We start from the raw sequence: 121,896 nt of genomic DNA, 5'->3' as shown, positions 1-121,896 counted from the left end.
GATGGCTCACTGTATTTGTGATGCACATTGGGACGTTCCTGTGCATTTTTAAGAATACACAAATCACTCAACCAAAAATGCTCAGATCCAACAAAACTGTGTCAAATTATTCAAAAGAACTTAAGTACATAAACCGTCAGTGGTCCAGTATTTTAATCGCTTAGATGAGGCAGCTTAGTAAAGCAAAACAGACAATGAACAAGTCAAACAAAGAGAACTATTGGTCGCACTTTACAATAAGGGAAGGTGTACAGTGTAATTACAGTGTAGGTACGTTAGCTGATTTGTGTAACTGCATGTTGACATTTTTATATGCAATAGATTTGTAACATCAAACTTCTCTTCCCCTCCCTTAGTCCAGTCACTCTGTCCCCAGTGGAGTTGTCTGGCATTGAAAGGGGATACAGCACCATGGCTCCCTCACCTCTCTCATCTAGAACCTCTTACATGGGGCTTGTGAAAGAGCTGAACATTTCTGTAGATTTAGATGTATTATTTTAATCCATGCAGGTCTAAAGCACTCTCTCTCTTTTAATTGTATTCAGCCACATAAATCATGCAGCACAACAGTATATTCTGCAAAAAATGTCCATACTCATTTCCCAAGCAAAACAAAATATATTAATTGTAGCTAAACCTCCTCTCGACACCGAATAATTGTTTAAGATTAGTTCTACTCAGTTTTTTTCTATTGTGATTTTAATTGCAAATACTTTGTATCGTGCATGCCACAAACATGCATAGCAGTTGTAAGTGCTATGTAAATATGTACCAGAAACTGCAGCAATAATTCCAAGGGCTGACTACTCATGCCATCAGCAGTTACACTACTGTTGCCATGGGAATATGACATTTTGCAGAATCAAATCAAGATATAATCTGTGATGGTTGGCAAAACCCAAATAATGTTTAATGCTTAAAACCTAATAGCAATTGCACAGAATACACAGAGAAATCACAATCCAAATAGTGATAGCTAAATCAAGCTGTCAAGGGGAACAGCAAAGTAAATGGATGGCTAATGGTTATTGACAGCAACATTTGGTTGTTCTGTTAAGTGCTATCTGCAACACATGATGTGAAGACAAATGGCTAAGTAGAATAACAGGCCTGATCCACTAAGCAGCTGCAGATGGCTTCATTGGGTGGAGAGGGGGAGGGTGTGGCATCTCTGCCCATTGTCATAAATAAAATATCATAATGAATGCATGCATTGATGCAAACCTACATAATGCATGAATGGTAACCTCACACAGACTCATCCTCTAAAATATAAACAGTGTGAACCTGATGATGATTGAGCAGGCTACTGTTACAAACACACATACCACACCCTCTGTCAGTGTCCACTAAAGACTGTGCAGTATGATAATGAGTGGATTCCTCACATTCCCGACCCTGAGGAACATAAAACAGTTAATGGTTGAATCACGTCAAATCAAAACGTTTTTATACTTCTAGTTGTGGCAATTACATCTTCTGTCATGTGCCCATACAATTTGCTTTGGTGAAAGGTAGCCCACTGTACACTAGCCTACTAGACAGTGTAGTGTAGGTTACTCTTATCACTTATTTGAAATATGGTTGTGTTACATTGTTTTTATTGACATTGTTGGCATATTGGCACAATTTGGTAATTGAATGACCGTTTTACGCAAATTACGCATCCCTATACCGCAACGCTCCGCTGCTGGATTCAATTGCATAGCGTCCTTGATTTCGCCCCTCCCCCTTTTGAAGTCATGATGGCGGAACCGTAGTGTTTAGGACGAGAAAAGTATTATCCGCCCAGCAGTTCACTTATTTATTTATTTATTTATCTATCATTTCCCCACAATGACCCGCTGGATTCCAACAAAAAAAGAGAAATATGGCGTTGGTAAGTTAGACAATTATATCGTCTTATTTACAATTGGGCTGTTTTCACACAGCAGTTTTAATTATTTAGCTAGTTGGCCAAGCCTATTAAACTTGGAAGTTATGTAGGAAGCTTTAGGAAAGGTCGAAGTTAAGCTACCTGGAATTAGTCACACATGTTGGCTGTATAGGGATCACTGAAAGAAAGTGAATGTTGGATAGATATTAATACGTTTCGTCAGCGTGTGCGCCGTATGTCCATACAGTAGCAATCCATAAATCAAGAGGTTCGACTCTAAAGTGATTTAGAGCCATGCTACACGTTGTGTGTAAACGTTTGTGTGATAACCAGGTGAAACGTTCTTGCGGCCCATATACTGTAGAAATTGTGTAATTAATCTATTACTAGACATTTCAGATATCATGAAAATACCAAGTCACATAGCCTACTACATGAGTCACTTCAGTTAGGGCATGATGTGTGTGTGTGTGTGTGTGTGTGTGTGTGTGTGTGTGTGTGGATACACGCCCTCAAGGTAAAGCAAAGCGAATGGGGAACCGTTTCAGCGAGTATGTTGACGTCAGTACACTGTAATAGAGCAGTTTATTGGTACCTGCAAGGTTCTTTGGTTGATGTTGTCACTGTATCAAGCAGTAACGCCTTTCATAGATTCTTATCAAAACATAGTTGAATGAAAATGTATCAATATTTATCACCTAGTTGGTGTTCCTCCATTGTTTACAAAACATTAAGATGTGTAAATATAATAGGCACACAGATATCTGTATTCAGCAGGACAGAAAATAACCATCATCTCGTAGAATGATTTAGATCTCATCATGTATGTTCATTTTGTTCTGACACTTATTTGGGTTTTAACTTTGTTTGAATTGGTATAGTTCTAAAAAATAACAATATTCTAGTAAGGAATGCCCTTTACTCGGCTTGCTAGCACCAAAAGTAACATACCTCTGTGGAAGTTCCTGTTCATATTTTGTTGTTTTCTAACAACCACAGACAGAGGTGTCATTTTCTCAGGGTTACTGAAGTCATAGTTTTTCTTGTTGTTATATTATATTTTTGTTTCTATCTTCTCAATTTTGAATATGACAGATGACTCCATGTAACTGCTGATTGGTTTATTCTTATTTGGGTAGATACAGTTTGAAACAGACACTACCTTTAGTTATGTTTGTGAAATGCTGATCGAAGCAGAACATCCTTGAAGCTTGTTATGTGTCCATTGCTGCTAAGCCCTAGTAAAAAGAAAGAAAGAAGTTAAACCACTCACTAATGTCTGTGATAGTGTAGAGGGTGTTATTGCAAAAATAGAAGTACAAAATGGACACTTTATTGATATAAATGCATACATATATTTCATCATCACTCATCAGCGCATACATGTATTTCAATATTTGACTAGGTCAGAGAGAGCTGGTAGGATTTTGATGAGTTTTTGTGTTGTTCATCTAATACAGGGCTGGGCAAGTTTGATGGGGGTGGGGGCCACAAAAAAATTGAACTCATCATAAGGGTCGCAGTTGCTCGCGGGTCTGTGTACTCACATCCATCCCCCCAGCCAGTAATTCAACCATGAAAACAAGTTTAGATAGCTGGCCACTAAACTAAGTTACCGATCTACAAATATTTAGCTGACATGGGCTAATTGACCAACTATCAGTGACTGACATAACAAGAGAAAAACTGCTGATGCACTACCAAATTTCGAAATTGAACCTTGTGTATTCTACTATTCTAACTCACACCAGTAAGTTGAGACCCTGACTGAGTATAAAAAAATAATAATATCAGAGGGCCATCCCTGATCTATAACCTGCCAGCCAGAGATGTCACAGGTTGAAGTGCACAACATTGTGAAGGAGCTGCACTAGTGAACCATACTAAGGCACAGACAGTAGCACTTGAGCAGTTACAGTATTGCTGCATCACAACACGCTTGGTTTGATTATTTTCACTGGCACAGCTCCGCTGTTGCCAGCCTGGCCCTGGACACAGTCTAAACTGTGTCAAGTTTGTGAAACGGGCCATTGTCACTATCTGCGTGACAAGAGGGAGATGTCATTTCTTTGTTTTTTTTATATAAAGGCTATTGTTTCTGAGTTGGCAGAGGGAGTTTTAACTATGAATAAGGAAATGGTTTGATGAGGTTTGATGTCATGATGAATTCTATTATTTGCATCCTCTATAGGACTGAATGGCACCCGGGCAATTCCACTGTTACTGTGCGCAGACACTTTAAATGTATGCCAAACAAAAAACATTGATTTCAAAGTTTAACAAACCATACAACTCTATGCACAAGGACTATTTTTAACAATTTACACTGACATTGTTACAAAAACACATTTACTAGAAGAACTGTTGCAGATGCTAAATTTGCTAACATAATCTCAGTAAAATCTCCCTCAGTTTTTTTATGTGACCATGTTTTCTGCTCCTATTAAATGGAAACTCCACCCCAAAACAACACTTGTATTTGTTTCATTAGTCCATTGTTGATATAGTCCCAAAATATTTTGCTTGTCAGCAATCACATTTTCAAGATATATACTTGATCGCTGACATGCAAAACATTTTGGGACTATATCAACAATGGACTAACGAAACAAATACCAAAAGATAGTTTTGAGGTGTAGTTTTCCTTTAAGATTCAAATGTGTCTGCAGAAAGAACAGGGTGTCAGCTATGACATGACACCATGAGTCTGCAAAAAAATATTTTGGTTTCTGAACTACAGTAAGTGAAGTGGGTTTACATCCGGTAACAGAATTGTGGTAACAGATTTTCATCATGGGTCCCTGATCTGTACTACACAGAAATGCATAATTATGGATATGAATGTCATTCTCTTCATAGTGATATATCCTAAATAGGTACACAAAGGTGGAAATATGCAATATCCTAATTTGCATATGTGGGTATTATTCTACCCACCAGCTATTTTTCTAATGAGCTCTGCCACCAAACAAGACCAAATTTGGTTGGTCCTGACCAAATCTTAACCAATCATAGACATCGATGTTTCACAAGTTTGGACTTCAAAGAATAGCACAGTAAAGCTCAGTAGAGTACAGTAAAGTAGAGTATAGTTAAGTATAGTAGAGTAGAGTACATTATAGTGTACTCAACTCTAGTGTGATCTACTGTCTACAGTACTTAACTCTACTCTAAATTACAGGACTGTGCTGCACTGTACTGAACTATACTATACTTGTCTTTACTGTACTGTACTGAACTATACTCTACTTGTCTTTACTGTACTGTACTGAACTATAATCTACTTTTCTTTACTGTACTGTCCTGTACTGTACTGAGCTATACTCTACTTCTCTTTACTATACTGAACTATACTCTACTTCTCTTTACTGTACTGTTCTGTAATTAACTATACTATACTTTTATTTACTGTACTTTACTGTACTGTACTATGCTGTACAAACTTGTAAACATAGACGTCTATGATTGGTTCAGATTTCGGCCGGACCAAATCTGAACCATTCATGGACATCTATGTTTGGTTCAAATGAAGGCCGGTCCAGATGTCTGTGGATGTTGAAATCAGGGCAAGTCCGGACCAAAAACCGACGTCTGTGGATGTTGAAATCAAGGCCAGGGTGGACTGATCAAATTTGAACTTCAACATCAATGGACGTCCAGTGTCAATCGGTGCTCACTGGGTGAGGATGCTGGTTACAGTAAATGTAAAGAGAGGGGGCTCATGAGTAGGTGTCAGTAAGAGCCGAGAGAAGTGACATTAATTGGAAAAAGAAAGAAAAGAGGGGGAGAGAGAGAGCGAAGGGTTGTCCAGACTTTTCACACTAATGCTTTGACCACCAGACACAGAAAGAGAAAGATAACAGTTATCAGCTGAACATAACAGTATGCTAGTGGAAGGGAGGACAGTAGCAGGTGACCCAACTGTGGTTTGTGACTATTATGAGGTTACATTGTAGCCAATTCAATTGCAGAAATTACGTTAACGATTGTTATGAAATTCTGTTACCGATTTGGAAAGAGAATTTTTAGTTTTAATCACTTCATAATTCATAAACAAAATTGATATCAGTAAAAACCCTATAACTAAAGGTCTACCTTTACTTGTTACTTCTTTGAACTTCCATTGTCCTCCCTCACGCGGGAGATAAAATAGAAAATAGAAAACAAATATGTGAGTTTTTGGTAACACATTTTTAAAATTTATTTTGTATTAAAATTTTGCCCCCTTTTCTCCCCAATTTTGTGGTATCCAATTGTTAGTAATTACTATCTTGTCTCATTACTACAACTCCCGTACGGGCTCGGGAGAGACAAAGGTCGAAAGCCATGCGTCCTCCGAAACACAACCCAACCAAGCCACACTGCTTCTTAACACACGCATCCAACCCGGAAGCCAGCCGCACAAATGTGTCGGAGGAAACACCGTGCACCTGGCTACCTTGGTTAGCGCGCACAGTGCCCGGCCTGCCACTGTGACCAGTCGCTGGTGCGCGATGAGACAAGGATATCCCTACCAGCCAAACCCTCCCTAACCCGGACGATGCTAGGCCAATTGTGCGTCGCCCCACGGAACTCCCGGTCGCGGCCAGCTGACTTTTTCCACATTTTGTTATGTTACAGCCTTGTTTTACATTTGATTAAATTAAACATTTCCCTCATCAATCTACACACAATACCTCATAATGACAAAATGAAAACAGGTTTTTAGAAATGATCACAAATGTATAAAAAACAGAAATATCTTATTTACATAAGTATTCAGACCCTTTGCTATGAGACTCAAAATTGAGCTCAGGTGCATCCTGTTTCCATTGATCATACTTGAAAAGTTTCTACAACTTGATTTGGAGTCCACCTGTGGTAAATTCAATTGATTGGACATGATTTGGAAAGTCATACACCTGTCTATATAAGGTCCCACAGTTGACAGTGCATGTTAGAGCAAAAACCAAGCTATGATGTCAAAGGAATTATCTTTAGAGCTCCGAGACAGGTTTATATTGAGGCACAGATCTGGGGAAGGGTACCAAAATATTTCTGCAGCTTTGACGGTCCCGAAGAACACAGTGGTTTCCATCATTCTTAAATAAAATAAGTTTGGAACCACCAGGACTCTTCCTAGATCTGGCCACCCAGTCAAATTGAGCAATCGGGGGAGAAGGGCCTTGGTCAAGGAGGTGACCAAGAACCCGATGTTCACTCTGAGAGAGCTCCAGAGTTGCTCTGTGGAGATCATTTTTGCAGCACTACACCAATCAGGCCTTTATGGTGAAGTGGCCAGACAGAAGCCATTCCTCAGTAAAAGGCACATGACAGCCCACTTGGAGTTTGCCAAAAGGCACCTAAAGACTCTCAGACCATGAGTAACAAGATTCTCTGGTCTGATAAAACCAAAATTGACGTCATTGGCCTGAATACCAAGCATCACGTCTAGAGGAAAGCTGTCATCAACTCTACTGTGAAGCATGGTGGTGGCAGCATCTTGCTGTGGGGATATTTTTCAGCGGCAGGGACTGGGAGACTTGTCAGGATCGAGGGAAAGATGAACGGAGCAAAGTACAGAGAGATCCTTGATGAAAACCTGCTCCAGTGCGCTCAGGACCTCAGACTGGGGCGAAGGTTCACCTTCCAACAGGACAATGACCATAAGCAAACAGACAAGACAATGCAGGAGTGGCTTTGGGACAAGTCTCTGAATGTCCTTTAAAAAACACTCTAACCATTTTTTATTCAACAAGCAGGACGCACAGGATGTACGTCAGACACCCAACAAGTCCAAAATCCCCGTCATTGGCAAGAGAAAAAGACGCAGGTATAGAGGACACAGGGCGGGCATGGGACTTTAATGCAGGGAAACTTAAATACGTTTTACCTAATTTCTATCAGCATCTTAAATGTGCAACCAGAGGGGAAAAATACTTGACCACCTTTACTCCACACAAAAGAGACGGGTACAATGCTCTCACTTGCCCTCGATTTGGCAAATCTGACCATAATTCTATTTCCCTGATTCCTGCTTACAAGCAAAAATGAAAGTAGGAAGCATCAGTGTCTTTGAAAATTGGCCAGATAAAGCAGATGCTAAACTACAGGACTGTTTTGCTAGCACAGACTGGAATATGATCTGGGATTCTTCCAATGGCATTGAGGAGTACACCACATCAGTCACTGGCTTTATCAATAAGAGCATCAAGGACGTCGTTCCCACAGTGACTGTACGTACATACCCCAATTTATTTAACACTTTTTTGGTTACTACATGATTCCATATGTGCTATTTCATACTTAAAACAAATCAATGTTAAACAAATCAAAATATATTTTATATTTGAGATTATTCAAATTAGCCACCCTTTGCCTTGATGACAGCCTTGTACATTCTTGGCATTCTCTCAACCAGCTTCATGAGGTAGTCACCTGGAATGCATTTCAATGAACAGGTATGCCTTTAAGACATGAAGTTCAGTCAATCCGGAAAATGTCAAGAAATTTCATGAAGTGCAGTCGCAAAAACCATCAAGCGCTATGACGAAACTGGCTTTCATGAGGACCGCCACAGGAAAGGAAGACCCAGAGTTACCTCTGCTGCAGAGGATACGTTCATGAGTTTCCAGCCTCAGAAATTGCAGCCCAAATAAATGCTTCACAGAGTTCAAGAAACAGACACATCTCAACATCAACTGTTCAGAGAACACCAATAATAAGAATATATTTGCTTGAACCAAGAAACACGAGCAATGGACATTAGACCAGTGGAAATCTGTCCTTTGGTCTGATGAGTCCAAATTTGAGATTTTTGGTTCCAACCACTGTGTCTTTGTAAGGTGCAGAATAGGTGAATGGATGATCTCCACATGTGTGGTTCCCACCGTGAAGCATTGAGTAGGTGTTTTTTAATTTAATTTAATTTTACCTTTATTTTACTAGGCAAGTCAGTTAAGAACAAATTCTTATTTTCAATGACGGCCTAGGAACAGTGGGTTAACTGCCTGTTCAGGGGCAGAACGACAGATTTTGTACTTTGTCAGCTTGGGGATTTAAACTTGCAACCTTTTGGTTACTAGTCCAATGCTCTAACCACTAGGCTACACTGTGATGGTGTTGGGGTGATTTGCGGGTGACACTGTCAGTGATTTATTTAGAATTCAAGGCACACTTAACCAGCATGGCTACAACATCATTCTGCAGCGATACGCCATCCCATCTGGTTTGCGCTTAGTAGGACTATATTTTAATTTTTCAACAGGACAATGACCCCACACACCTCCAGGCTGTGTAAGGGCTATTTGACTAAGAAAGAGAGTGATGGAGTGCTGCATCAGATGACCTTGCCTCCACAATCACCTGACCTCAACCCAAATTAGATGGTTTGGGAAGAGTTGGACCGCAGAGTGAAGGAAAGTATTTAGTCAGCTACCAATTGTGCAAGTTCTCCCACTTAAAAAGATGAGAGAGGCCTGTAATTTTCATCATAGGTACACTTCAACTATGACAGACAAAATTAGAAAAAATAATAAAAAAAATCACATTGTAGGATTTTTAATGAATTTATTTGCCAATTATGGTGGAAAATAAGTATTTGGTCACCTACAAATAAGCAAGATTTCTGGCTCTCGCAGACCTGTAACTTATTCTTGAAGAGGCTCCTCTGTCCTCCACTCGTTACCTGTATTAATGGCACCTGTTTGAACTTGTTATCAGTATAAAAGACACCTGTCCACAACCTCAAACAGTCATACTCCAAACTCCACTATGGCCAAGACCAAAAAGCTGTCAAAGGACACCAGAAACAAAATTGTAGACCTGCACCAGGCTGGGAAGACTGAATCTGCAATAGGTAAGCAGCTTGGTTTGAAGAAATCAACTGTGGGAGCAATCATTAGGAAATGGAAGACGTACAAGACCACTGATAATCTCCCTCGATCTGGGGCTCCACGCAAGATCTCACCCCGTGTGGTCAAAATGATCGAACGGTGAGCAAAAATCCCAGAACCACACCGGGGGACCTAGTGAATGACCTGCAGAGAGCTGGGACCAAAGTAACAAAGCATACCATCAGTAACATACTACGCCGCCAGGGACTCAAATCCTGCAGTGCCAGACGTGTCCCCCTGCTTAAGCCAGTACATGTCCAGGCCCGTCTGAATTTTGCGAGAGAGCATTTGGATGATCCAGAAGAAGATTGGGAGAATGTCATATGGTCAGATGAAACCAAAATATAACTTTTTGGTAAAAACTCAACTCGTCGTGTTTGGAGGACAAAGAATGCTGAGTTGCATCCAAAGAACACCATACCTACTGTGAAACATGGGGGTGGAAACATCATGCTTTGGGGTTGTTTTTTTTGGCTGGGTCTTTCAGCATGACAATGATCCCAAACACACCGCCCGGGCAACGAAGGAGTGGCTTCGTAAGAAGCATTTCAAGGTCCTGGAATGGCCTAGCCAGTCTCCAGATCTCAACCCCATAGAAAATCTTTGGAGGGAGTTGAAAGTCCGTGTTGTCCAGCAACAGCCCCAAAACATCACTGCTCTAAAAGATATCTGCATGGAGGAATGGGCCAAAATACCAGCAACAGTGTGTGAAAACCTTGTGAAGACTTACAGAAAACCTTTGACCTCTGTCATTGCCAACAAAGGGTATAGAACAAAGTATTGAGTTAAACTTTTGTTATTGACCAAATACTTATTTTCCACCATAATTTGCAAATAAATTCATTAAAAATCCTACAATGTGATTTTCTGGATTTATTTTTCTCATTTTGTCTGTCATAGTTGAAGTGTACCTATGATGAAAATTACAGGCCTGTCTCGTCTTTTTAAGGGGGAGAACTTGCACAATTGGTGGCTGACTAAATACTGTTTTGCCCCACTTTATGTGGCAACTCTTTCAAGACTGTTGGAATAGCATTCCAGGTGAAGCTGGTTGAGAGAATGCCAAGAGTATGCAAAGCTGTCATCATTCCAAAGGATGGTTAGTTTGAAGAATCTAAAATGTAAAATATATTTTGATTTGTTTGAACACTTTCTTGGTTACTACATGATTCCATATGTGTTATTTCATAGTTTTGGTGTCTTCACAATTATTCTACAATGTAGAAAATAGTAAAAATAAAGAAAAACCCTTGAATGAGTAGGTGTGTCCAAACTTTTGACTGGTACTGTATATATGCCTTAATTTCTCAAACATATACAGTGGAAGTTGGAAGTTTACATACACTTAGGTTGGAGTCATTAAAACTCATTTTTCAACCACTCCACAAATGTCTTGTTAACAAACTATAGTCGGTTAGGACATCTACTTTGTGTATGACAAGTCATTTTTCCAAAAATTGTTTACAGACAGATTATTTCACTTATAATTCACTGTATCACAATTCCAGTGGGTCAGAAGTTTACATACACTAAGTTGACTGTGCCTTTAAACAGCTTGGAAAAATCCAGAAAATTATGTCATGGCTTTAGACGTTTCTGGTAGGCTAATTGACATCATTTGAGTCAACTGGAGGTGTACCTGTGGATGTATTTCAAGGCCTACCTTCAAACTCAGTGCCTCTTAGCTTGACATCATTGGAAAATCTGGTTCATCCTTGGGAGCAATTTCCAAACGCCTGAAGGTACCATGTTCATCTGTACAAACAATCGTACGCAAGTATAAACACCATGGGACCACATAGCCATCATACCGCTCAGGAACGAGGCGCATTCTGTCTCCTAGAGATGAGCGTACTTTGGTGCGAAAAGTGCAATTCAATCCCAGAACAACAGCAAAGGACCTTGTGAAGATGCTTGAGGAAACATGTACACCATATCTATATCCATCTATATCCGAGTCCTATATCGACATAACCTGAAAGGCCGCACAGCAAGGAAGAAGCCACTGCTCCAAAACCACCATAAAAAAGCCAGACTACTGTTTGCAACTGCACATGGGGACAAATATCTTATTTTTTGGAGAAATGTCCTCTGGTCTGATGAACCAAAAATAGAACTGTTTAGCCATATCGACCATTTGGAGGAAAAAGGGGGACGCTTGCAAGCCGAAGAACACCATCCCAACTGTGAAGCAGCATCATGTGGCAGCATCATGTTTTGGGGTGCTTTGCTACCGGAGGGTCTGGTGCACTTCACAAAATAGATGGCATCATGAGGAAGGGAAAATATGTGGATATATTGAAGCAACATCTCAAGACATCAGTCAGGAAGTTAAAGCTTGGTAGCAAATTGTTCTTCCAAATGGACAATGGCACCAAGCATACTTCCAAAGTTGTGGCAAAATGGCTTAAGGATAACAAAATCAAGGTATTGGAGTGGCCGTCACAAAGCCATGACCTCAATCCTATAGAACATTTGTGGGCAGAACTGAAAAAGCGTGTGCGAGCAAGGAGCCCTACAAACCTTACTCAGTTACACCAGCTCTGTCAGGAGGAATGTGCCAAAATTCACCTAACTTATTGTGGGAAGCTTGTGGAAGGCTACCCGAAACATTTGACCCAAGTTCAACAATTTAAAGGCAATGCTACCAAATACTAATTGAGTGAATGTAAACTTCTGACCCACTGGGAATGTGATGAAAGAATTAAAAGCTGAAATAAATCATTCTCTCTAATATTTTTCTGGAATTTCACATTCTTAAAATAAAGTGGTGATCCTAACTGACCTAAGACGTGGAATTTTTACTAGGATTAAATGTCTGAAATTGTGAAAAACTGTAGACTCCGCTTTCATTTGACACCCAATTCAACATATGTGTCCTTTAACATGGAAATGACCACCACTCTCTGGTGGAGTCATTTCTGTATTTCATTTTCAATAGATTTGTAAACATTTCTGAAAACATGTTTTCACTTTGTCATTATGGGACATTGTGTGTTAATGGGTGAGAAAAATCCATTTTGAATTTTGGCTGTAACACTACAAAATGTAGAATTATTCTAGGGGTATGAATACTTTCTGAAGGCACTGTATATACCTTTTCCCCACAGGTCTACATATTAAATTAGTACTATTTGTTCTCACAGAAGAAGTGTTGAACAGTCGCATACTAATTTGCATTTGAGGGGAACTGCATACAATTAAATGGGAAGGATACTTACTCAAATAATATTCATGTTTAGTTTTGAGGTATTCAGAGATGTGATGAGCTTAGCCAGTTGAAGCGTGCAGTGAGACCTAGCCTCCGGCAACAAGGATTATCACTGTGCAAGTCAGGACAGAGCTCCTTGCCTTGTTTCTGTGATAGAGGGTGGATGCTGAGTACTAGGCTATGAAAGTCTTATGTGCACTGCAGCTCACTCAAGTCATGACGTGTGTGTGTGTGTGTGTGTGTGTGTGTGTGTGTGTGTGTGTGTGTGTGTGTGTGTGTGTGAGAGAGAGAGAGCATGCTGTGCTGTGTGATCTGTCTCTCACTTGTGTCCTTCAGTGAAAAGGAGGGAGAGTGATGCAGCAAACGCCTCTAGGAAGGAAATTAAGTGAACAAACTGAGGAGCACAGGGTTGCAGCTGAAGAGCAGAGGAGGGCTGAGCACTCTGCTGACCCAGTTGGCTGCCATATACCCTTTACAATGTGACCTTTAACCGATAGGCTCCATGGCATGGTGATTTAGGAATAAATGATACATGATGTCAATCCCCTCATCACTCTGCTTTCCTCTGTGTGGATGTTGTAATAGACTTGGAAAAACATTTTCCATTTACTCCATCCAACACAGGGAATGAAAAATAACAGGAATAATGTCAGTCATCTCTTTATTTAAAATGTGAGGTCAGGCTGTCCTAAAATAATAATCATGAATACAGGCTATAATTAAGAGTGGGTTTCCAGTATAAGGCCAGCCCTTGAATTCCACTTGCACCACACGAGAATGTACCTGTAATTTCATAAAACAATGTTTACTCTTACTCGAGCTCAAACATGCTTTTTCACAGCGCAAGAAATACCTGACTACAATATACTGTACCTTTATCAGATATGACCTGTGAAAAGGCCAAAGTCTATAGGATTTGCTGGGCTTTTCTTATCTTTTTCTGTTTTCACTTTCTGTATGGTGAGCTTGCTGGGGGTTGTTGTTTTGTGTTTGTTTGTTGTTTCACATAGTAAAACTGCCATAATAAGACTCTATTTTCTCTCCCCCTCCTATTAATTCTCTCTCAGCAATCTATAATTATGACTCCAGAAGAGAGCAGGAGCTGTGTCTCCAGGTGGGAGACACTGTACACATACTTGAGACATTTGAAGGTGAGCATGAACAGCCAACATGCCCTAACATATCACTCTAGCTTCACGTTCTTACGTACAACAAGCTGTCACGCGCTAAGTAACAGTTTTCAACACTGAAACTTTGTAAAACATTGAACTAAAGCTGTTATCAATACCAGACTTGGATTGAAAATAATCAGCAATGTTTAATGAAATTACTTTGAAAGATATAACAGTCAATGTCACCATCTGTATCTAGTTTGTCCTCTTCTCATCGGTCTTATGTCTATGATATTTATCCCTATATCTCTCTCATATCTCTATATCAATCTTTAATCTCCCCAGACTGGTATAGAGGGTACACAATACGGAACAAAGCACAGAAGGTATGGCAACAACTGTATATCCATTCATGGTTTTTCTTTAAAATTAGAAAATAATTTGAGGAAGAGGTTTACGTTTCTGTTTCATCTCATAGGGCATTTTCCCAGCCTCGTACATCCATCTAAAGGAGGCTAAAGTTGAAGGGACAGGGTAAGGTGTCACTCGTCATGTCATTAGAAATTGATTGTATTTGATGGGATGTGTGACTTGAACTATTTGCACAATTTGATGCATGTGATGCACCTATGGGACCCAATATCTGGTACGTTCCTTCCTTCCACCCATCTTACAGCCAGCAGGAAATAGTTATCCCAGGAGACCTACCACTGGTACTGGAGTTAGGTGCCACTCTGAGGGAATGGGCACAAATATGGCACAAGCTATATGTGGTACGTTGAGAAAACTAGTTTCTTATCCATCAGCCTACTTACATAATCTTTACATTAAAGAATTCACTTTACCCTTATGCTGTGATTCAACTCTGACACTTAGTCTGTTTGGAAAAGGGTAATTATGTTAGAGCCTGGGTGACTGTGATGATGAATATGACTGTTTGTTTGACAGAACAACAAGACCACTCTGTTCAGGGCCGTACAACAGATGGCCTACAGCCTCATCGAGTATCGATCTCAGATAGTGTCTGGAACATTGCCCAAGGATGACCTTGTGGAGCTCAGGAAGAAAGTCACAGCTAAGATTGATTATGGAAACCGGTATAAATTGCACTCTACTTGAATTGCATTGTGACATAAACATGCTTGTAACGTTTTATGTGACTGAGTCATGGTGCTAAGAATATGCCCTTGTAAATCTGTCCTAAGCTGTATTTGATGCTTTCTGTTGTACAGGATTCTAGGGTTGGACCTGGTGGTGCGAGATGACGCAGGGAACACTCTGGACCCGGACTGCACAAGCACAGTCAATCTATTCCGAGCCTTTGAGACTGCATCCCGCAGTATAGATGACAGAATACAAGAGGAGAAGGCATGGACCAGCTGTTGTTTGCGCCTCTCTGATAGATAAAATACTACAGAGTTAGCCCTGCCAGTGCATCGTGTTTGCTCATACAGTGTCTTTGTGCCCCTCTGTAGACCCGGAAGCAAAATCTGGAGATGCGGCGCCAGTCCCTGTTTAGCACAGTGCACACATACAGTCTCCTCATGAACCTCAAGAACTTTGTTTGTAACATCGGGGAGGATGCAGAGCTGCTTATGTCGCTCTATGACCCTGACCAGTCAGAGTTCATCAGGTCAGATACCAACTAATTTAAATTCATTGCATTATACTAAACCACCATTACCATTCTGACGCTTGACAGAACAATTTGTCCAGTACTCATGTGTTCCACATTGCATGTATATTTAATAACGTGACTGTATGTAGGCATTTTGATATATTTGTGTTATCTTGTCAAAAACACACAGAGGTTTGTTACAGTGAGGTATGGGAGTTGTGATTCTTGATTGTGAATGCCATGTATGTTTGCAGTGAGAACTTCCTGGTGCGCTGGGACAGCATGGGCATGCCCAAAGAGATTGAGAAACTCAACAATCTGCCTGCCCTCTTCACGGTAACAGAGATGAAACCCTCCCTTCCACTTTCTTATTCCCTGTTGTTGTAAATGTAATAGTCTAGCCTAATAGATGGACCGGAAGCGGGCAGTGACAGTCCTTGGTTGGGGCATGCTATGCAATGCCATGCCATTTATATCCTCAGACAGGCTCTTCATCTGAACTGCTCACATTAAAATTCATATAAGCAACATTGCATAAGATATTGAATATGTTCTGCCTTGCAACTTTTACTTTACTTTTATTATGTTGTCCTTATCTTTGCATTGAAATTATCTTCTCCACTCTGCCCTCTCTGGCCAGGATCTGAGCAGCAGTGACCTGATTAGGCCACGTCTCTTCCTCGTCTGTCAGATTATCAGGGTGGGCAGCATGGAACTCAAAGAGGGCAAGAAACACACAGGAGGGTTAAGGAGACCGTTTGGTGTAGCTGGTGAGATGTCTTTTAATTGAGATGTCTTCCCTATATTTGTTTGCGCAAATTTACACATTCTATTAAATCTGGAATCAGAACACTACCCCATTTACTCAGAGTTTGAGTGAATGGGTAATTGAGGGCCTAAACAAACATTTACAGTAGGATCCCTGTCCTGGATAAAAGCCAGACACACCCTGAGCCCACCTGAACCTGCTTACCCTCCTTACCCATAAACTACCTCTACGTTGTCTGCCTTGCCAAAGGAGTCAGGGGAAAGGATTTAAATATCCCTCTTTTTTTGAGTGGAGGATTACATTTCTGGGTTGGATGAGAAATTGTCTCCTCTGGTGTCACAGCAAATGGACTGAACCCAGAATCATTGGAAGCAATAAAGAGCTCTTATTTCCGTCAGCTATTTCCTAAGAAATTACTAATTGAGAGAGAAAGAGGAATGCCTACTGAACCATCATATATTGCAAGACAAAGCTCAAGATCACACAGACAGGCCTGCTGGAATCCTACCTATGCTGTTGTGGATGTATCTTTTTATCATTGTCTCTGGTGCATTGGAACAGGTGTCTGAGGGCCCAATAACTAGTTTTTAAACACAAATTACATTGTTGTTCTGCTCTGTAGTTTATTTAATCAGAGTGAAGACCACTGTGAAATGGCTCAAGCTGAGAAATCAAATACCAAAGATATTAAAGTGATGTCATGCTAGCAGCAGCAGTGGCAATAACAGGATCATTTAATTGAAAGCAGCTTATTAGCTTAGCCTTTGCCACATATCACCACACATTCACAGTTGCCTCTGTTCACAGTGATGGACATCACAGATATCGCCCATGGGAAAGCAGATGATGAGGAGAAGCAGCATTTCATCCCCTTTCAGCAGTGAGTGTTTTAAAATCTCTCACAGGCTCTGTTCATTTTCACAGTGATAATAGTCCTCACTCCCCAGTCCATTTTAACTCAATCTTCTCTTACACCATCATAGAGTCAGAAATGACAAATGGCTTGAACTGTTTTAGGATACAGCACTTAAAGGAATGCATTATGCAACTGCTTCCTCTATTGCTATACAATACTGTAGATCAAGGACAGGTCTAGGCTTGTAGTGCAGTGTAACAAAAATGCAACTGGAGACTGTTCTTATTCTTGCTTGGTCACATGCACTGTTATATTTTGTGGATTTCCTTTTCCAATATCTCAATATGTCTTTCGTAGCTCTATGTTTTGTGATCAATGGTTCCATCCACTTGTCAGTCCCACTTAAAAAATATATTTATCCCCCTCTTTCCCTTCTTCTCACTCCCAGGATAGCAATGGAGACCTACATCCGTCAGAGGCAACTCATCATGTCACCTCTCCTCCCATCCCGGGTCATTGGAGAGAATGAGCCTCTCACTGCCGTCTTCAACAAAGTCATTAACACCCGGGAGGTTAACCACAAGGGCCAGGGTAAAGAGACACACTCACTGACACTCTGTGGCAACAACTCACCAGTTTGCCTAGGATATAGCAGAGTAGAACAGAATATAAAATACAAAGGGATGTAACTCAGAAGTGGCTTTTAAAATGTTGGTCTGGGTTTAAAATAGAAACGTAACAGGTTGTGTGTATCCATTCTGAACATTCTGTTAGTTTCTCTTTCTTGTTAACTATCTCTTCATTGATTGGCCCTGCTGGGTTCTCAGGACTGTTTGTGACCTTAAAGCTACTTCCTGGTGACCTGTCCCAGGTCAGGAAGGACTACTCCCACTTTGTGGATCGCACCACCGCCATTGTTAGAAAGATGGGCTTCCCTGAGATCATCCTCCCAGGTGCCATACATTTATATGTTCTTCTTTGTAACTGAATTGCATCTGAACCAAGGGGTTGCATACTTTGTAGCTGAATTGCATCTGAAACAAGGGGTTGCATACTTTGTAGCTGCCTTTACAGCAGTGACAGTTAATAGATTGCTTTTCAATATTAACCAACTAATTCTCCTCCTCTAGGATATGTGAGGAACGACATATATGTGACCTTGCTGCAGGGGGAGTTTGACCGCGGTAAAAAAACGTCACCCAAAAATGTTGAGGTGATGTTGAGTGTACTAGATGACGATGGCAATCTCATGGAGGTAAGGGTGCTGTCTTAACATTATGTGTGCCTCCACATTTCTTTCTTTAACCATTGTTACCTCAAGTATTACATGTTGGTCTACTCATGTTTGTTGGTTTACTGTACGAAAACTTAGGTTATTACAAAATGACCCAAATTCATGTTTATACATATACATGGGGTTTCTTGTCTGCAAAAAATATGTTTGACTGAAGCTCATTCCTTCTACTTGAATAGAAAGCAATATTTCCTGGAGCTGGATATGATGGGATCACAGAGTACAAGTCTGTAATTTACTACCAGGTCAAGCAGCCAAGCTGGAATGAAACAGTCAAGGTACAGCTCACTTACCTGCATCCCAGGTGTTTCTGTCAGGACAAGAGAGCTCTGTACTCTCCCCATGGTGGCTCAAGTTCTGCAATTAATTTCCCAAAAAGATTTGGCTCTATACAATTAAATAATCCTTTAGAGGAGATATTGGCACTCATACAAAATGCTAGACAGACACTAGACATTCCTTTATCTGTCTCTTGTTATGATACTCTCCTCACTCCTCTCCTCATTCCTTTCTTCTCCCCTTGCAAGGTGACTATTCCGATTGAAGATGTGGGCCACTGTCATCTCAGGGTGATGTTTCGACACAGATCATCTCAGGACTGTGAGTGCCTCACGTTTCTAAAACACTCGACACCCGGGCAGCCTGCCCTAACCCTCTGGGATCTGGTCAGAATGAATATGAATGTGTCCTTCAGAGTTGGTTGATTGGGTTCTCACTGACACTGCTGTGTTTCCTTTAGCTAGAGACAAATCAGAAAAGCCATTTGGCATGGCGTTCGTCCGCCTGATGAAAGGAGACGGAACCACACTGAGAGACGGCAGACATGACCTCATTGTCTACAAGGTTGGACCAACACAGCACTATGCTACTGACGCAGACCCTATATGATGCCCACAGCTTGGTGGAACCAGAGGGTTCAGATACATTTGATTCATTTGAAATAATTATCTCCCCATAGGGATTCTATTTCATTATCTGTCAAGTAGTGAAGTAGTAATTATTTAGATATTTCATATAAAATAAAAAGCTGAAAGTAAGTAGATCATTCATGGCCCCTCCCTGGTCAATGAATAGCAAATGACATACAGATGAATATGTTTTAGTATTTAATTCCTTTTGTTCATTTGGCTAAGGTTGACGTAAAGAAGACTGAGGATGCAAAGACATACCTGACTCTGCCAGGCTCCTGGGCTGAGGTGGAGGAGAAGGAGAGGCAGACAGGGAAAACCTTTCAGCATTCAGGAGTCATCCCAGTCACAAAGGACAGCTTCCAGATTGGCACTCTCACCTGCTCCACTAAACTCACCCAGAATGGTACTGTAGTAAGACATGATTATCTGGGAATCAATGTATTTAGAATCAAACAGACCTTAACAAATAATCAAATCAAATACAACTCTTTCCGCACTTAGGCTCATAATACAGAGTAGAATGATGTTGACATAAAAGTAATATTCTCCTGTTCCTCATCCAGTGGATCTCCTGGGCCTGTTGAACTGGAGGTCCAACCCTGAACAGCTGGACCAGAACCTGCAGCGCCTGATGGAGGTAGAGGGAGGAGAGATTGTCAAAGTGAGTCTGACTGCTCCAGTGTTCTTAACTAGTTTAACATACAAGGACACCCTATACTAATGCATTTGTCTTTTGTGGTCTTAGTTTCTACAGGACACACTTGATGCCCTGTTCAACATCATGATGGAGACTTCAGAGAAGGACACCTATGACAATCTGGTCTTTAATGCTCTGGTGAGTTCTGGAGTGGTGGGTGAATTACCCACGTTAAGCGATCAGGGTTAATGGCATCTGTCTTTAATATACCAAAAGACAGTTGTATAGCAGAAACTATTCATGCAACAACATTTTCCAGCAGGTTTCTATATTACACTGGTTCCTGACTGTGCTTTGCTTTTCTTCAAGGTGTTCATAATCACACTGATTGGAGACATCAAGTTCCAGCACTTTAACCCAGTACTGGAGACATACATCAACAAACACTTCAGTGCCACTTTGGCTTATATGTGAGTATAGCCCTCTCCTTTTTCACATTTCCCTCTCTCCTCAGTTCATTTTTCTTTCCTCCTGTTTTGACACCTTTCCACCAATTCAGAATGCAGTCATTTATATGCAGTTACTGGTATGCCTGAGTGCCCCATTCCATTAATTTTTCAGGAAGCTGACCAAGGTTCTGAATTACTATGTGGGCCATGCAGATAAGCCTGTCCTAACAGAGGGGCTGTACTCAGCCCTCAAAGCCCTCAAGTACCTGTTCAGGTTCATTGTGCAGTCCCGGGTCCTCTACCTCAGGTATCATAGCTGTGGCCTTCCTTCCTCATACATACTCATACATTTGGTAAACAATATTAGTTTGTTTTGAAATGAGCAATGTCCTTCTTTCTGTTTATTCAGATTCTATGGGACCAGTGAGGATGGGGATGCTTTCTTTAACTCCATCCGGACACTCTTCCTCTCCTTCAACACACTCATGGACAGACCGCTAGACGAGGGAGTGAAGATAAAGGTGAGTTGGTGTAGGGGAGAGACACTGGTATGGACACTTGCATGGTACTTCATCTTATTTAATGCACTCTCAGTTAACATTGAATAGCCTGGTAGGGCAGCACTCACTGTATTATTCTAATGAAATTGTCAGATTTAAAAACTAGCTTACCCTTTCTATGTTAATTGAAGCCATAAGGGCCATCCACACCAAGGATGATAACCATAAAGATACATTATACAAAACTATAACCAGTGTTCTGCAGTACACCTGTCAATCAACTTATCAATGCATACTGTAGGCCTGTTAATAAGGTGGTAGCACAGAACATTCAGTGCTTCAGGGTGTGTTCACTGTTATTGTGACAACTGCAAATAATACTTAAATGTACATATAGGAACTCATATTCAAATGTAGTCATTCAACAACAAATACTGTTTAGGCTGCATACCTTTTATATCATGTCATTGCTTGCATTGTTGCTCAAGTGGTTTGGAAGTGATTTCCATGTTTCTAATGGATGTCAATTTGTCTCTAGATCTTATTTTTTGCTGTGCTCATCTCTCTGTCTGTCCTGTGCAACCATTTGCAATGCATCAGTGCAACAATGTTATCATAACTGGCCAGTGTTGACACCAACACACTCTATCTCCTTAACTTTCCCACAACAGTTCATTTGGCCTAGGCTTATTTTACATTCAACAATTAGCTAGAGCAATCATGCTTCTCTCCGCGAAAAGGCTATTAGGCATGGTTTTTAAAAAGGCTAAAAATAAATGGTCTATAGCTTTAGTAGTCTATAGCTTTTCCTTGGATTACAAGTGAAGAGGAATAGCGGAGCGGCTCGCGTAGCCTAAATGAAATGAAATCAAATGTTATATGTCACATACACATGGTTAGCAGATGTTAATGCGACTGTAGCGAAATGCTTGTGCTTCTAGTTCAGACAGTGCAGTAATATCTAACAATTTCCCAACAACTAGCTAATACACACAAATATAAAGGGGTGAATGAGAATATGTACATATAAATATATGGATGAGCGATGGCCGAGCAGCATAGGAAAGGTGCAATAGATGGTATAAAATACAGTATATACATATGATATGAGTAATGTAAGATATGTAAACATTATTAAAGTGGCATTATTTAATAAAGTGGCATTGTTTAAAGTGACTAGTAATCCATTTATTAAAGTGGCCTATGGCCTCCACTACAGTATATTGCACACCGGAACAGATGGAAGAGAGAGGGTAGAGATGTGTAGCCGAAGTAAGAAGCTAGATATTACGTCCTTCAATAGTTAAAAAGTAGAGCTATCAATATTGATTTTTTTACAGATTATTATATGGCAGACCTGTGCGTTCCTCCAGGCTGCGCTGCAGTCTCAGACACGCAAAGCTTCACTATTGATTAGCCTTACATTTTTAGACAAGAAAAGTATTCTACCTAAGCTACAACAATACAGTGCAATGGTGAATGTATTATTGTTATCAAGTGAGTACACAATTATTGTCTTTGGCTGTAAACTGAAGTGATGTGGGCAAATTTGAATAACCGCTTAAATGCCCTGTTTTGAATGCTTCATGCCGAAATAACTGCATACAACCTATGTCCAGAAAGATACATTAGCAGGCTAATCATGTGGTTTATTTTGATCACACCATCGCGCTCCCTCTTCTTTCAAACTCCCCTATTTTACATTCAGCAAGTAAGAGCAAATGGCAATATCTCCTAAATAGGCTAGTAGTAGAAAATAAAATGCTCGAATTAGGTGTACAACAAGATATTGGGATTCGAAGGGAAAGGAATAGCTGTAGAAAGGAATAGCTGTAGCTGCGAGGCAGCAGAGGCCAGGTGCGCAATTGTGCAAAAAGAAGACAGAATAAAGATTTGCAGCCTTAGAAGCGTATGCGGCCCATTTATTAACTACATGTTAGACCCTAATAGTTCCGTGAATAGCCTATATGCAATGAATTTACACAGTTGAAATATATTGTTTAATCTGATAATAAAATGGCAGGTAGCCTAGGATAGTGTGCGCCCCAGTCTGCGGTCCAGGTCGACATTCTCCCTAATTGATTAAGCTTTTTGGGGACAAGAAAAACAATCATACCTAGGCTATAACAGCAAAATGCAATAATGCTTTTTGAATGTATTTTTCTAGCGAGTAAATCATTATAGTCTAGGCTGTAAACTGCAGTGGATATGTCATTTCAATAACCGCAACAAAAAAAGCGTTTTGAATGCATGTTTCATTCCGAAATAATTATAATCTAGCCTAGGCCTGATTAGGCAACCATATTGATCAGTAATGGGTATTGTCTTGACAAGGTCCAGAAAGGCACAATAGTAGGCAAGTCATAGTGTGTATTTTGCCAGGATGTATTGGCGTTAACAGATAGGCCTACTATTGAAAATATGGCCTTCTCATGCGCTGTTTGTCGTGGATCATCATTCTCCCAAGTCGTCTTATAAGTAACGTGGACACCAATATGCTCACACATGGCCATTTATTCAGGCATGTTTATCTTGCGCTCTGCCTTCTCTCCTCTCTGAGCAGCCTCGCGTACCGAGAGCCAACAACGCTTCAATGGAACGCGTTTTTGATTGGTTGTCAATGTTTAATCATTGGAGGGACAGGGAAAAAAGTCTCTCTGGAAGTGATCGCTCTCGTTGTCGTTCTCCACTATTTTTGTAGTTATCGTTGTAGTCTGACGTTCCTGTTCACTTGAATTAGAATGATTATATTTATTTGTATAGTTTTTATCGTTTTTGTTATAGTTATCGTCCTTGGTCCTATAGTTATTGACTTTTATGCTGGCTCATGAAAGTTCAAGTTTTACTTAATAAACACTTTATAGTTGACTCGCTCTGTAAAGCATTATCCAGTGATATTTCCTTCACATGTTCTTTTAAAAACACTTTTGAGACCTTGTCTTTTTCAGGGGGCGATACTGAAATACCTCCCCACCATCATTAATGACATAAAAAATGTCTTTGACCCTGTGGAGCTCAGGTAACTACTTGTAATGACATTTTAACAGTAAAATCTCTGCAGAAATTATACTGTTTCCTGTATAGAAAATATAGTGACTTTGTCACATGTCCTTGCCTTTTTCTGTATGTCTTCCTGTCTCTCCCTCACTAGTGTTCTTCTGACCAAGTTCATCGAGAGCATCCCTGACTCTCAGCTGGTGCGCCAGAAGCTTGGTTGCATGTGTAAGATGGTGGAGAGTGGCCTTTTCAAAAAGCCAGGTACTGTGGCGCCTCTCTGGTTAAAACACAACTTTATAATCATCTCTATTTAAAAACAGAACCACATGATGACACATTTGAATGGTCTCTATTTGTCTTTGACCCTACAGAGTGTCGAGATGTCCTCTTGCCACTGTTGACTGACCAGCTGAGTGGGCAGCTGGATGACCACTCCAATAAGCCTGACCACGAGGCCTGTGTTCAGTTGCTCAGCACTGTGCTTGACAACCTGTACCGCAAGGATGTGGTGAGTGGCTAATTGCTACAGCACATCTCTATCTCTGCTGCTGGAAACACTGAAATCAGTCACATCCCTGACTCTAACTGGATGGGTTTTGAAACATATATTATTTATCTGAGCTGCTTGTCTGTGTCCTCAGGGTTCAACCCGGGGTCATGTCCAGCTGATTATGGAGCGGCTGCTTCGCAGGGTCAATCGCACTGTCATCAGCATGAGCAGAACCTCCCCTCTCATTGTAAGACCCTTCTTCTTCATCTAACTCTAAAGTTATTTTAATTTGTTCAGTTGGTAGCCTATTACTTTATTTTAAGTTTCCATGTATAAGGCACAGTGCTGAAAATCTGCTTCTATGCATCCTTTACAGTATATAACTTGGTTAGCACTTATAAGCATTCAACAATATAAGCAGGTTATAAGCATATAACATGTTATACAGTACCAGTCAAAAGTTTGGACACACCTACTCATTCAAGGGGTTTCTTTATTTGTACAATGTTTCTACATTGTAGAATAATAGTGAATACATCAAAACTATGAAACAACACATATGGAATCATGTAGTAACTGTCATGCATAGGTGTAATAGGTGGCAGGGAAGTCAGGCGCAGGAGAGTCAAATGGAATGTAAAATGGAGTCTTTTAATAAAGTCCACGGAGTATGCTCCATAACACTAAAAGTACATAACAAACAAACATGGGTACAAGGACCCGACGCGCACCTATACAACAAACACACTACACTGACAATAGAACAATCTCTGACAAAGAAATGAGGGGAAACAGAGGGTTATATACACAACAGGTAATGAATGGGATTGAAAACAGGTGTGTGGGAAGACAAGACAAAACCAATGGAAAATGAAAAAAAGGATCAGTGATGGCTAGAAGACCGGTGACGTCGAACGCCGAGCACCGCCCGAACAAGGAGAGGCAACGACTTCGGCAGAAGTCGTGACAGTAACCCAAAAATTGTTAAACAAATCTAAATATATTTTATATTTGAGATTTTTCAAAGTAGCCACCCTTTGCCTTGATGACAGCTTTGCACACTCTTGGCATTCTCTCAACCAGCCTCATGAGGAATGCTTTTCCAACTGTCTTGAAGGAGTTCCCACATATTCTGAGCACTTGTTGGATGCTTTTCCTTCACTCTGCGGTCCAACTCATCCCAAACGATATCAATTGGGTTGAGCTTGGGTAATTGTGGAGGCAAGGTCATCTGATACAGCACTCCATCACTCTTTCTTTTTCAAATAGCCCTTACACAGCCTGGAGGTGTGTTGGGTCATTGTCCTGTTGAAAAACAAATGATAATCCCACTAAGCACAAACCAGATGGGATGGCGTATCGCTGCAGAATGATGTTGTAGCCATGCTGGTTAAGTGTGCCTTGAATTCTAAATAAATCACTGACAGTGTCACCAGCAAATCACCCCAACACCATCACACCTACTCAATGCTTCAAGGTGGGAACCACACATGCAGAGATCATCCGTTCACCTACTCTCCGTCTCACAAAGACACGGCAGTTGGAAGCAAAAATCTCAAATTTGGGCTCATCAGACCAAGGGACAGATTTCCACTGGTCTAATGTCCATTGCTCGTGTTTCTTTGCCCAAGCAAGTCTCTTCTTATTATTGGTGTCCTCTAGTAGTGGTTTCTTTGCAGCAATTTGACCATGAATGCCTGATTCACGCAGTCTCTTGTGAACAGTTGATGTTGAGATGTGTCTGTTACTTGAACTCTGCAAAGCATTTATTTGGGCTGCAATTTCTGAGGCTGGTAACTCTAATGAACTTATCCTCTGCAGCAGAGGTAACTCTGGGTCTCACGAGAGCCAGTTTCGTCATAGCACTTGATGGTTTTTGCGACGCACGTGAAGAAACTTTCAAAGTTCTCAACATTTTCCACATTGACTGACCTTCCTGTCTTAAAGTAATGATGGCTGTCATTGTCTTTTCTTATTTGAGCTGTTCTTGCAATAATATGGACTTGGTCTTTTACCAAATAGCCCTATCTTATGAATACCACCCCTACCTTGTCACAACACAACTGATTGGCTCAAACGCATTAAGAAGGAAATACATTTTCCAAAAGTGTGCAAAGTTGTCATCAAGGCAAAGGCTGGCTACTTTGAAGAATCTAAAATCTAAAATACACATTTTTTGTTACTACATGATGTGTTATTTCATAGTTTTGATGTCTTAAGTATTATTCCACAATGTAGAAAATAGTAAAAATAAAGAAAAATCCATTGAATGAGTAGGTGTGTCTGCACTTTTGACTGGTACTGTATGTGGGATCCTAAACTAGTTTTTCAGCTAAGGTGACTGATGCTCTGTCTTCTCCATACCAGGGTCATTACCTAGCCTGCATGACTGCCATCTTGAAGCAGATGGATGACATGCACTACGCCCACTACATAAGTACTTTCAAGACCAGACAGGACATTATTGTAAGTGGTCCGCTCCTCCTGCCCTGGGCATCGCTCTTCCTGAGTCATCCAGTCTATAGCTGGCATTCAACCACTGGTGCTTGTAACTGCACCTGAAGTGGTTATTGATTATAGACATTTCATGAGTACTGACTTGAAACAATGTGAGGATCTCCCTGTCCTTGCGTCTTTACTGAGGTGTGTGTGGGTCTAATATGAGGAAAGCTTTAGGTACCTGCTGTGCATAGTTTAACTTGTTACTAATCAATGGACTTGGTTAGAAACACAATCCCATGTTTGTGCAGACATAAAGATGCATAAATCCAGGTACTTGCAGTACAGGTAAGGTAACTGTTCTCCCTGGCCCACTACAGGACTTCCTGATGGAGACATTCATCATGTTTAAGGACCTGATGGGGAACGTTTTCCCCTCTGACTGGATGACCATGAACCTTCTGCAGATTGGGGTGTTTCTGCGGGCCATCAACCAGTACTCTGAGGTCCTCAACATGTACTTCCTAGACCAGACCCACTTTGAGCTACAGGTGGGTCTCAAGTCTTCACCTGGGGTGGACAAAATACATCTGTGTCTCTCTCCTAATATAATCTTAACTCAATAATTGTCTCAATGTCCATGTCAAAATGTTTATCATATTCTCCTCTCTTCAGCTATGGAACAACTACTTCCATCTGACTGTGGCATTCCTTACCCACAAGTCATTGCAGCTGGAATCCTTCTCTCAAGAGAAACGGAACAAAATACTTAACAAGTATGTCCTTTTCTTCTTTATTTTGTGTATGAGTGCAATATTTAAATTCCCCAAAATAAATAATTACACAAGAAAAATCCAAATTGCACAGTGTATTTTAATTGATACAGTATACAGTACAGTATTCACACCCCTTTACCTTTTCCAGCCTTTGTTGTGTTAGAAAGTAGGATTAAAATGGATTTAATTTTTAAGTTGTTCAACGATCTACACACAATACTCTGTTATGTCAAAGTGGTTGAAAAATTCCATATTTGTTATAAATTAATACAAATAAATCAGTCTGCACCCCCCTGAGTCAATAGATGTTAGAAATACCTTTGGCAGCGATTAAAGCTGTGAGTATTTTTTGTCTAAGTCTCTAGAGCTTTGTCTGAATTTTACAATATTTGCCCAATATTCTTTTAAATAATCAGCGAGCTCTGTCACCATCGGCCTCATTGTGAAATCCTTGAGCAGTTTCCTTCCTCTACGGCAACTGAATTAGGAAAGACGCCTGTATCTTTGTAGCGACTGGGTGTATTTATACACCACCCAAAGCCTAATTAGTAACTTCACCATGCTCAAATGGATATTCAATGTCTGCTTATTATTTGTATTTTTTTTTTTACACATCTAGCAATCAGTGCCCTTTACGAGACATTGAAAAACTTCCCTGGTCTTTGTGGTTGAATCTGTGCTTGAAATTCACTACTCGATTGAGGGACCTTACAGATAATTGTATGTGTGGTGTACAGAGATGGGGTAGTCATAGACAAATCATGTTAAACGCTATTATTGAACACAGAATGAGTCCATGCAACTTATTATGGGATTTGTTAAGCACATTTTTCTCCTGAACTTATTTGTGCTTGCCATAACAAAGGGGTTGAATACTTTTGACTGAAGACATTTTCAGCTTTTAATTTTTAATTAATTTGTAAAAAATCTCTAAAAACAAAATTATACTTTGACATTATGGGGTATTATGTGTAGATCAAGGTGCAACACAAAACCTTTGGGGAAAAGTAAAGGGGTATGAATACTTTCTGAATACACTGTAAATGTTCCTGTTAGTAAATATGTATTCATGCTCTACTGCATGTAGTGTCATTCTATGATGTGCTTACAGGTATGGAGACATGAGGAAGAGCATTGGCTTTAAGATCAGAGACATGTGGTATAATCTTGGTAAGTACCGTCCGGTAGTTGTTATCTCTGTGAGACAGGAACGCCTCAAATAGAGGTGTCTAGAGAATGGTCTGTTCAGTGGAAACATGCTCTGATAGGAGAGAAGCTAGACATTGTTGTTTTATTGCCAGGTTTCATGGTGGCCTCTTTTTGTTTACAGCTTTATGAGTTTACTGTCTTTTTGTTTGCATGAAAAAGCAGTGTGGCTTATTGCCCTTTCAAATGAACCATGTGTAACATTTGCTTCTAACTGCATCCTGTGTGTATCTATCAGGCCCCCACAAGATGAAATTCATCCCTGCCATGGTGGGGCCCATCCTGGAGGCTACCCTGGTGCCTGAGCCAGAGCTTAGGAAAGCCACCATCCCCATCTTCTTTGACATGATGCAGTGTGAGCACAACTACACTCCCAGCCGTACCTTTGACATGGTGAGATAGCTGCCCACAGTAGTGTTGCCTGTCTGTCTTTACAGTATAACTGTACAAATAGAGTTTCCCAGCTTTATTTGGCTGAACTGATCCTTGCATTGGCATGTGTGATGTGTTTTTAATATGTATGCCTGTAAATGCAGTTTGAGAATGAACTGATCACCAAGTTGGATCAGGAAGTAGAGGGAGGCAGTGGGGATGAACAGTACAAAATCCTGCTGGAGAAAACGTAAGCACCCTGCCAATCAGAGGCTGATTCCTTTTTCTTATTCTTATTACCTCATGGTTTCATATTCAAGACCTAAATAAGGGCTATTTATCTATATTGCATTGTTGGTATTGTGTAGGCTACTGGAGCACTGCCGGAGGCACAGATACCTGTCTCAGTCAGGGGAGGAACTGGCTCTGCTGCTCAGCAGTCTGCTGGAGAAGCTACTGGCATACCGCACCATCACACATGACGAGAGCCCTGAGCTCCGCATGAGCTGCACCGTCAACGTCCTGGTACGCCCTTACAGTACCCAACGAAGATGCAGCGGGGAGCTCACCAGGCACTATCTAATCCATTGGACTGGTTTATGTGGAACTCACAATATAGTCTGAACGATTGAGCCACATTCACCAACTCAGAGGAGTAGTATATGAAGATGTTATGTTTCTACATTGAACAAATTCATTTTTTACGAAATGTTATCATCAAACATTTGAACCAAACCTGAGTTTTTCCACTGTTTTTATTTTGGTTGTGACAGAATTTCTATAAAGAGAAGAAACGGGAAGACATTTACATACGGTGAGACAGTTGGATAAATGAATAGTCTTCTTTGCATCCCATTTTGTTCGATATCACTCTAAAATACTGAATTCTTCCTCAGGTATCTGTACAAGCTGAGGGATTTACACCTTGTCTGTGAGAATTACACAGAGGCAGCCTATACCCTGTTACTTCATGCCGAACTCCTTGAGGTCTCACTCAACATTCAATTCAACTTTCAATAAAAACATCAGTCTTTTGAATATTTCCCCAAAGTTACAGTTAACATACTATAACATACATTACTAGAAAACTAAATGCAATTTGTGTATTGTGTCCACCTCAGTGGTCTGACAAGCCCTGTGCACCTCATCTGATCCCCGGTGACGGCCAACATGTCTGGACCCAGCAGGAGCTCAAAGAGAGGCTTTTCCAGGAGATAATCTGTTACCTGGACAAGGGCAAAGTGAGTTCCCACCCTCATCCTCACTACAGTTACCCTATTAGGAACCCTGATCTTCAGATGAAGTTCAATATATTGGCTCCCTTGCACTTTGCAATGGAGCAGAATGTTCTGTTTTCTCTTTTCAAAACTGGTTGAATGGCTATTTTTACCCTGTAGTCACCTGCAATTTACCACAAGTAGGATCACTGCTGAGATTCATCGAGGCCATTTTTTCACTTTGAACTGAAAAATCTAATTTTCTTTCTTTTCTTTTCTTTTCTTTTGGGGGTGCAGTTGTAAATCAAACAAATACACGTGTGAACCTCATCAATTTTTTCAATTTCAATTTATTTGAGAAGAAATAGTGAATTGTGCCTGAGTGCCAATATATTTGACCGCATCTGTAGGGTTAGAGCTCCTATGCTACTTCCCCTGAACATACCACAAGAGCTACCGCCAGAGATATTTGTGTCAGTTGAATTTGCAACAAAATAATCTGATGGCCACATTCAATCAAACATGGTTACCAGATTTACAGATTACTACTGTTCACCACAGTACAGGGCCATGCACATACCTTTTGGGGGGCATGTGCTCAAATAATTCCAGCAACCGTGGTCACAAACCCGTTGAGCAGTTATTACAGAAGAGGGGAAAGCAGCACAATCTGCCCACTGGGCACAAATCAAATCAAATTTTATTTGTCACATACACATGGTTAGCAGATGTTAATGCGAGTGTAGCGAAATGCTTGTGCTTCTAGTTCCGACAATGCAGTAATAACCAACAAGTAATCTAACTAACAATTCCTAATCTACTGTCTTATACACAGTGTAAGGGGATAAAGAATATGTACATAAGGATATATGAGTGAGTGATGGTACAGAGCAGCATAGGCAAGATACAGTAGATGGTATCGAGTACAGTATATACATGTGAGATGAGTATGTAAACAAAGTGGCATAGTTAAAGTGGCTAGTGATACATGTATTACATAAGGATGCAGTCGATGATATAGAGTACAGTATATAGGTATGCATATGAGATGAATAATGTAGGGTAAGTAACATTATATAAGGTAGCATTGTTTAAAGTGGCTAGTGATATATTTCCAACATTTCCCATCAATTCCCATTATTAAAGTGGCTGGAGTTGAGTCAGTGTCAGTGTGTAGGCAGCAGCCACTCATTGTTAGTGGTGGCTGTTTAACAGTCTGATGGCCTTGAGATAGAAGCTGTTTTTCAGTCTCTCGTTCCCAGCTTTGATGCACCTGTACTGACCTCGCCTTCTGGATGATAGCGGGGTGAACAGGCAGTGGCTCGGGTGGTAGATGTCCTTGATGATCTTTATGGCCTTCCTGTAACATCGGGTGGTGTAGGTGTCCTGGAGGGCAGGTAGTTTGCCCCCGATGATGCGTTGTGCAGACCTCACTACCCTCTGGAGAGCCTTACGGTTGAGGGCGGAGCAGTTGCCGTACCAGGCGGTGATACAGCCCGCCAGGATGCTCTCGATTGTGCCTCTGTAGAAGTTTGTGAGTGCTTTTGGTGACAAGCCGAATTTCTTCAGCCTCCTGAGGTTGAAGAGGCGCTGCTGCGCCTTCTTCACAATGCTGTCTGTGTGAGTGGACCAATTCAGTTTGTCTGTGATGTGTATGCCGAGGAACTTAAAACTTGCTACTCTCTTCACTACTGTTCCATCGATGTGGATAGGGGGGTGTTCCCTCTGCTGTTTCCTGAAGTCCACAATCATCTCCTTAGTTTTGTTGACGTTGAGTGTGAGGTTATTTTCCTGACACCACACTCCGAGGGCCCTCACCTCCTCCCTGTAGGCCGTCTCGTCGTTGTTGGTAATCAAGCCTACCACTGTTGTGTTGTCCGCAAACTTGATGATTGAGTTGGAGGCGTGCGTGGCCACGCAGTCGTGGGTGAACAGGGAGTACAGGAGAGGGCTCAGAACGCACCCTTGTGGGGCCCCAGTGTTGAGGATCAGCGGGGAGGAGATGTTGTTACCTACCCTCACCACCTGGGGGCGGCCCAGTCAGGAAGTCCAGTACCCAGTTGCACAGGGCGGGGTCGAGACCCAGGGTCTCGAGCTTGATGACGAGCTTGGAGGGTACTATGGTGTTGAATGCCGAGCTGTAGTCGATGAACAGCATTCTCACATAGGTATTCCTCTTGTCCAGATGGGTTAGGGCAGTGTGCAGTGTGGTTGAGATTGCATCGTCTGTGGACCTATTTGAGCGGTAAGCAAATTGGAGTGGGTCTAGGGAGTCAGGTAGGGTGGAGGTGATATGGTCCTTGACTAGTCTCTCAAAGCACTTCATGATGACGGAAGTGAGTACTACGGAGCGGTAGTCGTTTAGCTCAGTTACCTTAGCTTTCTTGGGAACAGGAACGATGGTGGCCCTCTTGAAGCATGTGGGAACAGCAGACTGGTATAGGGATTGATTGAATATGTCCGTAAACACACCAGCCAGCTGGTCTGCGCATGCTCTGAGGGCGCGGCTGGGGATGCCGTCTGGGCCTGCAGCCTTGCGAGGGTAAACACGTTTAAATGTTTCACTCACCTCGGCTGCAGTGAAGGAGAGACCGCATTTTTCCGTTGCAGGCAGTGTCAGTGGCACTGTATTGTCCTCAAAGCGGGCAAAAAAGTTATTTAGTCTGCCTGGGAGCAAGACATCCTGGTCCGTGACTGGGCTGGATTTCTTCCTGTAGTCCGTGATTGACTGTAGACCCTGCCACATGCCTCTTGTGTCTGAGCCGTTGAATTGGGATTCTACTTTGTCTCTGTACTGACGCTTAGCTTGTTTGATAGCCTTACGGAGTGAATAGCTGCATTGATTGTATTCAGTCATGTTACCAGACACCTTGCCCTGATTGAAAGCAGTGGTTCGTGCTTTCAGTTTCACACGAATGCTGCCATCAATCCAAGGTTTCTGGTTAGGGAATGTTTTAATCGTTGCTATGGGAACGACATCTTCAACGCACGTTCTAATGAACTCGCACACCGAATCAGCGTATTCGTCAATGTTGTTATTAGACGCAATACGAAACATGTCCCAGTCCACGTGATGGAAGCAGTCTTGGAGTGTGGAATCAGCTTGGTCGGACCAGCGTTGGACAGACCTCAGCGTGGGAGCTTCTTTTTTAGCTTTTGTCTGTAGGCAGGTATCAGCAAAATGGAGTTGTGGTCAGCTTTTCCGAAAGGGGGCGGGGCAGGGCCTTATATGCGTCGCGGAAGTTAGAGTAACAGTGATCCAAGGTTTTTCCGCCCCTGGTTGCGCAATCGATATGCTGATAAAATTTAGGAGTCTTGTTTTCAGATTAGCCTTGTTAAAATCCCCAACAACGATGAATGCAGCCTCCGGATAAATGGTTTCCAGTTTGCAAAGAGTTAAATAAAGTTCGTTCAGAGCCATCGATGTGTCTGCTTGGGGGGGATATATACGGCTGTGATTATAATCGAAGAGAATTCTCTTGGTAGGTAATGCGGTCTATATTTGATTGTGAGGAATTCTAAATCAGGTGAACAGAAGGATTTGAGTTCCTGTATGTTTCTTTCATCGCACCATGCCTCGTTAGCCATAAGGCATACACCCCCACCCCTCTTCTTACCAGAAAGGTGTTTGTTTCTGTCGGCGCGATGCGTGGAGAAACCCGTTGGCTGCACCGCTTCGGATAGCGTCTCTCCAGTGAGCCATGTTTCCGTGAAGCACAGAACGTTACAGTCTCTGATGTCCCTCTGGAATGCTACCCTTGCTCGGATTTCATCAACCTTGTTGTCAAGAGACTGGACATTGGCAAGAAGAATGCTAGGAAGTGGGGCACGATGTGCCCGTCTCCGTAGTCTAACCAGAAGACCGCTACGTTTCCCTCTTTTTCGGAGTCGTTTTTTGGGGTCGCTGCATGCGATCCATTCCGTTGTCCTGTTTGTAAGGCAGAACACAGGATCCGCGTCGCGAAAAACATATTCTTGGTCGTACTGATGGTGAGTTGACGCTGATCTTATATACAGTAGTTCTTCTCGGCTGTATGTAATGAAACCTAAGATGACCTGAGGTACTAATGTAAGAAATAACACATAAAAAAAACAAAAAACTGCATAGTTTCCTAGGAACGCGAAGCGAGGCGGCCATCTCTGTCGGCGCCGGAAGTGGTCATTAATTCAACGTCTATTCCATGTTGGTTCAATGTAACTTCATTGAAATGACATGGAAACAACATTGATTCAAATCAAATCAAATTTATTTATATAGCCCTTCGTACATCAGCTCTCGTCTTGTGACCGTAGCGTACGTGTAGGTATGTACGGCAGGACCATATCAGAGAGATAGGTAGGAGCAAGCCCATGTAATGCTTTGTAGGTTAGCAGTAAAACCTTGAAATCAGCCCTTGCCTTGACAGGAAGCCAGTGTAGGGAGGCTAGCACTCGAGTAATATGATCAAATTTTTGGTTCTAGTCAGGATTCAAGCAGCCGTATTTAGCACTAACTGAAGTTTATTTAGTGCTTTATCCAGGTAGCCGGAAAGTAGAGCATTGCAGTAGTCTAACCTAGAAGTGACAAAAGCATGGATACATTTTTCTGCATAATTTTAGGACAGAAAGTTTCTGATTTTTGCCATGTTACGTAGATGGAAAAAAGCTGTCCTTGAAACAGTCTTGATATGTTCTTCAAAAGAGAGATCAGGGTCCAGAGTAACGCCAAGGTCCTTCACAGTTTTATTTGAGACGACTGTACAACCATTAAGAGTAATTGTCAGATTCAACAGAAGATCTCCTTGTTTTTTGGGACCTAGAACAAGCATCTCTGTTTTGTCCGAGTTTAAAAGTAAAAAGTTTGCAGCCATCCACTTCCTTATGTCTGAAACACATGCTTCTAGCGAGGGCAATTTTGGGGCTTCACCATGTTTCATTGAAATGTACAGCTGTGTGTCATCCGCATAGCAGTGAAAGTTAACATTATGTTTTCGAATGACATCCCCAAGAGGTAAAATACATAGTGAAAACAATAGTGGTCCTAAAACGGAACCTTGAGGAACACCGAAATGTACAGTTGATTTGTCAGAGGACAAACCATTCACAGAGACATACTGATATCTTTCCGACAGATAATATCTAAACCAGGCCAGAACTTGTCCGTGTAGACCATTTGGGTTTCCAATCTCTCCAAAAGAATGTGGTGATCGATGGTATCAAAAGCAGCACTAAGGTCTAGGAGCACGAGGACAGATGCAGAGCCTCGGTCTGATGCCATTAAAAGGTCATGTACCACCTTCACAAGTGCAGTCCCAGTGCTATAATGGGGTCTAAAACCAGACTGAAGCATTTCGTATACATTGTTTGTCTTCAGGAAGGCAGTGAGCCTTTTCTAAACATTTTAAGAGGAATGGAAGATTCGATATAGGCCAATAGTTTTTTATATTTTCTGGGTCAAGGTTTGTCTTTTTCAAGAAAGGCTTTATTACTGCCACTTTTAGTGAGTTTGGTACACATCCGGTGGATAGAGAGCCGTTTATTATGTTCAACATAGGAGGGCCAAGCACAGGAAGCAGCTCTTTCAGTAGTTTAGTTGGAATAGGGTCCAGTATGCAGGTTGAAGGTTTAGTGGCCGTGATTATTTTCATCATTGTGTCAAGAGATATAGTACTAAAACACTTGAGTGTCTCTCTTGATCCTAGGTCCTGGCAGAGTTGTGCAGATACAGGACAACTGAGCTTTGAAGGAATACGCAGATTTAAAGAGGAGTCCGTAATTTGCTTTCTGATAATCATGATCTTTTCCTCAAAGAAGTTCATGAATTTATTACTGCTGAAGTGAAAGCCATCCTCTCTTGGGGAATGCTGTTTTTTCGTTAGCTTTGCGACAGTATCAAAAAGGAATTTCGGATTGTTCTTTCCTCAATTAAGTTGGAAAAATAGGATGATCGAGCAGCCGTAAGGGCTCTTCGATACTGCACGGTACTGTCTTTCCAAGCTATATGGAAGACTTCCAGTTTGGTGTGGCGCCATTTCCGTTCCAATTTTCTGGAAGCTTGCTTCAGAGCTCGGGTATTTTCTGTATACCAGGGAGCTAATTGTTTTTAGTTTTTAGGGGTGCAACTGAATCTAGGGTATTGTGCAAGTTTAAATTGAGTTCCTCAGTTCGGTGGTTAACTGATTTTTGTCCTCTGGCACTGCTCACACATTCAACCACTGTGTAAGCAGTGCAAATCTATTTTGTAACTGGAATAAATGTCAAAATAGAAGATTGTAAGAACTACTGTAGCCACCTTTACTATTATGAACAAAAATATGAAAAAAATATGAATGCAACATGTAAAGTGATCCCAGAAATGTTGCATACGCACAAAAAGCTTATTTCTCTCAAATGTTATGCACAAATTTGTTTACATCCCTGTTTGTGAGCTTTTCTCCAATGCCAAGATAATCCATCCACATGACAGGTGTGGCATATCAAGAAGCTGATTAAACAACATGATCATTATACAGGTGCACCTTGTGCTGGGAACAATACAAGGCCATTCTAAAATGTGCAGTTTTGTCACACAACACAATGCCACAGATGTCTCAAGTTTTGAGGGTGCGGGCAATTGGCATGCTGACTGCAGGAATGTCCACCAGAGCAGTTGCCAGATCATTTAATGTTAATTTCTCTACCATAAGCCACCTCCATCATTGTTTTAGAGATTTTGGCAGTACTTCCAACCGGCCTCACAACCGCAGACCATCTGAATGGCGTCGTGTGGGTGAGCGAGATGCTGATGTTGACGTTGTGAACAGAGTGCCCCATGGTGGCGTTGGGGTAATGGTTTAGGCAGTCATAAGCTACCGATTTAAGCTATCGATGGCAAAAGCTATCGATGGCAAATTGAATGCACAAAAATACCTTGATGAAATCCTGAGGCCCATTGTTTGAAGGTATTTCTATTTAACCTTTATTTAACTAGGGAAGTCAGTTAAAGAACAAATTCTTATTTACAATGACGGCCTACCCTGGCGAATCCCTAACCCGGACGACGCTGGGCCAATTGTGCGCCTCCCTATGGGACTCCCAATCACGGCCGGTTGTGATACAGCCTGGAATCGGGTCTGTAGTGACGCCTCTAGCACTGAGATGCAGTGCCTTAAACCGCTCCGCCACTCAGGAGCCCGGTGATCAACAGATGCATATCTGTATTCCCAGTCATGTAAAATCCATAGATTAGGGCCTCATGAATTTATTTAAATTGACTGATTTCCTCATATGAACTGTAACTCAGTAAAATCTTTGAAATTGTTGCATGTTGGGTTTATATTTTTATTCAGTCCACAGTACCAGTAAAAAGGTTTGGACACACCTACTCATTCAAGGGTTTTTCTTTATTTTTTACAATTTTCTACATTGTAGAATAAAACTATGAAATAACACATATGGAATCTTGTAGTCACCAATTATTTTTTCAACAAATCACAATATATGATATATATTCTTCAAAGTTGCCTTGAAGAAGGATTTGCAAACTCTTGGCGCCTGGAATGCTTTTCCAACAGTCTTGAAGGAGTTCCCACATATGCCAAGCACTTGTTGGCTGCTTTTCCTTCACTTTGCGGTCTAACTCATCCCAAACCATCGCAATTGGGTCGAGGTCGGATAATTGTAAAGGCCAGGTCATCTGATGCAGCACTCCATCACTCTCCTTCTTGGTCAAATAGCCCTTACACAGCCTGGAGGTGTGTTTTGGGTCATTTTCCTGTTGAAAAACAAATGATAGTCCCACTAAGCGCAAACCAGATGGGATGGCGTATCGCTGTAGAATGCTGTGGTAGCCATGCTTGTTAAGTGTGCCTTGAATTCTAAATAAATCACAGGCAGTGTCACCAGCAAATCACACCCACACCATCACACCTCCTCCATGCTTCACTGTGGGAACCACACATGCAGAGATAATCCGTTCACCTACTCTGCGTTTCACAAAAACACAGCAGTTGGCACCACAAATCTCACATTTGGACTCATCAGACCAAAGGACAGATTTCCACCAGTCTAATGTCCATTGATCGTGTTTCTTGGCCCAAGCATGTCTCTCCTTATCATTGGTGTCCTTTAGTGGTGGTTTCTTTGCAGCAATTTGACCATGAAGGCCTGATTCACGCAGTCTCGTCTGAACAGTTGATGTTGAGATGTCTCTGTTACTTGAACTCGTTTTTTTGGCCTGCAATTTCTGAGGCTGGTAACTAATGAACGTATCCTCTGCAGCAGAGGTAACTCTGGGTCTTCCTTTCCTGTAGCAGTCCTCATGAGAGACAGTTTCATCATAGCGCTTGATGGTTTATGGTTTTTGAGACTGTACTTCAAGAAACTTTCAACGTTTTTGAAATTTTCCAGATTGACTGACCTTCATGTCTTAAAGTAATGATGGACTGTCATTTCTCTTTGCTTATTTGAGCTGTTCTTGCCATAATATGAACTTGATCTTTTATCTTCTGTATACCACCCCACCATGTCACAACACAACTGTTTGGCTCAAACACATTAAGAAGGAAATACATTACACAAACAAACTTTTGATAGACACAACTGTTAACTGAAATGTGTTCCAGGTGACTACCTCATGAAGCTGGTTGAGAGAATGCCAAGAGTGTGCAAAGCTCATCAAGGCAAAGGGTGGCTACTTTGAAGAATCTCAAGTATAAGATATATTTTGATTTGTTTAACACTTTTGGTTACTACATGATTCCATATGTGTTATTTCATAGTTTTGATGTCTTCACTATTCTTCTACAATGTAGAAAATAGTAAAAATAAGTAAAACCCTTGAATTGAGTAGGTGTGTCCAAACTTTTGACTGGTACTGTAAATCAACCCAACTCCATTTGTTGCCAATATCATGTATCCCAGTTACCCCCAAAAAGGAGTTGTACAGAACTTGCAACCCCCCGCATACACACATGCATGTGCGCACACGCAAACATGCACACACAATCAATGCGCAAAACTGGCCTGCCATTGCATCCATAAATGGTGATGCATTTTTTCCAAACGAAACATAGCCTACAGAAATAACTCCCATTTTTCACCTGCATGTGGAGCTGAAAATCATTCATGTCAGCAGCCAATATCAAGTAGGTATATATCATGTCACTTCTCTGGTGTCCAGAGCAAGCAAAATCATACAGTCTACTTGCAGTGGAGGTTGCAGGATCAGAGGGAAAAGCTGTCTGTACCGTGCTAACAATTTCCAGGGCAGCCTGCCTGCAGAGTGCGCGTTGCCAATAGGTAGGCCGGCTCTTCCTTAAACATATCATTATACTTTGGGCAGAATATATTACATCCTTAACCCACAATTTTGAAGACAGTGCAATGTTATAGCTGCTTATCTTTAGACAGCCAGTATCCACCCAAACTAGACCTATCTGAAATATGAAAATTATTAATCAAAATCACCAGATACCCTATTGTACTGACAGAGATGAGTCAGTAGTAGATTGATAAACTGCATTTTATATAGATGGTGAATGTAGGCCTACTCTGTTTTTGCCATGCAAAACTGGAGAAAATTAAACAAGTTCTTTCTGGTCACTAATCTGGATATGCGCACCCGCCTTTGCGCGCCAATGCTAATGATTGGTCATTGGTCAGCAATCAAGACACCAACTTTTTGGTTTTGAAGCAAAAACGGCACGGCTTGCAAACTATCACGGATTTACAAAGGGAAGGACAGCCGCAAACTGTCCAATGACGCGAGCCTACTAGACAAGCTAAATACCTTCTATACTCGCTTCAAGGAAAGAACATTGAACATGCATGAGAGCACCAGCTGTTCCGGATGACTGCGTGATCATCCTCTCCGTAGCTAATGTGATTAAGACCTTTAAACAGGTTAACATTGACAAGGCCGCAGGGCCAGTCAGAGTACCAGGACGCATACTCAGAGCATGCGCTGACCAGCTGGCAAGTGTCTTCAATGACGTTTTCAACCTCTCTCTGACCCAGTCTGTAAATACCTACAGGTTTCAAGCAGACCACCATAGTCTATATGCCCAAGAACGCCAAGGTAACCTGTCTAAATGCCTATCACCCCATAGCACTCACATCTGTAGCCATGAAATGCTTTCAAAGGCTGGTCATAACATCGTTCATTGAGTACAGCTCAGCGTTCAACCGTTGTGCCCTCCAAGATCATCACTAAGCTAAGGACCCTGGGATTAAACACCTCCCTGTGCATCTGAATCCTGGACTTTCTGATGGGCCGCCCCCAGGTGATGAGGGTAGGCAACAACACATCTGCCACGGGGGCCCCTCAGGGATGCGTGCTTATTCCCTTCCTGTTCACCCACGATCCCAACACCATCATTAACTTTGCAGACGACATAACGGTGGTAAGCATGATCACCGATGACAATGAGACAGCCTACAGGGAGGAGTTCAGAGACCTGGCCCTTTAGGAGGCTGAAAATATTTGGCATGGGCCCTCAGAACTCAAAAGGTTATACAGCTGCACCATTGAGAGTATCTTGACTGACTGCATTCCCGCTTGGTGTGACAACTGCTTAGCTTCCGACTGCAAGGCGTTACAGAAGGTAGTGCGTACGCCCTAGTACGTCACTGGGGCCGAGCTCCCTGCCATCCTGGACCTCTATACCAGGCGGTGTCAGAGAATGGTCCTAAAAATGGTCAAAGACTCCAGCCTCCCAAGTTATAGAATGTTCTCTCTGCTACCGCACTGAAATCAGTACCGGAGCGTCAAGTCTGCGACCAAAGGGCTCCTGAACAGCACTTACCCCCAAGCCATAAGACAGCTGAACAGCTAATCAAATAGCTACAGCTTCATTAAATAGTGCAAATGGCTGGCAGCATCATTAATACCAAAACACCAGTCTCAACGTCAACAGTGAAGAGGCGACTCCGGAATGCTGGCCTTCTAGGCAGAGTTCTTCTGTCCAGTGTCGGTGTTCTTATGCCCATCTTTTTTTTGTTTTATTGTTGTTGAATTTTTACCCCTTTTTCTCCCCAATTTCGTGGTATCCAATTGTTACTATCTTGTCTCATCGCTACAACTCCCGTACGGGCTCGGGAGAGACGAAGGTTGAAAGTCATGCGTCCTCCGATACACAACCCAACCAGCCATACTGCTTCTTAACACCGCGCGCATCCAACCCGGAAGCCAGCCGCACCAATGTGTCGGAGGGTACACCATGCACCTGGCAACCTTGGTTGGCGCCCACTGCACCCGGCCCGCCACAGGAGTTGCTGGTGCGCGATGAGACAAGGACATTTGTACCGACCAAGCCCTCCCTAACCCGAACGACGCTAGGCCAATTGTGCATCGCCCCACGGACCTCCTGGTCGCGGCCGGTTACAACAGAGCCTGTGCGCGAACCCAGGGACTCTGATGGCACAGCTGGCGCTGCAGTACAGCGCCCTAAACCACTGCGCCACCCGGGAGGCCCTCTTTTGCCCATCTTAATGTTTTCTTTTTATTGGCCAGTCTGAGATATTTCTTTTTCTTTGCAACTCTGCCTAGAAGGGGGGTAAAAAATAAATAAATAAATAAAAAGAATGCCTGCCCAGACGGCATCCCCAGCCGCGTCCTCAGAGCTTGCGCAGACCAGCTGGCTGGTGTGTTTACGGACATATTAAATCAATCCCTATCCCAGTCTGCTAGTCTCACATGCTTCAAGAGGGCCACCGTTGTTCCTGTTCCCAAGAAAGCGAAGGTAACTGAGCTAAATGACTATCGCCCTGTAGCACTCACTTCCGTCATCATGAAGTGCTTTGAGAGACTAGTCAAGGACCATATCACCTCCACCCTACCTGACACCCTAAACCCACTCCAATTTCCTTACCGCCCCAATAGGTCCACGGACGACGCAATCACACTGCACACTGCCCTAACCGATCTGGACCAGAGGAATACCTTTGTTAGAATGCTGTTTATCGACTACAGCTCAGCATGTAATACCATAGTGCCCTCCAAACTCGTCATTAAGCTCGAGACACTGGGTCTCGACCCCGCCCTGTGCAACTGGGTCCTGGACATTCTGACGGGCCGCCCCCAGGTGGTGAGGGTAGGTAACAACATCTCCACCCCGCTGGTCCTCAACACTAGGGCCTCACAAGGGTGATTTCTCAGCCCTCTCCTGTACTCCCTGTTCACCCATGACTGCGTGGCCTTGCACGCCTCCAACTCAATCATCAAGTTTGCAGACGACACTACAGTGGTAGGCTTGATGACCAACAACGACGAGACGGCCTACAGGAAGGAGGTGAGGGCCCTCGGAGTGTGGTGTCAGGAAAATAACCTTACACTCAATGTCAACAAAACAAATCGTGGACTTCAGGAAACAGCAGAGGGAGCAGCCCCCTATCCACATTGACGGGACAGTAGTGGAGAAGGTGGAACGTTTTAAGTTCCTCGGCGTACACATCACGGATAAACTGAAATGTTCCACCCACACAGACTGCATTGTGAAGAAGGCGCAACAGCGCCCCTTCAACCTCAGGAGGCTGAAGACATTTGGCTTGTCACCAAAAACACTCACAAACTTTTACAACTTTTATTAATTCCTTTACACTTGTGTGTATAAGGTAGTTGTTGTGAAATCGATAGCTTAGATTACTTGTTAGATATTACTGCATGGTCAGAACGAGAAGCACAAGCATTTCGCTACACTCGCATTAACACCTGCTAACCATGTGGATTTGATTTGCTGATCATGGGCCTCTGTAAGCCTATGTAGATATTCCATAAAAAAATCAGCCGTTTCCAGCAACAATAGTCATTTACAACATTAACAATGCCTACACGGTATTTCTGATCAATTTGATGTTATTTTAATGGACAAAAAAATGTGCTTTTCTTTAAAAAACAAGGACTGCACATTGTGTCGGTACCGGTACTCCTTGTATATAGCCTCGTTGTTGCTATTTTATTGTGTTACTATTTCCTGATTTTCTTATTTGCACATTTTTCTTACTTTTTAACTCGGCATTGTTGGGAAAGGGCCTGCACATGTGACAAATAAAATGTTATTTAACGACTATTTGCGGGCAATGGGTTCAGAACAACAACGACAAAATGTTGAGGAAATTATACCTCCACCGAAAAGGGCCCTTGGACACTGGAATGGCCAAGGGGCATGTACTCTGCACAGTACATCACCCCTGAAACCTGCTGTCTGGGTTTGATTGAATAGAGGTGTTAGTGAGGGACAGATGGTAATGTCTCGACCATGTTCACATCTCAAGTTCATCTTTAATTCATTTTTTTTACCAACTGCTGCATGTGTCTGTTCAGATGTGGGAGAAAGCCATTGAGATGGGTAAACAGCTGGCAAGGATGCACGAGAACCAGATGTTTGACTTCATGGAGATTAGCCAACTGCTGGTAAGACGATTTATCTTCTGCTATTGTGCTGTAGTCTTGAGATTTATTCCAAATATTGTCACTACTGATTATAGATGTTTCTTTAAAAACATGCAAAGTAAAACTAAAAAGTATTATCCTCTTAGTTACTTCATGGTAAAAAGGCTTCACCAACATCGCAAGAGAGGGATTGTCAATAGCCCACTGCCAATTTAGTGTGAGGCCTTTTCAATCGGACCAGGTCTAATGCTGTACTGGCATGCTTTTCAGTGTTCTCAAAGGCTAGGAGTTAATTACATAAAGTGCCTTCAGAAAGTATTCACACCCTGTGAATTTTTCCCAAATGTGTTGTGTTGTGCCTACACACAATACCCCATAATGTCAAAGTGGAGTTATGTTTTAGATTATTATTTGTATTAATGAAAAGTGGAAATGTTTTTAGTCAATAAGTATTCAACCCCATTGTTATGGCACGCCTAAATACGTTCAGGAGTAAGAATGTGCTTAACAAGTCACATAATACATGTCATAGACTCATTCTGTGCAATAATAGTATTTAACATGATTTTTGAATGATTACCCCATCCATACAATTATCTGTAAGGTCTCTCAATCGAGTAGTGAATTTCCAGCACAGATTCATCCACAAAGACCAGGGAAGTCTTTGGGCAAAAATTAGTTGAGTAAAACATTTCAAAAGCAGACATTGAATATACTTTTGAGCATGTTGAAGTTTTTAATTACACTTTGAATGATGTATCAATATACCCAGTCACTACAAAGATGCATACGTCCTTCCTAACTCAGTATCCGGAGAGGCCTAGTACAGTTTTGACTTAAATTGTCTTCAAAATCAATGAGAAGACTTGAAAATGGCTCTCTAGCAATGATCAACAACCAACTTGACAGAGCTTAAATAATTATTTTAAGAATGTGCAAATATTGTGCAATCCAGGTGTGCAAAGCTCTTAGAGACTTACCCAGAAAGACTCACAGTTGTAAACACTGCCAAAGGTTATTCTAATGTATTGACTCATGGTGTGTCAATACTTATATAAATTAGATATTTCTGTACTTCATTTTCAATGAATTTGCAAAAAAATGTATTAACATGTTTTCACTTTATCATTTTGGGGTATTGTGTGTAGATGTGTGAGAAAATAAATATATTTATTCCATTTTGAATTCAGGCTGTAACACAGCAAAATGTGAAATAAATCAAATGGGTATGAATAGTTTCTGAAGGCACTATACAATGTGAAGGAATTGTTCAAGATACATTGTCAAAGGCTAGGATAACCATGTCTTGTCTAAGACAGAAGGTCATTTCAGCTAGCCCAATCCAAATAACAGTAATAGTTGAAGAAAAAAACAATTCATTACATCAGAAAACAGAAGTTGAGGAAATGGGGAAGAGATAAGAGTTACTGCAAACAGTCTCACCCATGCACTGCCAGTTGACATACTGGCATCTGCCGTTAGGAAGTAATAGTGAATGAATTATGAAGTGATACTCTATTTTATGTCATGTTTTTGTAAATACTGTGTCATTGTGGTATTCAACCGTTATTCGCTGCAGTGGAGTGGTACAAAAACTGTGTTCTGTCACACTGTGCCAGACAATCTATGTTCATTATGGATCCTTAAATTTCACACTGAACCATGTTTGTATTTGTTTTTTTCTCCAGTTGTAATGAGATACTACAGTATGTTGTATGTTGTCTGTGTTCCTGATTGTGGCTTTGTTACTCTCTCTGCTGTCGTCCACAGAAACAGCAAGCCCAGTTCTATGAGAATATAATGCATGCCATGCGGCCTCAGCCAGAATACTTTGCTGTGGGATACTATGGCCTTGGATTCCCCACTTTCCTCAGAGTGAGATTATTAACTATTTTCCTAAATTCAGCCTACATAGCACATTTCAAGGTCTGTCTTATTCACCAGAGATGATGTGTTCATGTGCCTTTTATTAATTTTACTTATGGCACGCTCTATCAAATTAAATGATAGTGTCACACCCTGACCTTAGAGAGCCTTTTATTTCTCTGTTTTTGGTTAGGTCAGGGTGTGATTAGGGTGGGCATTCTATGTTTTCTATTTCTTTGTTGTTTTTGCCATGTGTGGTTGGTTCCCAATCAGAGGCAGCTGTCTATCGCTGTTTCTGATTGGGGATCATATATAAGTTGGTATTTTCCGTTTGGGTTTTGTGGGGAGTTATTTTCTGTTTAGCTGTTTTGTTGCATGACAGAACTGTGCACTTTTGTTTTTTTCTACTTTTTTTTTATTTTGTTGCGGTGTTTAGTTTATTAAAAATCATGAACGCCTACCAAGCTGTACCTTGGTCTCCTTCTTCAACCCACGAGAGTCGTTACAGATAGTCAATTGTTGAAAAAAAATTCACGATGTATAATGCAGGCTATACTAGTTATCAGTTCCATAAAGCAGTAGGTGATTCTATGGATTGAATTCCTTCCATAATCTTGTCAGGTTCTTGTCAGAATGTGTTCTTAACTGACGTGCCTAGTTAATTAAATAAGGGTTAAATAAAATATCAAGAACAGAACTGCTTTGATTTGGCATAACATCAATATTTCTACACTGCAGTGGCACATTCCTGTATACCACAGTTCATCTTTAATTTAGGATTGGACATCTTCTGTAGCATATAGTTCAATAACAACATCATAATTAATAAAATAAAATACAATTTTATTGGTCACATACACATGGTTAACAGATGTTAATGCGAGTGTAGCGAAAAGATTGTGCCACATTAAGTCATATAAATCATATAATTCATACTTGATTGGCTACCATATACACTGCCTTCAGAAAGTATTCACACCCTTATACTTTTTCCACATTTTGTTACAGCCCGAATATTTGTGTCACTGATCTCCACACAATAATACCCCATCATGTCAAAGTGCAATTTTGTTTTTTAGACATTTTTTGAAATTATAAAAAATTGTAATGCTGAAATGTCTTGAGTCAATAAGTATCTAACCCCTTTGTTATGGCCAAAATAAGTTCAGGGGTAAACCTGTGCTTAAGAAATCATGGACTCAATAATAGTGGTTCATATTTATTTTTTTATGACTCACTGTACCCCACACATACAATTATATATAAGGTCCATCAATCGAATAGTGAATTTCAAGCACAGATTTAAGCACAAAAACCAGGGATATTTTCAGATGCCTCACAAAGAAGGGCACTGATTGTAGGTGTATTTTAAAAAAAAGACGCTGAATATCCCTTTCAGCATAATTAAGTTAATAATTCGGCTTTGGGTGGTGCTTCAATACACACAGTCACTACAAAGATACAGTAGTTCTTCCTAACTAAGAGGAAGGAAACTGCTCAGGGATTTCACCATTGAAACAGTTACAGAGTTTAATGGTGGTGATATGAGAACTGAGTATGGATCGACAACATTGTAGTTAATCTACAATACTAACTTAAATGACAGAGTGAAAGAAGGAATCCTGTACTGAATATAAATATTCCAAAACAGGCATCCTGTTTTCAATAAGGCACCAAATTAAAACTGCAAAACATTGGGCAATGAAATTAACTTTGTCCTGAATACAAAGTGTTATGTTTGGGGCAAATCCACAGCACATCACTGAGTAACACTGTTCATATTGTCAAGCATGGTGGTGGCTGCATCATGTTATGGGGATGCTTGTCATTGGCAAGGATTAGGGAGTTTTTTAAGTTAAAAGTTAATGGCATAGAGCTAAGCACAGGCAAAATCCTAGAGGGAAATCTGGTTCAGTCTGCTTTCCAACAGACACTGGGAGATGAATTCACATTTCAGCAGGACAATAACCTAAAACACTGGAGTTGCTTACCAAGATTGCATTAAATGTTCCTGAGTGGCCTAGTTACAGTTGTGGATTGAAAATCTATGGCAAGACTTGAAAATGGTTGTCTAGCAATGATCAACAATCAAAGCACTTAGAAACTTACCCAAAAAGACTCACAGCTGCATCCGCCGCCAAAGATGCTTCTACAAAGTATTGACTCAGGGTTGTGAATACATATGTCAGTTTGTATTTTCTGTATTACATTTTCAATAAATTGGCAAAAATGTCTAAAACATGTTTTCACTCTGTCATTATTGTGTGTAAAAATAAATGTAACCCATTTTGAGTTCAGTCTGTAACACAACACAATGTGGATTAAGTCAAGGGGTAATGAATACTCATCTTTGAATGGATTTGCTCATACAGAACAAAGTGTTCATCTACCGTGGTAAGGAGTATGAGTGGCTGGAGGACTTCAGTCTGAAGCTGCTGTCTCAGTTCCCAAACGCCTCCAGAATGACCAGCACAGCGCCCCCTGGGGACAACATCTGTAACTCCCAAGGACAGCGTATCCTTTAGCCCTCTTGCAGCATGCCCTCATCTTCCCAGCTATTTAATGCTATTTAAATGTTAATAGGTGTTAATGCTTCTAATCAGGACATTGTTCATTTTTACCTTTCTCAAGGACACAGTTTTGAACCTGTAATCCACTAGTGCCCCAGTCTCTGTTTACCTATAGCACTAGGGATTAGTTTTAGTTTTTGAATAATATACAGTCCTATCCTTAGCTGCTCTTCACAGACATCCAGTGTTTTACAGTCAAGCCAGTCCTTACTGTGCCCACCCAGTTCAAAGACAAGGGGGTCCCTGAGCAGATTCTAAAGTAAGGACACAACAGTCTGTGGTATGATTAATTTGTCTTACATATGCATTAAATTGTTGGTCCCTCTTCCTCTCCTAGCTACTATAGAACCAATGAAGTGGACCAGTTCCACTATTCCAGACCCTTCAGGAAAGGTGCAAAGAACCCAGACAATGAATTTGCAGTGAGTACCTTTCACACAGCTCTGACAGACACACCATGCTGCAAAGTCCCAACAAAGCCAGATCCCTCCATTTATACTAACACTCTTGTCTTTGAACATCGCTAAGGAACTCAGGAATTTAGCCCTTTTACCTAGCAATTTAGCACGAGGTTGTTGCTCAAAATATCTGTGTTAACCATTCCTGCATATTTTCTGCCTCATGTTACAGACCATGTGGATCGAGAGGACAACTTACATCACGTCCTATTACTTCCCAGGGATTCTCAAATGGTTTGAAGTGAAGTCCATCTCTGTTGTAAGTTCTCTCAGTAATGATGATGACAAGCACAGTAAGACAAACGTACTGGTGTTCATGTGCTCTATGTTTAATCTAAACACAGTTGAGTACTCTGCTACCACCCACAGCAAATAGTTCCTACTCAACCAATTTGGTCTTCTACACTTCAATGTCTCCTCACCTCTCCTTGCTTTTCTATTGGTCAGGAGGAGATCAGCCCCCTGCAGAATGCTGTGGAAACCATGGAGATGGCCAATGAGAAGCTCAGTAACCTGGTGCAGCAGCAGGCCTGTGACAGCTCCATGTCAGTCCACCCACTCTCCATGATGCTCAATGGCATTGTTGACCCTGCCGTCATGGGTGGCTACACCAACTATGAGAAGGTTTGACTTCCACTATTATTTTGTAGGAGGTTAAATCCTTTCCAATTTTATCTCACATTTAAGTGAAGAGTTGTCACCTGGTTCTTATTTTCAAATCAAATCAAATTGTTTTAGTCACATGCGCTGAATACAGCAGGTGTGGTCCTTAGAGTGAAATGCTAACTTACGAGCCCCTAACCAACAAAGCATATAAAAAAAAATAAGAATAAGAAATAAAAGTAACAAGTAATTAAAGAGCAGCAGTAAAATAACAATAGCAAGAGTATATACAGGGGGGTACCAGTACAGAGTCAATGTGCGGGGACACCGGTTAGTGAAGGTAATTGAGGTAATATGTACATGTAGGTAGAATTCTTACAGTGACTATGCATAGATGATAACCACAGAGAGTAGCAGCAGTGTAAAAGGTGGGGCTATGCAAATAGTCTGGGTAGCCATTTGATTAGATGTTCAGGAGTCTTATTGCTTGGGGGTAGAAACTGTTTAGAAGCCTCTTGGACCTAGACTTGGCGCTCTGGTACCGCTTGCCGTGCGGTAGCAGAGAGAACAGTCTATGACTAGAGTGGCCCATGCGGTACCAGATAGATCAGTCTTTGACTAGGGTGGCTGGTTTCTTCAACAATTTTTAGGGCCTTCCTCTGACACCACCTGGTATAGAGGTCCTGGTTGGCAGGAAGCTTGGCCCCAGTGAAGTACTGGGCCGTACGCACCTTTCAGTCTCCTGAGGGGGAATAAGTTTTGTCATGTCCTCTTCACGTGTGCTTGGACCATGTTAGTTTGTTGGTGATGTGGACACCAAGGAACTTGAAGCTCTCAACCTGCTCCAGGTCAATGAGAATGGGGGCATGCGCGGTCCTCTTTTTCCTGTAGTCCACAATCATCTCCTTTGTCTTGATCACGTTGAGGGAGAGGTTGTTGTCCTGGCACCACACGGCCTGCTCTCTGACCCCCTGACTATAGGCTGTCTCGTTGTCGGTGATAAGGCCTACCACTGTTATGTCATCGGCAAACTTAATGATGGTGTTGGAATCATGCCTGGCCGTGTAGTCATAAGTGAACAGGGAGTACAGGAGTGGACTGAGCACGCACCCCTGAAGAGCCCCTGTGTTGAGGATCAGTGTGGCGGATGTGTTGTTCCCTACCCTCACCACCTGGGGGTGGCCCAGGGTTAGGAAGTCCAGGATCCAGTTGCAAAGGGAGGTGGTTAGTCCCAGGGTCCTTAGCTTATTGATGAGCTTTGAGGGCACTATAGTGTTGAATGCTGAGCTGTAGTCAATGAATAGCATTCTCACATAGGTGTTCCTTTTGTCCAGGTGGGAAAGGGCAGTGTGGAGTTCAATAGAGATTGCATCATCTGTGGATCTGTTAGTGTGGTACGCAAATTGGAGTGGGTCTACGGTTTCTGGGATAATGGTGTTGATGTGAGCCATGACAAGTCTTTCAAAGCATTTCATGGCTACAGACTTGAGTGCCATGGGTCGGTAGTCATTTAGGCAGGTTACCTTAGTGTTCTTAGGCACAGGGACTATGGTGGGCTGCTTAAAACATGTTGGTACTACAGACTCGGTCAGTGACAGGTTGAAAATATCAGTGAAGACACATACCAGTTGGTCAGCGTGTGCTCGCAGTACACGCCCTGCTAATCCATCTGGCCCTGCGTCCTTGTGAATGTTGACCTGTTTAAAGGTCTTACATCGGCTGCGGAGAGCGTGATCACACAGACCTTCCGGGAACAGCTGGTGCTCTCATGCATGTTTCAGTGTTATTTGCCTCGAAGCTAACATATAAGTAGTTTAGCTCGTCTGGTAGGCTCGTGTCACTGGGCAGCTCTCGACTGAGCTTCCCTTTGTAGTCTGTAATAGTTTCCAAGCCCTGCCACCTCCGACGAGCGTCAGAGCCGGTGTAGTATGATTCGTTCTTAGTCCTGTATTGACGCTTTGCCTGTTTGATGGTTCGTCGGAGGGCATAGCGGGATTTCTTAAAAGCTTCCTTGAAAGCGGTAGCTCTGTTATGTTAGCTACTATTTATTGTGACCATGTGACCATATGTCCCAGTAATAAAAATGTTTATTCCACCCCCTTTCTTTCTCTGAAGGCGTTCTTCACTGACACCTACATACATGAACACCCAGAGGACCTTGAGAGCATTGAGGTCCTCAAACATCTTATTGCCCTCCAGGTACAGTATATCCTCATTCTCCCCTTGTTATTGAACCTGACCTTAGACATGCAGTACATGCCGTAAGAACAGAGGCTCCTCCCTCCTCCTCTCCCCTCAGATCCCTCTCCTGGCTGATGGGATCCGGATCCACGGGGAGAAATCCACGGAGCAGCTGAAGCCTTTACACAATCGCCTGCTCACCTGTTTCTCTGACCTGCGGGAGAGAGTGGAGAAGCATTACGGCGTCATAACCCTGGTCTGTTGCCAGCAGCAAACTCAATTTAATGTTAGAGGGTGGCAAATTTAGCTATTGGCTCCTCTGACTGCCTCCCTATTAAACTCCCCTCATTCAAAGCAGAGTGCACATTATATAAATCTTTCTTTAGGCACTCCATTGCTGCTAGTGTTTTGCCTGTCAATCCACTCATCCCCTGCCAAGTTTCCTGATGATGTTTAATCCCATTTGTGTGTCCCAGCCCTGCTCACTGACTGAGAGGAAGAAGAGTCGCGTGGGCTCAGTAGTGATTCCCTACATCCTGTCCTCCACCCTGCGCCGCATGTCCACCGTCTCCATCATCTCCACCACCTCCTCAGGCCTCTCCAGCGGCTCCGCTTCCTCTGATGGACCCTCACGGCGCTCCTCCTCCCAGGAGTCAGTCCTTCACCTCCTCTAATTCCTCCTTCCTTCTCCCTCCTCCTCCCAGGAGACAGTCCCCCTCCTCCCTCCCTCCTCCTCCCTTCTCCCTAGCTGTGTTTCTCTATTTGTGCTGCTCTGGTGGTCAATTTGTGTTGCTATGTTTGTAAGGAGTATTTGTCTGTGCTTTTCCACATCTCACAATGTGACATTGTCTGATGTCTTGCACATGCCAATGAATCCCTCTAACTGTACACCCCCAACCCCCCCATTTCTCTCACTCTCTCTTTCTCTATCTGTCCTGATATCCATCATCAGTTCACTGTTGTCCCGTGCCACTGCCAATGATCGCCGGGCCTCAATGTTGTCCCGCTCGGAAGATGACAACCGGATTGGCCGAAAGAATAGAAAAGAATGGAGTGTGAGCAAGTCACAGGTTTTGGTGGAGAGACAGCCAGACATAGATGAGGTAACTTAAACGGGTTTGGGCTCATAAACAAAGGCAACAAAGGTGTAATTTGAGAATGTAAGTAATTACCCATGTACTTAATTGATTTCAAGGAGGGATGTATCTTTGTACTCTATTCCTTAGCAGACCCTTCCAGAGAAGCAGCAGAGACCCAAAAGCCTACAGTTTGGGGACCGTCGCCTGACCCTGTCTCTGTTCCAGGGAGCCTCTTCTCAGCTCAGCCTTGGCAACCCTCTCAGCCCCCTGCCAGCCTCTCCTCACACTCCTCGCAGCTCCAGTACGTAGCTTAACTACACACGAAGGATACCTTCAAAGCAGCCTATCCCAAACAACCTTTTAGAGATACATACCGGTTCACCCTAAACACAGAAAAAGTCAACTGCACAGGCATAGAGATCAACCCTGTATTGGATCCATGCCTCGTCCACACACAGTTTTACCTGTCATGCAGCCTAAAATATGTGTGTTTTGTCTCTCTCTCTATGCAGGTTATTCATCTCTCCTTGAAGATAATGATGCCATCACTGACACTCCTGGGACACCCCCACCCATGCCACCAAAGAAACATCCCCACGAGATGTTTGACCTCCCCCAAAACTCCTCTGAGGTACCGCGAAACTGAAAACATCTATATTTTTTGTAAAATGCGAGTTGTGAAACAGATTATTTTAAAAGTTTATTTTTTACCCTGGTCTCTCCATAGTTCCTTCCTCCTCTGCCTCAGAAAATTGAAAGCAAGCCCCCTCCACCTCCTCCTAAGACCAGGAAGTCTATGTTCCCCGGCTCCTACGAGCAAAGTCCTCAGTGAAGATCCTCCACCTGCTGCCTGGGATGGCTTGGTTTATTTTGTGGTACTGTAGCACTTTATTGTTACATAACTATTACAGGACCAGTACCTGTTATGTACTTCAGAATTACATGTCAACAATTTATATTGCTGATACTTACGACAAGTAAGAACCAACCAACTGGTTCTTGTGGTGTATGTGCCCTGTGAATATCTAAGAAACAAGCATACAGTTGAAGTCATTAAAACTCGTTTTTCAACCACTCCCCAAATTTCTTGTTAATAAACTATAGTTTTGGCAAGTCGGTTAGGACATCTACTTTGTGCACAACACAAGTCATTTTTCCAAAAATTGTTACAGACAGATTATTTAACTTATAATTCACTGTATCACAATTCCAGTGGGTCAGATTATTACATGCACTACGTTGACTGTGCCTTTAAACAGCTTGGAAAATTCCAGAAAATTATGCCATGGCTAATTGGCATCTAATATGATAGGCTAATTGACATCATTTGAATCAATTGGAGGTCTACCTGTGAATGTATTTCAAGGCCTACCTTCAAACTGTGCCTCTTTGCTTGACATCATGGAAAAATCAAAAGAAATCAGCCAAGACCTCAGAAAAGAATTATAAACCTCCACAAGTCTGGTTCATCCATGGGAACAATTTCCAAACACCTGAAGGTACCACGTTCATCTGTACAAACAACGGTACGCAAGTATAAACACCGTGGGACCACGCAGCCGTCATATTGCTCAGGAAGGAGAAGCGTTCTGTCTCCTAGAGATGAACGTACTTTGGTGCGAAAAGTGCAAATCAATCCCAGAACAACAGCAAAGGACCTTGTGAAGATGCTGGAGGAAACCGGTACAAAAGTATCTATATCCACAGTAAAACGAGTCCTATATCGACATAACCTGAAATGCCGCTCAGCAAGGAAGAAGCCACTGCTCCAAAACCGCCATAAAAAAGCCAGATTACGGTTTGCAACTGCACATGGGGACAAAGATCGTACTTTTTGGAGAAATGTCCTCTGGTCTGATGAAACACAAATAGAACTGTTTGGCCATAATGACCATCTTTATGTTTGGAGGGAAAAGGGGGAGGCTTGCAAGCCAAAGACCAACATCCCAACCGTGAAGCACGGGGGTGGTAGCATCATGTTGTGGGGTGCTTTGCTGCAGGAGAGACTGGTACACTTCACAAAATAGACGGTATCATGTGGTAGGAAAATGATGTGGCTATATTGAAGCAACATCTCAAGACATTTTAAGTCAGGAAGTTAAAGGTTGGTCGCAAATGGGTCTTCCAAATGGACAATGACCCCAAGCATACTTCCAAAGTTGTGGCAAAATAGCTTAAGGACAACAAAGTCAAGGTATTGGAGTGGCCATTACAAATCCCTGACCTCAATCCCAATAACATTTGTGGGCAGAACTGAAAAAGCAGGTGCGAGCAAGGAGGCCTACAAACCTGACTCAGTTACACCAGCTCTGTCAGGAGGAATGGGCCAAAATTCACCCAACGTATTGTGGGAAGCTTGTGGAAGGCTACCCGAAATGTTTGACCCATGTTAACAATTTAAAGGAAATGCTACCAAATACTAATTGAGTATATGTGAACTTCTGACCCAGTGGGAATGTGATGAAAGAAATAAAAGCTGAAATAAATCATTCTCTCTATTATTATTCTGACATTTCACATTCTTATAACAAAGTGGTGATCCTAACTGACCTAAGACAGGGAATTTTTACTATGATTAAATGTCAGGAATTGTGAAAAACTGAGTTTAAATGTATTTGGCCAAGGTGTATGTAAACTTCTGACTTCAACTGTATTTCTGAAAAAGTAGTAATAACGGTGACCATAACACATTTCCCAAGGGACTTTGAAATGTTGTTGTATATATTTTATATCACTGCTAGGTAAGGGAATGACCAAAGCTTCAATTTTATCCTTTGTCATTATGTGTTAGAATCACACTGAACTGTTAATAAATTCCGGTGCATTCTTCACAAAAAAGCACAGGCAATGACTGCATTTTAATGTTTTATTATGTGATATAGCTAGGTGAAAACCTTCTAATTAGAATCACTATTACTGATCAAAGGCAGGGAATGTGTGGTATGTGATTCACAACTGGTTTCAGCACACACAGGCTTGGATTCTGTTGTTGTTGATTATATAGTTTACATCTATGGTTGCATCAGCACTGACCTAAAATGACAGTAAATGCCACCCCTTGACGTTTTGGTTCTCTTTGCCCCGTCATTGTCATAGTACATAGTACATGCATAGTAGTCCTTTTTGAAGGAACTGAGATTGTAATCAAAATGGCATTTTCTCCAAATCATTGAATCAGTAGTATTTGTCTAAGATAAAGTCAAATTGAATAACCTTGACTGACTCATAATACTGTGTAGCTATACATTAAATCAAATCAAATGTAATTTGTCACATGCTTTGTAAACAACAGCGAAATGCTTACTTACGGGGCCTTCCCAACAATGCAGAGAAAAAAAAAAAGAAATAATAGAAAAATAATAGCACAAGGAATAAATACACAATGAATAACGATAATTTGACTATATACACAGGGTATGAGGTAGTTGAGGTAGATACAGTATGTACATATAGGTAGGAATCTTACATAATTCTGTGACGTAAGCACACTAAGATATGCAAGTACCTCACATTTTTTAGAGACATGCACTGGATTGAATTCATGTAAATTTGATTTTATTGTATATTTTTATTTTTAAGAACAAACTACTTTATATCTTGACCTCTTGCTTTCTATACAAATCAGCTTAATCTATTTAGTTGAAGCACTTTCTCATTTATGGTAGAGAGAGAATGTTGTTTTTGTACAGTTTTTTCAACAGAACATTGTACAAATGGCAGCAACATGCTGAAGTGTGAGTACAACTTACATTTGAAAGTAAGAATTGTCAATACTAACTAAAACACAATAAAAAACAGATGTAGCCAATAAAAAATGTACAAATAATGTTCACCATCAACTGTTAAGCAGGCGAAACAATGGCTGGGATGGCGCTGCAACGGAATCACTCAGTCCTGCAGTGGATCAGTTAAGTTGTGGAGTGGGTCAGGTGTACACTAACAGACGATCGTTTAGAGCATATGGTGGTAGGGATCGGATTGCGAAGGATCTTGAGAGACTTCTTGCGTGTGTAGAGTGATGGTAGGTCCAGATTGGTGCATGTATCGGAGTAGGAGGTGTCATCTGCCCATGATGATCTGTACTGCTCTTCTCTGGTCCCTCTCAATGGTGTCCCTTGGTTAGCCCCGAATGCCACACTGGAGCAGCATATTCCTCCGCTAGTCGGATGTAGGTGGTGAAAACCATTACCAGGTCCAAATATATACATTCTATACTTTTTTTAAAGTCTTATTTTGTTATGCAGTGCTCCCTTTGTCTGCTGAATTGCTCATCCATGCATGTGATGTATTTCAGAAATTACAGGTTTGATTTATATAGTGCAAGAATGAGTCTTTTATTTTCGAAGGGAACTAACCTTTTTCTAACAATGACCTTTTTCTAACAATGATCAGAACAGATATTTGTAAAGAGATTTATAGCTATGTACTAGCATGAAGAGATGTAATATACATTTTTGATCAATAAAACTTGTAAAGCCGACCATAACAGAAATAAATAATTTAATAAATGTTATTTGTTTGGTGACTTTTGTTTGTTATAATATGTATGCTGATGAGGTCAAATGTTCAGTTGAAATGAAGTATTGTTACAGAAGGCTAAACTCTCAGCCTCTAACCTGCCAGCAGAAGTTCTTAGAATAATTATCCTTTACACATCTATTGCCTTTATCATCCCTTATATCTCTTATCAAGGACATAATAGGCACTAGACAGGACATCATTATAGCTTCTTTGATCAATAATTGTGATAATTGCGATAATAATGTGGGGCCTCAGCGCCTGCTGAGATTGTTTGACAGTGAGATAGTTTTCATTCTGTCACACAAAGCCTAATTTTCTTTCCAGTAAATAGTGAGAGAATTTATGTCTGTCAGTAATTTCATTGTGATGCCATCAGCTATGCATGTTATACAAATGATTCTGTTTCAGTTATATTCATGCTTTATTTGTAGGATCTATATTGAGAAGAACATTTATTTTTTACGTAGCATTATGTTGAAGTAAAACACAATAATGTTCCCCATACGTGAAAGCAGTTTGTTTCTGTACAGTAGTGTGGGCTGGGCTGGGGAGAGAGGTTTATTGCGTAGTTTAGTGTCGTTTATTGCAGTAGGGCCTGTGTGGTATTTAGCTACTGGTCATGTTAATCTAGTTTGCTAATGGCCTGTTCCTTCCTGTCAGATACTGGGGGACAGGATATCACTCTCCCTGCAGTCCCTTTGTCACATGGCCACAGACTACTGTAGGGATGCTTCCAGGCTGCCCTGTGATGTGTGCTCATCCATGGACGAGTTTAGCTGGGCTTGGTTTTTACCGTCACCATTTACCCATATCTTCTTGGACATAAACAACATTCCTGACCACATGCCATTGACAGACATAAGTAGACTTGAGTGCAGCTGTCTGATAATAAATGCCCCTGTGTATCTCCGTATTAAATGCCCCTGTATATCTCCACTAGATGGTGCTAGAGGGAATGTAGCGGTGGGGTATTTATTTGCCAAAATAGGACAGATGGTTTTCACATATTTTAAGAGGTGTAAAGTAACTAATTATAACTACTCTTGTTTTCAAAGTATGTAATTTTACTTCTACTTGAGTAAAATTTAATTAAAGTAACAGTACTTCTACTTGAATAGGATATTTCAGTACTCTTCCAACCCTGATGTGTGAGTGAGTGAGTGAGTGAGTGAGTGAGTGAGTGAGTGAGTGAGTGAGTGAGTGAGGGAAAGAGTGAGTGAGGGAAAGAGTGAGTGAGGGAAAGAGTGTGTGGGTGAGTCAGTGAATGTCAGCTGGTCCTCTGGACAAGTAACAAGTATCAGAGGGGTGAATGAGGGATTGAATAGGTGAAGGATTAGACATGTTTATTTATGGAGTATATTGAAGTCTGGCAACTTCATTGTTTATGTGCTTTATTTTGTATTGGTTTTGTATTCATCAATACATTTTAATTGCTTAGAATGTTTCATTTATTTTCAAATGTTAATAGTATATTATTTTTACAAATCCTTCATTTTTTACCTTGTAGCAACTCATAAATTCCTTCTGTACATTAATTTCCTCTCATCCTTTTCAATTTAATGCATGGCAAAGATCATGTGTAACAACTTTCAAGTAACCTTAGCAAAGGTAACTAATTATTAAGGTTTTTATATAAAATAGTAACTCAATTACTTTCACTCTGAGTACTTTTTAAATGGGCTACTTTTTACCTTTACTTGAGTAGTTTTTTTACACCAGTAATTTTAAATCTACTTGAGTAAAATGTATTTAAAGTAACAGTACTTCTACTGGAGTAGGATATTTCAGTATGCTTTCCACCCCTGCATATTTCCCTTAATATTCTAGATGGTTTTTGAGCAGAGGTTATACAGAATGTGTATGCAACCACTATACATCACATCGTACAGATTTTCAGCAAATATTAACCACCCTTTCCAAATGCAGTTTGATTGGTAGAGTGTCTTGTTTGGTTGTTATCTAGTAATGACTTTGGTATAGATGTCAAAGGAATATACAGAGCAATAAGAATCCCATTCGCTATGCTCTCAACTGGAAAAGATAGAAACTGACACTGGATATTAGCTATTGAGATGAGAGGAACAATGGCGAAATAGAGGCATTTATTGTAGGCTATGGCAAAGCCCTATAATGAGTAGCCATGATATTAATATGGACTGTAAATCTTTAATCAATATCTGTAATGGCAAAAGACATAGGTTATTCATGAATTAATAACTACACCACATTGAAAAATATTCTTAATTATACTGAGAAGAACATTAAACATCAGAGACAGGGCTGTTAGCTAAAATACTATAATATTTATTCACATGTTATTTTATATATCTAATATAGGTTTATGCCTGGAAAAACAAGCCACACATTGAACCTCATGATGAAGTTATGTGGTCAGACAATAAGATGACTCTAAATCCATACTATCCAAACATATTCATGCAAATAATTAATTGGATTTATATAGTGCCTTTCTTCTAACAGAGATACTCAAAATGCTTTACATAGCAGGGGGAAACTCACCTCATCACCACCAATGTGGGTCACCCACCTGGGTGATGCACGGTGACCATTTTTGTGCCAGAATGCTCACCGCAACATGTTAAATTAATGTACCCAAGGCCATTGTGGCTACCCTGGTCTGACTCAGTGTTTGACTGTGTGAGCAGAGCTGGGTTTGCATTTGGTCTCTGGCACCTTTAGGCAGGACAGACAGGGAAACTCATCCAGGCCGACATTGTAAGAGTGGAGGAGAACCTTCCAGAATGTCTTCTTACCGTAGATAAGAACCAAGGCACTGAAAGTGGTATAGATGGAGGTGAAGAGAAAAGAGAGCAGAATAGCATTCTCTTTCTTCACCGTCACCTGATAGTACGCATATAGATCAACCACCATGAAACAGAGGAAAACAACCACCAGGGCGAGGGTCATGCGTATCACCCGCATCTCAGAGCCCAGCTTGGGTGCGTGGGAACCATTGGTACTGGCCTTCATGTGCTGGAGATGGATGCCCAGGTGAACAGAGATGGATATGCAACACTTTACCATCAGAACTCCCGGTAGGATATTAGAGAGGACTAGATAAACAGTGTTATAGATCATGCCAGGGGTGTCATTAGGCATGATGGAACCGCAGTCCTTATTTTCCGATGTATTGTTCTCAGGGACGAGGACAGTCAGCATGGGCAGACACGTGCTGAGACCACACATAGGGATGACCACGACCACAGTGGTGACGTGCTTCAGGATGGCCTCCTGGATCTTGGTGTAGCAGTGGATGGGCTCGATCACTAACTTGGTGCTGTAGTAGAAGGTCAGGAAGGAGGTGGTCCACATGATAGTGAACTTGAGGCTGAACACTATCAATATCATTAAGGAGTAGAACAGCTCTTCCAGTCGGCAGTCTTTGTCTATTTCGGTCATGGTCATCCAGAGATAGCAGAGCAGCTGGTGAGATCCATTGGCCAAGGACAGGGCTGTGATGATGGTCTCACAGGGGGTCCAGTGTTTGTTCTGCTTATAGCTCTTCAGGCTCATCAGGAAGATGAACAGATTGAAGAACATGGTGAGGACGGCCATCAGGCCAGTTATGACCCAGATAGTCACCTTATTAGCTCCTTCCATGGTGCTGTTGGTTCTTTAAACAACGTCCACCAGCTAATTTGAGGTGTTTTAAGGTGTGTTTGAGGTTGAGGGGGAGGTAGTGCTCGAATGTTTCAATACCATATTTTGCAAGCTTTTTTAATATGACATTTACTTTCAAATTCTTCACTTAACACAGACAGTCAAGGGTTTTCTTCATTTGAATCAGACCAACACATAGCCAGGAGGTTTCTGTTCTCTGTAGAAGAAATGTACAAATAGAACATTAATTGGAAAACATTTTAAAGTCCACAAGGGTAAGGTAAGCAATTACACCATGTTGAGTGTGGCCATTTTGGATGCAGCTTTACCTCAGAAAAAGATCTCTTTGCGTCTGATGTTTTTTCTTGGATATTTTAGTACAACTTGAAATAGGTTGTCTGATTCAAAATCTTGGCATTGAAGATGAAAATATATTTTTGAAAAAAGGTCAAAGGATGGCTTTTAGAAGTTGCCTGAAGATGTTGACTGAGAACGGCATCGCAAGTTGAGGCACAGACCCTTTGATTTCAGAGTAGCCTGATTGGAATTTATAGAGAAGCATCAAACTCTATTCACAACAGTATTTGCATGGTGGGGATGGCAAAAGGCAGTGGTGGCAGGGTATTTCCATGGGCCTGGGGTGAAGATGTGTGTATATCCGGTGGAATTACTGTACGAGAAGTACTGCAGCATGACAGGTTTGCCAAACCACAGATACTGAACAAAACCTCTCAGGCAGGAGGTCCAATGTCCATGCAAATGTACTTCCTGGAGCTATGGCCACAGATTTACACATCGTCCCACAAGGTCAATTCACGTATCATAAAGGGGGCAACCTGCCTTTGGCTCACCTTCAAATTCTGTGTTAATTCATCACTTTATAGCAGGGCTGTTCAATTCTGGTCCTGGAGAGCCGAAATGCTTCAGTACCTGGTAGTTAATTTACAAGTTACACGGGCCCACCCACTGGGGAGCCAGGCCCAGCAAATCAGGAGTTTTTTTATTGTCCCCACACTTGTCAGGTGGATGGATTATCTTGGCAAAGAAGAAATGCCCACCAACAGGGATGTCAACAAATGTGTGCACAAAATTTGAGCGAAATAAGCTTTTTGTGCGTCTGATTTTTTTTAATTTCAGCTAATGAAACACTGTACATGTTGTGTTTATATTTTTGTTCAGTATAGAAAGAGGAGTCTAAGTTACAGGTGTCAAACTCATTCCACAGTGCCAAATGTCTGCAGGTTTTTGCTCTTTCCTTGTCCTTGATTGATGAATTAAGGTCACTAATTAAGGTCACAATTGGTTGTCTCCGGCGTAATTGAAAGGAAAAAATAAAAACCTGCAGACACTAGGCCTTCCACGGAATGAGTTTGACACCCCTGCTATACTAATGCTGTGTTCAAAACTACTGGGAGCTCAGAACTTGGAAATCTTCGACATCTGACTTCAGTGCATTCAAACCAACTTGAGAAAAATCGATTTCAACGGTCAATCCAACTCGGGGCCTCTTTCTAGAGCTCCGATTTTCTGACCTGAAGATCAATGACGTCATGATTTGACCTCATATGTTTCAGAGTTTCCAGGTGTTTTGAACCCGGCAGTAGATCCAGTATTATGCTCTATGGCAGGGATGTCAAACTCCTTCCATGGTGGGCCTCGTGTCTGCTGGTTTATGGGGTTTCCTTTCAATTAAGACCTAGACAATCAGGTGATTGGAGTTCCTTACTAATTTGTCAACTTAATTAATTAATCATATACAAGGAAGGAGTGAAAATCCGCAGACATGGGGCCCTCCGTGGAATGAGTTTGACACCCGGTCTATAGTATGATAATGCACAAACCAAAAAGAGAAAGCAAAAACCCAGAGATCCTTGCAGCCAAATCAATCATTGTAGGCATTCCACACTACTTCTACATAGAAAAAATTCTTTGATCATAGACTTTCTGCCAGATTTTCTCCTCTGAGCTGTCTACTTCTGAAGCCAGTCTGCTTCATACTCTTGTTTTCTACCAAAATCAATATCATATTCACATATCTGACTGGCACACGATGTTATTCCATCTCATCATAAAAACAGATTTCCAACGAAAGTCTGTCAATCAAATCTGCAGCATCACTAGTCAAAATCAAATCAAATCAAATTGTATTTGTCACATACACATGGTTAGCAGATGTTAATGCGAGTGTAGCAAATGCTTGTGCTTCTAGTTCCGACAATGCAGTAATAACCAACAAGTAATCTAACTAACAATTCCTAAACTACTGTCTTATACACAGTGTAAGGGGATAAAGAATATGTACATAAGGATATATGAATGAGTGATGGTACAGAGCAGCATAGGCAAGATACAGTAGATGGTATCGAGTACAGTATATACATATGAGATGAGTATGTAAGCAAAGTGGCATAGTTAAAGTGGCTAGTGATACATGTATTACATAAGGATGCAGTTGATGATATAGAGTACAGTATATACGTATGCATATGAGATGAATAATGTAGGGTAAGTAACATTATATAAGGTAGGGTTGTTTAAAGTGGCTAGTGATATATTTACATCATTTCCCATCAATTCCCATTATTAAAGTGGCTGGAGTTGAGTCAGTGTCAGTGTGTTGGCTGCAGCCACTCAATGTTAGTGGTGGCTGTTTAACAGTCTGATGGCCTTGAGATAGAAGCTGTTTTTCAGTCTCTCGGTCCCAGCTTTGATGCACCTGTACTGACCTCACCTTCTGGATGATAGCGGGGTGAACAGGCAGTGGCTCGGGTGGTTGATGTCCTTGATGATCTTTATGGCCTTCCTGTAACATCGGGTGGTGTAGGTGTCCTGGAGGGCAGGTAGTTTGCCCCCGGTGATGCGTTGTGCAGACCTCACTACCCTCTGGAGAGCCTTACGGTTGAGGGCGGAGCAGTTGCCGTACCAGGCGGTGATACAGCCCGCCAGGATGCTCTCGATTGTGCATCTGTAGAAGTTTGTGAGTGCTTTTGGTGACAAGCCAAATTTTTTCAGCCTCCTGAGGTTGAAGAGGCGCTGCTGCGCCTTCTTCACGATGCTGTCTGTGTGAGTGGACCAATTCAGTTTTTCTGTGATGTGTATGCCGAGGAACTTAAAACTTGCTACTCTCTCCACTACTGTTCCATCGATGTGGATAGGGGGGTGTTCCCTCTGCTGTTTTCTGAAGTCCACAATCATCTCCTTAGTTTTGTTGACGTTGAGTGTGAGGTTATTTTCCTGACACCACACTCCGAGGGCCCTCACCTCCTCCCTGTAGGCCGTCTCGTCGTTGTTGGTAATCAAGCCTACCACTGTTGTGTCGTCCGCAAACTTGATGATTGAGTTGGAGGCGTGCGTGGCCACGCAGTCGTGGGTGAACAGGGAGTACAGGAGAGGGCTCAGAACGCACCCTTGTGGGGCCCCAGTGTTGAGGATCAGCGGGGAGGAGATGTTGTTACCTACCCTCACCACCTGGGGGCGGCCCGTCAGGAAGTCCAGTACCCAGTTGCACAGGGCGGGGTCGAGACCCAGGGTCTCGAGCTTGATGACGAGCTTGGAGGGTACTATGGTGTTGAATGCCGAGCTGTAGTCGATGAACAGCATTCTCACATAGGTATTCCTCTTGTCCAGATGGGTTAGGGCAGTGTGCAGTGTGGTTGAGATTGCATCGTCTGTGGACCTATTTTAGCGGTAAGCAAATTGGAGTGGGTCTAGGGTGTCAGGTAGGGTGGAGGTGATATGGTCCTTGACTAGTCTCTCAAAGCACTTCATGATGACGGAAGTGAGTGCTACGGGGCGGTAGTCGTTTAGCTCAGTTACCTTAGCTTTCTTGGGAACAGGAACAATGGTGGCCCTCTTGAAGCATGTGGGAACAGCAGACTGGTATAGGGATTGATTGAATATGTCCGTAAACACACGAGCCAGCTGGTCTGCGCATGCTCTGAGGGCGCGGCTGGGGATGCCGTCTGGGCCTGCAGTCTTGTGAGGGTTAACACGTTTAAATGTTTTACTCACCTCGGCTGCAGTGAAGGAGAGACCGCATTTTTCCGTTGCAGGCAGTGTCAGTGCCACTGTATTGTCCTCAAAGCAGGCAAAAAAGTTATTTAGTCTGCCCAAACTATTTAGTCTGCCTGGGAGCAAGACATCCTGGTCCGTGACTGGGCTGGATTTCTTCCTGTAGTCCGTGATTGACTGTAGACCCTGCCACATGCCTCTTGTGTCTGAGCCGTTGAATTGGGATTCTACTTTGTCTCTGTACTGACGCTTAGCTTGTTTGATAACCGGAGGGAATAGCTGCATTGTTTGTATTCAGTCATGTTACCAGACACCTTGCCCTGATTGAAAGCAGTGGTTCGCGCTTTCAGTTTCACGCGAATGCTGCCATCAATCCAAGGTTTCTGGTTAGGGAATGTTTTAATCGTTGCTATGGGAACGACATCTTCAACGCACGTTCTAATGAACTCGCACACCGAATCAGCGTATTCGTCAATGTTGTTATCTGACGCAATACGAAACATGTCCCAGTCCACATGATGGAAGCAGTCTTGGAGTGTGGGGTCAGCTTGGTCGGACCAGCGTTGGACAGACCTCAGCGTGGGAGCTTCTTTTTTTAGCTTTTGTCTGTAGGCAGGTATCAGCAAAATGGAGTCGTGGTCAGCTTTTCCGAAAGGGGGGCGGGGCAGGGCCTTATATGCGTCGCGGAAGTTAGAGTAACAGTGATCCAAGGTTTTTCCGCCCCTGGTTGCGCAATCGATATGCTGATAAAATTTAGGGAGTCTTGTTTTCAGATTAGCCTTGTTAAAATCCCCAACAACAATGAATGCAGCCTCCGGATAAATGGTTTCCAGTTTGCAAAGAGTTAAATAAAGTTCGTTCAGAGCCATCGATGTGTCTGCTTGGGGGGATATATACGGCTGTGATTATAATCGAAGAGAATTCTCTTGGTAGATAATGCGGTCTACATTTGATTGTGAGGAATTCTAAATCAGGTGAACAGAAGGATTTGAGTTCCTGTATGTTTCTTTCATCGCACCATGCCTCGTTAGCCATAAGGCATACATCCCCACCCCTCTTCTTACCAGAAAGGTGTTTGTTTCTGTCGGCGCGATGCGTGGAGAAACCCGTTGGCTGCACCGCTTCGGATAGCGTCTCTCCAGTGAGCCATGTTTCCGTGAAGCACAGAACGTTACAGTCTCTGATGTCCCTCTGGAATGCTACCCTTGCTCGGATTTCATCAACCTTGTTGTCAAGAGACTGGACATTGGCAAGAAGAATGCTAGGAAGTGGGGCACGATGTGCCCGTCTCCGTAGTCTGACCAGAAGACCGCCACGTTTCCCTCTTTTTCGGAGTCGTTTTTTGGGTCGCTGCATGCGATCCATTCTGTTGTCCTGTTTGTAAGGCAGAACACAGGATCCGCGTCGCGAAAAACATATTCTTGGTCGTACTGATGGTGAGTTGACGCTGATCTTATATACAGTAGTTCTTCTCGACTGTATGCAATGAAACCTAAGATGACCTGGGGTACTAATGTAAGAAATAACACGTAAAAAAACAAAAAACTGCATAGTTTCCTAGGAACGCAAAGCGAGGCGGCCATCTCTGTCTGCGCCGGAAGTAAAGTTCAGTAAATGTAAATGAGTTCCCTCGTGAATTTGGCTTGACATGTTGAGGGTGGGGTCATTTGCTTTTTTCAGTTGGTGACATAGATTAATCACATTTGATAAACAAGTTAGTAAAAAAAAAGTGCTTTATTGGGAAATTATAGAAAGGATGACAAACATTTTAGTTACTTGTCTCCTGGGCAAATTAAAACATACATAGATTTTTTTTAAATACATCTGACACTCACATACATCTGACACTCACTGCATACATACACTTTAAATATAACCTTTTTTACTCATTTGCAAAATCCTGAATTTAGCTACACGTGACTAAAATATTATCCATTGCACTATTGCACCAATAGTCCCCAGGCCAAGCTTCGGGTGGAAGTGGCTGGGAACAGAGTATGTGAGCAGAGCGTTCCCAATTCGACTGGAGCGTGATTCCCAAAGGCTGGAGCGTAGGGCTCTGCTCAGGCTCCAATTTCGCTCTCACTTCACGAGCTCAGGCCAGTACCATTCACTTCACAAACTCAGGGCATGCCCGGCCCAGCATGCATTTGCAGTCTACTTGTGTGCTGCTAACTATAGCTACTATCATGGAGTTCGCTAAATATTTTCAAAAAGAAACTGATGAAACACACAGGTGCTTAATGAAGGTGATTTACCAAGACGATGACCAAGAGCAAGAGAGGGAGTGCGGTGATATAGTGTACACAACTAAATAATCTTTGTGGAATCTGAAAAGACACGTATTCTGAAAGTATGATCGTGTACTTACTGCATGCACATGCTAAAAGAAAGGTACGAGGTGGGTAGATAACTGTCATTGTAGCAAAGTATTTCTAAACAAAAAATCTGATCTCTTAAACCTTAAGTGTATTTTTGTTCTATTATCTATACAACAAGCCATAATTGATTTTGGCCCAATAGGCCTGGCATATTCCCACATTCAAGCAGCGTTCCGTTTTGATTGGGTTATTTTGCCTAAAAACATTCAGGCCTACCTATTTCCCAGCAAGAGTGGCCAGGGGTGTTTAGCATCCCCTGGGGCTCTGCACGTGTGGGGAGGGTATTCTCCGCTGCTGGCGGTCTCTCCACGCACCATGCATGAGCCTGAAGCCACAGATTGGCCAAACTTGTATTTGAAAAAATTCAAAGGCACTAATATGTCATTTTTTTGGTGTATTTTGTATTTAATTCTAAGTAAGTCACAGCCTATATATGCAATTAATAGACTACAATGATTTAATACAACAAAAGGTTGCTCTTTATGTGCCTACCAGCCTATTGTGTCGCACTCGCAAATGCTTCACTATGTATTTTTTGTAGACTATAGCCTTGAAATAATTGCAATTATTTAGCCTAAATAATTCATTTTCGTTCCTTCTTAGGCTCCCTGTCTGGATTTCCGACCGCTCAACTCCCTCACATGCTCTGGCTGGGAACGAGATTATGCATAAAACATATTCTTTAATAGAGTACCACAGTATGATTTCAATACCCATAAAACCTAGCGGTCTAACAGGGAAATGGTTCCAATCGTTTTTCCTCCATTGTTTCCATAGGGGATTTTAGAAACACTTAAAATAAAATAAGAGCTGTTTTTCGTGTAGGCTTACCCTGGCGTGACATTTTGATAACCCTGTAAATGTCTCTTGGACAAGGTGACTTTTATCAATATATTTGCCTGTATGTGGCTATCATAAAGAACTACAAATACCATGATGATCTGGACAAAACTGCCGAATCGAGGCAAAGGTAAGAATCTCTCGATTAACTATCTACATGTTAGCTAAATGTAGAATTGAAAAAAAATGGCTAAATTCCTTTATACTGACAATTCTGTGAACTGTCTTGTGCAAGTTTTAAAATTGACACATTACCTGTTAGCAAAGGTGTCAGGAGCTTGCACTGATTTGTAGTCTTGCATGATGTCTACTTTGATGCAAATTAGCATTTTCAAACAGAAAATGGAGCCAAATATTTTGATAAAAGTCACCTTGTCCGAGAGAAATTTAAATGCTTATCAAAACGTCATGCCAGGGTAAGCCTACACAAACCACAGACCTTATTTTAAGTGTTTCTAAAATCCCCTATGGGAAAAATGGAGGAAAACAATTGGAACCATTTCTCTGTTTGACTGCTAGGTTTTATGGGTATTATGACATCTCAACTGTGGCGGTCTATGCCTGCATGTGATAGCTGTTTATACTGAAGTTTGGTAAAATGTCCTAAACTGACACTTCAAAAATGCGATGAGGTTTCTTATCCCAACCCAAATCATTGTTACACAGGGTAGCCATAACTGCTGTCATATTTCAACAGAGGAGGGGCCTGCTGACCGATGGGGGCGGGCATGCCTTTGCTCCTGTCTGTGTAGATGCTGCTGTGGCCTGATTCTGTCCTCTTGGGCTGGCCCTTTCTTATGGAGCTGTAGACCACCCCTGGGTGGGAGCGGTAGCCTAGGACCGAGCGGAAGCTGGAGTTCCTACTGGCGGGGCGACTCTCTGGGGCTGCAGCATCCTCCCTGGTGGGCAGGGGTAGTGCCAGGCCACAGAGGAGGAGCACAGAAAGGTAGAAGTTAAATTCATGTTCCAGTTTGTCTGCTGCAGCATGTAATTCTTGGAATGTATGGAATGTCATATTTCATACCTGATTTCATGGGCAACCTCCTTCTCATAGCGACGCTTGTGGCAGCAGCAGACCAGAAGCCAGATGAGAAGCAGGAGGAGGAGCAACAGTAGCAGGCCACCAATCACAGCACCCACTATGGTCCCTGCCTTGTTGGAAGCTAAAAAGGTCCTGATATTCAGACAGGTTCCAAGGAATAGGTCCACACATATGCACCGTTCTCACTTTCTTTCTCCCAATTAACAGGCTTAAAGATATTTGTGGTTTTAAACTTACGGTTGTATGCGTGCAGGGTGCATTTACACTGCACTTTGCCAACAGGATTCGACACCACACAAAGATAGTTTCCCATGTAGCTCTCTGAGTGATTTCTTATCATCAGCTCTCCAGTCTGAGAGTCTAAAAAAACAACCACAAAGACAATCACTGCCAACTACAAGCCACACCTTACCTCAGTATATTTACATTTACATTTAAGTCATTTAGCAGACGCTCTTATCCAGAGCGACTTACAAATATCAACATGTACAGTAGATCTATGGTTATGTGTGCCATGTCTTATCTAGAGGCTTTAGTTCTTGGTCCCTACTTTGTGTTGCTGTGGGCGGGATGGCCCCTCCACTCTCTCTGGTCCAGACATAGTTGATGGGGATGGATCCCACGGAGGACTTGCATCGGAGGGTGACATCGCTCCCCTTCTCCTCGCCACCTTCAACCCAGCACTTAGGCAATGATGGTGGAACTGGTACAAGAGAATAGAGGTAAAACAGTGTCTTTGGAAAGATTTCCTTTGATGTACCATACCAGGGGCGCAACTTTCACTGGGGACATTGCATTTTTGTCCCCCCCTCCTCAGTTTTATCATTGGAGTGTGATACAAAACAAAGCAACGGTGTGCTTTAGGACCATGCGGACACCTCAGAGTGGTCGAGTAGGCTGTTTGGTGTGTTAATAATCTGACTGGACAAAAAAATGTATATAATTATGTTCCCCCCGCTTCTAAACCCAAAGTTGCGCCCCTGTACTGTACATATGCATTTTTGCAACCAAATGCAAAATGGGCCAATGTGTAAACTTGTTGATTTCTTCTAAGTGTATTTCCACCAGAGGAAATTTGGTATATTGATAGGAACAAAGGAAAGAGGTGTGGCTGCTGGATGGAAGCATCGGAGATAACAAGGCGTTAACAGGGTGTTAACATTCCATCTCGGTGAGAGAGCAAATTTTAAAATGGCACACAGGACAGTGGAATGATAAAACTGGTAAAACAGAAACCAGTCTGGGAGGGGCGGCCTTCCTCACCCATCACTACCAGAGTGACTTTTCGCATGTCGACACCCGGCACTTTCTTGACTTTGCACTGGTAGGTGGCTGTGTCTGAGGCTTTCACTGCAGAGATGGAGACGGATGCGTCTCCCAGTGTGGGGGCTCCTGTGAAGTCCATCCTGGTAGACAAGCTGGGGTCCCCATAATGCACTTTTTTGCCTCCTGAATAAGATAAGATCTAAGAGAGAGAGTCAGTTCAAAAACAAAAACTACAAAAACAGAAGTATTGATAACACATATTCAGAACACGTTTTTTTTTACTGAAACAGTGAGGATAAGATCTCCAAGACTAGTCTGACCTAAAATATATGAGTAGATGTTAAGACTAACATATTAATATGATAATGCATGTTTCATCTCCAAACCCTCCCCATAAGTTATCCATATCAAGGATCCCCTCTGTCCCCTGCTCTGTAGTCTCACCAGCTGGTCTTTCTGGGTCATGTCTGGACGGACGTTCAACCACTCAATGTCCAGTTCTCCTATGTCAGAGGGGTCAGGGGTGAAGGTGCACCCCAGCGTGACTGTCTCCCCCTGGGCTTTCTGAATGGTCTGAGGCCCTGTGGATGTTATCTGAATACCCTCTATGACATCTAAGGGTTCAGAGAAAAACACACATTCAGGATTGACACTTACAAAGAATGTGGAGTACCTCAGGCAGGGACAGACTAAAATGACAACTTCTAAATGGGGAAAAACTGCATTAGCAGTTCACAGAAGTGTAAATGCATTTCTGATAAATTTGATATATCCAACATGTAGGACAGACACTGGCTATTGAATGCAGCAGAAACTGACGTTGTTATGACCTGGGACACTGTCTGGGCTCCACCCCAACTGCTGTTTACATTTAGCGAAATAAACCTGTTGCGTAGGAATGTACAGTCAATGCCTGTCGCACAGGCACATCTTACATCCCCTGACAAAGATAAATGGACAGAAAAACCTTGATATGAATTAAACTAAAATGTGGTCTTGTGCAGTGTGGGCCAGAAGGGCCCAACATAATGGATAGCATGGGGAGACTAGGTTAGGAAACCCTGATTTACTTGACAACTCACCTGTGTTGAGATAAACTGTTAGCACAAACATCACAGCCAACTGTAGTCTTGAGCATGTAAGGCACTTTCGCATAGTGACCATATTGGTAAACCTGTATGGCACATCAAGAGAAATATGATTACAATTATTAACTGAATTGTTTGAATGTGTACTTCCTCATTGTGATTTTAATCTAGTTTTATGGAGGAAACATTACTCAGCTAACAGATATGTAGTCTTTATCATGTACTGAAACTACAACGATAAAATATGCTCACTCTTTCTGAGGGGCGCTCTTTCTGAGGGGATAGATAACTCTGGACAGAATGGCATATGGCCATTCTGTCCAAGACTAGGGGAGTAAATACTACAAGAGGACATATACTCTACAATATAACCAACTGTATTTTACATAAGTGTTAATTATCCCCCTCTCCAACTTAGTGGCTGTTGCTGAGTGAGTGAGGAATTTGAAAATTTAACTCTTGATTATATCAGCTCATATTCATAATATTTTGACAGTATTCAAGACAACAATCAAACAATGAATTAATACAAATTACCTTTCTGTTCAGCAATATTCCAAAGGTAAAGTTGTTTCCAAGAGTCCTGACAGATTGAAACAGCACAAAACCTTTGCTTCCCTTCAGTTGCTCTCACCTGAAACTGTAACCTCAGGTCACGCCCTCTCTATTTCCATACAGTCCTTCCTCTGCTTCTTCTTCTACGGTATTATGACGGTACGCAAACATATGTTAGAGGTGCATGCCACCACCTATTGTGTGGGCTGTGTATCAGCCTACTGTTTTGGGAGTGTGAATTCATAACATTTTGTGACACAGAAAGGGGAGGGAAGAAAGGATGGGAAAAGTGAATAAGAAATTGCCCTACCAACTAACCCTATACCCATTAAAACCTCACTACTACTTGGCCCTATTTTATCCTATACCAGGCTGGCAGCCGGGAAGGACGGGACATTATCGTTCAACACACCTTGTAACTCTTCTGCAATAACATCTCGTACACCCACATACTTCTTTGCAGCTGCCACCACAACATCTATTTTCAGTGATTTACGTCCTATGCCTGCTATACAGTTGATAATAACCAAGGTATGAACACTAAGTAACCAACCTTACTGAAGCACATGTTATTCCTATCACTCTCTTTTGGCCACGGCCTACTCACAGGGAGCCTCTTAGGATTCCTCACCCTTGACCTATCTTCCTCTACTACTCTCTTCACTGCCTCAGCATACAACACCTTCTGTACTACTCTGATCCTTGGCACCTCAACCTGCCTTTCTCTCACGTACACTTCTGATCTCCAGCACCATGGCTACCCCTACAGTTAACACACACAACGTTTCCACTGATATTACACATTCCTTTCTCTCATGCCGTCCTGCACACTTCTCATATCTAGGAATCTCCCTCCTGCACACTTCTGCAACATGACCATAAGCTTGACACCTAAAACACTGTAATGGGTGTGATGGAAATGTTTATGTTTGTGCTTTTCAAATAACACATTTCTACGTTCTGTTTGTGCTTTTCTATAAACCAATTTCTGTGTTCTTGCAAGTGACTGATTGAACGAATCCTCATTATCAATATCTACAATTTGGCAGTACGCCAAGAGCCTTGTTTAGAGAAAGGATATCTCAGTTTCAAGGTCTTAGCTTAGAGAGAAGAAGCCTCGTGAGGTATTGGTCTGTCACATGCATGACCCAGTATTGGTCGTCACATGAATGAAGCAAACATGAATTATGAATGATAAATATAAGCTAAATCATGCAAATATAACTTGTTAGTATATAAGGGAACTCATGTGACTACCCCATTAGAGCTCACTTCAGACCGGTACTTTATGCATCTATGTTTGACTGTGACCTCTCCAGCTTCCTGACAATAAAGAGTGATTAATTTATGATTGACTTCGAGTGTCCCTGTATAAAAATGTCCACAACAATTTGGTGTCACGAACTGGATGATTGATTCTGCCTGTGGAGCTTTCCAGTTGGGGTCTGCGAGGAAAACTGGTGGCGCATTTTATGAAGCGTGAGGGACAATGAGACCCGCCCAGACCAGACCCTTACTGTGAGCTGCCCAGGAGAAGACACATCATCCGCAAACAATTGAGGGATCACAACTGATTTCAGTAAGTCAATTTAAATGACACTGTATAAAAATAAAATATATATATTTTTAAATCAAGGCGAGTAATGCAATAAAAAGGTACCCATAGTCTTATTTTATGAGAAGAGGGTACCATGGAAAGCCCCACTGACAGCTGTCTGTAGGCATTTATAAGAAGTGTCCACGTGGTCTGCAACCACTACAAATAACAGAAGGTGTTTTTGAATACATTCAGTTAGGAACAAATTCTTCTTTAAATTGACAGCCTAGGAACTGTGGGTTAACTGCTATGTTCAGGGGCAGAACAACAGATTGTACCTTGTCAGCTCAGGGATTCGATGTAGCAACCTTTCAGTTACTGGCCCAACGCTCTAACCACTAGGCTACCTGCCACCCCAGCGTATATGTACAGGAGATACATATGGTGCATATCAAGTAACGACAAGAGATTCTTTGAAGCTGCACATTGGTAATAAGAGAGATTACCGAGTGGGTTTGGGAATAGTACTGAATGTGGATGTGAAATTTGTGTGATTGTGAGATATGACATATTAAGCTGATTGAAATATGGATAATACATTGATTGAAATTAGTACAGTTGTGGCCAAAAGTTTTGAGAATGACACAAATATTAATTTTCACAAAGTCTGCAGCCTCAGTGTCCTTAGATATTTTTGTAGATGTTACTATGGAATACTGAAGTATAATTACTAGCACTTCATAAGTGTCAAAGGCTTTTATCGACAATTACATGAAGTTGATGCAAAGAGTCAATATTTGTAGTGTTGAACCTTCTTCTTCAAAAAACCTCTGCAATCTGCCATGGCATGCTGTCAATTAACTTCTTGGACACATCCTGACTGATGGCAGCCCATTCTTGCATAATCAAGTCTTGGAGTTTGTCAGAATTTGTGGGGTTTTGTTTGTTTTGAAGATTGACCCAAAGTTCTCAATGGGATTAAGGTCTGGGAAGTTTCCTGGCCATGGACCCAAAATATCGAGGTTTTGTCCCCTGAGCCACTTAGTTATCACTTTTGCCTTATGGCAAGGTGCTCCATCATGCTGGAAAATACATTGTTCGTCACCAAACTGTTCCTTGATGGTTGGGAGAAGTTGCTCTCGGAGGATGTGTTGGTGCCATTCTTTATTCATGGCTGTGTTCTTAGGCAATATTGTGAGTGAGCCCACTCCCTTAGCTGAGAAGCAACCCCACACATGAATGGTCTCAGGATGCTTTACTGTTGGCATGATACAGGACTGATGGTAGCGCTCACCTTGTCTTCTCCGGACAAGCTTTTTTGCGGATTCCCCAAACAATCGTAAAGGGGATTCATCAGAGAAAATGACTTTACCCCAGTCCTCAGCAGTCCAATCCCTGTACCTTTTGCAGAATATCAGTCTCTCCCTGATGTTTTTCCTGGAGATAAGTGGCTTCTTTGCTGCCCTCCACCTCCAAAGTCTTTGCATCACTGTGCGTGCAGATGCACTCACACCTGCCTGCTGCCATTCCTGAGCAAGCTCTGTACTGGTGGTGCCCCGATCCTGAAGCTGAATCAACTTAAGGAGACGGTCCAGGCGCTTGCTGGACTTTCTTGGGAGCAATATCTTACTGGCAGCAATATCCTTACCTGTGAAGACCTTTCTGTGCAAAGCAATGATGACGGCACGTGTTTCCTTGCAGGTAACCGTGGCTGACAGAGGAAGAACAATGATTCCATGCACCACCCTCCTTTTGAAGCTCCCAGTCTGTTATTCAAACTCAATCAGTATGACAGAGTGATCTCCAGCCTTGTCCTCGTCAACACATACCTGTGTTAACGAGAGAATCACTGACATGATGTCAGCTGGTCCTTTTGTGGCAGGGCTGAAATGCAGTGGAAATGTTTTTGGGGGATTCAGTTCATTTGCATGGCAAAGAGGACTTTGCAATTAATCAGATCACTCTTCATAACATTCTGGAGTATATGCAAATTGCCATCATACAAACTGAGGCAGCAGACTTTGTGAAAATTAATATTTGTGTCATTCTCAAAACTTTTGGCCACGACTGTACTATTTAGATTTAAATGTGGATAGAAATGTAGATATTAAGCTGTTTGAAATTTGGATAACTAGATTGAAATATGGGTTTTAAATTGACTTACTTCAATCCATTTGGAGTAACTGTCAACCATTACCAACATATTTTTTTCCTTTTACAGGCAGGCATGTGAAGAAAATCAGTTTGCATATTGTGACAGAGCAGGGCAGCCAACAGGGGGAGACTTATCAAGGCCTGGTGACAGATGGAGTGGCTCCCTCTGATGGACATTCCAGGTCTCAACAGGCTCTCCTGCCAGGACTTATTCAGTTGTCCAATATATTCAACTGAAAGGCGTCTTCTGTATTTAACCCAACCCCTCTGAATCAGAGAGCTGCAGGGGGCTGCCTTAATTGACATCCCCGGTGGCCGGGGAGCAATGGGCTAACAGCCTTGCTCAGAATTACAGGTTTTTACCTTGTCAGCTCAGGGATTACGGTTACTGGTCCAACGCTCTAAACACTAGGCTACCTGCCACCCGGGGCTGATTGTGGTTGGTGAATAATCAAAGGGCTGATCGCTCACCAGCTGGATGAGTCCCATAAAGCTACCAAAAGGGGATTAGGGAAGGAGAGGTTACTCCCGTATAGTCATGCTCAGTTCCAGAGATAATGGAGGGAGCTCAGTTTTGTTGCCCCCAGGATACAGCAAGACCCCGGAGCCCAGAAGACGGTATCCCGGGGGAGGTCTCCTGGAGGAGACCTATTATTTTCTTTTCATTTGTTATTTAAATAAACACCCTTGAAACCGAGCTAATCCAACTCTGTCCGTGTCTGATCGGTTTAAACATCTTGACCAAACCCCCCTTGTCTGCCGCAACCAGGGCTGGAAAAACCTTGGATCATTGCTATTCTAACTTCCGCAACGCTCTCCTTTCGGAAAAGCTGACCACGACTCCATTTTGTTGATCCCTGCCTACAGACAGAAACTAAAACAAGAAGCTCCCGCGCTGAGGTCTGTTCAACGCTGGTCCGACCAATCTGATTCCACACTCCAAGACTGCTTCCATTACGTGGACTGGGATATGTTTCATATTGCATCAAACAACAACATTGACGAATACGCTGATTCGGTGAGCGAGTTCATTAGAACGTGCGTTGAAGATGTCGTTCCCATAGCAACGATTAAAACATTCCCAAACCAGAAACCGTGGATTGATGGCAGCATTCGGATGTCTTGCTCCCAGGCAGACTAAATAACTTTTTTGCCCACTTTGAGGACAATACAGTGCCACTGACACGGCCCGCAACCAAAACATGCGGACTCTCCTTCACTGCAGCCGACGTGAGGAAAACATTTAAACGTGTCGGAGGGAGTGCTTGAACCCGACCCCCCCCCCCCCCTGGTGAACAACTGGAGGCAGAGCCCATCCTCCCCCTCATCGATTTCGAGGGACAGCCGAAACACCCTCTGGGGGCCAACTGAGGGGACAATTTGGGACTGCCCAGTGGTAGGATCCGAACTTGAAAGCCGCTGCAGCAAAAGTTATAGCGGTGGATGGACAGCTACTTCTGAGGGTGAGTGACTGGCAAATACCTCCATTTCCAAATCAAGAATAACCTTTTGTTTCAGGTGTCGCGCCAAAAGGGGAAACTTCGAGAGGTACTGTTGCTGCCACGACGGTACATGGGAACCGTTCTTCAACTGGTCCACACCCACCTGTTGGGGGCGCACCTGGGAATGGAGAAGACCCGGGAATGGATCGCCGCCCGGTTCTACTGGCCTGGGATGAGGAAGGCCGTGGAAGACTATTGTCGCAGCTGCCCGGAGTGTCAAATCACTACCCTAAGAGCACACTTCTGAAACACGCTGGTCCCCCTAACGATCATCGGGGTGCCCTTTGAATGCACCTTGGACTACGTGGGACCCCTGGTAAAAACAGCACGAGGACACCAGTACATCCTGGTAATAGTAGATTATGTCACCCGGTATCCCGAGGCCATTCCCCTGTGGGCGGAGGTATCCAAGGGAATTGCCTGGGGACTGTTCCACCTCTTTAGCCGGGTGGGCATCCCGAATGAGATCCTGACAGACCAAGGTACTGAGTTTATGTCCCGCCTAATGAAAGATTTGTGTGCTCTCCTACAGATCAAGCAGATCTGGACCTCCGTCTTTCTCCCGCAGACGGATAGGCTCATCGAGCAGTTCAATTAAACACTTAAACAAATGCTGCAGAAGGTCATCAAGCAGGATGTGAAGAACTGGGAGCAGCTACTACCCCACCTAATGTTCTCGGTCCGAGAAGTGCCCCAGTTATCCACCGGGTTTTCCCCTTTTGATCACCTCTACTGGAGGAGAACACACGGCCTACTGGACCTCGCCAAGGAGGTGTGGGAAGCACAACCGTCCCTCCTTATGCAGCGTGGTAGAACACATGGAGACGATGAGGGAGCAGATGACAGCCAAATAGCCAGTGGTACGGGAAGACATATGGAGAAGGCCCAACGCGCCCAAGTCCAGGTCTAGAATCGGGGAACCCAGCCCTGAGAATTCCAGGTGGGAGACAAGGTGTTGGTCTTAATCCCCAAGGCAGAAAGTAAGTTCCTGGCAACATGGCACGGGCCGTACAAGGTGATAGAGAAGCTGGGACCCGTCAATTACCACGTACGGCTGTGGTAATTGAAGACGGAAACCCCAACAGATTTACCATGTGAACCTATTGAAGAAGTGGCATGAGAGGACAGCTTTGGCCGTATTATGGTTGGGACCCAGGACGCCAAAGGTACCAGTGGTGGTCGCAAGCAATGAGTACCTCGACCCGGCCCAGAAGCAATCTCTCCAGGAGCTCATCAATCGGAACACGGCGGTTTTCTCTGAGAAGCCGGGCTGCTCATTGAACACCACGTCACACATCCGCACCCAGCCCGGGGAAACGGTACGAAAGAGGCAATATCGGATTCCCGAGGCACGAAGGAAGGCCGTGAAGCAGGAAGTGGAGGCTATGCTGAGGATGGGGGTATTTGAAGTCCCACAGCACATGGTGCAGCCCCATCGTGTTGGGTGCCCAAACCAGATGGTAGCCTGCGCTACTGTAATGATTTCCTGGGTGTGAACGACATCAGCGTGTTCGATGCCTACCCCATGCCGAGGGTGGACAAGCTCAACCGATTGGGAAAGGCCCGGTACATCAGCACCCTCGATCTTGCCAAAGGATATTGACAGGTACCATTAGCAGCCTGCTCCCGGGAGAAGAGGGCATTGTCGACACCGGACGGATTATATCAGTACCAGGTGCTCCCATTCGGTCTCCACGAAGCCCCGCCCATGTTCCAGCGCCTGATGGACAAAGTACTTCGACTCCACTAACAGTACACAGCGGCCTATTTGGATGATATCATCATCCACAGCCAAGGTTGGGAAGAGCACCTGACGCGCCTCCAGACAGTGCTGGACGCGTTCAGGCAAGCCGGGTTGACAGCGAACCCCAAGAAATGCAAACTAGTGTTCGAGGAGGTGGAGTACCTGGGGTATTTGATCGGACAGAACGTCAAGCCCCAGAAGAGGAAGGTCCACACGGTACGTGACTGGCCCATTCCACGCACCAAAACACACATTAAGTCCTTCCTGGGACTGGCAGGATACTACAGCCGGTTTATCCCCAACTTTGCGGCTATAGCCCCCCCCCCCCCCTTACCGATCTAACCAGGGCCCGCCTCCCGAAAACAGTGAAATGGACAGGCGAGACCGAAGCAGTGTTCAGGCGCCTGAAGGAAGCGCTGTGCTCCCATCCGATTCTCGTATCGCCTGATTTCCAGGTGCCATTGTTGGTCCAGACAGACGAATGTGACACAGGACTAGGGGCCATCCCTAGTCCACTTCCCAGGAGCACCCCATTGCGTACATAAGACCATTTGGAGCTGATTGTGGTTGGTGAGTAATCAAGGGGCTGATTGCTCACCAGCTGGACGAGATCCATAAAGCTGCCAGAAGGGCAACACATGGGAGAGGGGACTGGGTGAATAGAGGTTACTCCCGTGTAGTCATGCTCTGTCCCAGAGATAACGGAGGGAGCTCAATTTTGTTCCCCCCATGATACAGCAAGACCCCGGAACCCAGAAGACGGTATGCCAGTCTCCTGGAGGAGACCTTTTCTTTTTGTTTGTTATTTACTTTAAAACCTCTTGAAACTCTAGGGGCGCTATATCATTTTTGGATAAAAAGACGTGCCCGTTTCAAGCGCAATATTTTGTCACAAAAAGATGCTCGACTATGCATATAATTGGTAGCTTTGGAAAGAAAACACTCTGACGTTTCCAGAACTGCAAAGATATTTTCTGTGCGTGCCCTAGAACGTGAGCTACAGGCAAAACCAAGATGAAACGGCATCCAGGAAATGAGCAGGATTTTTGAGGCTCAGTTTTCCATTGTCTCCTTATATGGCTGTGAATGCGAGAGGAGTGAGTCAGCCCTTTCTGTCGTTTCCCCAAGGTGTCTGCAGCATTGTGACGTATTTGTAGGCATATCATTGGAAGATTGACCATAAGAGACCACATTTACCAGGTGTCCGCCCGGTGTCCGCCCGGTGTCCTGCGCCGAAATTGGTGCGCAAAAGTCAGCTGCAAGTATTTTTCCACAGAATTCAGAGAAGAATGCAAGCTTCCACGAACGATATATCAATGAAGAGATATGTGAAAAAACACCTTGAGGATTGATTCCAAACAACGTTTGCCATGTTTCGGTCGATATTATGGAGTTAATTCGGAAAAAGTTTGACGTTGTAGGTGACTGAATTTTCGGTTCGTTTCGGTAGCCAAATGTGATGTACAAAACGGAGCGATTTCTCCTACACACAGACGCTTTCAGGAAAAACTGCGCATTTGCTATGTAACTGAGAGTCTCCTCATTGAAAACATCCGAAGCTCTTCAAAGGTAAATTATTTTATTTATTTGGTTATCTGGTTTTTGTGAAAATGTTGCGTGCTAAATGCTACTCAAAATGCTCAGCTAGCTTAGCATACTCTTACACAAATTAGTCAATTGCTATGGTTCAAAAGCATATTTTGAAAATCTGAGATGACAGTGTTGTTAAGAAAAGGCTAAGCTTGAGAGTAGGTGCATTATTTTCATTTTATTTGCGATTTTCAGAAATCGTTAACGTTGCGTTATGCTAATGAGCCTGAGGCTTTAGTCACGATCCCGGATCCGGGATGGGGAGTTTCAAGAGGTTAAATTAGCACCCTTGATACCGAGCTAATCCAACTCTGTCCATGTCTGATATGTGTAAACGTCTTGACCAAACCCCCTGGTCTGCCACAATATTTACCAAAGGGTCCCAGGGGACTGGCAATTCCCCCTTTGGACACATGACTCACATTGTGATTCAATGCATCCCAATAAAACAACAACGCTGCCTGTTAAATAAAAAATAAACAAATTAGAATAACAAATCAAATTAGAATTACAACTCTTGATAACTCCATAATGAAATAATTGTATCCCATAAGGTAATGGTAAAATAGACCAGATACGGCTGTCCCTCATTCAGGGGCAGCGTTCTCTCTCTGTCTTCTTGTGGGACAAAGGTTCTCACAATAACTGACACATCCTACAGTCCTATTGGCTTAGGATCATTTTAACGTTAGTACTATCTATAGCAAATGTAGGTTATAATAGTCAACAATAACAACAACATATTTATTATAATTTCATGCATTGTGCTGGGAAATTGAGCATAAAAATATAAATATACACTGAGTGTACAAAACATTAACTTCTTGAAACTCCCCATCCCGGATCCGGGATCGTGACTAAAGCCTCAGGCTCATTAGCATAACGCAACGTTAACGATTTCTGAAAATCGCAAATAAAATGAAAATAATGCGCCTACTCTCAAGCTTAGCCTTTTCTTAACAACACTGTCATCTCAGATTTTCAAAATATGCTTTTGAACCATAGCAATTCACTAATTTGTGTAAGAGTATGCTAAGCTAGCTTAGCATTTTGAGTAGCATTTAGCACGCAACATTTTCACAAAAACCAGATAACCAAATAAATAAAATCATTTACCTTTGAAGAGCTTTGGATGTTTTCAATGAGGAGACTCAGTTACATAGCAAATGTGCAGTTTTTCAAAAAAATATTATTTGTGTAGGACAAATCGCTCCGTTTTGTTCACGTTTGGCTATGAAAAAAACCTGTATACAGTTATAGCCTGAAGCTCATTAGCATAATGTAACGTTAGCGATTTCTGAAAATCGCAAATAAAATGAAAATAATGCGCCTACTCTCAAGCTTAGCCTTTTCTTAACAACACTGTCATCTCAGATTTTCAAAATATGCTTTTGAACCATAGCAATTCACTAATTTTTGTAAGAGTATGCTAAGCTAGCTTAGCATTTTGAGTAGCATTTAGCACGCAACATTTTCACAAAAACCAGATAACCAAATAAATAAAATCATTTACCTTTGAAGAGCTTCACATGTTTTCAATGAGGAGACTCTCAGTTACATACCAAATGTGCAGTTTTTCCTGAAAGCGTCTTTGTGTAGGAGAAATCGCTCCGTTTTGTACATCACATTTGGCTACCGAAACAAACCGAAAATTCAGTCACCTACAACGTCAAACTTTTTCCGAATTAACTCCATAATATCGACCGAAACATGGCAAACGTTGTTTGGAATCAATCCTCAAGGTGTTTTTTCACATATCTCTTCATTGATATATCGTTCGTGGAAGCCTGCATTCTTCTCTGAATTCTGTGGAAAAATACTTGCAGCTGACTTTTGCGCACCAATTTCGGAGCAGGACACCGGGCGGACACCTGGTAAATGTGGTCTCTTATGGTCAATCTTCCAATGATATGCCTACAAATACGTCACAATGCTGCAGACACCTTGGGGAAACGACAGAAAGGGCTGACTCACTCCTCTCGCATTCACAGCCATATAAGGAGACAATGGAAAACTGAGCCTCAAAAATCCTGCTCATTTCCTGGATGCCGTTTCATCTTGGTTTTGCCTGTAGCTCACGTTCTAGGGCACGCACAGAAAATATCTTTGCAGTTCTGGAAACGTCAGAGTGTTTTCTTTCCAAAGCTACCAATTATATGCATAGTCGAGCATCTTTTTGTGACAAAATATTGCGCTTGAAACGGGCACGTCTTTTTATCCAAAAATGATATAGCGCCCACAGAGTTTCAACAGGTTAAGATTATCCTTTGGGTGGTGGACCATTCCAGATATACACAGGAAACTCTTGAGCGTGAAAAACCCAGCAGCGTTGCAGTTCTTGGCAAACCGGTGCGCCTGGCATTACTACCATACCCCCTTCGAAGGCACTTAAATATTTTGTCTTTCCCATTCACCCTCTGAATGGCATACAATTGTCTCAAGGCTTAAAAATCCTTCTTTAACCAGTCTACTCACCTTCATCTACACTGATTGAAGTGGATTTAACAAGTGACATCAGTAAGGGATCATAGCTTTCACCTGGATTCACCTGTTCAGTTTATGTCATGTAAAGAGCAGGTGTCCTTAATGTTTGTACACTCAGTGTATGTTTTGCTTTTGTATGAAAACCGCTGTTTGTGGCAAGTGTTATTGATGAGATTAATAATTACCACGTTGTTATACAATGTTACAAATTGTATTGAGCCTCAAAATACAACATTACAAATCTACAACAATTACAATTTAGAGTGATAAAGATTTGTGGAAATATTGATGTACCACATACTTGATCTATATTACATTTTTCTAATGTGTATGTAATGGAAGATTGTGGGAGTTTCTTCTGTTACTGCTAACAGTACCAAAGTCACAGTCACATGCAGTCTGTTAACTCCTTATCAGCTGTGTTTGAGCTGGAAGGCTGGTGTGTAAACCCCGGGATGTGATTTTCCACAGGAGGTTGGTGGCACCTTAATTTGGCTGGAATTGAATGAATGGAATCGTATCGAACTCATCAAACACATAATTTCCATGTGTTTGATACTCTTCCATTTACTTCATTCCAGACATTATTATGAGCTGTACTCCCCTCAGCAGCCTCCTGTGTATTATGTATAATGTCATGTACACAGTATTGCTATTCTCTGTAGTCTTTGCAGTCAACTCATATTCAAAGTGTCAATTCACCATCACTTGACACATTTGAGTTTGTAAAAATGTATTATATTATTGTGTCCAATACCATAATGAGAAACTCCTTTGTGTCTTCATTGAGCATTAGAATCAGGGTCATGGAGGCCCATCTGAACTTAACAAACAGGATATGTGACTCAGATGGTGTGTGGATCAACATGACAGTGCGGGGGACTGCAGATAGAGGACATTAGTCATAAAGTGTAATAATAGTGACATACAAGTCTATAGAAAGTGTTATTTAATGAATTAATATTGTATATATACAGTGCCTTGCGAAAGTATTCGGCCCCCTTGAACTTTGCGACCTTTTGCCACATTTCAGGCTTCAAACATAAAGATATAAAACTGTATTTTTTTGTGAAGAATCAACAACAAGTGGGACACAATCATGAAGTGGAACGACATTTATTGGATATTTCAAACTTTTTTAACAAATCAAAAACTGAAAAATTGGGCGTGCAAAATTATTCAGCCCCCTTAAGTTAATACTTTGTAGCGCCACCTTTTGCTGCGATTACAGCTGTAAGTCGCTTGGGGTATGTCTCTATCAGTTTTGCACATCGAGAGACTGAAATTTTTTCCCATTCCTCCTTGCAAAACAGCTCGAGCTCAGTGAGGTTGGATGGAGAGCATTTGTGAACAGCAGTTTTCAGTTCTTTCCACAGATTCTCGATTGGATTCAGGTCTGGACTTTGACTTGGCCATTCTAACACCTGGATATGTTTATTTTTGAACCATTCCATTGTAGATTTTGCTTTATGTTTTGGATCATTGTCTTGTTGGAAGACAAATCTCCGTCCCAGTCTCAGGTCTTTTGCAGACTCCATCAGGTTTTCTTCCAGAATGGTCCTGTATTTGGCTCCATCCATCTTCCCATCAATTTTAACCATCGTCCCTGCTGAAGAAAAGCAGGCCCAAACCATGATGCTGCCCCCACCATGTTTGACATTGGGGATGGTGTGTTCAGGGTGATGAACTGTGTTGCTTTTACGCCAAACATAATGTTTTGCATTGTTGCCAAAAAGTTCAATTTTGGTTTCATCTGACCAGAGCACCTTCTTCAACATGTTTGGTGTGTCTCCCCGGTGGCTTGTGGCAAACTTTAAACAACACTTTTTATGGATATCTTTAAGAAATGGCTTTCTTCTTGCCACTTCCATAAAGGCCAGATTTGTGCAATATACGACCTATGGACAGAGTCTCCCACCTCAGCTGTAGATCTCTGCAGTTCATCCTGAGTGATCATGGGCCTCTTGGCTGCATCTCTGATCAGTCTTCTCCTTGTATGAGCTGAAAGTTTAGAGGAACGGCCAGGTCTTGTTAGATTTGCAGTGGTCTGATACTCCTTCCATTTCAATATTATCGCTTGCACAGTGCTCCTTGGGATGTTTAAAGCTTGGCAACTCTTTTTGTATCCAAATCCGGCTTTAAACTTCTTCACAACAGTATCTCGGACCTGCCTGGTGTGTTCCTTGTTCTTCATGATGCTCTCTGTGCTTTTAACGGACCTCTGAGACTATCACAGTGCAGGTGCATTTATACGGAGACTTGATTACACACAGGTGGATTGTATTTATCATCATTAGTCATTTAGGTCAACATTGGATCATTCAGAGATCCTCACTGAACTTCTGGAGAGAGTTTGCTGCACTGAAAGTAAAGGGGCTGAATAATTTTGCACGCCCAATTTTTCAGTTTTTGATTTGTTAAAAAAGTTTGAAATATCCAATAAATGTCGTTCCACTTCATGATGGTGTCCCACTTGTTGTTGATTCTTCCCAAAAAAATACAGTTTTATATCTTTATGTTTGAACCCTGAAATGTGGCAAATGGTCGCAAAGTTCAAGGGGGCCGAATACTTTCGCAAGGCACTGTACTTATTTTCCAGACTCTGACATTGCTCGGTCTGATTTTTTGGGGATTTGTGTGTATTGTTTTGTATTGTTTGTTATACTGCACTGTTGAAGCTAGAAACTAGTGCTTGTTGAGTTACTAGGGAGCGGCGTTCAAAGGCAACTAGTTAGTGTTGCAATGCCTGCAATGTGAACTGAATCTACCCAGGAGCGACTGAGGACAGGACGGTTGGAAGATGGCAAAAGTGGATGCTGAGTTCGACTCAAGCAGCGCGTTGAACAAATTCGGTGAAGATTAATGTTCTGAATGGACAACAGTAGTATCGAAAACTGAAACAAAAAGGAAATTGTTTAAATTGGAGTGGAGGATACATGTGTGAGTGTTAATGAATCACTTCTCTTCGTGATGTGTTTGTTGAGTAAGGATGCATATGTGGGAAACCCGTTTGAGGTGTCAAAAATGCTTAAGTATGCGCTTGGAAAAGTGGAGTCTGAGTGACCAGGAGTGGTCTTATTTTGATTCATTGTATTTCCATATAGCAGAGGAAGATTGCAGTGGGTCTCTAAAGAATTCGGACAACAGAAGTTTTGTGTTTTGAACTTCGGAGTAGAACACCCAGGGGTGATGACAGTTGTTCAGGTTGAATACCTGAAGAAAATTACTTGTGTGATTGTTTCCCGACGTCTGACCCCCTGGATGAATGGAGTTAAAGAAGAAAGTCTGTCCTGTTGTTTTTGGATTAAGAGCAAATACCTACGCATGTGAAGCTTGGTTATGTAAGATACAGCGTATGAGTGATACGATTAGCGAAGGGGGGGAACCCAAGAGTCGACTCAGCAGAGGAAACCGGGATGAATGTACAAAATGTTTATTGAACACAGCCAATGGGGAGTACAGAACTGGGACAGCTCACATGAGTGTCAATAACCAGGAGTGTAGGAGTGAGGTTGGAGTTGACAGCATGGAACAGGGAAACAGGTCCTGAGGGGAATCCAAGGTGATTGTGGTGAATAATATCCAGAGCAAGGTGGTTGGTGGTGAAATGTAGAACAGGAGACAGGAGCGGGAGACAGAGCAGTACTGCAAGGAGAGGACGAAATAAGGTGAGACAGGGAACAAGACCTGTAGAGCATCCAGGATCTATAGCTAAGCCAAAAGGGTAGAATCCTTACTAACTGATCAGAGATTACGATCGGGCAGCATGGAGATGGCAGGAATGAGTTTAAGTAGAGGTCTTGATTATGGGATGATATGCAGCTGGTAGAGATTTGCTCTGACTCCAGAACACCTGTCTCCAACCACACAATCACAGAGAGAGAGAGATAGAGACTATACAGGGGGAGAACTGAAGGTTATGACAACACCGGATGGACACCAGAGGGCGTAGTGGGAGCAGATGTGACAATGAGCTTTCATCCCCAAACCACTCCAGTGTAAGAATTGTAAAGGATTTGGCCATGTTTAAAATGTGTGCAGACAAACAAAGTATACTGAAGAATGGTGTGTAGAAGGACGATGGTGTTGCAATTGTGGTGGGGATCATGATCCTAAGTTCCTGTAAGAGTGAAGGAGATTGAGGTGGCAAAAGTTAGAGCGGTCAATCGAATCTCCTATGCTGAGGCCATTAAAAGACTTGAGAAAACAAGTGATGCCAGTGAAGATATGGTAATGGAAACAACATAGCCTGTAAATGTTTGCTGCCAGACAAAAGATACCCTGTGTGTTAAAAAGGGGAATTTTGTTGCATTCATTGCCACAATTATGAACTATACAGCACAAGTCTCAAAGAAGTCTAAGAAACTGGATATTATTGTAGCTGCGGCAGAAAAGTTGTTGGGACTTAAGGATTTTACATCTGAAGACTTGCAAGGGGTACTGGCGCCAGAAGGCCCACCCTCCCAGGTTCCCCTTGAGCCTGTGTAGGGATCAGATCTGTTTTTTGTGTGTGATTTTTTTCAATTTAAAGTTTTATTAAGTTTTCTTGTTTTTCAATCAACCAACAAAACACATTCCACATTCACAGATGTGACAGGCTTAAAAAAATAATAATAATAATAAATAATTAATTTAGTTTTAGTAACCTTGAAGAGGTTTGCCACACGTGGTGGAGGATGCGGGCAGGACTAACCATACCACTGGTTAGGTAGAAGAAAAAGAAAAATGTTCAGTTAGCACTCCAAAGGGGAGTCAGGTTTTTTTTGTGGCTTTGTTTGGTTAGGACAGTTTCTCAGGAAAATGAGTATGGAGGGAGCCATACAGGCCCTGTTACAAGCGGTGGCTGCCCAACAAGAGGCAACTAGAGCTCAACAAATAGCTCATCAGGATGCAATGCGAATGTATCAGGACACGTTACAGGTCCAGCACCGCACCAACCATCTGCTCAGAGAAGAGCAAAAGAGAAACACCCGGGAGTTAAGAGAAGGCCTAAAGGGTCTAGCGGACCAAATTGGGGCTCAATTACCAGCTGCAAATACCCAGAGGAGGGCCAATCATTTTCTTAAAAAAATGACAGCGCAGGATGATGTGGAAGCATATCTTACCACCTTCGAAAGGACGGCAGAGAGGGAGAAGTGGCCAAAAGAAGAATGGGCAGGGCTTCTGGCAACATACCTGGCAGGGGACGCTCAAAAAGCGTATTTCGACCTGGAGTTGAAAGATGCACAGGATTACGATAAACTAAGGGGAGAGATCCTGACTAGACTGGGAGTGACCAATACCGTGAGGGCACACCGCTTCCACCAGTGGTCCTACCGACCGGGACAACCCCCACGAACACAGATATTCGACTTGATTCACCTGGCACGGAAATGGTTGCGACCAGAGACCCGGTCATCCGCCGAGATCGTCAAGACCATCGTACTCAACCAGTTTCAGCGAGGTCTACCCCAATAAGTGAGATGATGGGTTGGCCAGAACGAGGTACTTTCCGCCGACCATCTCGTGGGCCTGGTTGAACGGTATTGTATGGCAGGAACAGCTGAGCAGGCACAGGAGGAAATTCCCGTTCCCGTTCCCCAGGCATGGGCAAACCAGCGGACAGGGTAAGGCTGTCCCAGCATATAGAGGGGGAAGAGAGCAGCGTGGGGCCATGAGGAAAGAATCAGAATCAGGCCGAGACACTAAGGGAAAAAACGGAAACCGGGACTGGGTGTTGAGGGGGTCTTTCCCCCGAACCCCTATTATCTGTTACAATTGTAATCAACCAGGACATATTGCAGCCTACTGCCCTATTAAAGAAGAGCCAATGCAATGTAACCTCAGTGAAAATGAAGATGATATACGGTATGCATGTCCTGTTGTAACCACTGTACTTGAAAGATCAAGAAACAAACATATGTGCAGGTTGAAGGGAAAGAGGTTGAAGCACTGCTGGATTACGGCAGTATGCTAACCCTGGTCGTTGCAAGCCTAGTGCCGAATCATAAACTGGATACAAGACAGGATATCAGTGTTAGACGCCCTTAGAAAGGCAGGGCTCACGGCAAACCCTGCCAAGTGTTATGTGGGGTTAGAGGAAACAGAGTATCTGGGATACACTGTGGGAAGAGGGTTAATCAAACCCCAACATAAGAAGGTGAAGGCAATTAGAGAATGGCCGAAACCAGTAAATAAGAAGCAGGTTCGAGCCTTCCTAGGGCTGACGGGTTACTACCGGAAGTTCATCCCAAGTTATGCCACAGTGGCCACCCCACTTACCGACATGACTAGAGCCAGAGGGCCAAACATGGTCAAATGGGATGAAAGGGCCACCAAAGCATTTAGGACATTACAGGAGGCTCTCTGCTGTAATCCAGTGCTGGTGGTACCAGACTTTGAGAGAGAGTTTATGGTTCAGACGGATGCCTCAGAGGTCGGCTTGGGAGCAGTGCTATCCCAAGAGGTAGAAGGGGTGGAACACCCCATCCTGTTTTTAAGCAGGAAGCTGGAACCACGGGAAACCAACTACTCAGTCGTTGAGAAAGAGGCGCTGGCAGTAAAGTGGGCTCTAGAAAGCCTGAAATACTACCTGCTGGGGCGCCACTTCACCCTCATCAGTGACCATGCCCCACTCACCTGGATGCATAGGGCTAAAGAGAAGAACGCTCGGGTGATGCGGTGGTTTTTGAGTCTCCAACCATTTCATTTTGACTTGAAACACAGAGCAGGGAAGGAAATGGGAAACGTGGATGGGTTATCCCGCATGCACGCATATTTTGCTGCGGTAGCCCGACCTAGGGGGTCGGATCTAGGGGGAGAGATGTGTGGCAAAGAAGGGGGTCGAGTGGTAAATGGCAGATATGTGAGAGCAGAACTAATAAACGGGCTCTGCCCGATCACTAAAATGGCCACCCCTGTCAGAACTACAGATCACAAAATGGCCGAACACCAAAACTACAAGTCCCAGAAGCAAGGGGAACCCTCAGAAGGTGGAGCCAACCCACAGATAAAGGGTCAAGAAAAACCAGGAAGAGGAGAAGAGAGTGCTGGAAGGATCTATGAACAATAGAGAAAGAGACAATAGAGATTGGCTGGATTTACCGTGTATGAGCTGGACTGTTTTGGACTTACCTGTTGGCGTTTGGACCTGGACCTACCGAGAACCCGATTCGTGTACCGAACCCTGCTATCCTTGACCTCGCCTACGGCCTGGGTGGACCAGGACGAAGAAACAAACACACAGGTACAGTCCTGTTCGAAAGAACTCTCATTCTTGGGTGATTTGGTGACAGTTTACCACTTAGTTTAAACAACAATTAAAAAATAATTAAAAAATAAGCAGCACTATCAAGGTTCTTATTAGCTATTTCTAGCCTTAGCTGAGACAACGAGCAAATAATTAGTTTTTAGATTTTACAGCACCTTACACAACATGTATCTGCTCATTTCCCTAATCACCCCATTCACTCTGTCCAATTTGAAATATAGTTGAGTAGTGGAGACCAGAGTCTATCAAACTTGGGATGTCTCTTGTGGAGGTCATAAGTGAACTTTTCAAGTGGGAGAAAATCAACAATCTGGTCAATCCACATTTTAAATGTAGGAGGGGTATTAGAGGCCCACAATAGCAGAATACATTTCTTAGCAAAGTATGTAATAGTCATAAGCAAATTTTCTCTGTCAGGATCAAGAACAAAGTCCTGCTGGGCATTAAGAAGATAGATACAAACTGTACATCTAGTATTTTCTGTGCAGCAGTATGTATAGATTACCAGAATCTGACAATCTCTCTACAGCTCCAAAATACATGCATATAGGTTCCACGTTCAGAGGTACATCTTTTACAGTTAGGAGACATGTCTGTTTTCATTCTATGGAGTCTCAAAGGAGTGTAATAAAATTTGTACAAAAATGTGTAATTAGATTCTTTCATTTTTTCATTAGTAGAGGAGCAATATACCCTGTTGCAAACCTCTGCCCATAACTCATCACTGATAGTCAGACGTAGGTCCTTTTCCCTGATTATTTTCAAAGGAGTAAAGGAGGAGCCTCCTTTCTCAGAAAGGAGTCTATAGATATAAAATATTTTGCCTTTAATGGATTGTGCTGTCAACTTCATTCAACTGAGTTCTAAACCTTCTCTTGGAAGTAAATGAGGAAATGACATGTCTAATTTGAAGATATTTAAAAAAAATGGGGATCTTGGCACATTGAATTTCACTGCAGAGCTCTTGAAAGGATTTCAGTGTAGTGGTTTTCTGATGAAATAGATCTGAAAAGGTCCTGATTCCTAGAGTATGCCAAAGATTAAAGTTGGCATCCCCTTAGGGCTTTTGGCAAGTCTGAGTTGCCTACTATAGGCGATTGAGAACATATTTGGGAGGAAATGCCCAGGTATTTCTTACAGTCCATAGACTCTAGTAAGGTGCTGTAAATCACAAAGGTTTTGGCTATGTTGCCCACTTCACTAAAGTTATTAATTAATATAATTGAGCTTAGGGACAATGAACCACAGGATTGGGCTTCTATCTGAATCCAAGTTGACTCTGTCTGTTTGATCCATGTTAGCATGTTGCGGATTTGGGCAGACCAGTAGTACAATTGAAGGGAGGGAAGGGCAAGACCACCCTTAGATTCAGGTTTCGATAGAGTGGAGAACTTGATCCTAGGTTTTTTATTGCCCCATATAAATTTGGTGATGCTTTGGTTAGTTGTTTTGAAAAAGGAAACTGGGAGATAGCATGGGAGCATCTGAAATAAATAGTTCAGTCTAGGGAGGTTCATACGGATGACATTAATTCTTCCTACTAAGCTAATTGGGAGGGGGATCCAGGTGTGGAAGATAATTTTCCTTGAAAAGGCTATTCAGATCTGGTGTTATGAAGATCACAAGGTATTGAAACCCCTGTGTCTTCCATTGGAAAGGACATAGTGTCTTCATAGAGCTGGTGAGTGTAATATTGAGAGTGCAGATGGTGGATTTGTTAAAATTGATTTTATAATCTGAAAACTTGCCATACTGAGCAATTGTGTCCAAAATGGGAGGGATTTCTCAGGGTTGGATATGTAGGGCAATACATCATCCGCGTAAAGCGAAATCTTGTGCTGCAGGCCACTTGCAGAATCACCCATAATACTTGGATTGCTCCTTATCAACTCTGCCAGAGGCTCCGCCCCCAACAAGTAGAGCAGGGGGGACAGCGAGCACCTTTGTCTTGTGCCCCGTTCAAGAGGGAATCTGTCAGAGTTCAGTCTGTTAGTAGTCACCATGGCATTTGGATGAAAGTGATTTGATCCATTTAATAAAGTTTGGGCCCATATTGAACTTTTCTAAGACTGAAAACAGAAAACTCCACTCCATCCTGTCAAATGCCTTCTCAGCATCCAGTGAAGCCAGCAGGACAGGGGACTTCTGTGCGTTTACTTTATCAATAATATCAAAAAGACGGCGAATATTATCAGAAGAGTGTCTGTCTCTAATAAATCCAGTTTGGCCCGCTTTTATTATTTTGGGAAGAAGAGTGTTTACTCTTTTGGCGAGCAATTTGGTAATTATTTTGTAGTCGAAATCTAACAAGCTTATGGGCCGGAAGGACGAGCAGGATAGAGGGTCCTTGTCTTTTTTGAGCAACACTGTAATGCGAGCTGTGTGCATTGAGTCTGGGTGAACTCCGTTTTTGCAAAAATCCTCCTGCATTGGCATGAAGATAGGGCTGAGCTGGGGCCAAACAGCTTTGTAGAACTCTCTGGGGAATCCATCTGGGCCTGGGGACTTATTAGGTGGCATGGAGGTAATTGCCTCCAGGATCTCCTCAGGAGTGAAGGGGCTGTTGAGATCTTCTTGGTCGGTCTCTGATAGTTTAGGTAGCAAGATTCCCTCTAGGAAGGAGTGGAGTTCTGCTTTTGTGTGTTCTCTCTCAGAGGTATATAGTTTGCAGTAAAAATCATGAAACGTTAAATGGATATTTTTTGGGTCATATGTGACCTCGTCCTCTGCTGTTCGGATAGCCATTATTGTACGCTCTCTGACTGCTCTTTTTTCAATTGGTAAGAAAGCAATCTACTTGGCCTATTGCTATACTCATGGTTTCTGTTTAGTAAAGAGAACTTTTTGTTTTTATCTCAAGAGTGTAGTCCAAATTCAGTTTGGCTTTGGCTGCTTTAAGATGACTCCAGGAGGTGCTGTCTGAGAATTGTTTATGTACTTTTTCACAGCATTCCAGCTCCCTCTCAAGATCTAGCCTGTGTGCTTCCATTGCTTTTTTCTTAGAGGAAACATACGCGATTAGATGGCCTCTTAGTGTGGCTTTAGCAGCGTCCCACATTGTGGCCGGAGAAACAGGAGAATCTTTGTCTTGTGTGTAGTTGTCTATCCATGTAGTTACCAATGTATGGAAAGCTTTGTTTGATAACATGGAGGTGTTGAATTTCCAGCTCTTTGACCTCAGGATGTTTTTGCAGAGGTCAAAGCGGAGGTGGACCAAAGGCGTGATCTGACAGTGCTATGGGTCCGATTGTACACATGGCTGAATTTATGAAACTCTTTGGGATAAAAATGTAATCTATACGGGAGTAGGTGTTATGGACATTAGAGTATTATGTATAGTCCATAGATGAGCTATTAGTCTCTCTCCAGATATCTATCAGTCCCATCTCTTTAGTAAGAGAGTTCAACATCTTTGCAGATCTAGGATTTGTGGTGGGGACTTGAGATGGTTTGTCTAGGGTTGGGTTAAAATCTCCGGCCACCACGCCAAAGGAAACACAATGCTCATTGAACAGGGTTATCATTTTTCACATGAAAGCAGGAGTATGTGTATTAGGGGCGTATATGCTTAAGATAGTAATTGGTTGTCTATATAGTGACCCAGTTATCAAAATAAATCTCTCCTCCGGATCAGATATGTTTTTGTCAATTATGAATGGAACATTCTTATAGATAAGTATGGCTGTACCTCTACTGTTTGATTTGAAAGATGACAAATACACCTGTCCCACCCAAGCTCTGCAGAGTTTGGCATGTTCGGCATCACAGAGGTGTGTCTCTTGTAATAACGCGATGTCCGCTTTTTCCTTTTTTAGAGCACATAGTATCTTTTTTCCGTTTTATTGCATGACCTAGACCATGGCGGTTCCATGTCAATCGATTTAAGATACTAGTCATCGTCATCAAACAGTAATCGAACTTTAGTGCAAGTAATCTCTGGGTAAAAGTGGATAATAGTTACAGCTGAGTTCAAATAAAAGGAAAATAAATTGTGTACATAAAATAACAATCTCTGAACAAATGCCTCATCCTCTCCGCCCCTGTCACGGTTTTCTGTAGGTGAAAGAGAGTCAGACCAAAATGCGGCGTGGCTATTACGATCCATGTTTAATGAAACAAAAGTAAACACGAATCAAATACAAAACAAACAAACGTAACAAGAAAACCGAAACAGCCTAATACTGGTGCAAACTAGTACACGGCAGACATAAGGACAATAAGGACAGGAAAAGGAACAATCACCCACAAAACCCAACACCAAACAGGCTACCTAAATATGGTTCCCAATCAGAGACAATGACTAACACCTGCCTCTGATTGAGAACCATATCAGGCCAAACACCGAAACAGACAAACTAGACACACAACATAGAATGCCCACTCAGATCACACCCTGACCAAACAAAACATATAAACATACAAAGCAAACTATGGTCAGGGTGTGACAGCCCCGCATTGAGTAAATGACAACGTAGCCCCCGTCCAGACCACATTAAAATAGGGAGAAAATAAAATCAATAGCCCAGCCGACATATACCTCCCCCAAGGGACATAGGGAACCACAAGTAATAATAGCAACAAAAGAAAAGGGAAATAAAAGTAGGCTGAAACATTAGTAGGCCTAGGTTAGGCTATAGAGCCTATCCCTCTCAGCTAAAGGAAAATAAATGGCTATAATGACATTTAGCGGGGCGGGTGGGTCTTTGGATATTGGCTATATGTTGTCTTATCTACGTTTTGCCTCTTCGGGAGTTTTGAAGTGTCGCAGGCCTCCTTGGTGAACAATCCTCAGCTGGTTTGGGTATTTGAATCTCCTGAAGATGCCTCGGTCAAAGGAGTATTTCTGCACCTTGTCAAACTCTCGGCGTTTGCGACGTATTCCAGCTGACAGGTCCTGGTGTAAAGTGAGTTTGGCGTTTCCCACTGTGATGGTGTTGATTTTCGCCGCCTGTAGGACTCGTTCCTTGTCGGTGAATCTCAGGAAACCTATGGTGATTGGGCGCGGTGGTTGTCTGGCTGCTGGTGGGGGCTTCAGTGCTCGGTGAGCTCTATGGGCCTGTCGGTGAACACAATTATTCCTTCGCCCCCTGTTTTCCAGGTCCTCTGTTTTCTCTTCCAGATGCTCTATTTTCTTTTTAGCATATTCTATTATGTCCTTGGCATCTGTCAATAAATTTTCCATGGATAGGATTCGCCCCTCTGCCTCGTCCAGGCGCCCCGCGTTTATGGTTATCTTGTTGTTGATGTCAGGCAAAGCGTTTTCCAGGATTGTCACCTTGCGCCCTATCGCACTGAGCTGAGAGTTAATGGCATCTAATTTAATGTTGAGTTTTGTACGTTGGGATCTCAATTCAGAAAGGATGTCTTCGACAGAGTGCGAGGTTGGCATTCGTTGGGCCTCGGGAGGGAACGGGTCCTCTTGCTCCTGGCTAATGGCGCTAGCTTTTTCTGAAGCTAGCTGCTTCTTGGAGGCTTTTTCCGTCGCTAATGCTCGAGTCCGGGTAGAAATGATGCCTGTAATGTCGCCTTTTGTAGCCGCCATTACTTTTTTACTAAAGCTAAAGTAGTTTAAACTTGAAGTGGAGGTAAGATTATGAATTGGAAACTACTTGTGCGGAGCTCTTCGTTCATGCAGCCATCTCGTTCAAGGGTCACGTGATCCCCCTGTTTTGTTTTTTTAACAGAAAAGTTATTTAGATTTATTTGATTTATGTATTTTTTGGTAATTCAGTTTTATGGGGGAATCCTGTTTTCATCCCGCATAGTTGGTAGCGGGATGCACATTAAATTGTCTGATCGCCAATATACCATAGAAGGAGAAGAAAGTGTTGCATTCAAGTATGGTCCTCTCTCCTTCATTTTTGTTATTCTTAACACCATTCATGCATTAAGACATCTACTGGGTTCCCTGGATAAAGGTAGTTGTCCTGTAGTAGAGCAAGGTAAATGTAAAAGCGATAGTAGCATGTCACCCTGAGTTCTCCCGGCATTGGCAATGACGTGTGTGGGTGACAGAAAAAGTTGAGTCCTGGGGGTTTTGAATATGGAGGTTAAGGACGTGAGGTTGATAGACATCAAGCACAAAAATGGAAAACTGTATTTCAGTAGCTCGGAACAGAATAAAACATGAGGAAGAAAGCAGAAAAGTTGAAGAAACAAAGGGAAAAATCCATGGGACAAGATAGGAGGTTGCGAGAGTACAAGAATTTAAAATTGTGTTCCAGCATCACGGAAGCTGAAACTGACAAGAGGAAGATGGAGGGGAAAAGAAAAACCCTGGGGAAAGAGAAGATTTTGGGTGTCAAGTACAGAAATGGAAAACCGTACTTCAGTAGGTCAGAAGGTGAAACTGATGGGAGTGCCATAGAGCTTGACGTATTGATGCAGAGTCTTTACCCGACAAAGTCAAGTTGTGTCAGTAATCCCGGGAGAGCTTTGGTCCCGAACCCATTATGGTGTTTTAGGTGCCAAGCTTATGGTCATGTTGCAGCAGTGAGTAGGAGAGAGATTCCTAGATGTGAGAAGTGTGCAGGAGGGCATGAGAGAAAGGAATGTGTAATATTGGTGGAAACGCTGTGTATGTTAACTGTAGGGGTAGCCATGGTGCTGGAGATCAGAAGTGTTCATGAGAGAAAGGCAGGTTGATGTTCCAAGGATCAGAGTAGTACAGAAGGTGTTGTATGCTGTGGCAGAGAAGAGAGTGGTAGAGGAAGATAGGTCAAGGGTGAGGAATCCTAAGAGGCTCCCTGTGAGTAGGCCGAGGCCAAAAGAGAGTGATAGGAATAACATGTGCTTCAGTAAGGTTGGTTACTTAGTGTTCATACCTTGGTTATTATCAACTGTATAGCAGGCATAGGATGTAAATCACTGAAAATAGATGTTGCGGTGGCAGCTGCAAAGAAGTACTTGGGTGTACGAGATGTTATTGCAGAAGAGTTACAAGGTGTGTTGCACGATACTGGATAAGATAAGGCCAAGTAGTGGAATAGTGGAAATGTTTTAATGGGTGTAGGGTTAGTTGGTAGGGCCATTTTTCTTCCCTTTTCCCCTTCCCTTTTTGTTTCACAAAGTGTACTGAATTCACACTCCAGATAAGGGCTAGATAAGGGAAATTGACAGGCCTCCCACTCCAGTACAGTAGATGGTGGTGTATACACCTCTCAGTTGCAATCTGCCAATACAAATTGAAAGAATAAGATATCTACCACGACATGAATATGTGCATGTACTCTCAGTAGAGTGCATGTCTCTACCTGTTGGTAAGTTAACACATAATGCCTCTGACCTAGCTTCTGTAGTTGACTGTGTTATGATCTTGATTATTCCACATGCATGATAGTTTTTTTTGTCTTGGTCCAAAATTGATGGTCACTGTGTAATAAAAGGTTGCACAGAGCAGTGAAAAGCCTTCAAGATTTGTAGAGTTTGAGAGTTCAAGAGTTTGCCAGCATTATGTGTTGGTATTATTATTGCATGAACCATATCTAGTGATGGAATGTTGCATTGCTTTCAGAGACTGGCCTTTGTTAACATTTTCCAAACCTCACAAATCTCAGAAAATGCACTTGGCTGTTTCATAAAAATGCACAAATCTGACTTTATGGCTGTTGTCACTGTTTAAAGATGAGTTGATGTGATTTGTGGCTCTGATGATGTTGTGTACAGGGTTGTTTGATTACCATGCTGGTTGATGATGGGTGAATTAGGAGAGAGAGGGGGGATATAAGCCAATGGACTTAATTAGTCAGGGCTGAGGATAACATAAAATTATGCAGCATCGATCGACAGGGAGAGCATTCATTGATCACACTAAGCTTTCAGAACAGGATATTGGCCATAGGAAACTCTCAAAGGGCAATGCCATCATATCAGTGTATATTAATAAGGATTAACAAGAAAATGAATGCATCGAACATTACAAAAATTTTGACAGGATTGTACACATTACCATAGACTTTCTCTCTCTGGTTTTTCTTATCACCATTCTCTCCATAATTATGGATTTCTCTTTCAAAATGTACCTCTTCTCTTTACCAATGTAGCAAAATTGGAGGGTAGCCCTGAACAGGACTATAACCTGGGTCCAGCAACTGTCAAGCCAACACCATAACCATTACGCCAAGAGGTCTGTACTTGTAGACAATGTCGCTCAGTGTTAGGTTAAGGTTGCTAGAATATTAATTAACTCTTTATTTTTATTTTTATGGAAGCCTTTATAAAGACCAAAGCCTCTGACAGTGGACAAACTTTAATTAACATAACCATAGACAACCAACTGGTATAACATTTCCACTCACAGTTAGCCTAAATTAACTAACTGAAAGCCCTCACTAAGCCACACCTACAATGATTGTACCTTTTATATTCAAAATATATAAAAAAATAATAATCCTAAAAGGTTCCAAACAGTACCATTTGAGTTTGTATGTGTACCTTTGTCTATTTTGATATTTTTGTACCCCAGGAAACAATACTGTACCCTAACTGTATAATTTTGTCTGAGAACATATGCTCTGTTAGTTGTCCTACCAGGCCTAACAGATGAAAAGCAGCCAAAGTGAATCTGTCCACCAGCCACACCACAGATAACCCTATCTATCTTAGTACATTTGGCAAGGGGGGCACCTAATGACACCACAGGTTAGCAAACAAACCATCTTGACAGATGTCCAAATGACAAGTAAACAACCTAACAGGGAAAGCAAACAAATGACCAAACTGGAGAAGCCAGGGAGGCTGCAGAAGCATGCTACTTGCCAACAGCCATACTAAAATAGCATGTGTGAGTTATGGTGTGTCAATGGTGTGTCAATGTCAGAGGCAGTTAAGCACATATATTTGTTTTTTTAAGGTGTGATGTCACTGAGACAAGGGGGGCAGGGGGGCTGCAGTCACTCACTGCCTCAATGACTTACGTGACTGGAATACTTGCTCATATCTGTGTATTCATCATTCAAAGCATCTCAATGAAATGGCACCGCTGAGAGCGATGATTTAAAAAATAAATGATATATTCCTTTGAATTACACATTTACATTATCAAGAGACCACTTGACTATCATAATTATAAACTAGTCCTGGGAGCCTTTTACCTGACATGATGCACAGAAACAACATCTTTGTCTTTGTCAGTTGTCTATCATCATCACTCTCACCTCAACCTTCTCTCTGTGTAGCTAATTCTCCTTTATGATTACAGTTGTCTCCTTTCCAGCTATGGTGACTCATTTTGTGCCCACACACTGTGTGACATCCATGTGACCACATCATAAAACCAATTATCAGCGGCCAAGTAGAGGCTCAGAGTTCCCTTATCTCATAGGCAGAGAACGCAGCAAGGGATAATATTACATATTAAACCCAGGACCAGCTTTATACAGAATTGTATGATACACTATTAGAAAAAAAGATTCTGTCTATAACCTAAAAGGGTTCTTTGGCTGTGCTCTTTGAATAACCCTTTTTGGTTCTAGGGAGAACCCTTTTGGTTCTAGGTAGAACTCTTTTGGGTTCCATGTAGATACCCTTTCCACAGAGAGAACCCAAAAGTGTTCCAACTGGAACCAAAAAGCCAAAGAACCCCTTTTGGAACCCTTTCTTCTAAGAGCGTAGGGATAGGAATGCTGCATTATACAGCATAAAACAATAAGTCTCTAAAGATGGAAGATTACTAGTCCTTATCATGCTAATATCCAGTTGGCTTTCACAATCACAAAGTATCTCAGTCGTCAGGTGTGCCTATTCAAGCCTTTTCATTAAGCTCATCTTAGCAGGTTAAGGTCACAGGATCTGATTTGAGGACTGATCATAAGCTTTAGGGTGGCATCAGAGAGGAAAAGGCGAAGCAAGAATAACTCAGCACAAGTTAATGAGAAGGGTGTGCTTGAAAGGATGCACATAACTCTGCAAAGCCTTTGTTGGGTTGTATTGGAGAGCATCTCAGTCATAAATCATTTTCCACACACAGTCTGTGCCTGTATTTAGTATTCATGCTAGTGAGGGCCGAGAATCCACTCTCACATAGGTATGTGGTTGCAAAGGGCATCAGTGTCTTAACAGCGTGATTTGCCAAGGCAGGATACACTGAGCGCAGCCCAAACCAGAAATCTGGCAGTGGCTTCTGATTAAATTCAATTTCGCAGAACCGCTTGTTGCAGTTCTTGGATAACGAATCCTGGATTCTTGGATAACGAATCCAGTTGTTTGCGTCATCCTTTTCGGGAAAGTACCTGCCTAATTGCGCACCCAACTTACTCAGGTGCTTCGATATATCACATTTGACATTGTCCGTAAGCTTGAGTTCATTTGCACACAATAAAATTGTACAATGAAGGAAAGATTGTGTGTTGTTCTTGTTAATGCAGACAGAGAAGAGCTCCAAGTTCTTAATCATAGCTTCAATTTTGTCCCGCAAATTGAATATAGTTGGAGAGTCCCTGTAATCTTAGATTCAGATCATTTAGGTGAGAAAAAAATATCACCCAGATAGGCCAGTCGCGTGAGAAACTCATCATCATGCAAGCGGTCAGACAAATGAAAATTATGGTCAGTTAAGAAAACTTTAAGCTTGTCTCTCAATTTTAAAAAACGTGTCAATACTTTGCCCCTTGATAAACAGCTGTTGTAAAAGCGTTGTATGGTCACTACCCATATCATTGCATAGTGCAGAAAATTCACGAGAGTTCAGGGGCCTTGCTTTAACAAAGTTAACCATTTTCACTGTAGTGTCCAAAATGTCTTTCAAGCTGTCAGGCATTCCCTTGGCAACAAGAGCCATTTGGTGGATGCTGCAGTGTACCCAAGTGGCGTCGGAAGCAACTGCTTGCACACATGTTACCACTCCACTATGTCTACCTGTCATGGCTTTTGCGCCATCAATACAGATACCAACATGAGCAGCAGCTACGTTTGGCAACATATGGACCGTTAGTGAAATTTCTGCGAGAGAGTAGCTACCTGTATTTTACATTGTTGTTATTTCGCTGAACACTAGATGGTTTAATTGTATTTTTGGCAGTGAAATGAGGCTCCTCAGGCGAGGGGAAAAAAGCCACTGAAATGTATTACCCTGTTGGAAAATATAAATGGACTGTTTGAAAATGTGAAAACATTTTTTACGTTTTTGTCACAAATATTACCGACGTTGGCTCCCCTTCTGGTTCAGGTGGCACTCGGCGGTCATCATCGCCGGTCTACTAGCTGCCACCGATCCTTTGTTCTGTGTTCGTTTGTTTTTGTCGAATTGGTTTCACCTGTTCCTTGTTTGGGTTGTTAGGGTGGGGTTATTTAAGTTTGTTTAGCCCGCTTCTGTTTGTGCGGGCTTGTTCTACTGTAATTGTGAGAGGTGTTAGTATTTTGTTGGGTTTTTTCGCTTTCCTGGTATTTTTACCTAAGGGTACTATTTGTTTTAATAGTTACGCCTGTGTTGGGTAAATACTATTTTGTTCTTTTGATTTTGGACATTAAAGCGTGTTTTTCCCACATCCTTTTCTCTCTGCGCCTGACTCCACACACATTCACTCATTGAGCGTTACAGTTTTATTTTTTTAATGTGAATCACGACGGCATTGCGTGTGCCCCTGGGGGCCATAGAGGATATGGAACCCAAAAGCGTTCTAACTGGAACCAAAAAGGGTTCTTTCTACCTGGAACCAAAAAGGGTAATCCTATGGGAGACAGCCAAAGGACTCTGCAGTAGTAACAGTAGTAGAAGTGGTGACTGCGGAAGTTGTAGTAGTATTTACAGTATAATTACTGTACAAGGGACATTGGTAGTGACTGTGGTAAATAGTAGCATAGTATCAACATGTACTATTCTAGTCCATGGAGCTTTTATGCAAATGTAAAATGGTTATAGTTGAAAGTATAAATAGTATCAGAAATCTGAAAGCAAACAATCGAAGTTGAGTCTATCAAGGCACAAGGTGAGACCCAAATGCAGACACAGGAGGCATGTGGTTGGAGTCTTACAATGTTTATTAATCCAAAGGGGTAGGCAAGAGAATGGTCATGGACAGGCAAAAAGGTCAAAACCAGATCAAAGTCCAGGAGGTACAGAGTGGCAGACAGGCTCATGGTCAAGGCAGGCAGAATGGTCAGGCAGGCGGGTACAAAGTCCAGAAACAGGCAAGGTTCAAAACCGGGAGGACTAGAGCAAGGAGAATTTTATTTTTTATTTTATTTCACCTTTATTTAACCAGGTAGGCTAGTTGAGAACAAGTTCTCATTTACAACTGCGACCTGGCCAAGATAAAGCAAAGCAGTGTGACACAGACAACAACACAGAGTTACACATGGAGTAAACAATAAACAAGCCAATAACACAATAAACAAGTCAATGACACAGTAGAAAAAATAAAGTCTATATACAGTGTGTGCAAGAGCAGAAAAGTAAATAAAATAAAATCAGTATGGGGATGAGGTAGGTAGATTGGGTGGGCTATTTACAGATGGACTATGTACAGCTGCAGCGATCAGGTTAGCTGCTCAGATAGTTGATGTTTATAGTTGGTGAGGGAAATAAATGCAAAAAGCAGGAGAACGGGAAAACCGCTGGTTGACTTGGAAACATACAGGACGAACTGGCACGGATAGACAGGAAACACAGAGATAAATACACTGGGGAAAATAAGCAACACCTGGAGGGGGTGGAGACAATCACAAGAACAGGTGAAACAGATCAGGGCGTGACAGAGTCCGTCTGCACATTTCAAGGTTGGTTTGGTGTTGATACTGTAGCTTATATGGTTCAAGAGGAGTAGCGTCTAGTATTTGTTTTTGTTTACCATTCACACTAATGAAATCATTCCCCTTCCACAGCCCTTAAAATACCAGACCTGATATTGATATCACAATTCTTCCTTACTCTTCCTCTCCCTCATTCTAAGGTGTTCCCGACAAGAAAAAGTATGTGAACCCTTTGGAATTACCTGGATTTCTGCATAAATTGGTCATCAAATTGGATCTGATCTTCATCTAAGTCACAACAATAGACAAACATTGTGTGCTTAAACTAATAACACAAATTATTGTATTTTTCTTGTCTATATTGAATACATTATTTAAACATTCACAGTGTAGGTTGGAAAAAAGTATGTGAACCCCCAGGCTAATGACTTCTCCAAAAGCTAATTGGAGTCAGGAGTCAACTAACCTGAGTCCAATCAATGAGACAAGATTGGAGATGTTGGTTAGAGCTGCCTTGCCCCATAAAAAACACTCACAAAATTTGAGTTTGCTATTCACAAGAAGCATTGCCTGATGTGAACCATGCCTCCAACAAACGAGATCTCAGAAGACATAAAATTAAGAATTGTTAACTTGCATAAAGCTGGAAAGGGTTACAAAAGTATCTCTAAAAGCCTTGATGTTCATCAGTCCATGGTAAGACAAATTGTCTATAAATGGAGAAAGTTCAGCACTGTTGCTACTCTCCCTAGGAGTGGCCGTCCTGCAAAGATGACTGAAGAGCACAGCGCAGAATGCTCAATGAGGTTAAGAAGAATCCTAGAGTGTCAGCTAAAGACTTACAGAGATCTCTGGAACATGCAAACATCTCTGTTGACAAGTTTACGATACGTAAAACACTAAACAAGAAAGGTGTTCATGGGAGGACATTACGGAGAAGACACTGCTGTCCAAAAAAACATTGCTGCACATCTGAAGTTTGCAGAAGGGCACCTGGATGTTCCACAACGCTACTGGGAAAATATTCTGTGGACAGATGAAGCTACAGTTGAGTTGTTTGGAAGGAACACACAACACTATGTGTGGAGAAAAAAATGCACAGCACACCAACATCAGAACCTCATCCCAACTGTAAAGTATGGTGGAGGGAGCATCATGGTTTGGGGCTGCTTTGCTGCCTCAGGGCCTGGACAGCTTGCTATCATCGACGGAAAAATGAATTCCCAAGTTTATCAAGACATTTTGCAGGAGAATGTTAGGCTATCTGTCCACCAATTGAAGCTCAACAGAAGTTGGGTGATGCAACAGGACAACGATCCAAAACACAGATGTAAATCAACAACAGAATGGCTTCAACAGAAGAAAATATGCCTTCTGGAGTGGCCCAGTCAGAGTCCTGACCTCAACCCGATTTGAGATGCTGTGGCATGACCTCAAGAGAGCAGTTCATACCAGACATCCCAAGAATATTGCTGAACAGAAACAGTTTTGTAAAGATGAATGGTCCAAAATTCCTCCTGACCTTTGTGCAGGTCTGATCCACAACTACAGAAAATATTTGGTTGAGGTTATTGCTGCCAAAAGAGGGTCAACCAGTTATTAAATCCAAGGCTTCACATACATTTTCCACCCTGCACTGTGAATGTTTACACTGTGTGTTCAAAAAAGACATGAAAAAGTATCATTGTTTGTGTTATTAGTTTAAGCAGACTGTGTTTGTCTATTGTTGCGACCGAGATGGTCAGATCACATTTGATAACTAATTTATGCAGAAATCCAGGCATTTCCAAAGGGTTCACATACTTTTATTGCCACTGTATATCATCGCCAGTCTCCTCTGCCTCAGCTGGTCTGTCAGGTTCCCACGTCCCAGCCGGCAACAGGTCCCTGCGCATCAGCAGGGGTGACCAGTCTGCTCCTGATCCCCGGGATCGTCCCTTGGGTTGGCGTCCTGCTGCTGGAGCCGAATGCGCTGAGGAGGGGGTACCGGCATGTGTGCTCCCTCTCCGGCCTCTAGGTCAGGTCAACAGGCTGCTCATTATGGCGCACACATGTCACCATCGTTACGCGCACCTGCACATCATCAGACTCACCTGGACTCCATCTCTTCCTTGATCACCTTCTCTATATATGTCACTCCCTTTGGTTCCTTCCCCAGGCGTTATTGTTTCAGTTTCCGGTCTGTGCGTTGTTCGTGTTTCTTTCATTAAATGATTCACTCCCTGAACTTGCTTCCTGACTCTCAGCGCACATTGTTACAATTGTGGTAATTTGGAATTAGTAAAGGTCACAAATCTTAAAAAGACAGGACATAGAGTACATTCGGAATGTATTCAGATCCCTTGACTTTTTCCACATTTTGTTACATTACACCCTTATTTTAAAATGTATTAAATAATTTGTTTCCCTCATCAATCTACAGTTTCCCTACATCATCCTTGAGATGTTTCTACAACTTGGAGTACACCTGCGATAAATTCAATTGATTGGACATGATTTGGAAAGGCAGAGCAAAAACCAAGCCATGTCCAATCAATTGAATTTATCACAGGTGTACTCCAAGTTGTAGAAACATCTCAAGGATGACCAATGGAAACAAGATGCACCTGAGCTCAATTTTGAGTCTCATAGCAAAGGGTCTGAATACGAAGGAATTGTCCGTAGATCTCCGAGACAAGACTGTGTCGAAGTACAGATCTGGGCAAGGGTACCAAAAAATGTCTGCAGCATTGAAGGTCCCCATTCTTAAATGGAAGAAGTTCGGAACCACCAAGACTCTTCCTAGAGCTGGCCGCCCGGCCAAACTGAGCAATTGGGGGAGAAGGGTCAGAGAGGTTATTCCACAATAGTTTTTCCCCCCGGATAAAGATAAATGGAATATAGCTAAGCACAGGCAAAATTCTAGAGGACGATCTGGTTCAGTCTGCTTTCCTACAGACACTCGGAGACAAATTCACCTTTCAGCAGGACAATAACCTAAAACACAAGGACAAATATACGCTGGAGTTGCTTACCAATATGTCATTGAATGTTCGTTAGCGGCCTAGTTTGAGTTTTGACTTAAATCGTCTTGAAAACCTATGGAAAGACTTGAAAATGTCTGTCTAGCAATGATCAATAATCAACTTGACCTTGCTTGAAGAATGTTTTTGAAGGAGCTCTAATCTATTTTTCCAATAAACAAAAAAATCATCAATTTTATGTTCCAAACATTTTTGTGTAAGAACAGTATTTCAACATTGAGCCACGTGGTAGTAAAAATCAACACTTATTTATTATAAGTATATAGTATGTTCACAGGACATGAGGACCTCTGACAAAAAGCTCTGCTCTAAAATGAGATGCCAACATCAATCTCACATTCCTATTCTACACACATGAAAATGTACAAAAATACAACACAAACACACATTGCCTCCAGCTACAGTATTAGAGTTGTGAAGGTGGACATCAGAATCCAAGAATGTATGCTTAATCTGCCAAAGACAGTGTAGTTTGGCAGAGAGGGAGGATCCATTGAGAGTGTGGTCTCCCAAGCCTTGTCTGGAGGAGAAGTGGAAGGAAGTAGGAACTCAAAAACAATCAAATGTTTTCTGTAGCTCTCAATGAGATTTCTGCACCTGTTAACAGGTCGTTTGGCCCACTCTTCCTGAGCAAACTGCTCCAGATGTCTCAGGTTTGATGGGTGCCTTCTCCAGACTGCAAGTTTCAGATCTTTCCATAGACGTTAGATAGGATTCATATCAGGACTCATAGAAGGCCACTTCAGAATAATGTTTTGTTCTTATCCATTATTGGGTGCTTTTAGCTGTGTGTTTTGGGTCATTATCATGTTGGAGGACCCATGACCTGCGACTGAGACAGAGCTGGGCAGTACGTTTCACTCCAGAATGCCTTGATAGTCTTGATTTCATTATGTCCTGCACATATTAAAGGCACCCTGTGCCAGGCGCAGCAAAGCAGCCCCAAAACGTAACCAAGCCTACTCCATGTTTCACTGTACTGTAGGTATGGTGTTCTTTTCTTTGAACCCTTCATTTTTTAGTCGGTGAACATAGAGTTGATGTGACTTGCCAAAAAGCTCCAGTTTTGACTAATCTGTCCAAAGGACATTCTCCCAGAAGGATTGTGGCATGTCAATATGCATTTTAGCAAATTCCAGTCTGGCTTTGTTATGTTTTTCTTTCAAAAGTGGAGTCCTCCTGGGTCTTCTTCCATGGAGCCCACTTTCGCTCAAAAAGCAACTGATGGTGCGATCAGAAACTGACGTACCCTCACCTTGGAGTTCAGCTTTTATCTCTTTTGCAGTTATCCTTGTTTTTATTTTTCTACCATTCGCACTCTCCTTCTGTTCAATCTGGGGTTGACATTCCTCTTGCGGACACGCCCAGGGAGGTTGGCTACAGTTCCATGGACCTTAAACACCTTAATAATATTTGCAACTGTTGTCACAGGAACATCAAGCTGCTTGGACATGGTCTTGTAGCCTTTACCATGCTTGTCTATTATTTCCTTTCTGATCTCCTCCTTTGCTTTCTCTGGTCCATGTTCAGTGTGGTGCACACAATGATACCAAACAGCACAGTGACTAATTTTCTCCATTTAAATAGGCGAAATGACTGATTTCAAGATTGGAGACGTGTGATACTAATTAAAGAAACTAATTAGTTTGAAATAGCACTATAGTCCAATTATTTATTATATTTTCTAAGGGGTACCAAGAAATGTGTCCAGGCTATTTCAGAATATCTTTATAGAATACACAATAATTCATCTCTTTTCACAGCTTCTTCACTTCATTCTATGACATACCAAAGGCATGCAAGTATACATGATAAAATAGGTTTTAATTTAATCACTTTTCAGGAGGAATGAAGCATTATTTCAATGAGCTGTAAGGGTACCAACAAATTTGAGCACGTCTGCAAGTAAATTCCGCTTTACTTCCCATTTACAAAAGGCACACTCAACCCTTTCATGTGGCAATTTGCTCAATGCGTGCTGCTCTCATAATGACTGTGCTAACACCTGCATCATCCAATGAGGAATTACTTAAATGTTACACTGTCAGACTTGGTGATAGAAACCCTGTCTCCACCCCTTCAACATAAACAAGCCACCACAATAACTAGTTAATTAAGGGAGGGGAGAGGAGGTGAGGCTGTAGGACTGAATCTTGCTGTCTGTCTTCAAATCAAGGAGGCAGTCTCAATGAAATGTGAGTCACTATTTTGACCAGAGGCAACAACTGGAAAAATCCCAGTGGTTCATAAGATAGTGGGGAATCAGTGTGTCCTGTTCACTTGAGATCCCACTAAGACGTAAAAAAAAATGTTTTGGGCCTGATGCAAAAAAGAAACACATTAGCTGTGCTGGAGATGAAGATTCACTGGACCAGAGCCAGGGCCTCTGTGCTGCAATTACAGAATGTCAGTGGAGAGAGCGTTCTTTTCTAACCACTGGAGTGGTCAATGCCACAGAGGTGACCAGGAGGCATGGTGCTGCTCCATACAGTATGAAACCCCCATTAAACAGAGGTTAATAAATAAATGGAAACAATTACAATCTCCAGAGATCCCATGGGGATCCAACAAGAGTTGATAATTTGAAACATTGGATACGTTGACTGATTTTGTGCCCTATGATTTTACAAGGACATTTGAATCTACAGTATGTAGTACAGTCTAAAATGAAGGTTACAGTAGGTTTGGTTTGGGCCTATAATGGTTCCTGGTGGCATTGGAGTCCTCTGGAATGAATATAGTGTTTAGCCACTGAGCGGTTTGTCAGTGAACTCTGGGTAATCTCCAAGTCATGCTCCTGGTAAAGGTCTTGGATTCTTTCTAAGTGAGGCAATGAATAAGAAAACAATGAATTGTTAACATGAGAAATCTCAATAAAAGTTTTGTATAAATAAATTCATTATCACAAAATCTGAGTGCAACTGGTATAACAGTTGTAAGCACCTACAATGCATAAAATATGAGATATTTTAAATCTTACCTTCCTATTTAATTACCATATACATAGTTTTAGAACCATTGGCTTTAATGCAAATACATAGGTTAGCGTCACTTAGTGGGCAGCGGCTAACCTTGAGGTTAGAGAAGTGGGCCAGTTGCTGGTTCAAATCCCAGTGCTGACGTGGGGGAATATCTGCCGGGAGTGAGCCGGCAACCGGACGGTTGCTGGCATCAATATCTCAGGTGCCACCTACCACCGATGTTCCCTTGACTATGGAATTTAACCCCGAAACTGTTCATTGGGCTGCGGATGTCCTCTGCTCCAGCCTCCCCAATTAAATGTGTGTTTGTGGGTATGTGTATATTGGGGTGTTGGATAAAAGCAGAAAACAAATGTCGATCTCACGTGGACTAGTGGAGTGGAAAGTATATCTAATATAAATGGCATTGGACCACTTTCCAGGAAAACTATTAATATAGAACAGCATACTACAGAGAAGCACCCAACACTCATACTGAGCATTGCATTAAAAAGCAAGTTTGCAGTTGTTAGTGATGCACATTCACTAAATAACCAATGATACATTCAATAAATGGATGCAGACTGAGTACTTCACAACATAACACGTTGAGAGGAAGGGAGGATTCAATTAAAATAGTGTTTTATCGCAACATTAAATTAATTACAAAAAGCATTATGAGATACTAATTATTGTCATCTGCAGCATTTGCTGCAGATGACAATAATTAGTATTTCATAATGCTTTTTGTAAGAACATTACAGTATGAGTTGGTCTGGAAGGAAAGACATCAGCCAGAGAATACCACAACATGAAATGGAATGTTCATCTTACTCAATCGTTGTGAAATCAAATAGTTTTCTTGCTCACGGCTAGGGTTAGAAAGGGTCAGAAACTTTCAGGTAAATTTCCAGAATTTTCCATGGGACAATTTGGGGAATTTTGCTGAAATTCATCAGAAAAGTTAGCTTATAACAGTTAACCTTTTCTGTGGGATACAAATAAGGCAATTATAGGTCTTGTGGCATATTTTGGTTGAATTATCCCCAATTCAATGGAATTGCAACCCTCTGCATGCACAGTGCACTCTTCCATCACATGTACAGCAGATTCTCATTATCTTGCACACTAATGAGATGCTAATGAGCCCACACTACTTACTACCCTGTCTGAGCCAAGGACTACATGCTTCTGGTAAGTTTTGATTACAACACTGGGTGTGGTGAATATATTTTATATGACATATATGATTTTTTGTTAACTGGTAAATAGTAGCCTACAGCAAAGTGTGTTTAAATCATTTCTACCTTGTTAACAATTTCTGCTAGTTTGTTTTTGCTACCATGTGGGTGTTAGTTTGCTTGAGCATGCTAACTGAGAAGTGTTAATTCAACTGTTTCCATACATTTATCTTACAAAGGAGTTGTTTAATCTAACTGCTTAACTATTTATCTGTACATGGAATTGTATTTGTGTTTTTTTTACTAATTATTTTAAAATCTTTACAGGAAAATTCCACGGGCACTATCTGATGTGTGGAGACATTTCACTGCATCTAATGTAGAAAGAAAAGCTGTGTACATTTGCAAAAACTGAGCCAAATCATATGTGAAGAATGCAACAAAGATGCAGAATCCTCTAGCCAAGTACATAAAGTTCCCTCAGAACAAGCAACCTCTGACAAAAGTCAGAATCAGACATCTTATCGATAGCAAAAGCTCATGGTCCTCCTGGAATCAGAAGTGTTTTTGACTCAATGGAGGAACGTAGTCAGAGAAATGCTGATGAATGTCTTGCTCAAGCTGTGTATGCAACTGGTTCACCTCTGATGCTCACAGGCAATGTGTATTGGAAGAGATTTCTGAATGTTCTCCGCCCAGCATACACCCCTCCAACCAGACATGCTTTATCTACTAATTTGCTGGATGCAGATTTCAAGTGAAGGTCAAGCAAATCATAGAGAAAGCAGACTGTATTGCAATCATCTCTGATGGGTGGTTGAATGTTTGTGGGCAAGGAATAATTAACTACATCATCTCCACCCCTCAACCAGCATTCTACAAGAGCACAGACACAAAGGACAACAGACACACCAGTCTCTACATTGCAGATGAGCTGAAGGCAGTCATCGATGACCTTGGACCACAGAAGGTATTTGCACTGGTGACAGACAATTCTGTGAACATGAAGGCTGCTTGGTCTAAAGTGGAGGAGTCCTACCCTCACATCACACCCATTGGCGGTGCTGCTCATCCATTGAATCTGCTCCTCAAGGACATCATGGCACTGAAAACAATGGATACACTCTACAAGAGAGCCAAGGAAATGGTTAGGTATGTGAAGGGTCATCAAGTTTAAATTTTTTTTTTTTAACTAGGCAAGTCAGTTAAGAACAAATTCTTATTTTCAATGACAGCGGGTTAACTGCCTTGTTCAGGAGCAGAACGACATATTTTTATCTTGTCAGCTCAGGAAATCGATCTCGCAACATTTCGGTTACTAATCCAACGCTCTAACCACTCTAGGCTACCTGCCACCCCAGTTAGCAGCAATCTACCTCACCGAGCGAAGTGAGAAGAATAAGAGCACCACATTGAAGCTGCCCAGCAACACCCATTGGGGTGTTGTTGTCATCATGTTTGACAGTCTCCTGGAGGGGAAGGAGCCTCTCCACAATCTGCCGATATGGACAGCCCCATCAAGAGGATCCTCCTGGATGATGTATTTTGGGAAAGAGTGGTAAGTAGCCTGTGACTCCTGAAACCTATAGCAGTAGCCATTGCACGGATTGAGGGAGACAATGCCATCCTGTCTGATGTTCAAACTCTGCTTACAGATGTAAGAGAAGAAATCCATACTGCCCTGCCCACTTCACTGTTGCTCCAAGAAGAAGAAACTGCAGTTCTGAAATACATCAAAAAGCATGAAGACTTCTGCCTGAAGCCCATACACGCCGCAGCATACATGTTGGACCCCAAGTACGCTGGCAAGAGCATCCTGTCTGGTGAAGAGATCAACAATGGTGTCATCACTACCGTATCTTGCCACCTTGGCCTGGATGAGGGCAAGGTTCTTGGCAGTCTGGTGAAGTACACTTCCAAGCAAGGGCTTTGGGATGGAGATGCAATATGGCAGTCGTGCCAACATATCTCATCAGCCACCTGGTGTAAGGGACTTTGTGGATCTGAGGCTCTTTCCCCTGATTCCTCCATCATCCTCCAAGTCCCACCAACATCAGCCACCTCAGAGCGCAACTGGTCCTTGTTTGGGAACACACACACCAAAGCACGCAACAGGCTGACCAATACAAGAGTTGAAAAATTGGTGGCCTTCCGGGCAAATTTGAGGATTTTTGAGACTGACAACGAGCCATCCTCAACAAGGTTGGAAACGGACAGTGAAGATGAGGCCTCATAGTCTGATGTTCAATAGATGGACATTGAGGAGGTCCAGGAAGAAGATATCATTTTACAGATGTATGCTGAAAACATTTCTGGGAGATGCGATGGATCAATGGGGATCATTCAATATTCCCTTTCTTTTGTTGTTCAGTGAAATCATCCCATGTGAAGAGTCAACTCATTTAATTCAATTCAGAACTAAATCGTTTTTTAAATTTCTATTGTAAGGATTTAATAATTTGCAATTATGTCTACTTATGATAAGGTAAAATATTTATGTTTCTGTCTCCATATGCTGGTAAATATATCCAATGCTAAAAACATCTACATTTAAATGGTATTAATATTAATTTGCATATATTTCCGTTAATTCCCATATATTCCCACAGAAAGTTTCCACCACTGAATATTCCCCAAAATGTGCAACCCTACTCAGGGCACACAGTGTGTTGTGAAATCTGTGAATGTATTGTAATGTTTTTAAAATTGTATAAACTGCCTTAAATTTGCTGGACCCCAGGAAGAGTAGCTGCTGCCTTGGAAAATACAAATGTCACCTTTTTAAAAATACAATTATCCATGTTGTATTTAAGAAATAAGGCAGAGGAGGTGTGGCTTATGGCCAATATAACACGGCTAAGGGCTGTTCTTCAGCAAACTCCGTGCTTCACAGTTGGGATGGTGATCTTCGGCTTGCAAGCATCCCCCTTTTTCCTCAAAACATAACGATGGTCATTATGGCTAAACAGTTATATGTTTTTCATCAGACCAGAGAACATCTCTCCAAAAAGTATGTGCAGTTGCAAACCGTAGTCTGGCATTTTATGGCGGTTTTGGAGCAGTGACTTAACCTTGCTGAGCGGCCTTTCAGGTTATGTCGATATTGGACTCGTTTTACTGTTGATATAGATACTTTTGTACCTGTTTCCTCCAGCATTGTGTTAAAATACTGGGTTCGTAGTCTGAGTCAGGCACAGGACACAGGTTTGAGAATACTCAAAATATTCAAAACCGGAATATCTCCAACAAGGAAACATAACGTATAGAGAGAACCCTCCAACACACATGGTAACACAAAACAATCACGGACAAAACAGAAAGGGAGACGAGAGGGTAAATAAGGAACATAATAATAAGGGAATAGAAATCAGGTGTACGTGATCAAGACAAAACAAAAGGAAAAAGGGAACATGGATCGATGATGACTAGAAAACCGGTGACGTCGACCGCCGAACGCCACCTGAACAAGGATAGGAGCCAACCTCAGCCGAAGTCATGACAAGCATCTTCACAAGGTCCTTTGCTGTTGTTCTGGGATTGATTTGCACTTTTCGCACCAAAGTACGCTCATCTCTAGGAGACAGAACACGTCTCCTTCCTGAGTGGTATGACGGCTGTGTGGTCCCATGGTGTTTATACTTGTGTACTATTGTTTGTATAGACGAACGTGGTACCTTCAGGCGGTTGGAAATTGCTCACAATGATGAACCAGACTTGTGGAGGTCTACAATTGTTTTTCAGAGGTTTTGGCTGATTTCTTTTGATTTTCCCATGATGTCAAGCAAGAGGCACTGAGTTTGAAGATTGGCCTTGAAATACATCCACATGTACACCTCCAATTGACTCTAATGATGTCAATTAGTAGAAGCTTCTAAAGATGTGACATAATGTTCTGGAATTTTCCAAGCTGTTTAAAGGCACAGTCAACAGTGTATGTAAACTTCTGACCCACTGGAATTGTGATACAGTGAATTATAAGTGAAATAATGTGTCTGTAAATAATTGTTGGAAAAATTACTTGTGTCATGCACAAAGTAGATGTCCTAAACGACTTGCCAAAACTATAGTTTGTTAACAAGAAATTTGTGGAGTGGTTGAAAAACGAGTTTTAATGACTTCGACCTAAGTGTATGTAAACTTCTGACTTCAACTGTAACTACGATATGGAAGGAATGAGATCAATTTACCACTTTTATAATTTTCATAACAATGCTCTTTGGTTCGCATAGGAAGGCACCATTTGCACTCCAAACAGGAATGTATCATAACTGCAGCATGTAGCTGAAGGCATAATACATAACATGGGTATATAAATCTTGCTGCGAGCAGTACCTCCTCTACTGGAGACAAATTAAAACGTGCCATACTTAGAAAGTGAAATGAGTGCTGGGAAACATAAATCATTTTGCTATCAAATGAACATCAACCATTCTCAATGTTTGTACACACTCTCTTTACGTCACATGATGGCCATGGATACATCATCCTCCTGCCATATTTCAATATATGACTTTTCTGTATAGACATGCCGTATGAGTGAGTTGTGGTTAGATCTTTATAACTGTCTCTATTGGCCTCAAGAACAGTGATCATTATGAATTTTAAAATCTATACACACTATTGGTGGTTAATAACCAGCAAGTTGTCCAGTAGCTGCTAATACCAGCCTATACACAACACACAGGAGGGAGTCTCCAAGTCTGAGGAATGACATGTTTCTTGTTCAGGACCAGTAGAAGGATATTATTGTCCTCAAATGAAAGACTGAGACTGAATTCCACCCCTTTTTGATTACGTAGGATAGCTCACGGATATAAATCGTTTTTGAATGCTGGCACCAAGTTGCCCTAATCCTGCCTGACTTAACACATTCACACATGCCTCCTTGCCTACATTTATTTTATTTTCCGTTGTGGGAGCTAACAAAGGGAGGGAGGAGGAGAGGAGAAGAGAAAACAGATGGAGGCGGGTGGCATTTTTCTAATATGAAAAGTGCCCTGACCCTTACAGTACCTGTTTGCTGAGTGGCTGTCGCCCCTGTTCTTTCCCTTGCCTGTTACACAGCATGAACACACGACCCTCCCACACCAACACAAGCAGACACAGCATGGAGGGAGCTGAATTAGGTGTCTGCCAGTAGGAGAGAAAAGAGGACAATCACAGAATGGTAATGGGGGGAGGGGGCATTTTGGCAAGTTACTCACTCTTACGGCTGCTTTATACAGTGCAGAGGACAGTATCTGCAATATGAATGGTCAGTCATATTAGTGTACTGACATACAATGCCAACTTCAGTTGACAACCACTATGTCGATTTACACTTGGTTTTGGATATTGACAGTATCTAATAATCTCAATGTCCCTACTTGTATAGCTATGTAACATACTACTGTAAATATACAAGGGATGATGGATAGTCATGTGAAAATTATAGAACTCCAATCTGTTATTCATATCCAATCTTCACAAAAATCACACCTGCTTTCCTATGAGTTTTTATTCAGCTGATTCAAAAACATGCTATTAATAAACAGCCATTTCCTGTACAACATCAATTGAGTGCATTGGCAAAAATCATAATGAGCCAGTCAATTGATGAAACTACTTCCATAGCTAGCCTTGATTTGGCCTGTACTACTTTGAAAGAGTGCTGTCCCATTTTTAGACAATATCAAGCTGCCTCATGGAAGTACGCGTCTTCCTTATAAGGGTGATTTTAGTCAAACATCACTTCTTTGTATGATATAAGTTATTGTATCTGTTGGGAAAGAAATAATGTTGAGGTACTTAAATATTCCCTGAAACATAAGACCTGTTAAAAGCATATGGTGATCAAGTGAATGCAATTAAGGGATTCTGCATCATGAAGCAAACAAAGGAACCCATACTTTTAAAAACCAGGAAGGAAAGCCTCTTAAAATTAAGCAGATATTTAGACAGAGTAAGATTCAGAGCCATATACAGTAGACTATGCTATAGTGCTCTGGAAACAATAAGCAACTAAAAGGAGGGCAAAAATCTGTCATGTGAAGTGTAAATAAAATCTAAATGGAAATGTATGTTTCCATAGTAGAGCCTAGATAAAAATCTGCCCTGTGAAGCCGATATGCTATGTGATCAAAATCACCATGGCTGCATTTTTCATAGCCTTAGTGGGGTGTTATACCCCACACAGCCATGAAACATTTGTCCCAGGTGTTGGATCAGACAGGATAATCATGTGGATTTTTTATTTATTTATTGCAATTTTCATAGAAATGTAATTTTGTCATAAAATGGAAAGCTGTCTTGTTACACGTCATGGTGAAGTGCCCCAAAAGAAAGTCTACTAATGCTGTTGGACTTTTTGCTACATTGTAATAGTATGAAGATCAAAAACAGGAAAATAACATTTTTCAATTATGTTTCTGACACCCATTATTTAGTTACTACCATTCACAAGTTTAATGACAATTAAATTACACGGTGATCATATAATTTCATAAAATGAACAAAAGCTAAATATAAAAAAACTACACATAACATGTATCAGTTGCATTTATACAAGTACCATAAGATGTCAATATCATCCAAGGATAACAAAAGTGAAAAGCAGGGTCATTTGTAATCAACAGCAGATAACCGTAACAAATGTGCAGATATAAATTAGGTTTATACTCACAAACAGGATTAATATATTTAATCACTTTGTTCTAATGTGATAATGTTAATTTAAAACAACAGTAAGAACAGTCAAACAGAGGATGGAAGTTGAAATCAGTCTCCGTTGACTCAGAGGTTTACAGTGCATCCCTGTGGAAAACATTGACCTCTGATTCCCAAGTAGCTGTACAGTATGTTTTTAGGATTGATAACGTTAATTTAAAACAACAGTAAGAACAGAGTCAAACAGAGGATGGATATTTAACTCAAGTCTCCATTCGCTCAGAGAGGTTTACAGTGCATCCATGTGGAAAACATTTACCTGACTCCCAAGCAGCTGGAGAGTGTGTTTTTAGGATGGAGTTGGCGGATCATACCTCACATTCTCTGGATCCTGAGATTGTGCAGGTGTAGGCCCTTGTCTCATTTACCAATGCATCCATGGTCTGAGAGTTTGTATAAGTCAAATAATACTCTTGTAACTGAGAGTTAAGGTTACACTTCTGCTTCCGGGCCTTTTTTCTGTGCTTGCGGTTGACTGAGTGCTGCTGCAGCTGCCTCATGCTATTGGGGTAGCGCTTCCATGAAACATAAATTACCAGCAGGATCAATGACACAGAGAGAAATAGGGCTACACTGCCTGCAATGATTTTATGGAAGGCCATATGCTCAAACTCTAATTCTGGGAAAAATGATGAGGATTCTGGAGAGATTGAGGTCAAGAGTATGGACTCCCTTGTGTCTTTTTCTGTCACAATGGGAGAGACAGGTTGTGGAGTGAGTCTTTGTACTGTTGATGCAGATATATCTTGGGTTGTTGTGGTCGTGGAAGGAGGAGGTGTGGTAGGCTTTTTGATGTCCACAACTGAGGCTGTGGTTTGCCTCATGATCATAGCTGTGGTTTGCTCTTCAACTGATATGTTCACACAGACTGTGTAGTTCCTCACTATGTCCATTACTCTGTCTCCCTGAACTGACTTGGGGCTGCTGCATATAATTTTGATGTCCTTTGAGCCTCTGAAGTTCTTCAGCCAGGTCACCAGGGGGCAGATGGTAGGGCTGCAGTCCCAGGCATTACCCACCAGGCTGATGGTGGTGAGGGAGACCCAGGCTGAAACCACATCCTGAGACATGTTGCTCAGCTTGTTGGATTCAAGATGGAGTATTTGTAAGTTTGGCATACACTGGAAAACAGCTGGGTCCAGGATATGGATGTCATTTCCTGAGAGGTCTAATTTCTGCAGTGTATGCCAGATCCATGGCAGGCCCTGATTGACGGCTCGTATCCGGTTCCATTGCAAGTAGAGGACCTGTAGATTGCTAAGGCGTGGGAAAAGAAACAAATTAATCCTTGAAAATTGATTATGCTCCAGATGAAGCTCTTTCAACTTGAACAGCCCCAAGAAGGTGGTGCGGAATAGGGTGCGTAGGTGATTGTAACCCAGGTCCAGGAACTCCAGGCTGCGACACTCCAGAAAAGTCCGTACAGGTATACTGCTGAGACCATTGGACCGTAGGTGAAGGTTTTGGAGCTTACGCAGACCATAGAAATGACCTGGCTGCAAAGAGTGTAGCTGGTTGTAGGAAAAATCAAGATTGCGCAGGTTTGGTACAGCATTGAAAGCCTTATTGTGTAAAAGTGTGATCTTGTTGGAGCTAAGAATCAGTTCTTTGAGCCTACGCACGCCCTGAAAGGCTAAGCTATCTATGGCGGTGATGGAATTGTGGTCCAGGTAGAGCCAGATGAGCTGGTTGAGATGAGCGAATTGGTAAGGCAGCAGAGTCGCTAAGCGGTTGAAGCGCAGGGACAGACCCTGGCATCCAGTAGAGATGTTTTCTGGAATGTCTTGAAAAATGCCAGACTCGCAATAAACAATCTTTCCTTCGCAGCGACAACTTGCTGGGCACATTCTCTCCCCCTTGCTGAGCAGCAGAAGAAAAGACGTCAGGAGAAAAAGACATGACAGCCTCCTGTCCCAAACTCGGGAACCTGTAGAAGAGAAGAGATTGAGTGCATGGGGCTATCATAGCACCCCCCCACCCATTTCAATATGGTGCCATGTCACTGTGCAATGTCCATGACAAAGTGGATTGCTTTTCAGACCGATTTTATTTTGCAGTGGCAAGTGACAATCCGGTAAAATATGGGTGATGGGTGTTTCTTTCTAAGCCAGAAATGCACAGCAGTAGATAACGGACTCTGAAGAACTTTCACATTTCGCATCGTATCAGCTCCAAATAATTACGTTGTTTTCACTTTAAATCTAACACAAATGGAACATGGCTAATTTATATGTAATGTACCAAATATAAAAAAATGAAAGGCATATTTATCAGTGACCAATCTATTTTTATTTTTTTACATCTGGATTAGAAAACCATATATAATACATTTGCTGGTTGTACATTGACTAGGAAAAGCAAGCATCAACGAATGTCATGTAACACATCTTCAAGCGCCATGTAACTTTAATGAAATAGATAGATTTGTAATTTCATTTCGTTTCATTGGTGGTCACTTACTCATGGCGTTAGTAAAATAGCGGCAATCCTTTCAGCACCAGGGAACTGTCCAAATAATTCATTTAACTCCTTTCATTTGACACACGCCTGCTTTCCACTAGAAAACTCAAATTATTGACTGAATTGTCTCACGAGTTTCAAGAGAGATGCTCACAAGTGTATATCACTGATGATAAGTACGGCATATTTTAAATCAGAATAAAAGACAACAAATAGCGTAAGTAATCTTCCCAACAGTTCAATATATCCGCGGAGGATCAATGAGACGAGGCATAATGCACTCCTCCCTAAATAGTCTGTTGGACTGGTATAGTGTCTTCTCCTGGACGCAGAAAAAAAGCGAATTACTGGCTATGCGCAATAAACAATTCCGTTTGAGCGTGTCTGATTGCACAACCAAGTGCAAATGCAACACCTTGCTCTCTCTCTCGCTCTCTACGCACACATGCACGCATATTCGCTAACACACACACAGAGAGACAGAGAGAATTCCGCTGTAAAAGAATCGGTAACATTCGAGTTAATTAAATAAATCCATACTGTGCATTATTTATTGAATGTTGAAATATCAACGTACTTCAACATACTCCGAGTATGAAAGATCTATATGTATTTACAAAAGCTACCTTATTAACGAGGAATTCAGGAGAAAGAAATGTCGTCTGCACAATCTGCCAGCTAACATGGGTGAAAAATCGAAAGACTAATATCGCTGTTGTATAGTAGGCCTACTGCCCACAGTATATATAAATAGCATCACAATAAAAGACTACATAATATTAATGTTCTAGACATGTTTCATGGGAAGTTGCAAGAACATTCATGTGTCCAGTTCTCTGAGGGTTAGGAGAATATTCCATCAAATTCCCACCAAACATACACAGAACATAGTTGTCATAACATATTGTTCAATACATGTTTCATGGGAACATTACAAGAACATTTCAGTGTATCAGTTGTTAGGCTGTAGCCTGATAGTCCCAAAGAAGTGTCCCCCTTTTACTGTGTCAAACAAGGCCCTGATTGGTGACAGCACTTTGTCAGTTGGCAAGGTAAGGGACACACACATAGTGCTTTCAATTTATTTGACAGACACAATTACACTGTGCATGTTCATTTATACAGTAATTGTTATTCAACAGTCCTCACCTGGGATTTGAACTCACAACCTCTTGGTTCACTGTACACCAATCTGTTATACCACCATGTCTGTCTCAGGCATTGATTAATCTGACTATTCTCATCAACAATTTAAGAGCTTTCTGTATAGTTGTCTAATGTTGGTGGTGCATGTTAACCTGTTTTAATGATACTACAATAACAAACACCTTAACCACTGTCCCAATAAGTGATATCTCTAGGACATGCTTATTGGGCCAGTGCAGTTAGGCCCTGTCCAGAAATAACCCTACGCCCATCTCCCTAGGCACTTGTATAAATCTGAAACAACTTGATAGGGGTAGCAATAGGGTAAACACACTTTGAAGTAAATCTCAGCTCTGTTAAAATTACACTCAAGAAACACTTTTATTTATTATAGTATCATTAAAACAGTTTAACGTTCCCCACCAACATTAGACAACTATACTGAAAGCCCTTAAATGTCTGAAATAAATTAATGAAATTATGAGAATAGTCAGATTAACCAATACCGGAAACGGACATGGTGGCATAGCGGGAAGAACAAAGTATGTATGTAAGGTGAAAACACTATGTTAAAATCACTGTGTGCATCCCTAACCTTGACAGCAGACAAAGAGCTGTGACTGGATCAGTGGTTCACCAATTAAGGCCTTGATTGGCTTGGCAACAGTAACAAGGCGTGATGTGTTATGAAACCATTTTTTGGGAGAGTGTTTCTTTGGAACCATCCTGCCCCATCCTGACAACTGATACACATATGTTCCTGCAACGTTCCCATGAATCATGTCTAGAACAATATCTTACGTTCTGAGAACATGGCAACCATGTTCTGTGTATGTTTAGTGTGAAGTTAGAATAGTCCAACACACAGAAAACTGGACACATTAGTCCTTGCAACGTTACCATCTAGGACATTGATATCTTATATTCTGGGAACATGTCAACCATGTTTTGTGGATGTTGATGGAATTTTCTCCAAACCCTCAGAAAACTGAAAACATGAATGTTCTCACAACGTAACCATGAAGCGTGTCTAGAACATGTGCAGATCAGGTCAGCAATAACAGAGAGAACAATCTCTCCTAATATCTCAATGCATTTGGGAAATCAGTGCCGTTTATACTGATGACAGGATAAAAGGACATTTTGGCCTTCTGCGATTTCTTATCAGACATAAGATTGGATTTTAGTTTTTAAATCTCTAGCCACCACACGTCAGGACGGACATGATGGCACTATAATTTTGTAATGGGTTGTTGCTCACACAGTGGGTCATGTGAACTCTGCTACCAATGCTCAGCAGTTTTTTAATTGATAATTTCATCATGAACTGTCACACCCGTCTCCCCCCAGGTGTCGCCCATCTTCCCCAGTGTATTTATACCTGTGTTCTGTCTGTTGCCAGTTCGTCAAGCCTACTGTACCAGCGGTTTTCCCCATGCT

At 42.1% G+C, this 121,896-nt stretch overlaps 4 protein-coding genes and 1 non-coding gene across 6 annotated transcripts; 2 read left to right on the top strand and 3 right to left on the bottom strand.

Annotated features, from left to right (window-relative positions):
- Nucleotides 1-341: 341 nt before the first annotated feature.
- LOC135551749 (small nucleolar RNA SNORA49) lies at nt 342-474 on the top strand. The gene has a single exon (XR_010457365.1). It is a non-coding gene; the product is annotated as a small nucleolar RNA SNORA49 (small nucleolar RNA).
- Nucleotides 475-1,739: 1,265 nt separating this feature from the next.
- Nucleotides 1,740-57,222, top strand: LOC135541158 (dedicator of cytokinesis protein 5-like). Of its 2 annotated transcripts, none has more exons than XM_064967280.1 (51): nt 1,740-1,879; nt 14,029-14,112; nt 14,419-14,459; nt 14,552-14,607; nt 14,750-14,846; nt 15,022-15,170; nt 15,306-15,441; nt 15,549-15,706; nt 15,946-16,027; nt 16,332-16,461; nt 17,268-17,340; nt 17,765-17,907; nt 18,144-18,269; nt 18,447-18,571; nt 18,790-18,888; nt 19,138-19,210; nt 19,350-19,453; nt 19,744-19,924; nt 20,085-20,182; nt 20,267-20,356; nt 20,528-20,628; nt 20,780-20,914; nt 21,017-21,128; nt 24,056-24,126; nt 24,259-24,365; nt 24,476-24,612; nt 24,746-24,841; nt 26,962-27,060; nt 27,414-27,584; nt 27,709-27,809; nt 28,921-28,979; nt 29,254-29,408; nt 29,552-29,637; nt 29,756-29,912; nt 30,161-30,201; nt 30,284-30,374; nt 30,509-30,628; nt 43,884-43,973; nt 45,723-45,827; nt 48,191-48,332; nt 48,566-48,647; nt 48,726-48,810; nt 49,019-49,105; nt 49,294-49,470; nt 51,565-51,648; nt 51,749-51,886; nt 52,107-52,282; nt 52,583-52,733; nt 52,860-53,010; nt 53,222-53,340; nt 53,437-57,222. In XM_064967280.1, exons 1-51 carry the CDS (start codon nt 1,837-1,839, stop codon nt 53,539-53,541), a joined length of 5,619 nt encoding a protein of 1,872 aa, XP_064823352.1. In that variant the 5' UTR covers nt 1,740-1,836; the 3' UTR covers nt 53,542-57,222. The 2 variants fall into 2 exon arrangements, with proteins under 2 accessions (XP_064823352.1, XP_064823347.1); XM_064967275.1 differs by having other exon boundaries at nt 52,857-53,010.
- Nucleotides 57,223-59,873: 2,651 nt separating this feature from the next.
- LOC135505926 (uncharacterized) lies at nt 59,874-60,851 on the bottom strand. Its single transcript, XM_064925599.1, has one exon. It carries the CDS (start codon nt 60,849-60,851, stop codon nt 59,874-59,876), a length of 978 nt encoding a protein of 325 aa, XP_064781671.1.
- Nucleotides 60,852-66,577: 5,726 nt separating this feature from the next.
- LOC135541149 (coxsackievirus and adenovirus receptor homolog) lies at nt 66,578-72,145 on the bottom strand. Its single transcript, XM_064967265.1, has 8 exons — nt 72,017-72,145; nt 71,474-71,565; nt 70,836-71,005; nt 70,389-70,590; nt 69,676-69,828; nt 69,363-69,485; nt 69,108-69,246; nt 66,578-68,982 (listed from the first exon to the last, which is right to left on the bottom strand). Exons 2-8 carry the CDS (start codon nt 71,553-71,555, stop codon nt 68,742-68,744), a joined length of 1,110 nt encoding a protein of 369 aa, XP_064823337.1. The 5' UTR covers nt 71,556-71,565; nt 72,017-72,145; the 3' UTR covers nt 66,578-68,741.
- Nucleotides 72,146-108,793: 36,648 nt separating this feature from the next.
- On the bottom strand, nt 108,794-118,697 carry LOC135550540 (leucine-rich repeat transmembrane neuronal protein 4-like). The gene is made up of 2 exons (XM_064981501.1): nt 117,165-118,697; nt 108,794-108,820 (listed from the first exon to the last, which is right to left on the bottom strand). Exons 1-2 carry the CDS (start codon nt 118,695-118,697, stop codon nt 108,794-108,796), a joined length of 1,560 nt encoding a protein of 519 aa, XP_064837573.1.
- Nucleotides 118,698-121,896: the final 3,199 nt, after the last annotated feature.

Source organism: Oncorhynchus masou, chromosome 1 (assembly GCF_036934945.1).
Source record: "Oncorhynchus masou masou isolate Uvic2021 chromosome 1, UVic_Omas_1.1, whole genome shotgun sequence".
Lineage (NCBI taxonomy): Eukaryota > Metazoa > Chordata > Actinopteri > Salmoniformes > Salmonidae > Oncorhynchus > Oncorhynchus masou.
Note: the sequence above shows the minus strand (reverse complement) of the source record. Positions and strands in the feature narration are given on the sequence as shown.

Excerpts from the sequence above, each read along its gene's own strand:
- LOC135541158 (XM_064967275.1), top strand. The coding sequence starts at position 1,837 with ATGACCCGCTGGATTCCAACAAAAAAAGAGAAATATGGCGTTG. Across the intron at positions 28,980-29,253 it reads AGACATGTGGTATAATCTTG|GCCCCCACAAGATGAAATTC; the intron begins GTAAGTACCGTC and ends TGTATCTATCAG. Across the intron at positions 48,648-48,725 it reads GTCCCTGAGCAGATTCTAAA|CTACTATAGAACCAATGAAG; the intron begins GTAAGGACACAA and ends TTCCTCTCCTAG.
- LOC135550540 (XM_064981501.1), bottom strand. The coding sequence starts at position 118,697 with ATGTGCCCAGCAAGTTGTCGCTGCGAAGGAAAGATTGTTTATTGCGAG. Across the intron at positions 108,821-117,164 it reads CAGGATCCAGAGAATGTGAG|AATCCAAGACCTTTACCAGG; the intron begins GTATGATCCGCC and ends TCACTTAGAAAG.
- LOC135541149 (XM_064967265.1), bottom strand. The coding sequence starts at position 71,555 with ATGGTCACTATGCGAAAGTGCCTTACATGCTCAAGACTACAGTTGGCT. Across the intron at positions 69,829-70,388 it reads AGTCACTCTGGTAGTGATGG|TTCCACCATCATTGCCTAAG; the intron begins GTGAGGAAGGCC and ends CTCTTGTACCAG. Across the intron at positions 69,247-69,362 it reads CACCCTGCACGCATACAACC|CTTCCAACAAGGCAGGGACC; the intron begins GTAAGTTTAAAA and ends GGACCTTTTTAG.
- LOC135505926 (XM_064925599.1), bottom strand. The coding sequence starts at position 60,851 with ATGGAAGGAGCTAATAAGGTGACTATCTGGGTCATAACTGGCCTGATG.